The sequence below is a fragment of the Etheostoma cragini genome, chromosome 10 (assembly GCF_013103735.1).
Source record: "Etheostoma cragini isolate CJK2018 chromosome 10, CSU_Ecrag_1.0, whole genome shotgun sequence".
NCBI classification, from domain to species: Eukaryota; Metazoa; Chordata; class Actinopteri; order Perciformes; family Percidae; genus Etheostoma; species Etheostoma cragini.
The window spans coordinates 20328810-20471562 of record NC_048416.1 but is presented as its reverse complement, the minus strand read 5'-3'; the positions used below and the strand labels follow the sequence as shown (position 1 = coordinate 20471562).

The 142753-nt window shown below is 39.3% G+C and overlaps 3 long non-coding RNA genes across 3 annotated transcripts in view; 1 reads left to right on the top strand and 2 right to left on the bottom strand.

Annotated features, from left to right (window-relative positions):
- Window positions 1-42870: 42870 nt before the first annotated feature.
- On the bottom strand, window positions 42871-99720 carry LOC117952147. The gene is made up of 4 exons (XR_004658322.1): window positions 99545-99720; window positions 53838-53926; window positions 53473-53482; window positions 42871-43517 (listed from the first exon to the last, which is right to left on the bottom strand). It is a non-coding gene; the product is annotated as an uncharacterized LOC117952147 (long non-coding RNA).
- Window positions 91545-109267, top strand: LOC117952146. Its single transcript, XR_004658321.1, has 5 exons — window positions 91545-91556; window positions 98390-98394; window positions 100389-100398; window positions 102905-102908; window positions 109187-109267. It is a non-coding gene; the product is annotated as an uncharacterized LOC117952146 (long non-coding RNA).
- Window positions 109268-130711: 21444 nt separating this feature from the next.
- The window catches only part of LOC117952235, a 19244-nt gene continuing 7202 nt past the window's right edge, over window positions 130712-142753 (bottom strand). Inside the window, exons 2-3 of the long non-coding RNA XR_004658354.1 lie at window positions 131200-131206; window positions 130712-130722 (exon numbers count right to left, since the gene is read on the bottom strand). This is a non-coding gene — a long non-coding RNA (uncharacterized LOC117952235). The remainder of the gene's footprint in view (window positions 130723-131199; window positions 131207-142753) is intronic.

The following is a 142753-nucleotide window of genomic DNA, read 5'->3' as shown; positions in this document are numbered from 1 at the left end:
AGTATATTATGCATAAAAATTCATGTTACTATGTCGAAAAAAATCATAAAAAGTCATAGTATAGGTTGTCGAAAAAAATCATAACAAGTCATAGTATAGTATGTTGAAAAAATTTCTGTGATAGAATGTCTAAAAAAGTAATAAAAAAAGTCATAGTATAGTAAGTTGGGGAAAAAGGTAATAGTATAATAATAACAATTGTAATAGTTGTCAAAAAAAGTCATAGTATAGAATGCGAAATAAACGTCATATTATATTATGTGGAAAAGAAGTCAAGGTATGTTGTAAAAACTCATAGTATGCAAAAAGAACTTCATAGTATATTATGCAGAAAAAAGTCATAGGATAGTATGTCGCAAAAAGTAATAGTGTAGCATGAAATAAAAAGTCATAGTATAGTATGTCAAAAAAGTCAAGTCCAAGACCAGGACTAGTCGAGTCCAAGTCAAGACCGAGTCCAAAGAGGTTCAAGTCCGAGTCAAGACCGAGTCCAGAGAGAAAAAGGTCTTCTGCATGACGGTATCAAGACAATCAATTTGGGTTATTTGTTGATAAAAAGCAAAAACAGTGTCATAACACCCAGGATGTATGAGTATAGTCCTTCCCCTTGATATCACATGGTTATAACTCATAATAGCTACATAGACACTACTGCTAAAGTAGTACTAGTACTGAGCATTAGAACTGATACTACTACAGTAGTACTAGTACTGAGCATTTGAGCAACTAAATGACAACATAGCTTCACTCCAGATGTAGTGTAGAAATAAAGTGACCAGTATTAGAGTGTAGCTCTACGGTTGGTTTATGGCTTCCCTAAAAAATATTGTATTCTATTGTTATTTGGACGTGGGTAAATAGGAAATACATGTATTTTCAGAAAACAAAGTTTGGTTAAACAACAATGAACAGCGTGTAATTTAACATATGTTCTTTAACACACACACACACACGGCTCGGCAACGTTAGCTAATGTCCGTTAGCATACAAAAGGGCTAACTATAGCCAGTTAGCTTTTTTATAACGTAACAAAAACACACCCATCTTGTAGGCGCAAAGCTTATTTAATGTAAAACATTGATGGCTCAAACTAACGCCACAGGTCTTATGTTGACAACGTGGACGCAGAGATAGGAAACTCCGAAGGCAGCCGTAATATTTTCCTAGCGTTAGTAAGCTTGGCTAATGCTGGTGCGCTAACGTTAGCAAACATCGGCATAGCGTTGGCTAGCTGTCTGAACTTTTTAAAAAGCCAATATCCCCATCAATATCCCCCCTGAACTGTGTTTCACTTTCCCTCCAATATTATCATCAACAAAAAAAAGACAGCTGTACTCGGTCAAGACCAAAAGTCATATTGGGCAAGACCAGTGGCCGAGTCCGAGACAAGTCCGAGTCCATAGAAAAACGGTCTAGAGTCCGGACTCGAGTCCAAGACCGGACTCGAGTACTAGAGCCCTGTAATATAGTATGCCAAAAAAGTGATATGATAATATGTAGAAAAAAGTAATAAAAAGTCATAGTATTGTAAATTGAAAAAAGTCCTAAAAACATCACAGTATATTATTTAAATAAGTGATACCAAGTTATAATATAGTATGTTGAAAAAAATGTCATAATATTGTTAAGTTTCGGATCTGACCCAGAACGCAGAGATTACCACACAGGACTAGTAATTCAGTTTTAAAGGACTCTTTAATGAACTTTTTTTCTTTTATAAGTAACAATGACGGTTGAGTCAGGGCATGCTTCAGGGCTGGTCCGAGGCTCGAGGCGGGCCAACACTGGAGAATCCAGGCGTGACCGGAACACGAGGCGAGGGGGCAGAGGTGAGTACACTCTAGCACCCACAGAGGAATGCCAGCGAGGATGGTGTCCACTGGAAGCACAGCAGATACAGCGGAAAAGGCAGCAGGTCTACAGCGGAATCTAGATTGAGAAAACAAAGTTAAGTAAGAGTACTATGTACACAAGATACTTCAGACTGACAGGATAAATGAGCCAAGTTACCACATGGATTGTTGTAACGAACTGGCCCCTATGAGGTGATCAGCCCTGTATGTACCGCTGGGTTGAATCATGGGATGCGCTGCAGCTGAGCAGGTAGCTGTGCAGAAATGAACGGCCACGCCCCTTGACCTACTTTCCTCAAACGCCTCCAGCAAACCAAAACCAACACAGTGCAGACAGACACACAGGGAAAAGGGAAGAGAACATACAAACTGGACGGGGAAGAACAGCTGACCCATAACAAGTACAGTATGTCGAAAATGTCATTGGTAAAGTATGTTGGAAAAAATAGTCAAAAAAGTCATAGAATAGTATGACGATAAAGTCATAAAAAAAGTCACAGTATAGTAAGTCAAAAAAGTGATAGTATGAAAAAAATCATAGTATATATTATAACAGTATGTTGAAAAGAGCAGTGTGCTAGCTAGTATCTAGCTTGTTAGTAACACGGCATGAGTACATTTTCTTGGTTGTCTAAATACATCCGTTTATTTTGATAAGCATTAGTTATACATGCCAAAGTGAAGTGTTGTTATGGACATTGTTGTTGACTGTTGATGTCAATGACCGCAGGCTAACCTTAGTAGCTAGTGTTAGAAAACAACTAACACATGTTCTTTGGATTGATGAGGATGAAGAGAGGCTAGAGTATCAATAAAGAATTAACATAAAGGTTTAATGAAACAGCATGATGAAAGTCATATGACTAAGACAATAAGACACAAAACCAAAACAACACTGTAGCTGACTGTGGTCTGGACGACATGTCCCTCTTCAGAGAAATGTCAAACCGCCCAGAATCATTGTAAATTTCAGAATAATATTCCCTGCACCTGGGGGCGGTTCCTTTTCGCCTGGTGTATTTAAACCCATTCTCATTGGTCTGCTGTTGGCATGGCGAAGTGTTGGACATGCCTTGTTGGCTTCTTCGCAGTCCAGTGAGGAACGACGTGGCTCTAAACTCTTCCCCTTAGGTTTTTTTTTGTTTCACAGATCAAAAGGTTCTATCATGTAAATGAGAAACTTTCACAAAAATACAGGAATCAACATTCCATTATCTTAGCCTAGTCGAAGACATCAGGGGGTAGGAGACAGAAGGTTACTTCTTGTTGTGAAGCAAAAGGCTTCTTTCTATATGTTAAATGCCAGACTTGACCTGATCAACAACTTTTAGAAGGTTGGGTTGGTGTTCAACAGTGGAATGCTAATTAGGGTAGATCAGTATTGAATCAATCTGGCTGCAGTATGCCTATACATAAACAGAAATACATTTTTTTCAAAACATTGTTTCACTTTTTATGACTCAACACTAGCTAGTATCCAACTAGGAGTATGACATGATTACATCTCCTTGGTTGTCTAAATACATCCATTGTTTATTTTGATAAGCATCACTTATAATACGTGACAAAGTGAAAGTGTTATAATGAACATTGTTGACTGTTGATGTTGATAGCGCTAGTTTGTGTTGTCGTAGCAACATGCTTGTTTGTGAGCTTCTCTCTCATGTCTGTTAATGTATAGCTAGTTTGTTCTCTTACATACATTGTATTGCTAGCTAGCTCATGAACTTGGTAAAAAGGGTGAAGAATGTGTTTTTGTTGTTCCTGAACGTTTACATGCGTGTCAAAATAAAAAATCGAACCAAGGCGATGGAATCATTTCATGTTATTAGCTAGATACTTGCTAGTTAACCACTTAGGTCAGCTGATAGTCATTGACATCAACAGTCAACAACAATGTCAATTATAACACTTCACATTGGCATGTATTAATTAATAATTATCAACCAATGAGATGTAATAATGTCCTGCTACTAGCTAGCGCTCTACGAGCTAGCACGCTACTAGCTAGCTAGGTTAGCCTTATTGTTTGTTGGATTTTGAAGATCTTGCAAATGAAACTTAAGATATCGCAAATAAAACTCAATATCTCACAAAACAAAGTTGAGATCTCGCAAAAGTGTTTGTCTCCAGCATGTGTTTATTCTTTAATTTTATTTTGTTTGTCCCCCGCTCCATGTCAACTCCGGGTCTGCGTAAAGTGATATGATAGTATGTGGATAAAAAGTCATAGTATAATAAGTTGAAAAAATCATTAAAAAGTCATAGTATAGTTTGTTAAAAAAAGTCAGAAAAAGTCATAGTACAGCATTTAGAATAAATGTCAAAAAAGCCATAGTTTAGTATGTTGAAAAAGTCATAATATAATATGTAAAAAAAGTCATTGTATATATAGTGTGTTGAAAAAAAGTCATAGTATAGTATGTCAAAAAATTTATAGCATGGTATGTCAAACAAATGTCATAAAAAAGTCAGAATACTATGTTGCAAAATGCACAAAAAGTCATAGTATAATATGTTGAAAAAAGACATAAATAGTCATAGTATAGTTTGTCCAAAAAAACGTCATATTATAGCATGTCATAAAAAGTCATTGTATAGTGTGTTCAATAAAAGTCATAGTATAGTATGTTGAAAAAGTGATATGATAGTATGTGGGGAAAAAGTCGTAGTATAAAATTTGGCAAAAAAGTTTAAAAAAAAAGTCATAGTACTGTATGTAAAAAGAAATCATGAAAAATTCATAGTATAGTATGTTGAAAAAAACCATAAAAGTCATATAGTATAGTAGTAATGTTATCATTGTTCCAGCTATAATAAACCATGTAATATGAGAGAAATGTTTGTCTTCTGTTCTGACTGACCAAATTGGACCACGTCAGACACACAAGCATCCTCCCCGGGTATTCAAACCAATGATCTGGCCTTTTTATCTTGTTTTTCTCTCTCAACCCTAGAGTCACTGGAAGTCACTTGTCACCATGTTTGTCCATTCTTCCCTGCCGGCCTGTTACTGCTTACAAATCAATACGCTTTTTTCAGTACATGGAATTTTAAAATGACCGAGACAGCAGATGTGTCTTCTGTGTCACTATTCTTCAAGTGATGGCTTGTAACACTGTGTTCAATAATGCTACTCGAAATTGAGTGATGGTGGTATTAACCTAACCTGGGAAATTTAATACCAACAGATTCCTTCAAGAGTTTGTGCTTTGGAGTTTGTGCTCAAATTGATGTACTGCATGCTTACTATTGATCACTGCTGGTGCTACTGCATTCAGTATGGCATTTTCATGATCACAGTTCATTGCTCTTTCTTATATCTCCTTTTCTCCATCCTGCATCACACCGCCCACATCCAAGAGACGTGGCTCCCAGCAGGGAGAGGGTCAGCTCAGAGAAGACTTCAACCTGTCAGAAAAAATTCACATCTAACCCCTCATGCCTCCCTTCACCATCCAACCCCTCTGTCTCCCACATCTCCCGTGCTCCTTCCCTGGCACCCATCACTCCTCTTTCCCTCTGCTACCCTCCTACTCTTGCCATTTGATTCAGATCACTGAGTTAGCCTCCATCTCTTTTGTTTGAGGCTCCATTTTGCAGATGGACAAGAGGAGAAAAGATGGACTCACATTGAGGGGAGTGTGTGTGTGTGTGTGTGTGTGTTTGTGAGATGGAAGGAGAGAATAAAAGGGAGGAGGAGAGAGAGAAACTTTTCTGGGAGGCAAAATGTCAAACAGCAATGAAGTGAGGAGACTTTTATCTGTCAAACCTGTATGAGGTCTTGGCTTTCAGGCTTTCTACTGAGTGACAAGGCACTTAAAAGAGAGCTCAGATGCAAAAGTGAGGGCGACAGAATGAGTTTATCTCTCATTCAGTTAGCTTGTCATACAGTATTAGCCTTATCTGTATATGCCCTATTTTACCTTAGTCAATGTGGGATATCAAATTAATTTATTTGGGTCTTTTTGAACAATTTCAAAAGTCCAACAGAGGCCAATACGCTTTTGCTTCAAAAACAGTGAACATTAGCAATATTAGCAATCAAATATGTTGTCTTTTTTTTCTGGTTGTTTTTTAAAGACTAGAACATGCCCAAAAAGTGGTTACAAATGGCTGACTCACTGTACACTCAGACGTGCCCTACATTGCTCTACTACTAAGCTCATGCTCTTCTTCTTAGCCATGGCAATGCCTTGGGCAACACACAACACCAATGCAGCCCTAAGAATAGAGAAGGGATTGATGGATGTAGAATAGAAGGAAGGGAGCTTGGTAATTGAGTAAGTGCCCTTCTGGATGCGGAAGCCTGAATAAAAAGTATTTTTTTATAAAAAGCCTTTCTTAGGATCATTTCACTCAAAAGTACATAAAAGCTCTTTCAAAGTTTCTCTGTGTTCTTCGCCCTCAACTGAAATAGTCCCTGCGGAGAATGCAGAAATGCACAAACACTCACGCACTCTCTCCTGAAAGACGAGGATAAAAGGGTTGACCCTACAAATACAAACTTACATGCATGTGCACAAATACACAAATACACCAGACACACACACACACACACATACACACACACACACACACACACACAGCAACACAAATGCTCATAAAAAATAGAGGGCATTCCATTTAGGCAATTTTTTTCAGCTCTGCATTTTAACCCAAGATTATTAATAATGCTCTCGTGGAAACCACCGTTTTGCACTGAAAGGTTTAAAGTGTACGAGCAACCAAACAAACTTTTTATTTTTGTTGCACCCAGCAGCAGAGATGAAGGTGAGAGGGGAAAAGCATGATTTCACACAGGAGAGACTTTTGTCACTCAAACTGTAGAGGAGCATGAGGGCTGACTGTGGGCGTACAACAGCTGCTGTAACCTGGAGATGAACCTGGAGCATGATGTAAAACACAAAAGTGCAATGTCAGTGTTAACTAAACAATCTGACAGATATAAGTCATTCATTTAAGGCACCATGTAGGGTCATGGGTACAGATCATTTTTAATATAAGTTAATACATCTGTGATTATTTTTTAAATAACTAATTTAAAGGTGCTCTGTGTAGCTTTTGACCACTAGTAGCCCTGTGGACCCCTGATCGACAGGAGTCAGAACGCTGGTTCCAAATCGCAGACTTTTTCTTTATTTATTCAGTATGTACTGCAGCTCCGCTTCTGTACGGCAGAAAAGCATGCTGGCCTGCAAAATCCAACCGGATGCAGTAGGACATGCAGTTTTTTTTAGCATCCTGCACTTGACATACAATGTATTGGGACATGCTAAATCTTATTTCTGGAATACTAAATAGTATATTATGTTATTAGTGATATTGGAACACAGGGATAGTTATTTTACAGCAAACGCAGAAGAGAAGGCTGTGCTAGGAAACATGAATGTAAAACAGTGCCGATTAAAAAAAAAAAGGTTTTAAGTTGGCTTTGCAAAATTTTGCTAGACCTAAAAATTACACAAAATGTGTTTTGGTAAGTCAAAATAAATGCAAACACATGTTTGTTTAGGCAATGTGATTTAAAACAAGGTGACAAAATAAAAAATCCATGAACCTTAATAATTCATACTGTAGGGATCAAAAACTGGCAGTGAACATCTGCTAAGATTCAAACTATTCCTTCTTTTATCACAGTTTCTGATTAAAATCATAACCTTGCCACTTGTGTTGGGATATTTAGCTTCTTTTATATTGTCTTTATTTTAAGCTGGAGTACGGACCTTTTGTCTTCCCCCTCTAGCAACTTTTAATAATTACACAAACTGCTCATGTAACAGCCTTGTTATGGAGTTAATAAACTACTCATTCTTAGTAAAAATAAGCTTTATCTGCACCCAGTGTCGCTGCAGACAACACAACTCTGGTGTACTGAGAAATACAAAGAGCTTTCCCTGGCTTAATCAGCATTGTGTGAACTTGTTTGACAAGGACTAGAATGTAACGGACATTCTGACTCTAGCTTTAAGTTTTTAAATGGATTTTAGTCAAAAACATGTCTGTATTCAACAAAGCATTCCTTTGGCACTGCAACACTTCCCTCAAAGTGTATCACACCAAGCAAGTATCTCAATGAGCATGTGTGTCTGAGTCGACTCACTCACTCACACACTGAGTGACAACTGTATCTGAGTCATGTACAGTCCACACTTCCTCTGACCCCCACTGCGACCAAATATGCACACAGCGTGTCAGCACACAGGTGACACTGCCAAACACCCCCCCCCCCAAACTGAAACAATGTATGACAACACTTCTTCCCCTCTCGCCCTCCTCGTTTGTGCCTGTCCTGCTGCCAGCCCTGGGGTGGCTTACCGCCTGCACGTGTCCATTTACCTGCCCATGTCCATTAAACTGGCTGTGCCCCATCCTGGGATTGTCAGTGTCACTGCATTATGCCATGTGTTCAAACTCTCTCCATGATGTGTCCTTCAGGGGAGTAGATGGAGTAACACAAGGTGACTGTTGATATTAGGATTTAGCATTTGCCACGCTGTGGTGCCTCCCTCATTGGTATTTCATGTAGAGCGCCGTCGCATTCGTCACGTTTCATAAACTTCCTTATTATTCACTGGCGGGGAGTAATTTTGTTCTGCCGCTCGCAGTTGTGAAAGTGAGATAGCAGGGGAGAGGAGGGACGACACTCCGAAATCCTTCTAATAATCATTTCCTCTCTCTCATACATGAACTTGTTTATCAGATGAGCAGGTGGTTGAGTGCTACTCACCTCCCACCACAGCCCAAACACAGGCTCACTTCTGTGAATCCTAGGGGTGATCATCTGTGAATCCCCACCCAGTTGCAGCACTGCCACCCAGGGTCTCAGGATAATCAGCGGCCTTTCTGTCGCTTAGGCAAAAAGAGTTGTCAGAGGAGTGACACATACAGTCACGCCTAAGGGAAACGTGGATTTGCAGAGGAAAGTAATTCATCAGTGGATTCATGAACCAAGCAGTATCCCTTAAGTCCAGTGGTGCTCTGAAAGCCACAAGGAGCCAAGGATTTGCTCCCGCCGATGCTTATGACACCGATGAATTGCTTAAGTGCACACCATATGCAGCAGGCAGCTCTCCATGCACATGTCCTTGTATATCTTTGTTTAGTTGCCGAACGTGGCCATAAAGCCCAGCATAGCAGTGAGAGTTTCACGCCAAGCAGGTGGCCATGTTGTACTCAGCCAGAACGCATAAAAAACAGCCTGCCCCCGGCAGCTGCCTGGTCATAAAACACATTTATACCATGATGTCTGTGCCCGTCCCTAAAGTGTGCTTCAGGCTATGGGGCCAGAAAAGTGGAACCTGGTATATGAGATGAACCAGAGTCAACTCTAAAGCAGAAAGAGAACAAACGTTGAACTTTATAGCAGAAAGACCTCCATATACAGTTCTATACAGTAACTGATATAAGTCTACAGTAAGAAAAACTAGTCTTCAAACTTTCGGTGTGACTTTTCTCTTACCCTTCCTCTATTTTCAAAGAGTTTCTTTGTTCCTGGACCCTGGGCCTCCTCCTTTTCTTACTTTGTTCTACAGTAAAGTGCCAGTAAAGTTGTCCCTAAGGCGATGGATGCGCTGAAGCATTAAGTCTGCCACAAAGTGGACTGGCGTATTAATGGAGTCCGGTTAGAGTGGCTGACCTGTGAAGCAGTACGGTCAGCTGCTAGGTGAGTACGCCTCTGCTGTAAATCCCAAACAGGCATCCCCTGTCTCTCCCTCTTTCTCTTCTCCGTCACGCCTATCAGCCAACACTTCCCCTCTGTTCTGCAGCCCCCGCACTGCCGCTAACAGAATGTCAAGTCAAGCTTTGTTACCGAGGGCCGACGTCAATAGGGTTTGATGCTCGAGGTTAAGGTTGTAATTGCCACTGTTTTCCCTTTCCTTTCATCCCAACAACTAGGAAATAAAAGGATAATTTTAGTTTTGAGGATTACATTTGTGTTTCCAGGCGGAGTTAAGATGTCTCTGTGTAAGATTTATGACCAACATGAAGCTGGTGAGTAATGTTATAGCCCGCTGGGATCCTGTGATCTCTCTGTACCTTAGATTTGTGGCCCTGTGAGTTTTTAACCTTTAAACAGTCAGTATTTATGGTTAGTTAATTTTTGGCTGAATAAAATATCCTGTACTGCACAATGACATTATTATACTTTACTGATTAATGCAGAGTAAATGTTTTATTTTTGTAAATTGCTATATAAAATAAAGTGTTAATACTAAATTGGTCTGGGCTAATTAAAAAAGCTTTCTTTAGTTCCCTCTTTAGTAAAAGTGCTTGTATAGAGGCAAAGATCACACAGACATGAGTGTAAATATGTAGTTTGTATTTCCGTCACGATATTTTCCTGACAGACAGTCTCAGGTCACCTCTATACATGTTATGTATCAGTCCCCGTGCCCTTGTCTTAACCCACCTTGCAGAATTTGCTTTCAATAATGTATAAAAGAGGACACAGACTTTGCATGTATTGTCAGTCCGAGGACATGATCCCTGACATCTGGAGCCTGCACAGAGCTCATACTGAATGATAATGGTCTCTTCCCCCATTTGATGAATTATTAAATTCAAATTGTTTTGCAAACAAAACATATTTGTTAACACAATGAAATCTGGGGTGAAAGCTGGAGCTTTATCAATATTTAATTTTCACTGTAGACAACTATATAGCCTTTGGCCAGTTTCTGGTGCATAATTAATGAAAGGGCACTAGAACTAACAATACATATAAAACAACTGCTGCTGTCATATCAGCATAGGTTTTAACAATCTAAACAGCAGTTGCTACTTTGATACCGTGCTCTAGCATTTACATTTGACACCTGCTGATTACTTGAGATTAACAAAAAAAAAGTGAATTCTGGAAAGTGTGTTAGTGCTCCACTGAGACATTAATATTCATGGCCCCATTGTCATCATTTACTCTAAACCGTCTATTGTTCTATTATTAATATCATGGTGATCCCTCCATATTTAGGCTTTTTGATTGATTGGCTATCAATGTCAGAGTGCAGCTATGAAGATATGCCTGTGATGGACTGATTAACATTTGATTTTCTGTTGGTAGCCCCCCCTTTTTTCTTTTGCTCTCTTTCCTTCTGCCTCTGGCATCAGGCTGAGGGGATTGGAAGTTGGCACAGTGAATATCAAGTGGCTGATTGGGGCTGTCACTGTGGACCCTGTTGGACCCTGGTTGCCAGATGTGCTTGTCCATTGTTGTCAGCAGCAGGATTTGTCTCTTGGGTTTGTCTGGGTGGACAGACGGTGCAGAGGAGGTTGCCGAGGAGATTGCTGTCCCTCACTAGGGCCTGCCACTCACACTGTCTTTTTCTCTATTCATCACTGTCAGTAGACTGCTGATGCCGGTGCCTGATGACTATACCAATCCTATGGTGGCATCTCTAATGCCACGTGTTCCACCTGAAGTAAATCTGCCATAGCACATACCTTTGACTGACATTCTTCAACAAGTTATTTTGTAAGGATACTGAAAAAAGGGCTCAGTTTGCTGTGGAGAGCATGGCGAGTCCCTTACGTGTATATCCCCAAGGTGCACTAAGGTCGATAAATGCATACAGCTTAGGAATTAAAAGGAGGGATGTTTTTTATGTGCTATTGATTGTGTTTGTTGCGGATTGCTATTCAAATGTGCCGCAGTGTGAGAGACATACATAATAAGATTTAGTAGTAAAGGGGTAAAGGTTAGACCCTTGTGTTTTTTTAACTTCATTTTGTCCTATAACTCTGCTTTACCTGTGGGTAATGAATAAAAGCTGCCCTGTTATGAAGTGAGGAGGAGCCGTTTGCTGCTGCATTTGAGGGGCACCTTCCTACCTTCCTACACGTGTGTGTTTCAGGCCTTGGAGAGCTCATTTAAACCCTACTTTATTGTTTCCAGCAGCACCACTCTGGAGCACTGAGGTGGTGCTTGTTGCTATGGAGGACACAAGAAAGTGACGTTGTTTTGCAGACAGGGTACGGAGAGGGAATATGTGTGTGCAGTATCAAGGAGTGTGTGGAGTCAGTGTGTTTATGTTTGGTGAAGGTGTCTGTGTTAAGTGTTTGCTCTGTGTGTTAAATCATCTTTGCACCAAGGTTTGTGCATTGTGTGTGCGTTGTGTGTGTTTTGAGGCAGCCAGCAGAGCGGGGGGGAACATCTGCACGCAGTGGCACAGGCCTTCTGCCTTTACACACGGCTCCTGCCGAGCAACGCTTCACGGCCTAGCAGGCTGTGACCTCCCAGAGGCTCCAGGGGAGCTCTTCCTCTTAAAAGCCAGCTGTGCCTCATACTTTCTGCCCGCCAAATATTCCACAGTCCAGCTGTTCACCTGAGAAGCATGGAGCACAGCCCTCTCACTTCCTTCCTTTTATTTTTTTGAAGAGCAATTGTTCAGGTTTAAGAAAGCACGGAGTATAGCACCTGTGATGCCCTTGCTGTCATTGCCAAAAGAACAAAGTTAGCCTTACTTTGTGTTCATAGCTGTACAGTTTGGGTTCTTCAGATATACGGCATATGTAATATTAAAATAAATACATTTTCACATTTCTCTTAATAAGGTACAATATGTAGAGTATGTTGTGTTCTTACTCTTTTAGCAGTGCAAGACCTCGGTTTAACATTCAAATGTTCAATCACTCTGTCTAGACTTGGATAGTTAGTAGTTAGTAGTTCTATTAAATGTTGCTCTCTTTGAGATTTAAATAAAAATACATCATCTTTAAAATGGCATTCCATATTCTTAATCAGATGGATGTGTTTGTGCATGTGGAGATGCTAAGTGAATAACGAGTGATGGTTTTAGAGCATGCCAGGTAACACTTTGATGTACTTCAGAGCCACATTAAAAAGATGGAGCAATAACATTTAGATACAGATAACAGAATGAAACGGAGTCTCAATAATACCAGAAGTACAATTTCCTGAAGGTCCTCTTGTTATTGGAGAAAGTGTCTTGACTGAATCATCTTACTCGTGTCCTTCAGTCACTGTGTTGGTGTCTCACTTCAGTGAATAGAGCTAATTTTCAGGATTGATTTTTTACAGCACAAGAGAATTGCATGATATGCTCTGCTGTGAACATGTTACGGTGTCCTGTAAATAATCCATCAAGGCTTTTAACGATGCCAATCTATTTGATGATGTGAATAAATGTGATGAATGAGACATATTTGCAGTCGAGAAGCATTTCAAATATGCAGTTGATTGACAGCTATTTATCGAAGTGGGTTTATTGGGGAGATTCACAGGGTCGTTTATTTTATTTTCAAAAAAATAGTACTACTAACAGCTGAATACCATGATGAGATACCCACCTTCTAATATAAGACACAAATCTTCCATTTGGTCCACTGATATTGCACATTATTCTTATTATGTCATTAAGCACTGACAATGTGTTCCTGATTTCAATCATTTCCATTCAAACATGTCCTGAATAATTTCAAGTAGTGTTTGCAAAATGGTTATATCATACAGTAAACAAACACTTCACATGCAGGTGTAGAATTTTGACGAAATTTGAAGAACCCTGTGGTAAGTGTCTCTTTCAAAAATGCCTATAGAGCAAAATGAACTAATAAGTCAGTAATGAGTCACAGAGAATGTTGTTATAACAAGATGCTGCTGGCTCTATCTGTGAAGTAAAGTGCATGAGAAGTGAGAAACAAGCTGAGGTACAGGCCTGATATATGTCTACAGCCAAGCAGTTATAGACCCAATGGGAAAATAGACAGCATGCTTCTAGATTGACTAACTGCGTTGACAAACAGTACAGAACTTCCCGTATTTACTGCAAACAAACTGAGTTACAAAGGGCATTCAAACATTAAAGAAAACCTTATTGTTTCAAAATTGATATGTTCCTTATACCCGGTGTTTATGATTAATATTACTTGATACTGGAGAATATGGGCCTGATGCATATACTGCATTGAACAATTGTCCTTTTACAGGCCTATAAGTTCTCTCTCTTTCTTATTACTTAATATAAGCTTATTAGGATGGAGAAGTGAGTCCAAATGCTCAGTTAGAAATTAAGCAGTGTAACGAAGCAAGACTGAGGTTACTAAGAATTTGAGGTTAGCAGTCACCTAATCAGTCAGCTCGACCGTAACGCCTCACTTTCATCTCAGAGTAAAGGGACACTGAAAGAGTAGGTGAGAGAATAACCATCACAGTTATCTATGAGATGGCAAGATACAGTACCAGTTTCAACCTCACAGTGATTGATGACTTACATGGCAATGATATATCGGCTGCCCCCATTCCTGTCCTATCATTTATGAGCAAGCTTGTTTAATTTGTCTGTGGCTTAATTTGGCCTGTACATAAATGAAGTATGAACATGTTCAGCAATCGATTGCTTATACTGTCTACCAGCTGTGGGTGACTAAGACTAACACGTCCTTTGGCATTGACACCTTCACTGTCATCTGTCCAATCTACATGACCTGGCAATTAAGCTAAAAAGTGAAAATGGCACCTTCCCAATGCAATTTTAATGAGCACCATGTTGAGTGGAGGAATCTGTTCATGAGGACTTGTTAATGGGCTGCTTCTGATTCTGAGCACTGAGGCAGATATGGTAAATGCACTTGAACTGAAGGCTCGCAATAATTGGTCCACAGTCCGTAGAACCAAGCCTACTGTAATTCTGGTCCTTCAGTGTCAATCAAAGTGATGCTGTGAATTTGGCAGGGTAACCTAATTTTACAGGTCTGTTGCAGTAAAACCTTTAATGAAGTACAAATGCTTTGGGTACTTGTTCTTTTTGACCTCTGCAACTAAAAACACAATGGAAGTGTCCAAGCAGTGATCCCATATGGTATGGCTTAAATGTTCAATGGTGTTGCCGTGGTCCAATTGTAGAGTGATAGAGCCTGCCAATTGGAAGGTTGGTGGTTTGATCCCTAGCCCTGCAGTCCCATGTTAAAGTGTCCTTGGGCAAGACGCTGAACCCTGAGTTGCTCCCGATGCTGTGTCAATGTGTGTGTGAGTGTTAAGCTGATGAGCAGACAGTTTATAAACTAGAAAAGCGCTATATAAGAACAGTCCATTTTTCATTTACAATGTGATAATAATTTATATTATAATGATATTAATAACATTGTGATTGTAATAACGTAATAATCTATGACTACATACAGCAGGAACAAGCATAGTTAAAAAACAAAAGTAACGCTGCTGCCGTAAGTGTTGTGTCAACAATAACTCGCAAAGATAAAAAGCAGAGTTGCTACATCACACAACACCAAAAACGTCATTATCGTCTAGTAACAAAATGGATTGCCAGACAAGATTTCAGAATCTGTCTGAATCCCCTCAGCGGATGACCAGTGATCTCATTTTGCATTCACTTTGTGGTAAATAACCAGAGCTTCCAGTCATAATGTCAGGATAAAAAGAAGAAAAAAATCCAGAGTTTTGCAAGTTGGGAAAGTCAAGGCAAACAGCCCAATCAGTTACAGAGAGCATCACATAATGATAGGAGCAAAACAAAAACAAACAAAAAAACTTCAATAAGACTAGTTTGTGGAAGCCAATGGAGATCCAATTAGGAATTAAATTATAAAGAATAATCCCCAGCCAGACGCCTGTTTAATCCAAACCAGTCTGTTTGAAGCTAAATTTTGTTCAAAGCTGGGGTCCTATTTTAGTGTCATGGCATCAGTGACTCCAAATCCATCATGTATGACACACAGACACTAGCTTTATAAGCTTTATAGCTTTATATATTAAAAATATTATGAACAGTATATGTGGTAGCTTAGAAGGTAGAGTGGGTCGTTAATTGCTGGGTTGGTGGTTCAATCCCCCGCTCCTCTTGTGCACATGTCATTTTTTGAGAAAAAAAGAAGATCTATCCATCCATCTATCTTCATCCGCTTATCCGGTTTTGTGTCGCGGGGGGAGCAGCTCCAGCAGGAGATCCCAAACTTCCCTTTCCCGGGCTACATCAACCAGCTCCAACTGGGGGATCCCGAGGCGTTCCCAGGCCAGGTTGGAGATATAATCTCTCCACCTAGTCCTGGTTCTTCCCCTAGGCCTCCTCCTAGCTGGACGTGCCTGGAACACCTCTGTAGGAAGGCTCCCAGGAGACATCCTTACCAGACGCCCGAACCATCACAACTGGCTGCTTTTGACGCAAAGGAGCAGCGGCTCTACGCTGAGCTCCTCACGGATGACTGAACTTCTCACCCTATCTCTAAGAAGATATTTTGATTTAATAACATTTGAAAAACCTGTATCAACTGAACACAAAAGAACAATATTAACTATGCATATTATTATTAACAACACACCTAAGTAAAAAGAGGAGCTTAAAATGCAACTTGCAACGTGATCTCGTGATCTGGACTGAAAGGATAACTCTGGGAGTTGGAAGGGGTGTGTTTGTGGATCTGAGTGTCGCAATTTCGTTTTTATATCGCATATCGTTACAGCCCTGATGAGCATCTATAATAGATTTTTTACAAAAGGTATGTTTTCCTCGACAACCTTAATATCCCTGCCATAGGGAGCTGGGGGCTTTGCATTGTTGCCACACTTGAAAGTTGGTGAGGCTGCCATTGTATGTAGAGGCTCACTAATAGCCCCCAGTGGGACATCATTCCTATTCCACTCATGATGAAGACATACTCTATTTCTCTCTGTCTGTGTGTTTCTGTCTCTTTCAAATTTTCACTTCTCTCTCTCTCTCTCAGACTTGATATTTTTCTCTTGGCTCTTCTCTGCCTTGCCTGTGGGCCTGTGAAATGTCTCTGTCTGAGGAGAAAGCCCCATCGTCCCTCTGGAAGCCATTAGAGAACCTTTCTGAAAATGTGCTGAAAGGGCGCTTTTTCAGGGGTGGGGACAGAGTGGGTGGGTAGTTAAGGGGGACTATTGTGCAATGCTAACAACTGCCTCACATGCTCTTGTGAACCACCTATGGATGTAAGGTATCCGTTTTTCTTTTCAGAGCACCGTTTTACTTTTTGCCACTCTCGTTTCTTTTTTTGAGTTGCTGCTGATGGTGCTGAGTGACACTTGTTTGAGAGCCTGTATAGGCGTTTTTCTTTCCGTAAGTGTAAAGCTGTATTGCTTCAAAATACTGTTAAAATTGCTGGCTTTTTCCCAGTATCTTCCTTTCTATTTGCTTTTTCTGCCTTTACTTCTAGCTTTTCTTTTGGAGAAGGCAGTACGTGTAACTTGGGGCACAAACATAAAGAGTGCATTGTGTTGGTAAGTGCTTCTCAATATAAGTGCATTTTTGAAAGGGGGTAGATGCGACAGTGCTCAATTTTTGCGTCTTTTATGCATTCTGTCCCCATTAAATAAATATCACATATTTTAAAAGCTTGCACGTAAAATTGAGCCATGGTTAAATATTCAACATGCTCTTGAAGAGATTGTGGCCAGGATGTACTAAGTGCACCACTTTACTTGTGGCATCTAGCCCTAAATCTGATTGGTTTGACTATGTACTACTGGTAAGCCTGTGGCGGTTTGTGTCTGTATACATACACAGAGGTGCTTTTAGCAACATCAGCCTACCCGGGGCTTTTTCCCCCTCTTGTTGATCTGTGCTCTGTGGTAACAAGATATTATTCCAAACAGCTGTGAATACAGGCTTTAAAATGAGTGACTGAAAGACGAAGATGGTGGCGGTTGCCCTATGCTTCTTTAGCTCATTAATTGTGCAGAGGGCAACTGTTTTGAGTTCTACCTGATGGTTTGGGCTACAGGCCTGCCAGGGTCAGAAGAGAGCTCCAGTGCTCATGAATCATGCTGCTGGGAATAGGAGCCCAGCTGAGTTCCACAGGAGGGGGGCTAAGCATTGCCACAAAGGCCTCATCCACAGCAGAGGTACTTTGGAGGTTCTGCAGGCTCAAACAATCAATCAGAGACCATTTTATCATAATTACACCCAGGGAGTCATGGCGCTGTGCTGTCCACACCTTGCAGCACATGCCCCTTCCCTCCGTCCCTCCCTCCACCTTTTTTGTCAAGCAGTTAGTCTGACAGTCATTTCTATTCCCTCCAGAACCTCTGTCAACACCTTCCTTCCTCTTCAGTCTCCTTTATCTGTGATCGTCCATTTGCTCTCCATTTTGATCCCACTGGCAGTATTCCGTGTTGCTGGATGCAGACTTTGCTTACAAATACAGTACACACTTACAGACAAATTAATATACACTTTGTTGCAGGATAGAAGGAACGTGGACTGATGGTGTATACGGGGGAGAGAGAGGGGTATGTAGGGCATAGTGTGTGGATAAAGTAATGATTTCTCCTTCACACCTCCCCTTGCTAATTAGTGCAGGCTGCCTGCTGCCTTAAAGGGGGTGGTGTCTAGGGAGCCCTGCTATTTGTCTTGAAGAATTACCGACAAGGAATTCACGTCACTCCTTAATCCCAGAGATACAGGACCGTATTCAGCATTTACCTGATTGCAGCCACCTGCCAATTTGATTTAATGATTGTAAAAATAGTTTTTAGTATCCACTCCTCTCTGCAGCCATGCAACTGGGATGTGGCATAAGCGGCAGCCCACTTCACCTCTTCCCCTAGGAGTCTCTTGGTGCAGACTATTTGTGTATCCATGCCGCAGCCTCCTTACACACAGATGCGTCCACAATATTCCCCCATCATCTCTTATTTGTTCCCTCACTATCTCGCCACACAATTGTTATTTCTCCACCGCCATGCATTTGGAGAGCTGTCAGCACACTGGTGACATCACTTAGCCCTGTGTTTTACCGGACTGATAGCAACAGTGTGTAAATATGACACACATTTCAGGGAATAGAAATCTATGTATTAACCTCTGCCATATCTCAAGCCAACGGGGCCACATAGACACGGGTTTTCAGATGTTTAACTTTTAAATGTGTTTTACTATTATAGTTTTGTTAAAATAAATTCCCATGAAAGGAAAAGATATCGAGAAAAAGTGTAGGTAATGCTGCTGAAGCAAGGAAAACCCGAGGTGGATGTGTATCAGCTTAAAGATATATGTGATAGGTGTTTGTGTGGATATCCCATTAACATTATTTAGCCTGAGGTGGATCTCATCTCCATAGCAGCTGCCTCTGACAAGCCTGCCATGGCACGACAAAGAAGCCAATCATTAATGTCAGCTAGAAGAAAAAAGTATTATGTTTCCCTGGAAGTAGTTCTCAGTAATGATGTCCATTTCCGTGCATTCTGTACTTTTCCCTACTGGGCTAATAGAAGAAACTTTAATGATCCCACTGTGTATGTTGTTTTCTTGCATTGCCACATAGTGATTGGACACAGCAAAGAAAAATGTAATTTGGAGAAGAAAGTAGAGGTTCGATACAAATACAAAACAAAAACAATTTCTGTCCATGGAATATGTACAAATGGGAGCACTTTCTTAATTTCTTAAATGTATGTATTCCCTGTATCCTATTCATATAAGGACTTAGAAGATACATTTTAGTGTTCAGTAACTTTACAATAAAGAAGAATGTATTGATAAATACTTATATCTTAAAAAATCGAATCTCCGGCGTAACATGATCGGCTCGACAGAGTTGGCGGCTTAAGGTATCGCTCCTGGCCCAATTTTGTTAAATAGTTGTGTTGTATGTTTTTATTGGTATGAATAACATTTTGTATTCTAATCGCTCCGATTGATTCTTAACCGGACACACCTCATCCTCTTTATTTCCAGTTTCTTTATCCTCCCGCCAAGGTTGCTTCTTGAAAAACATACTTTCATATAGCTTGTAACTGGCACACCTTTTCCCCTTTATTCAATAATACAGCACTCCCGATTGGTGGGAGGCTGATAACAGCCCCACAATGGGAGCAAATGGTGCTTCATTGGCTAAGAGACATTTTAAGCAAGGTTGGCTTATTACCTTTTTCTGACTTGCAGACTTTCAATTTCATTCATAGGACATATCTCACCCACGTGAAAATACACCACATGAAAATAATTAACAGCCCTTCATGCACTTTCTGCCCAATAAAAGCACAATGCACATACCATCACATGATCTGTGAGTGCTCTCTTGTTGGTTAGTTGTGGAACAATATTACATAAAAAATGTCTGCCTTGTTTAACGTTACTGTGCATGTTACTGTCAATGTCTTGATTCTGAATGATCTGGCAGTCTCTCAGCTGTAGAACTAAAAAACGTGCTTAATTTGCTGGACTTACAGCTGCAGAGAAAATGATTGTAATCGGTAACATGTAACTGTAACAGGACCTGTCTCTCCATGCATGGACCCTTTACTTCTTGAAAGTAGTGTTTGTGGAACTCTCTCTCTTGCGCAGGTGTTTAGTCCCTTTCCTTGAGTCTTTCTGTGTATGTGTCTGTTTCTGCATGTGTTGTTTTGTCTCCCTCCCTTTCCTCTCTATGTTTTTACGGCCCTGGGACGCATTCCTAGTCTCAGTGTATTGTTTGTAATTGTTTGTCACTGTTTATAATTTGTAAATATATAAAACATAAAAGAAATTTGATCACAAAAAAATCTAATCTAATTATTTCTTTAATATGCTCCTATGAGCAATTCATGATATTGCTTGTGACTCAATGCTGTCCTCCTTTACTTGTTATATCAAACATTTATTCTTTTGTAGCTACACAGAGTAAATTATTTATTTTTCTGTGTTTATACACTGCATTGCCAGATTAAAATGTTGGTAGCTAAAAGTAATTCAGTCTTATACAACCATGAAATAAATGCAGTGAATGTTGTTGAAACAGTTTTAGAGGGTCTGTTGCTACAACTTTTAATAAAAGTAATTTTGTGGTGCAGGTAAAATATATTGCATTATACTGGGAGGTGTTTGGAACATTTTGTCTACCCCATTTATATCAATGAAGGTACACTCAATGTTATAAAAACCTTTCAGCAATCCAATGCAACAACGCCAGAATAAACAGCCTCCAAAAAGACATTGAAGATTAATTAAAACATTTCCAAATACAGTTTGACAATTTGACTGTGCAATAGGCCATCTCATATTACTCTGTATATTCATCTGTATATCATTATTTATATTCACCCCACATGTAAATAATAATGACCTGAACAATGTGCCATTTCATGTTCAACTGTACATATATATATTCTACCCACCTGTAAATACAATAAGTGTTTATAGTGTACACATTACCGTTATTACTCTCTTCTTCTTTAGTTCTATGTCCCAATTTTATTCTTTCTTTGTGTATTTTTCTATCCTACTTATATTTAATGTCTTTTGTTGTGCTGAACTGAGCTGCTGTGACAAATGAATTTCCCCATTTTTTTAGTTTGATCTGATATTAACAGATTTAGTCCCCAGCTTCAGGTTTCTGGGTGTCCACATCTCTGAGGACCTCTCTTGGACCCTCAAGACATCTACCCTGATCCAGAAGGCTCACCAGCCTCTCTTCATTCTGAGAAGAGTCAAGAAGGTCCACCTGTCTCCTCTCAGATCCTGGTGAACTTCTACCTCGGCATCATTGAGAGCATCCTAACCAAATGTGTCACAGTTTGGTATGGCAACTGCTCTGCCTACGACCGAAAATTCACTGCAGAGGGTGGAGAAAACTACCCAATGCATCATAGGTTTCTTCTTCCCTTCCATGGGGGCCATCCAGGGCAAGCAATGCAGCATCATCCAAGACTTTTCTCACCTTAACCACAGACTGTTCACCCCACTCCTCTTCGGGAGACATTACAGGTCTCGCCGCACCCAAACCAGCAGGTTCAGAGGTAGCTTCTTTCCTACGGCTGTCACCCTACTGAACTCTGGCTCTGCATCCCACTGATAACCAACCAACAAAGACCCCAACCCCCCTATCTCAACCATAGTGTTCTATTCATTTTCTTACAAATGTACATACTGTAACTACACTTATACATAGCTATATTCTACTGATCTCTATCCTATTCATCCTGCACATTCACTTATTCTTACTACTCTTATATTGTTAAAGTTTCTGCACTACAATGGTCGTGTTACCACACTGCACATAGCTGTACATACTGTACATGTCTGTATATATGGTTCATACTGAAAATCCATATTTATTCTGTTTTTAATACACTGCATAAACCTATTTTATTGTTACTACTATTATGGCATTGATACTACATTGCACAATCAATTGAATCTCTTGCACATATCTGTACATAATAATAATTCATAATTTAATTTGTATAACAATTTATACCCTTTATGGATCCCCTATGGGGAAATTACAATTTACACTCTGTTGTTATTACACACTACACACAGGCCTGAAATACACACATATGCTCAGGTCCTATACATGCACTAATGGAGAGATGTCAGAGTGAGAGGGCTGCGCCTGAACAATCACCCTGAGCGGTTGAGGGGGGTTAGGTGCCTTGCTCAAGAGAACCTTGGCAGTGCCCAGGAGGTGAACTGGCATCTCTCCAGCTACCAATCCACCCTCCGTACTATGGCCCGTATATGGACTTGAACCTGCAACCCTCCGGTCCTAACCCAGCTCCCTATGGACTGAGCTACTGCTACCCCATATGCTGTTCATACAATGTTCATATTACATAGGCTAGGCATATTTATTCTGCTCTAATAGGTATCTGCTAATACACTGCACATATCTATATTTACTCTATATTACTAAAAACCACTTTCAAAACCAACTGTATACTACTTTCTACACTGCACTATATTTCGTGTCCTATCTACATTTGTATATTGTAATTTTAAGTTGCAAAGGGTATGCTCAATCTTGAACACACTCAATGGAATATTACACGCCAACATCAGGAATTTAACATACGGAAATACCAGGGGATTCTGTCACTGCCTGTGTAAAAAAATGGCACAGCGGCATTATAAACTCACTGGATAACCCTTAACAAATTAGTAACATATAGTATGTCTTCCTAATGTTGATTGACAATTTCTAAATGGGAATAAAGGTCAACCTTGTTTTTTGTCTGTAAGGGTGTCAGCTTGAATTTAAAATGTCAGTACATGTAAATTACTGTAAAATAGAATGTGTGTACAGGGGGCAGCCTCTAGCTCATCCAGTTAGAGCATTTGCCCAATGTGGACTGAGTCCTGCAGCGGCCTGGGTTCAAATCTGACCTGCGGCCTTTTGCTGCAAGTCATCCCACATCTCTTTCCCCCTTTCCTGTCTATCCACTGTCACTAATAAGGAAAAAGTGCTGAATGTCTGAATTTACATAGAATAGCTTGTTTTTCCCTCCAATAAATCATGATATGTAGCATACTTGGGTATAAAATATCAGCCTATTAGAAGTAAATGTAGTCATGTGGACAAAAATCAGAAGTGCCGGTACTCACTACTGGCAAGCACTGGCCCATTTCAGGAGCTTGGTATACACATATGCACCCAAAGACTGCTGCCATGCCTGTCTTTAAGGCTATATTTACACAGAAATAACCTGAAGAGAAATTAAAAAAGGCATTGCGTTATCACTTTTTATTCTGTGTTTGGACAAGCATTTTGGGGGGGAAATCTGTGTGCAGGATGACGCAAAAATGTGTGAAATTTGTTGTAGTATGCACTCCAGACGGCTAGGTGGGAGTGTTAAGCACTGCAACACAACACCACCAAGTCTGCGCACCTGTGTACAACCTTCCATCTACTTCTCTCCCTAGTAGCGCAAAACCAAAACATGGTTAAGCAAACAACAAAAGTTAAAAACTTTTGTCTGGACAGATGAGGAGGTAGAGTTGCATGTTTGTCTGATGATCACCGACAAAGTCGACCGTGATAAGCCAGAGCACAGCACCAATGGGAGCAATACCAATATCCTGAGCTCAAATGGAATAGCCTACATATGGTCATTGAACTATAACAACCGTATCCACATTGTCAAAATCATTGAAATATTAAGCTTTTACATTGAAAATCTTTTAGATAACAGGAGCCTATGATTTCTGTAGCCTCAGACAACCTGAACGCCTTTTTCTCTTCATACTCCACACCGCTGTCTTCAGACGTTTTTACCCTTTAGACTGGAACTCGACGTGTTCCATCAAGCAAATATCCCTTTGTAATGCAGAAGTGTATAAATGCCCCCGTGCCGGTGGCACATACAATGGATGACACAGGCCTGGGCTAAGAGGCTTTGCCAAAGTGGTGGCTTACCAGTCTCACAGGTGTTAATGTGCGCTCTGTCTGCCACCCTCGCTGAGAAGATTGGGCACCACACTCACTTTGAACAGCCCAGTGTCTGGCACAAAAGTTATCACCTCCAGCCCATTCTACCATTTTTTCCTTTCTTGCTGCGAGAGCAGTAGATGCCGTTTGAGCTGTACACAACTCAATGATAGACATGGCAGGAGAGGCTGTAGGCAATCATCCCTGTGCCACACTGAATAAGTCCGTTAAACTGCTGCTAAGCAAAGAGTGAGTGGAGTAATTCATTGTTTTTTTCTCTCTTAAAGAGCCTCTATTATACTCCTTTTCAGCATCCTATTTTTGATCTTGGGGTCTACTAGAATATATTTACATGCTTTGATGTTCAAAAACATACTGCTGTTTCTCATACTGCCCATTGCTGCAATGCCTAAACTTAAAACAGTCTAAGCTCTTGACCTGCCTTCCCAAAAAGCCTGCTCTGATTGGTCAGCTGGCTCACTCTGTGATTGGTCAACGAAATTTAAACAAGCCGCTGGGTGGGCTGTGCTTGCTTGGGCAGCAACTACGGGCACCACATGGAAAAAATGGGTTTGCATTCTCAATCAGTGTAATCACTTGTTAAGGAATTTTAAACAGGAATGTGGGCCAGCCATTTCAGGCAGTTGGAAAAAGGGCTGTCTGTGGGAGAGAAAGAATCCCCCAAAAAAGCACAATACGGGGAGTGGAGAGGATATTTGTTTCTGTGCCAACAGTACAATGAACGATTATTTGGAGATCATCTTTAAAAAGGCAGAGAGCTGCTGGGAGGATTTATGGTCAAGCTGGGTACTGTGATTGTGATTGGGGGTTTAAATGGCATCCAAACATTTTTCTCTGGCCATATAACAAATCTCCTTCGCACAAAGTGGGGTAACACCCTGGGTCAGCCTGTCATTATAGTATGTCTTTTTATTGGTCTCTGAAATTAATGAATCACTTTTTTGTATCTCTTTCAGGTAATACCATCACCTCTTGGCTTTTCTATCGCTCTTTATCAGAGTATATGTTGCTTGTGGGCTTTTTCTTTATTGTGAAAATATGCTTCTAAACACTATTCACAATACTAGCATCCTCTGGGCTGTAACTTGTCTTAGGTGTATAAAGTGTGATTTTGAAGAAAAGTGAAAGGCCCGGGTCTAGTCTAAAAGCAGCACATGGCAAAAGGCTTTTTTTGGAATCAGCAACAGCAATCTAAGATTCAGGTTTTTCTTTTCCTTCAAAAATATCCTCTTTAACTGTCAGAGCTCATACTGTTACCGACCAGAAAACTACTTTCTTTTTTATGAAACCATGGGCCGAGGGAATTGCATCTGACTTACATCACACCTAGCTATGGACAGAGTGTCCAGTGTTTTTCTTTCTATTAATTGTGGGAGAACAAAACAGGGGAGGAAATCATTTCCATGTCATGATCTATACAACATTAATTATCTTATTAGCAATAAGTAGTATTATTAGTAATACAACATTATTAGTAATACAACATTTTTTTCTGCCACGTGGCATCGTTTTGTCATTGATTACATTCCTGTTTGCAACAAAGTAATACAAGAGATTCCTTATTTACTCATATTGATTGATTTCAATGTTGATTGATCCAACACCAAAGATTCTATTGTACCTTAAAATAATGTTTCCAAAATCGTTTCAGTGGTTCGATAACTCATTGGAATGAGACGTAAGAACATTGGTAACGATTCCCCTCCCAACCTGTAGAGGGAACATAGAAGAAACGTGCTTTGATACCTACTGTAAAGGAGCTGATTGAAAGTAACTAATGCTAATGCTAATGTAATTCTTAGTGGGTAACGTAAGATTACGACTAGTTCCCACACACTCATTTATTTTTAGTATGATTGTTTTGACCATGGTTTACAACTTTGGGCTAACCCACAAATTCATCAGTAACTGTATAGAAATACGACTAATCAAATGGTAATTTTGCACACCTCTGTCTTCTCCCGGCGAAGGCTTCAGTTGGGATGAAAGCTGACAACAGTTCCGGGGACACTCCCATAGTCAGCCCCCAGTCAGCTAGCAACCACACACTATCATTACAGCCCCGGGGACACATCCAGAGTCAGCCCCCAGCCAGCTAGCAGCCATTCACTGTCGTTACAGCCTCAGTCCGCGGACACATCCATTCCACAGTCAGCCCCCAGCCAGCTAGCAACCATCCACTATCCTTACAGCCCCAGCCGGGGAACACATTCACAGTCAGCCCCCAGCCAGTTAGCAACCATCCCGGTCAGCACTTCACTCCGGTGCTATGGATGCTAACGCCAGTTTACTGAACCATCGTGAAACAGACCCAGTCACCCGAGTCAGAACAGAAGCCACTCGTAATGTTACACCTCCGTTAGCGTTACCAGAGCCCACTCTTTCGCTTTTAGCCGTCTGTACAGTTAGCTATATTTACTAGACAAAACAGGAATAAGTCACCAAAATGACTAATACTAATAGTAATTTAAAGATGTGGTAGCATTGGATCTGGACGGAAAGGATAACTCTGGGAGTTGAAAGGAGTGTGTTGCGATTCTGCCTTCTCCCACCGCGGTGTCGCAATTTCTGTTTTATTTTCTATTTTGTTACAGCCCTAATATGAACCAGCTCTGCGGTTCCCACATTTATCTATGCAGTACATCTGAGTACATGTTAGGATGCTTATTTAAATTCTGTTAAGTCTCTCGGTGCTTTCCATGGATAGTGAGCTTTAGTGGTGAAAGTGAAATCCCACCTGTGTCTTAGTGGAATTGTGGGCCAGAGCGGACTGAATTTCAGCTCAATAGAAGCTGTAATTAGTCGTAATTTACGGGGCAACTCCTCCCCAGCGACCCTGCTGTGCCGAATCCCCTGGCCACACGGAATGATCATGTTTTCTTGCACAGTGCATGGCACTCAAATGAACCACAACACTGCCATAATGGCTTGCTCCCCACTGATTTGCCCACCTTGTGTAAGGTAGCTGAAAGTCACTTCCTGTGATGCTCAGTGGAGCGTACATGCAGCTATTTCCATCTATTAAGATGTGAAAGAGCAAGGGTGCCCAAAGCCACCGTAAACATATCAACAATAGAAGAAATTTGAATGCTTGGCAAAGGTGGTGGAAATGTGAAGATGTAACTGCTGATGTGTTGGCACCATAAGTGGCTGCAACTGATAATGTATTTTTAGATCTAATGATGCATTTGCATGTAATTCTCTGTGCTTGTTATTGTTCTGAAATCAGTCCAGATGCAATTTGAGCACATCAATTTAGAGTCCAATGTTACTGAAGCAACTAATGGACTCTAAGGCAAAAATGAAAATTGCTTCCTAATGATCTTACTAAGCTTGATGGGTGAATCTAAATTGATTAGGGCACTAACATGAATGTAATATGGAATTAGCCTTTGAAAAGAGTGATCACATTTGTTTGGTACTTGCTGACCTTATTACATTCTAGCATTTTAGCGTCTTACTAATAATAGCCATTGCTTTGTACTGTATGTACTCCAGACCTGGTATTTCTCTTCCTCTTATTCAGTTGATGTATTGGATGTTCTGATTTATATGTGTTGTCATGGCAGTAATGAATTTAACGTGGCACGAATAGGACATTAGAAGGCACATGAGTGTTTCTTTGGCCAATAATAAAGTAATTTCCATGTTTCCACAGTCTTCAGAATTAAAAAAAAATTAAAAAAACATTCTAACAAGGACATAAAATGAGAAACTGATGTTGTATACCGCATGCAAGCATGCATGTTGTGTACATGTACTGTATATAGTTAAATCTAGCATTGAAGATTTTTTAAATCATTTAGCTAATACAAAGAACAAAACAAAATAAAAATTTTACAGCTTGCAACATGTGAAGAAATATTTGGTAACAACCTTTGTTTGCACAAAAACCTTTCATATTTGGTGTTACACTGAATACGTTCTGAAAACTAGCGATCACATGGGGGCCAAACACCAACCAAGACTATTATAAGTGTGTTTTTCCCCCCCATACCAGAATGTTGACTTGTGCAGCCAGACCATTCTCTGACACTGACACAGTACTGTGGAGATAGGTCTAGCAATGCAAGACTAATGTAAAACAGATTAAGGGCTTGCGGGTTGTATTCTGCGAAGGACCATAACAGTTTTCATTAAGTAGACATTGGGTTTTACTTCAACTCAATATAGTATTAAAATCAATTTGCAGAGACGTGATGCTCACTTAAGGTAAAATATGGAAGAGTACACCAAGGGTTGTAGTGAGGTGGTGACTGGTGGAAGAAGACTCTAAAGTTGGAAGAAAGTTTTTCACACTCCGGCTGCATATGTACTCACTTAAGGTAAGTCATCTATCACAGTGAGCGTTTTATTCCTTTATCATCCTGTGCTCTGTAGCGATCATTTTGAAAACTCTGTTTGTTTCATGCATTCATGGACACTCGGGAAATGTTTGACAGGTGAGTACTTGTACTTAATGAGCTAAAACTTATGTTTTCTGAAAGTGGTAATTTGATTTACTTTATTATTGTGCCTCCACCTGGCTTGCACAAACTAGTCCACAAGGTCTTTGTTTTTGTTTTTTATGCAAAGCTTCAAACCTCTATGATTCACACACTCATTGTAAATTGAGCAAGTTTATGAAGGAGGAGAACATAAAGCATAACAATCAAAAAAGAAATACAACTGGTAAAACAAAATGGCACATTAAATGACAGAATAAGAACATATCCCAAAACTCTGCTTTTTTAATCAAATTCTTTTCAGCTGGATAAGGCAGCCATGTGGGCTATCAATGAATGGAGCGTGCCTGATTTTTCATTTCGAACCAATCAAATTTGCAATGTTAAAGTTTCAAATCTCAAAGTTTTGAGTAAAGAAGGTACTTAGAAAACATGATAATTTACCGTCTCTCATTTTCATAAAATATAGTAGTAACTGATGCATACTGTATCATATTATTTTAGTTTTTACGAATTATTAGAACACATTTTAACATTGTTTACAGAAAGGCAACCCCTCGGAAATACCTTCCATTAGACCTTCAAACAACCCCTGGAAGTGCAAGGGGAACTCCTGTATCCTAAATAAGACATTCTGCTGACAATGCTGTCCAGATGGTTTGTCCCCAGTTATCACCAGAAAGCAAAAGAAATGAACGCAGCAAGGAATGTATGAAGTGAAGGCAAGAAAAGAACATCAGTGGTTTGACCTAAATGTTACATGAGGGCCTCCATCTTGGTATAAGGGGCTGTCGGACACTTGAATGCTGGGATGAGCTGGCAGCTGGAGCAGAGCACAACAAGCGCTCATCAGCCCACCCCGCATACTCTTCCCCTTGCTCATCCTCCACTCTGCTCTCGACCCTTTGCAGCGGCTCACCTCAGTGAGAATGAATAATGAATGTGACTAGACACATGGGTCAGAGGTGACGTTTCTGTGAGGGAGCAAATTCCTCCTTGATTAGTACATAAAAAGCCAGGCCCATCTGCCTCTGCTCTGGGATTTGACAAGGGTCTGGCCAGGAATGCCAGGAGCCCAGGGACCCGGACACAGTGGAGCAGAGATGAGGCCTGGGTGTTGGTGCTGGGTGTAGAGCGGGTTATTGGGGGGGGGGGAGCAAGGAGGGATACATAGCAGGGGGACTCACTTTATCATCACCTCACACCATGCAGACTCTGCAGCATTATAATGTGCAAAGCTTCAACTTGCCTTTGGGCGTTTCAGTCTTAGTGCAGTGTATACAAATCAGGCCGTCAACCATTAAATGGCAAGAACTGCACTAACTGTTTTGTATTCACTCATAAAACCTGAAGGTAATAGGAATTGTTTTAGGCTCTCATAGCACAGTAATACTCTTTTATTTGCTTCTCATTCATTTTTGAACACAGATGTATAGTATTTTATTTGTTCAATGACAGATTGAGAATAACTGCATGTCCAAAATAACACATCATGTGATGCCTACTGTCGGGTTGAGCTCATCACCGACAATTTTCTTTATAGGGTAAATCTCATGTTAGTCCATTACGCAATGTGTTTTAGAGGAGAATTGTCACATGTGACCAGTATGGAACACAGCTTCTGGTTGGTCAACAACAGACTCAACTCAAGGCAGTGGACAGTGAACTGCTAACAACAACTATAACTTTTGTCAACACGGACAAATGGATACAAAACCACAAGAGACATTCAGGGGCCTTTCACACATGAAGCAGATCCAACTTTGATGTAATGTTCTTAAAACAAGTCAATATTAGGCTCAGTACTGTTTGTGGCCTTCACGTGCCTGTATGACCTCTCTACAACGCCTGGGCATGCTCCTGATGAGGTGGCGGATGGTCTCCTGAGGGATCTCCTCCCAGACCTGGAATAAAACATCCACCAACTCCTGGACGGTCTGTGGTGGAACGTGGCGTTGATGGATGGAGCGAAACATGATGTCCCAGATGTGCTTAATTGGATTCAAATCTGGGGAAGCATCAATGCCTTTCTTTTGCAGGAACCGCTGACACACTCCAGCCACATGACGTCTAGCATGGTCTTGCATTGGGAGGAACCCAGGGCCAACTGCATCAGCATATGGACAAGGGGTCTGAGGATCTCATCTCTGTACCCAATGGCAGTAAGGCTACCTCTGGCGAACACATGGAGGGTTGTGTGGCCCCGCAAAGAAATCCTACCCCACACCATTACTGACCCACTGCCAAATCGGTCATGCTGGAGGATGATGAAGGCAGCAGAACGTTGTCCACGGCGTCTCCAGACTCTGTCCCGTCTGTCACAAGCTCTGTTGGAACCTGCTTTCATTTGTGAAGAGCACAGGGCGCCAGTGGCGAATTTGCCAATCTTAGTGTTCTCTGGCAAATGCCAAACATCCTGCATGGTGTTGGGCTATAAGCACAACCCCCATCTGTAGATGTCTAGCCCTCATACCACCCCAATGGAGTCTGTTTCTGACCGTTTGAGCATACACATGCACATTTGTGGCCTGCTTGAGGTCATTTTGCAGGCCTGGCAGTGCTCCTCCTGCTCCTCCTTGCACAAAGGCGGAGGTTACGGTCCTGCTATTGGGCTTTTGCCCTTCTACCGGCTCCTTCATGTCTCCTGATTTAATGGCCTGTCTCCTGGTAGTGCCTCCATGCTTTGGACACTACGCTGACAGACACAGCAAACCTTCTTGCCACAGCTCGCATCAATATGCCATCCTGGATAAGCTGCACTACCTGAGCCACTTGTGTGGATTGTAGACTCCATCTCATGCTACCTCTAGAGTAAAAGTGTTCCTATGTGTGCCAGGACACATAGGAACTGAAAAGTGGTCTGTGGTCACCACCTGCAGAACCACTCCTTTATTGGGGGTGTCTTGCTAATTGCCTATAATTTCCACCTGTCTATTCCATTTCCACAACAGCATGTGAAATTGATTGTCAATCAGTGTTGAGTGTGACTTACTTGGAGTTACATTGTGTTGTTTAAGTGTTCCCTTTATTTTTTGGAGCGGTATATATTTTTTTTGGGAGGGGCGATGGCATTGGTGGCAAACTGCAGCAATACATTTCTTTTTCACGATGTAAGATAAAATCCATAATGTCACAGCCCTAACTGTTATGTAACATTAAGCAAGAGTGCTTTCTCTGTTTTACCATTCTGTTCTGAGTACAAGCTTAACAATTTGTTTCATTCAGCCAATGGTTCTTGACCAGAATGGTTCAGTCATAACCTGACCGCAAACTGCCTATGAACAGTTTTCTAAATCACTCACACATGGGACCCCTTAGACCTTTCATTTTGAAAGGTCAAGGTCACCTACAACACCACCAATGATCCCTTTAAGCGCCTGACCTCCCATGGGGGGCATCATTGATCTTATTAGTCTTTATAGAAGGATTAACAGTGGAAGCTCCACAGTAGAGTTATCCACTCATTTACACTGACAGTCTGGGGTGCAGGAAGGTAAATTACCATACTGTATCCCAGAGTAACAATGCAACATATACATGCCCTAAACGAGGCCAGAGATAAGGAGAGGAAAACATGGAGCAGGTTCACCTCGCGTAGAGAGAAAGAACTTACCCTTCTGTAGCGGCTATAATTAATATGCTAAATTGAAATGCAATAATCGACCAGGGGACTGGTTTCAAATGTTAGGCGCCAGTGAAGGGTTGATTGGGACCCTGGTGAATTAAGGATTGGATCTAATGGGAGACAATGCAGCTTCTATTTTTTATTAATTAGCCTCATATCCATAAAACCCATGAAAGACTTCAATTGTTTCTTACTCCAGCCTCTCAAATATATCCATTCATTAGCTCTGAATGGCCTCCACCAAAGCATTATAGCACATGCATATGAGAAAAAAAGAGTGAATGAAAGATTGAGTAGACTGCCCTGATGTCACTGGGTCCCATTATTATATGGGGGAGTGTATGAAAAATGTTGAGGTCCTTTGTCAAATGTGAAAAGGATAAATGTTACATGGCCAACAGCTATTACAATAAACATTTGTGTGGAATGTCAAGTCATAATAAGTTTCTATTTAAAACCTCTGTCACATCCACACACAGCCAGTGTGCACTTACAGACAATCAATATCAGCTGTTGAAGGTGACCAAACCACCAATTTCCAATGTCTTTCTATAGTTTCCACTAGGCATTGGATCTTCCAGTAAGCGGCTTCAAAAGGAGTCCACACAGGTGTACACAAAGACTCCCCCAAAGTCCTAGACTTAGTCATAGACATATGTTTTAATTATAACCTGTGAAAACAAGTTGTATTTTTAACCCAAACCCAAAATTAGATATTCCTAAATCACTTGGATGCTCCTCCTGAGAGTTCAAACACTGTTCATCCCAACTGCATATACAAGGAGCTTTTAAATGAATAAAAAGACTGAGTGCTCTGAGTCCCATTGTTGCTGTCTGTAGATGTAACTCTCTATAGGCACCCAACACAATCTGTGATTAAAATCTCCTTTGACTTTTCTTTGTTGCAGTGTCTTTGCATTCCTCCAACTCACTGAAGTTCTGTTTCTCTCCCACAAGCCAAAAAGCCAAGCCTGAGGATTTACTGCATTTTGTTTTGATGCATACATTTCCTTAAGAAGATTACAAAAAAAGGAAGTGCTGTCATATATCCTGTTTAGAGCTAGTCTCCCATCCTCTGTGTCTCACTCCATGCATGTGTGCATGCCTGCTCGTGTCTGCCTTTGGGTTCATACATTTACAGAGATAGACAGAGGTGTAGTGGCAGCATGAGAGAGGAGCATGGTTGTGTAATGAAACCCATAATTACAGGGCGAGGGACCGGTATTGTTCAAGCGATTGACAAGTCCCTTTCAGTCATGAGTGCAATTTTATGTCAAAGACTTGTCTTTCTGTCTCTCTCTCCCCCCCCCCCCCCCCCCCCCCCCCCCCCCAGAAGGCTGTGCACCTTCTGCTGCTGCACAAAAACACAAAGGCATCACTCTCCTGGACAGGGAGTGTGCCTGGCGATAATGCATAATTTGCATTTAATTCTTGGATATGACAGCCTCCCTTATAGTACAGCAGAGCCACAGGCCTAATTTACATTGTGTCCTTATCAGGTGCCATAATGCTTTGTTATGCGACAAACATTGGGAGCGTATGACATTTATCTGCATGATATGGTAATGATATAGTTAGCCAGCGTACATGTGTATAGTGACAATAAAAACAGGCTGCTGATGTGTTTGGGGATATAGTAAATGTTCACCTGTGTACACCACATTTGAACGCAGCCAATGCATCGAAAGATGTTTTTCTTTTATGTGTATATGTTTAGATCTGAGCAGACTGAACTATACACGTAAAGAGACAACCTGCTCTTCCCTGGAAAAGATGAATTTGTGTTCCAACTGTCAGACGAAGTTTCTCATTCTTTTTTTCTCAAGAACAGTCTGCATGCTTGGTGTCATTCATGTAATGACATTGTCACGTATCTGTTTTCGTATGTGCTTCTTCACACACTTTTCACATTTTTTTTTCAATATTTGTGAGGAAAATAAATCTTCTAGTGTGAACAGAGTATATAACACAATATTGTTCAAACTTGCTTCTTCCTCCAGCTCAGCCCCTCCTGACAGTGTAAGCAATTTTATTGAACATGGCTTTTCCTCTGACTAGTCTTCCAGAACAAATGTTCCAAGCAGGGGAATCCAGAATGTCACATATCAGGTCAGTGCGTACGGGTGTGTGATTCCTCAGATATTACACATTTTTAATTCCTCCTTACATGCCACTGGAGAATAGAAGGGGAAATGTCTGCCCATGATTGAGCCAGGTTGTTGCTGAGCTTAGAATTATTTTGGGAGATGGGCAGAAGATGGAGGAAAACTCAGTTCTGACCCTGGAGACAGCGAGGCACAATCTGCTGTAGATACCTTCAGCTCATATCCTCAACTCTCCCGTATGAATGAACTCCCTCATTCGCTCAGCTTCCTGCCCCGGTCCTTTGCTCTTCTCTTCCTGACCGTGGTACACACAGACATTGTTGAACTATTGTGGAATGTGCCAGGGATCTCCTTTATAAAACTGTCTGTAGAATCCTTACTAAAAGTGTACGTACGGCAAAAAAAACTGATTTATGAAACCGTGCACATGCACATCTGTAAGCAATGTTCCCTTTATAAATCACAGATTGCCCACAAGTGTGCGTACGTAAATCAGCCTCTTATCCCGCCCTGTACACGCCCATTTTTACCCATAAATAGTCAATGAAAAGCACCTCATGAATGCTGAACAGTATGTCAATGGCACGACAGTTGTTCTTGATGCCGAATCATGACCACTGGCGGGGAAAAAGCAAAAAACTTCACAGACACTGCGGAATTGCTGCAAATTTAATAAAAATGTTGGCTTGTTCTCACACAGCGTAGGTAAAACCTGATGTATAGACTACCTATATTAATAATGCCGTCCAAAACGGCACTCGGGGACAGCCTTTATATACCAGACCTATATGATAAGATTTAACAAAACTATAGATTATATCCAAACAAGCCTTAGTGATAAAGTTAATGATATATATACTTTTTATATAAAACCCTTAGCTGTTGAGCGGCCTCAAACTCACCCAGTAAGAGCGTGTGCCCAATGTAGGGTGAGTCCTTGGCAGCGGCCCAGCTTCGAACCCAACCTGCGGCTCTTTGCTGCTTGTTATCCCCTCTCTTTTTCCCCCCTTTCCTATCTATCCACTGTTACTATCGAATAAAGGGAAAAGCCCCAAAAAATAACCTTAAAAAAGAAAAAAATCTGTAATTTCCATCTGGAAACAGCCGGTCGCCCCCGGTGTGGTGAGGACCTGTATTTGGACCAGGATGGCACGGATCCGGCGTGTTGCCTTCTCTACTGGACCCAATTCAGTACAAGTCCAAGAGCGCAGCTTTAGGGAATTTAAATTGGTATATTAACCAGTCATCGTCGTGGCCCCTGTAGTCTCTTTCTCTCCTGTTTCTTCCATTGGTTTATTCCTCCTGCCAGGGCCAGTTCCATCATGCAGCATTATGCCCGGGGGTCATCACAGTTTTTATAAGTTTACAACGTACTGTGACTGTTAACACCTCACCAAAGTCACTGTATCAACTTGTGGTATCCCTCAACCCGAATACGAAAGTCTGATGGGAAAACACCCTTCTTCATGCAGGTTTTGTTTTAACACTATAAAAGCTTGGACCAATAACGGGGACATTAAGTGTAAAGACTGAGCAAGTTTTAAAGACATAGATTTAGTTATTTACACTATGTTCTGCCGTCATTTAATGGTAGGGTATTTGATGATATCATGTATTCCATAAAGGCGGGCCATCTCCTCCACCTGCACTCCGTAGTGATTAAATATTTAGAACTAATTTTGATTTAAGATTTGAGTTGGATTTTACAAGGTGTTTATGGAACAATGATAACTCAGTACAAGCACAAATAACACTGCTGTATTTAATCTACATGGTAATGTGGATGATATGGAGTGAAGAAATGTGTTTGAGGCATCAATACTTGAAATATTAAGAGTAATCGTTATTCCCACATTTACTTTCTGCAATCTGACATCAGATCACCACCTCACCATCTGCATCGCAAATTCCCATTTTCTCCAAAATGGGTCTCCAAATGGGTCAGAGTTTGCGTGGGGGACCGCACATTTTCCGGTCAAGTTTATTTTTTATAAATCACAACCTTTTCATGGGAAGTTGCGTACCCACATTTTCAGCCCTGTTTTGTGCATACGCCATGTTTTTAAATAAGACCCCTGGTCTGGGTTGGTATCTTCTTGCTCCCTAATGAGTTAATGAACACATATGGAGCATCCGGCCATTTCCAATAAGCCCAGGGATATTTACTCATTCTCAATTGCTGGACGTCATCTGCCACATGCACCTTTTTTATTATTTATTAATTTGTCACATATCTGAGGCCAAGAAACTGCCCGGCCGAGTGCCACCCATATTTGACCTCAATGGTTCTAACACTATCAGAAGGGACATGTAAAAAATTGCAAAATATGAATTACATGTGAACTGCCTCTCCATGTCCTATTGCTTGTTTTTTGTGACAGGAAGAGAAGCCATCAAGCATTTTTTCTTCTTTTTTTCACTATATTATCATGACAATTTCTCTTTCACACCAGAGATGATTGAAAGTTTTAACCATGTTTCCTGTATGGCATGTCTCTTTTCATGTCCTCCTGACAACGGAAAGTTCTAGCAAATTTATTCCTTGGGAACCCTTAGCCAGTTCTCCCTTACATTTGCTTTTTCCCCTTCACTAAAGTTCAAGTGCTGTAATATCGAAGGTCAGACAAGAAATGGCTTGTCTATTAATACTGAAATCTATGCAGGAGTTTAGAAGGAGGATAGTTTGGGGGTGGTGAAACCTTTGGTGCAACAAGAATTCCCATAGGAATCACAATTTGCCTCAGCATTCCCTGGCCCTTCACAGTTTGATAACTCAATAGATTACCTGCCGCACTTTCCAAGGACATTAAACTAAGTTCTCCTTAGGATCGATGAGAAAGGGCTTTTTGGATGTCAACACTGCTCAATCCTGCACACTTCATTTCCCACACCATAAAAGCCCTTGAATTTAATTAAACCACATGCAATGGTTTTAATTCAAACTTTGTCCAGATACATAATGTAGGTGCCAAAGCAAGAAAGACAGAAACAAACATACTGTAATGGAGAAATGTACATTTCCCCAAACAAGAGAAACAAAATCAGGGACGGACAATACTAAAAAGACATCTTAGAAAACTCAGTAATGCACTCATAGCTGACATTTAAAATGTATATTACTAATTTAAATATATTTATTTCTAGGATATGGTATTTCTTTAGAAAAAGACTGGCGAGAATGTGAGAACTGGGCACTTATATTTCAGACAGGTAGTAGGTAGTGAGGAGTTATTGGTGCCCACTTGCTTTGTCAAAGTCAAAAAGGTCTTTGGAAGGTCTTTTTCCAGTGTGACATTCATTGCTGCAGACTATTTACCTACGCTTGTACTTTTATTTATCGCGCGGTTTCACACCATGAATTATCTAATGTCTTATGGACTGTAAATTTCCCTAATGCAGTTCCGCGCCCTTCCTCTACACCTACACACATAGGCATGTACGCACTATGCACAAAAGCACACACATCAAACACGCACATACAGTACACAATCATAATACCCCTGAAGTCACCCTTTGTAGGAATACTCCCTCAGCTTTATTGTGTATTGAAGCAACAAAGTGCCCACATTTGTTTGCAAGGGGTAAGTGATAAAAGCATTTGCCATAAGAAACCCCTGGTGTCCTTTTGAGGCCCTTGTGAAAGCAGTAAAGCTGCTGTCACCAATCAATCAGAGAGAGTACCACAATATTGTTTACTAGCGCAGCTCATTAAGCAATGTAGCAGAACATGCTAAGTTAATTTAAAGTGAGATTTATTGTGGCCTGGGCAGGAGAGAACCATTGTCCCGTAGCTCAACTCTGTGCCATTGTGGATCTGTGTTGCTAAATTAGAACCAAGAGCTGCTGATAAATTCACCTGTTCTCATTTAACCTACTTACCGGTTTCCAGATAGACAATAATGAAGAATCATTTGACACTGAAGTGGAGCACAATAAAGTAATTTTCTATCACGCTATCAAGCCCGACTGTTGGCCCAAAATAAAACAGTGGCTATGAAAAAAGTGGAAAAACCACGTAGAGCCATCGATAACTCAATGAGTGGAAGAAAATTGGTAACATGTAGAGACATGGATGACTCATTAACTAGGCAATGCCAGTTAAGTTGCAGTAGAAACAGCATTTTACAGTAAACTAAGGAGAGAGGCAAAAGCAATGAAGATCAAAATAGATTGCTTTTTACTTCAAACCGCTTCATAAGAGACATAGAGTTTATGAAATTGGTACTTGCTAAAGAATAAAATTGACAATTAAAAGCAGTTTCTTTTTCTACAACCCTATTAAAGCCTCTGTTCTTTATAATTACCTTGAGCATTCTGAAGATGTTTATAAATAACAGAAAAGAAATGCAATTGGCTGACAACTTAACTCCTCTCACTTTGGAAGTGACACTGACACACTGACAGGCTTCCCACTGAGGACGAGGTCACAATGAAGCCCAGTGATCAGGACTCTCACTGGGGTGCTTTGGGCTTCTTTCCAGGTACCAGGTCCAGGGGCATCTCTCTAATAAAGTGCCTCTGGGGGGTAGTCACACTTTTAAAAGACGGAAATTAAGTGGGAAAATGTCTGCTCACTCACTGATGTAATTATCTGTCCTGGATTAACATCTGTTCGCAAGCTTGTGTGCCAAGTCCACTTCAACATGTGCCAGTACCTTGTGGCAGTGTCGGGTATGTGTACCTGTGTCTATTTCCAGACGCTGTGTATCTTGGCACCAGCTACAGCAACTTTTCACTCTGACATCCTCCACCCATTCAACATCTGCGTATTTATGTGAACATCTTGGCTGCGGTCATTGAGAATACCAATGTTGTGACACCACCTAATCAGTTTTTCCAGTGTAACCACCACAATGTAGAACAGGTTTTCTTAGATGAAATTTATTTTTTTGCTAATTATATACACCTATATATATATATATAAATTAGGGCTTTCAAAATTCACGAGATAATAACAAGTTAACTCAAATTTGTGTTAATGTCACTCATTTTTTTGACGCACAATTTAAGCCTTGGTCTCCGCTTTTGTTCAATCAGAAAGTGTTGCAGCAGTTACGTTGTACAACCGTAAAGTGTTCGAAGATAACGTCCAGAAAAACAGCAAATCCGCCATCCGCCGCCTGGCGTGCCACTGCAGAGTGAAGCGCATCTCTGGTCTCTTCTTTGAGGAGACCCACGGTGTGCTGAAGGTTTTCCTGGAAAAGTCAATCCATGATGGTGTCACCTAAAAAGAGGAAGAAGGTGATCGCCATGGATGTGGTGTACGCACTGAAGAGGCAGGGCTGCACACTGTATGGCTTCGGAGGTTTAAACTGATTCACAAATTAAAAGGCTTAATTAAGAGCCATACGACTTAAAGAAAGTCTTCCTGTTCGGAGCAAAAGGCTTTATCACTTCATTTTAACTAAAGCAATGGTCATTAAAAAAGCAGCTGATGAAGAAATGGATGAAGAAAAGGGTCTTTCAAAAGGCAAGTTTAGTTTCAAAGTCCTTACAGATGATTATTTTCGTGTACTGTCAATGGGAATTTAGTTACAGTACCACCGGAGTACGTTGAGTCTCAAATACCACTTGAGGATAAAACACTTGTAAAATATCCCTTTTAAAGTACATTTATAACAGATAAACAATGTGCAATAAATTTGCGATTAACCGTGAGTTAGGTATGGACAATCATGCAATCAATCACGATCAAATATTTTAATTTATTATTATTATTTTATATATATATATATATATATAAAATATATAAATATAAGTTCTATGCTATTTCTGAAGATTACTTCACTTTATTTGACATTTTTCATATTTTATTTAGTTGCGAAACATATTTACTGCTCAGGGGTCTCATTTATAAAACATAAATTATCATAGGATCCGACAAGTGTACGTATGTGAATCTGCCTCTTATTACGCACTGTACACACCCATTTTTAATCATAAATAATTAATGGAAAGCACCTCATGAATGCTGATCAGTATGTTAATGACCCTGGCAGTTGTACTTTCGTTAAGCCAAATCATGACAACTGGCGGGCAAAAAGTTAAAAACTTCACAGACACTGGTAAATTGCTGCAAATTGAATTATAATGTTGGCCTAAACTCACACAGTGTAGGTAGACCTAATGTATGTAAGACTACCTATTTAATAATACTGTCCAAAATGGCAGGCATTACGGCACTCCGGGACAGCCTTGATATACCAGACAGTATATAATAAGATTTAACAGAACTATATAATATATCCAAACAAGCCTAAGTGTTAAAGTTGACAATTATAATATTTATATAAACACTAAGCTATCTACCATTTCCCTCTGGAAACAGCCAGTTGCCCCTTTGTGTGGGAAGTGGTGTACGCACAATTTCGGCCCCATTTTGTGCGTAAGCCACGTTTATAAATGAGATGCCTGGTTTGTTCTGCCTACTCTACTTTTATTACAAAATTAATCCAAGCAGAGACATGTTCTTACATATCATCCCTTCCTCTCTAAAAAACTCATTAGCATGCTTCATTTATCTATATCACATGCATCAAAGTGAGTGTCAGGGTGGGCGTTCACCTAGTGGCTTATTCCCACCTTAACAACTCTGTTGTAACAGAGCCCAGGTGGCCTGTGTGTACTAGATAACCTGCTTGATATTCATCCCACAAACCTGGGCTAATCCATTATGCATTGGCATTATTATACTTCCTTTTACCCCCCCCCCCCCACACACACACACACACACACCCCCCGCCTTATTAGAAGTGCCAACCTTTCCTGGTGTGGCTGTAAGTGTAAGCTAAATGAAGGATTCCATTTGAGTTGTGGTTATTGACATGCAATATCCAAAGGATTAGCCTGTCTTACTGTGGAAATGCCATCCAATATGAGCAGAAGGAATGTTTTTAGATGACTCTTGGGTATACATGGTGACTAACATGTATATCCACTGGGAGCAAATTATAATTGAACTATACCATGGAAAAGAGAACTTGCATCTCCTCTTGTTAACTGGGCCCTAATTATCTTTACTCTTCAGTTATTGGAGCATTGGGGATAGAGCACTGTGTCCTCTCTATTAGATCAAGAGTCTGGGGAGTTATTTTACTATAGGTTATTAAACTGCAGAATATCATGCAGAATGCAATCACAGCTCAGCCAATATTACAAATCATATGAAGTTTCTGAGCATGTGCATTAAGTCTGGGTAAAGTCAGCTGTCAGGTTAGCATGCCCCCGAAGTTTTCAGAAATGTACACTTGTCAACAATACTATGGTGGGTTTTCTCGTATTTGAATATCTAATATTTCAAATCATCTGCCCTTGTTGCCACGCAAATGGCTCTGGCTGGAGGATATTATCAAGTACTCTCATTACAATGCATGGGATGTTTTACAGAGCTCAGTTAGTATAAGATTTGCTTAGCCTTTGGCTTGTCAAATGATTCTATAATTGATTAGATTAATACTGATCAGTGCTAACATGGAGCACAGGGTAGACTGATGTCAGTGTAGAATAGACAATTGGATATAGTGCGTAAGTGTGAACAAATTATCAGTGATTAAATGGTTTGGGAAACGTTATTAAAGTAATAGAACAGTGACATCCTAATTTCTGAAAGAAAATTACCACTTATTAGATTTTTTTTAATTATGATGGAAAAATGATAAAAACTGTTTGATATACAGTATTTCTCAATAAAAGAATGTCAGATATATAACATGCCAGAATGCCACACAGTGTTGATAACACTTATTACGGTACTCAAGTGAATTTAATGTGTTAACCATGACCTGAACCAAAAAACAGCTTGCATTGTATAAGTATGCTTGTTGGCAGATGTAAACCTAACTTTACCAATCTGTCAAGCTACGCTTTGGTGGGACTACAGCAAGGTTTATGACCACAGCTCAATTTTACGCAAACTCCGCTCAGATTTAGAAAAAGAGTGTGATAAACACCTATGCCACAAAGAGCTGAGTCTATCAAAATGATCATATAGTCCATTCTTACCCAATGTTTGCACAGAATATAGACTTTATCGCTTGGAAGCACTGTGGTTCCAGTTCTTCTACTTGAGTGGAAGGACTAAGATGACTGCTGCGTGTAGCTCTCCCACTGCTTCTTCTTTCATGCATCATGAAGGCCACCTTCTTGCTTTAACACACAGTGGTGTCTTATCATCCCTTTCCACTAATTCTCAGCACAATATTTGGGATTTTCCCTAGTGCATAGAGGGATCACAAAAGGCTTAAAAAGTCAGCAAGAGAGACTTCAAGTGCATGCCAAGGGACAGCATGGAGCCTATGTGTGGATTTATCATGAAATTCAATTAGTCTGTGAGTTGCATATAATATTGTAATACTGCGAATGGTGTATCTGTGGCAACCTAACGGGCTAGCGTTAGCTAAACGCAATACTTTTCATTGGCAAGCGGCTAATGCCGCACAGCTACTTTTAAACCCGAAATATGGCTCAATAATTTAAATTGTTTCTTCTCAGACTCCACCCTTTTCAACACTTATTTTTCAACTTGAATCAATAAAACAGGATCACTACTTTCATAATGAAAATAAAGCCTCTAGGCACAGATTTTGAATTTTACTATTTTTATTACTCAAGTTATCATTTCAGCCCCAGACTAATTATTGATTACTAGGAAGCCTTCCTGCAAATTGCATAGAGACATGCACAAGATGAGGGGAAATATTAATAAATGAGCTTAAACAAAAAACTTGATGCAAGCGACCGACTTAGCACTACTTGTTAGACACATAGTCGTGGTTCAATCTCCAAGTGACAAACAATAACGGTCAGATTTATTTTAACGAATACAATATAAGCAACTTAGCACACACTGTTCATCAAGTCGCAGATATTTCCAAGTACTGTGGCACAACCATTCATTAGAAATTCAAATAAAGAGGCTGTATAATTTTCTGTGTGGCAGCAGGTCCAGTGCTTCTGTTGTTTTCATTCAATTTGTTCATCAGGCTGAATCTCTGAGGACGCCATGCCATCTTATGTCCATCTTTTCTCCAGCTGGTCCACAGGTGGCTAAGTACGCTTTGCTCTTATTTGTCTGGCCTGCCTATTCAATATTAGCCTACTCTCCATCCGCAGAACAGCCCCTGATATTGTGAGAGGGGCAAAAAGGCATTTGGCTGGCATTTCCCACCTTGGCTAAATCCAGCTCCTGGAGCCTGGGCCAAACTGTTTCTTTTCTGTTTGAGCACTGATGATGACACTGTTCCAGGTCTCCACCTGTGTCCTCCTCCTGTGATCAGTGCAGTTGCCATGCTGGGAAGGGATAAGCAACAGCAGGACGCTTTCATCTTTCCCTAGTGCTTCCGGGCTGAGGAGCATCGAAAGATTATCAAGATTGTAAGGTGTTAGAATCTCAATCTTTTATGCTTGACCTAAGATCGATCTACATGTCTGTGCCGCACTATGCTGCACTCCATTTCAATGAATGTTCAAAAATACCGTCATAAAATTAATATTTATTTTGTCAGTCTTAACTCCATTTTTAACTCCATTTACAGACACAACAGTTTACCTCCTCTGTTTACTCTAGGGCAAAACGTTGGTTAAAGTTTGGTAATTATGAGTGTTTTGAATAAGCATAACCATTTTCTCTGTCTGTTTATTTTCCACAGCAAAAATAAAGGTATTGATGCAATGTGCATATATCCACTTTATTTTCACAAAGATATTTGCTTAAGCGCATTTTGCAGTAGCTAATGATATACACATTAAGAATAGAGGAATTACCACTTTTCTCAACAACAAACAACCTATTGTGGAGTGAATATACATTCTCTTTTATTGTGATCACATTTTCTTCTTCTTATTTTAGCATGAGAGCTAAACATTGGTGCAGATGACAATCTACAGAAAAGTACACTACACCTAATTACGAAGGCAAAGTGCACCTCCTCTATAATCTCTCCCTACTACCAAATGTTTCCACACCAAAACAAACAGGAAATACAGGAAGGGAGACACAACACAAACACAACAGCAAGAACGATGAATATATATTAACTTTTTTTAAATATTATTATTAAAATAACTGTGCATTGCTTTCATACAGTGATTACCTGTGATTAAGACAGGCTGCCCTGTCATATCATCTCCCACTCCTCCCTCCTAAGCCTCAGACACACTCAGCCTTAGACTCTCCCTCCCCAGTCTCAAGCTGTCTCCACATGATAAGCGGTCTGAGCTGCTCTCACCAGTTGGGTTAGGTGCCGGGAGCTCAGTACAACTATGCTGGCCCTGCAAACCATGACAGCAAATCGCACAAAATGACGGAAAATCACACAACACAACAGCAAATTACACAACACAACAGCAAATTACACAAAACAAAACGTTTTGTTAAGTTGAAAAATTGGACTACATTTAACACAACTATGAGACATTTTCACAGGTTATGTTAAATTTTAATACTGATAGATGGCAGTGGAGTCTGCTGCACGGACAGACAGCAGTCGGACCTCAGCCGCTTCTGGCTTTGCTTGTGCTTTTTCTTTTACCGCTGTCTAATTACCTTTTTGGGGTTGCCAAAACTTTCTCTATGCAGGAAAAAGTCTACTAACATTAGCTAAAGGTCCAAAGGGATATGACAGTGGATGGTAATTCATGTAATAATTTAAGTGATTGGTCAGACCATTGAGCTTACTATACTAGCGGGAGCTGTCACTTGTTGCCATAGCAACTTTAAACATCCATGTGTGATTTGTTGTGTTGTACGGATTTGATGTGGTGTTTGAACTTCAGCCACTGTAGTTCAAAACCTATGCGTCATCATGGAATTTATGTAATTTATTAAGGGTGTGCGAAAAAACGATTCACATTTATGATTCACATTTTTTTCAGTTTTTTATTGGCGTGTATACTATAAGATGGGAAAAGTAACTAGATTTACATACTGTGAATGTTTTATTTATTGAGAATTATTTTTGAATCGAATCTTGAGCCTAATAATCTATATTAAATTGAATCGTGATATTTTCTTAATCATGCACCCCTATAATTTATATAGACTGTTAGATTCAAAACTCAAGAAAAGCCAATACACAGTTATTTGAAAATGAGACTAACAGCACACAGGAAGCCATTTTTTAAGGTTCTTGGTAAACCGTTATTTGATTGGGCATGCTTTGAAAGGGTAGCAGCAAACAGATTTTAGGTTTAAAGTCATTTGAACTTTGTGCACAATCGCTAAGTGTAATATTTTCAGTGCAAAATGCACTTTGCATAGTGCCAACCAATAAAAGGCTTGACTGGTGTCCACAATGATTGTTCCCATGATGAAAAAAGCAGAAAATAAAGTGATAGTTAATACAATCTGTCCTTAAAATTCATGCATCTTAGTTTGAAATATACAGTACAATCCTTTCAGAAATGTCATGTTCATGTTTTTCTCAAATGTGCTTAATTTGCAACTTGCATGGACCCTCTAGCTGTGTTTGCAACTCTTAGCTAGCTTGCTTACTGCTTTGCTAGCTAAGAGCAGTCATTTACAAAATACAAACATGCAGTTTTTTAAAGCCTTTAATCAGCAAATGATGACACTGCAAGAGGCAAAATGCCACTCATGACCTCAGTTACATGACGAGCAGAGTGAGTGAAAGCGTGTTTATAGTGGAACAGACAGTGTCTGTCCGTTCACTGTTTCTCACTGCAGTGATCTCAAGCACTGACAAACAAATTGTGGGTACTCCGGCTTAAGAAGACATTAAGGAGGAGACAGAGAGAACCTAGTGTTGTTGATGGGCATGGGCGGATGAGAGAATGCTGAAAAGCATGGAGGCATGGCATGCTCTTGGGGGTGGGGGGACTTTGCAGTACCTGGTCCAAATAATGGGGAAGGCCAGCTGGGGCTTTTGGCAAACATATTTAGGACGTAGTGGCAGGCCCTGAGCCCCTGAACTAATCCCGTTGCAGGTAATTATGTGAAGAGATTTTCAGAAATTGAGGGCTACATCCTCTGTTCTCTTCCCTTATACTTCCTGTACACTGGCATGGAGGTTTAAAACACAAACTCTTAAATTGTTAATTAGACATATCGTCTCACTGAAACCAAAATTACAACAAAATAATAGTTTTTACCAATATCCTACACGGTTGGGACATAAAGTAGTCATGCTCAGATTCTAGTCGGAATATGAGTCTGATACTGCTCCATTGGGTTGTGATTACGGGGCGTGTTTCAACCCAACCAGAAAAGAAAATGCCTCTGCACTCAATTAGATAGACCTACAACCAATCAGAGCAACGGAGTAGGTGACGTATGTTGAACTTTTGCCGAATCCCGTAGGACGGAGGGCAAAACCATCTTTCCGATTAACAAATGCCTTGTTTGTGGTTCTTTTTTTCTTTTAAAATGAATGCACCATCAATATCTTTTATAACAGACGTAATGGAGGAATATCCACATCTCAATTCTCCAGCGGCAGCCATTTTTGTTGTAAACAAATTCAACCCAAGCGCTCTTTGGTGACGTTGTTGATTACGTTACTGTTGGTCGTCTGTCCATCCTCGTATAAAGCCCGCCCTGACAATTTCATTGGTCAAAACAGCTCTGGTTCGAGCGTACCGGATCCCAAACCGATCAAGCCCAGACCAAACTTCCCAACCTTAAATGTTGTAGGTGGAGCTAAGTTTGGCTAGCATCCAAGCTAACATGATTATACAAATTCCATTAGAATTTAAAAATTGTAAATTGATTAATTCCATATGATTCAAAATGAGTATACTGTGACTTGACATGGCCAATGTCAAATGTCAAAGCACAAACATGAATCTTTTTTTCTCAACTGTTTCTCGGATCATTATGTTGAATAAAAGAAACAGGCTTTTCTTTTTTTAAACTGCAACTATTTACCATCCAAAGTCTCACCTTGAAGCTGAATAGGCTTGGAAGCACGTTTTCAAACCTGCTATTTTTTAAGCACTAAAATCTTCACCTGCCGTGTCAATCCCTGTCTGTTCAAATAAGGCAATCAAGAGAGGATAAAAGAGTCCAATTTTTGTGGTTTTGTCAGGAATGATTGACCTACTTTGGGTCAAAGGACTTAAAATTGTGATGTGACGACTTTAAAAGGTTTCATTTAGATTTATTTAGACGGTAGGATGCAGGTGTGCAGAAGCATGGAAAAATATAAGCTCTTCATAATCTGGCATGGCTTCTGCCTTGTGTTCAATTATATGAGCCAAACAGTAATGCAGGACTTGGTGACAACGTTGTATAGTAACCCATCACAACAGGGACATGCAGGTGTTTGTACTAATTCTCAAAAACTTACATTTGCAGGAAGAAAAGATCATTACTAATGACAAAAATTTTTACAAATCTCATCCAACAAAACAGATACATCTTGATTACGTAACAATGTGACTTTGCCGATCCTTCAGGTTAAACAAGGCTATCATTCAAATTTCAGTCTTGAACTATGTAAAAGTTTGGGTGGAGAATTAAAAGCAATTAGCAGAAAGTATGGAATTAGTACAGTCTTTTTGTGTGGGTTGCAGTGCTTTTCAACAAAATCAAGGCAGAACATTTAAGCCCCACGGGGCCCTAAAATTACTTCTTTTCAGGTTACCTTAAGATATTTAAATGGAAAATGACAAAATGGTGTTTTTTTTCTTTCTCCTATTCTTTTGTCTCTGTTGCTAGATGAGTGGCAAGTACAGCCTGTGACAAACAGGGCTTGTAACATGCTCTAAATCTGTCAGGACTGATCGCACTGGCCTCATTTGAGTAACGGCTACATTGCAACAAAAAAAAACATCCAGACACCATGCCCAGTTGATGATGAGATTATGAGTCAAAATGTGTGATTAAATCTGCTTTTCCTCCAACAGCCATATGGATGGATTGTACAATATCCATAGGGTCCTAATCTTCTAGTGGATTATGTACAGTAGACAGTGTATATCAGTGGAGAGAGCTATACATTCACATGAAGTTGCAAATACGATGGATTTATCATCATTACAGATTCATGTTGTCTGTCAAATCTTATGTCTCTATCTCTGACACTTAAACAAAGTGATTTAATGTGATGAATTGCTTTTATACAAATGACATTACATTACTTCCTGCATTGGAAATTCATGTTGCATGGGAATGAAATCACCATTACAGTACATCCTAAAACGTATTAGCCAACTCAAATTGGTTGCATGTAGAACACAAAAATACTTTGTTGGAGACAGTTATGCAACAGCATCCACCAATATGCCCCACCCATATACTTTTTGTTTCTGTTCAGTTCTCTTTTTAGCTTCCTCACACAGCAGCTTTGCTCTTCTTTTATTTTCGATTTTTGCTTCTTTATCCTGTAGTTTATTTTATGTAATGATGTGTCATCGTGATCCTGATCCTGCATCATGCGATGTGTGCGCTGACAGTTGAGTTACCAAGACAAGCTAGCGTTATCAGCTAATGCTACTTCTTACAAGCCCACGTTTTTTTTTTCCAGTTACTGTAGCATTATGTTGTTTTATTTACAAGGACATGCACCTATACAGTAGCCCGGTTGACACCTAACCTTTCTCAGTTGTAACTGAGAGTGGGTCTGGGGAAAGTTTATTGACAGCCCATTTACAAAGGGGCGTCATCTCTGGGGACAATTGGATAGTCCTTCAACCAATCTGACTGACGATCCACGTGACGTAGCAGCGACAGCGGCATCAACAGGTTCCTGCGCTTCTGTGGCATGGATAAATAACAAGTGGCCGTCATGTTGTAATGTAAACAAAAAGCTGCTTGCCGTCATAGTGTGAACCCCACCCCCAATTGTGGTGGTTGATCTCTCGATTTGGAAAAATTGAAAATGGGCTTGAATGGACTCGTGGCCAGACAGACTTGCAGAGTTGATCAGGGTTTTCCCAGGCTACCTATACAGTAAGCCTGAATATACCAAATTCAGAAGGATGACACTGACCCGAAACTGAGGTAAACTTCATTACTAAACTTTATTGCTGGAAAAAATGCATCTTTCTTAGGAAATGGATAAAAATGTAGTGCATACACCTGAGTGTATCACTTCCTGTGGTAACTACAGTATATGGTGTGGTAGAAGACAGGATTTCAAGGGTATAGCTGATTCTGTATCTACAATAATGTAGGAAATTATTGAGTAAATTATCTAGTTTTTTAACAGATATCATAAAAAAGTAATTTTTATTTTAATTGATCATTATTTAATTATCTCCAAATGTGCTGGCAATTTGCTCCAGATTCTTTACCTATACATATTTAGATAGAGCTTTAAAAGAATAAAATAAAACTCCATCTAAAATACTGCTCATGTGTATCAATATGACATGTGGGGTCGGGAAGGAATGGTAGGGTTTATTTGGTGGGGGTCACTCTATCCACTTTATCGACAGTGCCAGTAGCTATTTTCTTGCTCACAAGCTAGCTGTCAATCCACATAGCAAAACTAATCTTCTCCAAACCTCGGCCATCCAAAACTCGCTCCCAAAGCATTTGACTCTTAGTGCTATTAGAGGATTTAGTTATGTGACTGTTTGACGTCATTTTTGTACCACTTCTCCTTTAATCTTACAGACAAGACAGTATGTCAAACCCCCTCTCAAGTTGTGGTTTACTCAAATGTAATCAAACTTGCGTAGTTTGTAGAAATATAATGAGATCTACAATCCAATAAGATCTGACCAGAAATGCAGCATGGAGTGTGTTGTCCGCCTGAAGGGGTTGTTGTACACAATCCATTACATGTGCTGTCTATTTTGTTGATGTTTATTGTTTTACTTGGCTTTCCAATTCACTTTTATATTCCTTAATGTTCAGATCATGTTCTGGCCTTATTTTCTGCATCATTGGGAACTGCAAGTAGAGTGAGTATGTTTTGGATGTCCAATGATATGACGGTGTTTGGTGTTTTTTGCCCCCAAATTCTCCTTCCAGGCAGCTCGGCAATAGCTATGTTTAAGGTAAATGTTAGAGTTAGGTGCCTGGAATGCGATGTTGGAGGCAATAAACACCATAAAGCTGATATGACAGACACATGGAGACATTGATCATGATCATAATGGATGAGATTTTGTCCCACTTCACATATGATACTTAATGCTTTTTAGGGAAAAATAGATACAATAATTAGCGTCCAGTAGACACAAATAGCAAAGTTATGCAAGACGGCGGGTAATACATTTTGGTCATTTTGCTACATGAGGATTCTAAAATTAAAGCTTCACAGACATCTCATGGATTTAGATGAATTCTGAATACTTTTATTGCATTCTCACCCCTCTCTCTCTCTCTCTCTCTCTCTCTCTCTCTGTCTCTCTTTCTTTCTTTCACAGAGCCAAAGGGTCAGTGATTAAATGATGTAGTTTGTAGGATGCATCAACCAGGTGGTGTAGAAACACATCTGTTGTGTTAGTCTTGCAGACACGGTCTTACCCATGGCAAGCCTCAGATGTCGGAATGGTCCCAGCTGCTGTGTTCCCATTTATTTATTGTCATCTTTTGGACATCTATTTGTACAGTTTTCCACAAAACACTAACTGGTTTAATTGGTACACGCTCCACTAGCATTCCAGACTCCCCTCTTTGACATCCATCCATGATGATATCCAGATGTAAGGTTATGGGCACATTTAGTGTAAGTTTTAAAGAAAGACTTTACAGTTCAGCATGGCATGAGTTAATTCCTTTCTAGTATTGGCAGCCTAATATTCTAGATTTGCTGTGACGCCACTTCTTCTATTTATAATGCTGACATGCAAGTCATAAAAAACACATTTTCAAAAATATGTTTAATATGTTTAAAAATTAAGTATGAATTTAGGCAATTGTACTTTACTCCTTTTTTAATATGGCTATTGTGTGCTTTACACCACTACAGGTTTTTAACAGCTATAGTTACTTATAACTTTGCTGGCTAAGATTTACAGTATGTTATCTGTCTATCTATCTATCTATCTATTAATATAGGTTATGCACTGTTGGCTAGTTTAAAGTAGTTAATATTACCTCAACAAGCAACAGCATAAACATGCAGCTAACATATAAGATGCATTTTAAAGTTATTCCTTGTGTAATGCATCAATAATAATAATAATAATAATAATAATAATAATAATAATAATAATATAATAATGACAATGATGATGATGCTATCACATACAGGTGAAAGTATACGTCAATAAATTGATAGGCAAAAAAATAATCAACAATATATTTTGTTGTGTTTTTCAATTATTCCAAACACCATTTCCTCTGGATCATAACAAGCAAACAGCACACAATATGTCTATATTGGGTTTATTAATATGCAATTATTAGGGCTGCCCCCTCTTAGTCAATTAATTGACTATTCGACAAAATGAATATTTGTAAAATGTCTTTAGTCAACTAGAGCCCTAGAAATTATACTATTTAAACTCTAATTCAGCACCTTGTTTCAATGTAATTTCAGTACTAAAACTTGTAAAAAAAATATCTTTACTGAGTTCATTGTTTTTGCCTTTCGTTCCAGTCCTTACACATAGTAGTGATTCACTTGGACTCTCAGACTGATACGGCCCTAACAGTTTTGTTGAAAGACCTTTGATTTACTGTGAAAGATGCATCCTCTCAAGATGCTTTTATGGTGCATGTGTGTCAGCAGGTGTTTTTATTGATTGTGGTTTTTTTTTTGTGTTTTTACTGTCGCGCCTTGTTTTATGAGAATGACACATGAAGAGAATCCCTAATATCACATGCATCTGTGTTCATGGCGATGTTATATGGTGGCATGTGTGAATGATTTATGTTGCTGTCAATTTCGCCGACAAACATTCCCATTTACTGTAAAGCTGATGAAAGGAAAATATAGAAGACAATAGATATTAGCACAAATCAGCTGCTTTATCTAAAAGCCTTGTTTAGAATGACATATTGCTTAGCAAGCCTCCACAGAATCGAAGTTATACAACTGATTTCAATGCTTGGGAATTTCAAATGACATGCAAAACAACATGAATGCATATACAATATGTGCAAACTGTTTCAGGCATTCATGCAGGTACAATTCGAGCAAATGCAAGCAAGTGTGCATTTTATCACATTATTCCATGCCTTGATCAATGAATTCTTGAGATATATTATGTATAAACCCACCAATGAGAGTGGTTTTTAGTATCATAAAAGTACTCTCAAAGACATTCTTGTATATAATATTTCCAAATTAATTTTAATAATGATGACTGACTTTAATTGGCATATAATGTATTTTACATTGTCCTCCCACTGCTTTTGATTTGAACTCAGCAGGCTGAAGAAAGAAGTGTGTTTTCTTAGATTTAGTGGGAAATTGAACTTAAGAACTCAATATTGGACCACATGAATGCACAAAGCAAATCTCTGTAGCTACTGTACCTTGTGTAAAAGTTATTTTTAAAGCCCTAGAGTGTATCATTATGGCTCATTTAAGGCTATGCAAGATTTTGTAAGATTATTTTTGGACTTTTCCGCCTTTAATTGATAGGACAGCTAGGTGAGAAAAGGTGAAGACATGCAGGAAATCATCTCAGGTTGGATTCGAACCCTGGACTCTGCATGGATGCATACACCTCTCAGTAAATGTGCGCTTGCACTACCCACTGAACCAACCCAGCCAAAAATACAGCTTTTTTATGTGGCATAAAATTGTTGCATGTCTAAAAGCTATATGTGCTGAGGTGCCAAAAGGCATTTATTTTTTCCTGTAGGTATAACCTACACTTTTCTTTCTTGTCTCCATAGCTGGCAACATAATGGTATTGATGCTCCCTGTTTCAGCTCTGTGTATCTCTAAGCGTGCAGCTGCCACCGCCCTGCAAGCTCCAAATAATCCTGCATTTTGGCAGAGCGCTATAGCCTAAAATAATGTGCAGCATATTATCTAAGCTAACAACATATTTCCTTGTCAAGGGCAATTTAGCAATAGGCTTGATGTTTAAGGACTCATAATCATTCAAATAGCATCAGTTAAACACCCCTTCACAAATGTGCAAGTACACACACACACACACACACACTCACGCACACACAGACACACACACACACACACACACACACACACATAAACCACAGCGTGGTCCGTGATTGATTTGCACAGTGGCAGTGGTACAATAGCTCGGAGGGGGTGCGATCTTTAAATAGAAGGTTTGAAGGAAGAGCCAAGAATTCTGGTCAGCTGCAAGAAAATTGTTCTGGAGGGTGTTCAATTACTAACACACAATCCTCTGAAGTAAAAAAAAATAAAAATAATTAGTTCTTAAGCTTGTAAGATGTATCTTACCTGCCAATGTCTTTACAGCCAGCATTTCAGGTTGGGTAGATGGAATTTTAGCAATACTTCATCATTACCATTTGTTACTGATATTTACCAACACAGCTCTATAATAGTATAAATGAGAGGTACATAATGTGAAAGCAATTCAGTTATTCACTTAACATTTAAAAAAGCAAGTTTAAGTCACAATAACTATTAAAAGAATTACAAAAAATGCCCAGCTTCCTAAATAGCAAAGGCAATTTCAAACAACATTGGGATTTGGAACCGCTCCTACATTGTTTATCAAAAATGGACCAAGGATCCTTTTTTTTCTGCCAGTATTAAAGTTTATAAAGGACGGAGTTATTCTATCTGATAACAAGCATTACCTTGACTTGATGATGAAGGTGCAGTACAATGTTTTGCTGAGCCAGTCCAAAACACAGCAAATTGACCCTTTAGGACCAATCCATCAGACCTATCAAAAGAAAGTATCAATTTAAGTTTGAATGTTGAGAATGTGTTTGGAAATAAAAGTAAAAACTTGCTTCCAAATGTGATGTTTACTGTGCATTGACTAAATGCACCTGTGTCCATCTTTGCGCCCATGGGCATGCTGGTCTCACAGGGAGGGGGGTTCAAGTGAATTATATATATTGTTATCTTGAGGCAGCAGAAAATGATTGACCAACAAAAATCTTGTCTGAAGGCAGTAATGCAGCATTTCATTGCTCTTTTAACAGTGCATTAGTAAAATGCACCTAGGATCATGCACTATGCACACACACTATGCTTGTTACACACACACAAGGAAGTGCAGCAGCCCTCAAACATATTATGGTGCAAATCCGCCATCATACTAGCAATGTACCAAGGTACAAATGTGCCTGACTTAAAGGGAATGGGAGATGACCCTCTGATTGGTTTATTGCATGGGACGCCCAAAACACACCTATGAATTATAAGGCACTAAGTACAACCCTTGGGAACTCTTGTAACAATGCATGTAAAAATTAACTTTTGTTTGCTTACAAGAAAAAACTGTACAGGGGGGCTTTAAATATTAACTGGTCTCCATTCACTAACACCCTAACTATCTCCTATAGGCTTTCACATTTTCTGGGGGGAAATGTTACCTTTTCAAGACTCAGTGATTAGTAGCGCAGTTTGATATTAGAACAGCCACAACAATTTAAAGTGCAATATTGTAAAAAAGCTAGAAACACAGCCTTGTCAAAGACATGCAATCTCCATTATCTTCATAACATTTGGTACATTTTGACAGATAATGCACGTTTTTAAATTCTCATGAGTAATTAAAAAAAAACTGCTTGGACAAGTTGAAAATCACATGTCTTCTTCCAGCGACTCCCCCTCGTCCCCTCAGTCATTCACCATTAGGCTTGCACAGTAGCAAAAACTGTTGGCAGTCTAAGCCATGCTGCTACCTGCTGAAATGTAACTAAGACAAAGCTCCTTTATCTGCCCTGCTAGTCTGCTGTCCTCAGCACACAATTTACTATTCAGTCATTTAACAGATGCTCTTATCCTGACAGGGGCATAACGAGGGCATTCATATATGGAAGGCTGATATTTCCACTGTGTCCTCCCAACTTTGTCAGATGTGAAGGACGTAGGGCACTGACGGTGGAGGTCACAGGAGACCTGTCTGGATGGCAGACTGTGGAGATTACATACTTTATGACTCCCACTTTGGATTTCTCTCCCTCCTCGTCTCCCTGCTTCTCCCTCACTGTTTTTCTCACTGGATTTCTCTTTTCCTATGTTTTTTCTACCTGCATGCACATTACATTTCGAAGGTGAATCCCATAAATACTGAACTTTCTTTGGAGGAAAATTACTTAGGATGCATGGAATCCTAAGCTTCATTTTGCATAGACAATGTCAACCACTGGAAATTCTTCCAGCGACTTCATACATTCTGACAAGACTAACAGTCTATTTTCTATAAATATTGGATTGACACAAAGGACAAAAGAAGGAACGGAGAAATGTGCTGATTTATTTAATCCTTTTGAAATATATATTATTTTCAGATTTGTTTTCCACATCTCACATTTGAAGATCCGTCTCAATTTTTTTTCTCTTAGAAAACAGGCCTGGGAAATTAATCTCCTAAAGACTCTTGATAGGGTCATGTCCAGACCCGCAGACAATCCCAGCAGGTGCCAACTCTCTGACTCTAGCAACTGTGTTGGGCACAGTTCACTCTGCTTTTCCCTTAACTGCACCTTTTTCATTTTCTTAGTGGAGGTTGCATTAATGACCAAAAATTGGCCAGATTACATGACTGCGGTGCAGCAGTAAATTATGTTAATTACAAGACAATCAATATGTTGACCAGTAAACTAATGTACTGTGGACAGTTTTCACCAGGAAAAAGAGCCTCAGTTCATCCTCAGATGTAGCTTTAGTCTTTTACTCCTGAAAATGACCTTCACTACTTAAACAATGATTACAATTTATTCATGTGTACATACAGTAGACGTGTGTACTGTATGTTACTGGCCTTAACTGAAGCAGTTGCCAAGATGAATAATTATCTTCTTCTCAATGAAGCTCAGACACCTCAAATGTAAGACAATCTGGTTGGTACAAAGACAGGATTTGGCATTGTCAAACATTTATATATTCTCTTCATTCCTGCTACCAATATGCACATCCATGATGCCATGTCAACAAGCGCCCACTCATGACAAGCATATCATCCTGTGTGGGCGCGTTGAGAGTGTCAGAAAAAGAATATTAAGCGACACCCCCACCCTCGATCCATCCCCCTGAGTGATGCTGTCCTTATGATTCAAGCAAAAACTAAAGTTCCAATTGTATAATCACAACTGGTGAAGAGTTAATATCTCACAGTGTAAAATACCGTTACAATGTTGTTGTGTCACCTTCTCTTCAAGTTTAGATGAAATGTTTAACAATCCTCTTGGGTGGTCCTTATGCCTTCCTCCATTGTTGAGTTAAAATGTGATTGGGTGAATGTTGTTTGTTCTAAACAGTCAACAACCCAACCAAAAACCATTCTGAATCTAGAAATCTTTTGAATAAATATTTTAGTCACTGCTACGGATAAACAGCCTCATCAAACCCTGATGAATTATGGTTATTTTGTCATATTGTGAAGGATATATTGGACTTATTTCCCCTTTAAATTGTCATCAGCATGTCACTGGAGTGTCATGACATATTTTATAGCAATGTACAAATTACTTAAAATTAATTACTTAAAAATCATCAAAAATATATGACTTTGAGATGCAGATGGAGTCAAAGCAGTGTAAACATTTCTGTCCTTCTTTGCCTGTCGTCTGTCAATCAAGACTTCAAACCAGAGAGACTTTATGATTTATTAAAGTAAATGATTACAGCCAATGCAAGTCACAAGTGCAGTTTCATTGGTTTTGGGCCAAGCCCTTCCAACCCGCACACAACACACATAACCACCAACACCACCCCTCACCCCCTACACACAGGCTCTCCACAGGCATGCCAGTAGTAAGCGTTGCTTTCACCATACAGAGAAAAGAAGGGCCAAGCGGCAACTAGGGCAGCGGGGGCACAACCTGTCAGGGAACTCTGCTGCCAAGCCTCAAATACATTTGGAGGTAGCCTTGACTGAAAGTGACTTTCAAAGTTTATCTTAGTATTGCAAAGACCCATACTCAGATGAACTGTGCACAAAAAACACTTAAAGATTTTTCTTAGGCAGTTCTTTCTTTGTGAAATGAAACAAAGGGGAGTTAAATTTCTGACCTTGACTGTACTGACTTGTATCTGGGAAAAGTTTGTTGCTAGAGAAGTGTTTTCACATTCCTCAACTAATTTCTGTTTTCTGTGCACTTTGAGATTCAAAGGTATACTGTGCATGTTATAGTATGTTATAGAGCTGCATAATAAATCAAGCATACTATACACACATGTCCGTGTGTGAATATGCAGGCCATGCAAGAACTGGGATGCTCTCAGCTTCCAGGAATGGTGTACAGATCCTTGCAACATGGGGACGTGCATTATCATGCTGCAACATAAGGTGATGGTTGTGGATGAAAGGCACAACATCGGGCCCTAGGATCTAATCACAGTATCTCTGTGTATTAACAATGCCATCAATAAAATGCACCTGTGTTCGTTGACTTTAACATACTCCTGCTCATACCATAACCCCACCGCCACCATGGGCCACTCGATCCACAACGTTGACATCAGCAAACCGCTCACCCACAAGATGCCATACACACTGTCTGCCATCTGACCTGTACAGTGAAAACCGGGATTCAAGTGCCAGACGCCATCAAACGTGAGCATTTGCACTCTCAAGTTGGTTACTAACGCCAAACTGCAGTCAGGTTGAGACACCAATGAGGACGATGAGGCAGATGAGTTTGCCTGAGATTATTTCTGACTGTTAGTGCAGAAATTCTTTGGTTATGCAAACTGATTGATGCAGCAGCTGTCCGGGTGGCTGGTCTTAGACGATCTTGGAGGTGAAGATGCAGGATGTGGAGGACAGATAGACAGATTTGTAAACAACATTTTTAGAGAAATAAGCCTTTTGTGTACATAAAACAATTGTTGATCTTTGAATTCAGCTTTTGAAAAAACGGGGCGCATGTAAAACTCTGCCGCCTATCAAATGAAGCATTTCCTAAACTAACAGCATGACTCAGGTTGGACTCAGCCAGATTTAAGACAGCAGGGCATTACACACGGCTGTTCCCTGTGAAATTGCCTGAAAACAAAACCAGGGTGCTACAGCATAACAACACAGACTTCTACACACATTAAGCTGCTCGGATACAATTCGACTAAACCAGACATTTCTTAGATCTTGGCTGAGATGGACGCCATAGTGCTGCAGCGTTTCAGTGTTTAACACTCACTGTATAAATGAGCCTAGTGGCTAGAGGACTTTTAGCTAGCGGCTTAATCCCGAGAAGAACCTGAATATTGATTATTAAAATAATCAAGCAGCCTTATTGGTAGGTCACAGATTTGCAAATGTGCCAATCACTATCATCAAACAAATAGCAAAAGCTGAAAAAGAAACCCAAAACCTTCAGCACAGAGCAGACTTTTCAGTACAGAGAGCGAAAGCACACTCTCATCGTAGCTGTGCCTGCCACTGCAAGTAACAAGCTAACAAATAGCATAAACAAATAAAAGATGCTAACTACACTTACCATTCTGATATCTGTCAGAAACTATCTCTGCAGGTCGTAAGCGTGTCCTTTCTGAAAAGCCCAACTGGTTAGATTGGGCGCCTGTCTGAACCTGGCTTAAGGCTTCAACATGTTTGAATAAATCTCTCTGAATTTTGTGACAAACCAAGAGTTGAATTTTCCTCAAAATCACAAATTGTGGTGCTAGAGAAGATGCTAAGTTCAGAGGATCAAAGGATGGATTGTCTGGGAACCATGAATGTCTGCCCCAATCCATCTTGTAGATACTGAGATATTTTACAACACTTTGACCTGCTGGTGACGGTAGATAAAAACCCGGGAGATCAGGAAAACAGTAGTCAGTAGTATTCATCATCAGAGAAAAATCCTTTGTGTATTGAATCCAATGGGTTTTTAATATTGCTTTCTGCATCTCCATGGATGTCCCAAACTACCACTGCAGTTCATCAAGTGTGCAAATTACTATTTGTGATGTCTTATATCTTTTCCTGTGGCCTTACCCAGAGATTGTTTGGAGAGTATATCTGATTTCACTTGAAATTGCAATGGCCAAACCACCACTAAGTCATCAATCAACCTCAATTCATTTGAGATTTGATTGAATTTCATAATTTCCTTCAGTCTGAGAGGTTCTGGAGATCGATAAGTCCAATATTAGTGTGACTGTTAGTCAAATGAGAGATACAAGAATGATATTTAAAAAAAGAGCACGTTGAACTCAAATCTTTTATTTCCCCCACTCTCTGTTGACAATCGTCTCAGGTTAGGAATTATACGAACCTATGCAAAGTATTTCTCTTAATGTTATGAAAGAACAATACCAGAGAAAAACAATAAATGTATAATAGAAGCAGAACAGAAGGACAATACAGAACAGCAGCTCTAAATGCTACGTAATTGTGAAATAAAAATGTCCAAAGTTACATAGTATTTCACAGATGTGTTTTGAATATCAATATATCAACATGCTGTGTAAACAAGCAATTTCTATATAAAACACAAAAAAACATTTTTTCTCAGCGGAGCATGCAACTCGCATTAAAATAAACAGGCGGTGTTTCATTTATAATTTAATTTGCTTTTCAGACGATTCTCTTTTACCACTAATGTTCTCACATTCCACTAATACAGAAAGCATGTGTGACTAGTATTGTCTTAATATTTCAATGTCACCCTTGCCTTCACGTATAGAATACCACTGAACACATTGTGTCTCATTAGAGTATGTTGGAGATACAGATGAATTGTATGCATATGTTACTTTAACTACGACAAATCTTAGTGATGTCCTTTTTTCTCTATTTCAGTGAGTGTGTGCCTTAAGACGGAGGTGTGGAAAAGGCAAACTAAAATCATATTAATAGAAACATAATCTCCTCTTTCATCTTTATTTTTTCACCGTCACATCAGAGCAATGTAGCACTCATCATTCTCTTAATTAGCTGTCAAAGTATGGCCAAGAGGACTTCCATAAAAGATGCTTCCCTTGACGCAGGACAATAGAGGAAATGGGGAGGGCGGTTTCTAGGATATTTCACTGTTTTCCTTTAGTCTCTTTTAAGGCCATAGTCCTCTTGGGTGCTAGCTGTATATATCCTAACTGGAAATGGAAGAGGCAAAAAGGTGAGGACACAAATTACATAGTGTGACAGATGTCTGGTAATGTCCTAGTCTTTTCTTCAGTTATTAGTTGTTCCTGCAGCTATGCTAGAGCACACAAGCAGACAAGACCTAAATATCTGTGTTTTAAATATTATCATGAGAATATTACTTTAATAACTCAACAGCACTGAAGAAACATATTGTTGGCATATTTATTTAAAACAAATCTCCCTCTGACGGTGCTGACTTTAGAACTGAGGTAGATGACACTAATCTGGTGACAGTGGCCTCATAACAACATACAAAGTTTATACCACACAAATCAATGGCAACAACTTTATTTAACTATTGAGTCAAAAAAACAGAATTATACACTTTTCTTTGTGGGACATGTTTTCGTCAAAGTTTCAAGAATTAGTGATGAACAAGTCAATCAATTGATCAAATGTATTTAAAGGTCCAATGTGTATAAATGTCTCCATATATCACAATCAACTGTCCGCTGCGGCAAGCAGTGCAAAGTACGTACTACAGTTACGGTAGCCCTTACGCTTCAAAAAGCCAGTCTTTTGCTCTTTTAAATATCCTTTTTTCTTTTTCTCGGCAAAGAAGAATAACTCCTGTTCCTGAAATTTGTATTATGTATACATGTGGTCCTCCATCCATCCTTCTTCCAACTTGCCGGGGCCGGGAAGCGATGAGACCCATTAGCAGCATTACTAGCACTTGTGAGTTTATCATGTGACAGTGAAAACGCGAAGCAGTATATCCTGTATGTCCCTTACTGGCTAACGTATTTCAAGATGGCAAATGAATATGGAGCGTCTACTCCAGTTCATTCAAATGGACACGTACAATTTCAAGCCAGTAGGAAGTAGGAAGACTCGAAATTGATGGGGGTGGTAAATATTAATGAAAAAGGACTGGTTTATGAAAAGCTAACACAGACTTTGATTATGAACAACTAAACACGTTACACACTCGACCTTTAAAGTCTAAAATCACCATTAGAAATGGTCTCAGTGCACTTTACAATTAAAGGAAGACAAATAACAAGTAACAAAAGAATTGAACAGCACTGAAGCATTAATAATAAACAATGCAAAACCAGCACCATAGGACAATAAATGAAAAGGTTTGTTTGTGAAGTACACAGAAAGGATGATGTGTTATGGTTGGCTATAGTATAATGGGTAGAGGTGGGTTTTCAATCTAGATTTAAAAATATCAACTGAGTGAGCTTCATCAACATGTAGTGCGAGGCCATTCCACGGTAGGAGAATGCTCTATAAAAAACTGATTTTTTGTTTACTAGGGGAATGACCAGGGGACCAGCATCAAGGGAACAGAGAGAGTGTGCCAGTGTATATAGTGTAATAAGCCCAGATAAATAACGTGGTGCGAGTCCACGCAGGGCCTTATATGTAAAAAGAAGAACCTCAGCTCTAACTTGCAATGGGAGCCAGAGGCCAGAATGGATGTTATGTGATTGTATTTTCTAGTTTTTGTCAAAATTTTGGCTGCAGTGTTCAAAGCAAGTTGAAGGCCTTTAGTGGCACAATTTGGAAGACTAGAAAAAAGGGACATTGCAGTAATCAAGTCAGAAAGACACAAATGCATGGATACCAGTTTCAGCATCTCAAAATGTATCTCAGATGTTTTTTGTACCTAACTAATGTAAAAGTGGGTTCTTGATGTGCAGGTGGTGGAACTCACATTTCTAAAGAGTTTCTCCATTATCAGGTTCTGTCCGCCTCATTTACAATCTGATTGGAGTTTGGGCACAGCAGAGCAGAGGCCAAGCTACAATTGAAAAATAATGAATTAGTGTCACAATTAGTAACAGGGTTAACCTTCTTATTGCACAAAGCAGGAATATGTGTTCATCCTCTTCGTGGTGTTTGAATAGTGTGTTTGTGTGTGTGTATGTGTATAATTTGAAAGTGTTTTTGTGCTGTGTGCTTGTGCATAGTTTTCATCAGTAATTGTTACTAATGAGATGTCTAGCAATCTGCCAGTGGACTGCACACTTCTGTACATTCTATCTGGCCTGGGTCGAGACCTTTGAATCTGCCCACTCCACTGAGTAGACTGGGTCGTCTGGCAGTATGAAATAAAACAGAGGTTTCTCGGTTAAAAAAGATGGATGGATGGCTGGAGAGATGAATGGATAGATAGATAGATGGATAGATAAAAATGGATCCAATGAGCAATCCAATCAGCGATCCGACGACGTTGCAGTTGGACTTCCGGCTAACAAATTAACACCATGGGCAGCATGCCTTTGTCATGCTGTTGTCAGTCTCAATATTACAAAAAAAGTTTGTTTTTACTTTGCTCCACTCCAATCTTAAAACCCCAAGCAAAACAAGTATGTTGACACTGATAGGTTGGTCTCTAGTGATTAGTTAAGGGAAATCGAATCCCCCTCCCACACGGAATCAATTAGAGTGGAGGCAATGTGAGACTGAACATGGAAACGGAGTGTAACGAGTTGACAGTTAATTCTGAAATCAGGCAACACTCTGTCCTGAAGTTCTCTTTTCAGTGCATTTGGCTGCTTTTATCCATTTACACCTTGGTATACACTCCATACAAGAAATTACTTCTCTGTTAAATGTTACCGCAGACGGAATACTAGATATTTATCAGGGTATATACAGTAGAAAATGCCCACCTGGAGCTAATTAAAGCTTTGATATAAAAGAAGGCAAGAGAGGCACAATACTTAAAAGAATAGCTACTGCTGCATATTAAAGCTCCTTTATAGTGAAAGCATTGTTTCTTTTAGCATTGAGCTGCCACACCCTAAACTGAGTTTAAATATAATTTAGTTTATTACTTATAATATAGCCAGAGCTAAGGGAAAAGATTTTTGGTCAAAGGGCAAAGCTGATTAAAGGAGTTGTTGGTGTGCACCAGCTGTCGACTGCTCATTGAAAGCAAATCCTTTTTAACTTTTTACAAAATTTATTTAAGGTTAGCTTTAAAAAGAAAGTCATAAATAAAACCATACCTGAAAACAAAAACTTAAATGAATGACTTTCCAAAAACTAAAACAGTAGTTTTCCAGTTACATTACGTTTTTTCTTGCTTTTCCATGGTAGAATGAATGTAAATGTAAATGTGCTGTATTTATATGACGCTTTTCCAGTCTTAACAACTGCTCAAAGCGCTTTTACATCTACAGGAAACATTCACCATTCACACACATTCATACACTGTGGCCGGGGCTGCCGTACAAGGTGCCACCTACTCATCAGATAAACATTCACACACATTCACACTCCGATGCGCAGCATCGGGGGCAACTCGGGGTTCAGTGTCTTGCCCAAGGACACTTCGACAATGACTGCAGGGGCGGGGATCGAACCACCAACCTTCCGGTTTGACATTTAACATTTGAGTAGAATTCAATTATACATTTCTTAGCCTGGGAGCTTAATGACTCAGGGAATTTTACCAACATTAAACCAAATCCATAATGACACTGCCATTATAATGATTTAAAATGTTACAGCTCATGGAGTAGTGAAAAAAGTGAATATGAGAAAAAAAGCAACCGTCAAAACACTTATCCTCATTGTTGCTTTTCAACTAGATGACACTGTGTAGAGATATCAGTGCTTGCTGTGCGTGTAGTATATTGACACTGATATTGGCCAATGACAAACGGAAAGGACTGTAGGTAATTGTACACTGTGCAATTACTCTTCACTAGCTCGCAGGCAGGCAGTCGATACAATCACATTCTTGTTATGTTCATATGAATATATATTCATCCTAACTTGGAAGATATACTTTATTCAGTGAATAAAGCAGATATGGGAGAGACATGTCTAAATGGAAATGTTATTGAATGATTGATATACAACCCTGCAGGAATATTCAATCACACATTTTGGTTAATGAAAATGGACAGCAGAAATAGGGTAGGTGTAAGAGGTAGACGTGACAGCTTACTGGTTTCACTGCACAAGTGAGGACATCAACTCCCTATGCCAAAGCCACATAACCAAGTCCAAATTTAAATAGCACTACTATACTGAATAAAAATACACTTGACACAGAAATTAATGGAACAATTAGTAATTAAACCCACAACATACCAGGGGGGAGACCCAATAACATGGGTCTTGTTACAAGAAAATACAATACTATAGTATAGTCCTATAATAAATCCTGCCATTGTGAAGCTTCAATGGTCAATTTCTGTTAGGGTTATGTCAGAGAGACTATGACACTTAAATTTGGCCAGTTTTACATTAATGTATTTTTAAATCATATTTGATATGGTATTTTAATGTTGTATGTACTTTACTTATCTTGTCAAATCAAGAAAATTTAAATGGATCTTCAGGATCATACCACTGGACTGAGTAACAGTCTGAGTGCATATCTAACGTGATCTAATTTACACAATGACAGTATTATATAAGACTCTTAAAAACAAATGTCTCCATTGTTATAATATAATATATTGTCAGTTGTGGACATCAGAAGCAATACATCATATTAAATGTATGTTGTGGATTTGGCACGGATATTGTGTTTTTCTATTCCATCCAATATGTGCAAATGTAATGCATTTAATTCTTTATTGTCTTAGTTCCAAATATGGTAGTTTACATTTTTTTGTGATGGAGCTGTGCATCCTCTTTTTGCTTTGTGTTTGACCTTCTTCCTCAAGTGCTGCTAAGAGCCTTAGACAATTAATTTGTTGTGCTCTCTGCTAACTCCTGCATGCTTTCTGACAATGCTTGTTTGCCATTTCACAATTGAAGAAATGCTAGACAACAGATTTTCAGGCTCGGCAACAGGGAATAACTAGCAGTTCAAAGTTGGTACTCCACCTACGATCACAACTGACGTTTGGCTTCCAGATACAAATTCAACTGTATGATGTAGTTGGCTCAGGCCATCAAGCCACAGAACAATGCTCCTGATCAACTGGTCAGTCTCTCTCTCTGAACTTTTTTTTGGTTTGAGACCGAAATGAACAGATTGTTGCTTAAAAGTGGAGGACATGTTCCTCTACAGGGTGGCTGGCCTCAGTTTGCATAAAAAGGTGAGGACTTTAACGAGTCAGGAGGGCCTCAGTATTAAACTGTTACTCTTCCACAGAAACATGAGTGGTTCAGGCAACTGGTAGGATTCTCCTGGATAGCTCCATGTGGTGTTGCTCCAAGCCCAGCACACTTCCAGCATGGGTTTTTCAGTGAAAAAGAAAGCCTTGCTGCTCTGCTCACTGTCTTGCCATTGTCACCCTGACACTGAAAAGCAGTTAGAAATCAAATGGATGGATGTGGAATGTTTAAAGTCGACTTGATTATGAAAAAAAGCTAGCCGTGTATTTTCCTGATTCTCCATGGTATGTGTTTTGATGTAATTATCCTGAATCTCAACTTGACTTTAAAAAGGCTTACTGAGTAACACTTTCTTTTAAATGAACAGCAGCAAGTGTACCATCTCCGCTGTGTGATTGTATTGCAATGTGTCAAGTTATCTCCCATTGATGACATCACACATTATTTTGAATTCCATGCAACAATAGGATACATTTTTTTCTGCAATAAATCCAAAGCTAGAGTGTAATAGTATGCTATTTGTTTTAAATTTACGAGAGCAAGGATAATTGAAATGAATAAATCTAAGCTACAATATGTGACCTCATATCAGAAAGAATGATGAATTGAATTGAAATGTTAAAATTTTCATTTTGCCTTTTGGAAATTTATGCTGACTCAGGTCAAACACTGAAATTCCCTTTAACTTCCATTTAAGGCATTTCAAACTTAAAAGCTGACATTGTCAACATTAAACCACTGGGATACTTGTTATGGTACACCAAGCTGCAGTGTTATTGATTCCTGTAGTGTAGTGTAGCGTTTAATCTAATGTGTTACACCAATCTAGTACAGCATCAAGAGTCATGCATGAGTCATGCAACTTCAAACTCGTCAATAATGTGCCTCCTTTCCAAAAGCATGTCTTTTGATGGCTAAGCCATTTTTTATCACATGTTTTGTGTTTTTGTGACTACCCAGTTAATCATCAAGATATTAATCATAAAGGTAATAAAGAGATCAGTGCTAAGACTACAGCCATACATAGGTAGTTATTACTTAACATAATGGCTTCACAGGAAGGAAACGTTGCCAAGGCCAACACCAGAGAACAATGCAACCCTTTAGACCCGGATCCACTGTGGATAATATAATACAAAAAATGAAACACAGCTGTGATCACAGATGTTCATGTGGAATCCTCTTTCTCATGAAGGGGGGGGTACAGTACGGAGAAACCAGAGGGAATCTGTTTGTATGGCTAATTGCTGTATCCTGGCCTCCCCCTTTCAGTCTGCAATGTCTTTCAGCTTAATTATTTAATAATTCATTTATAATAATAAGTTGCTCCTAAATCACAGTGACATTTAGCCATGCACTGTTAATTGTTACACAGTATATGGGTATTATGTGGTGTTATTTTAAACAAGGGCTTATTAATACAAGATTTTTATGTTTTAACTTGAAGATTTTTGTGGTTCTGTGTAACTAGGTTCATTTTAAGCCTTTAGTCAATAAAAGCACCTTTAAAACCCCAGAGAATAAACTGGGCAGACAAAAAAAGCAAAGAATAAATAAGGTTTAAAATGTCAAACATTAGGGCTTTTTTTCTTCTAAACTTTTGGAAGGTTGACATTTCCGAAACAAGAGTTTCTCAACACACTGCAATAACTTTAAAAAAATAGCACACTGTACTGGTGCATTACTTTGAATATAGTGAATAGAAACATTTTCACACACCTACTTTTCTTACTTTTTTCACAACAATTACTTGCAATCATGTCTAGAGTATGACTTCCTAATATGTAGAGTTACTAATGAATGAATTGATGTGGTTTTACCAATCTAATACGAAAAATGCTTCCCTATTCAATTAATTTTATTTGTAATACTACCTATCTACATTTCTACTGGTGTATATGTGTAGATCAGAGTGAATCAAAATAGCTCCATCTGACCTATTCTTCAAATCTAGAAGATAAAAACTTGCATCCAGTCAGGAATCTAGAGACAAGAGATGGCTGAACAGAGGCTATTCCCAAGGTGTGTTGTTTACTTGAGGTTGAGCTGCAGCAGCTGAGCTTTGTTCATAAAATTACTCAAAATAACCAATTATCCATATTTGGCAGCGTATAGGAACAATCCCCAAGCCCCAGAGGATGCCTGTAGTCCTGACACTGACAGAAACAACTCATGTCACACAGTCTAAATTGAGCTTTTCTCATCGTTCCCTTTTTCTTCTCACTTTCAGTGTACTGTCTGATTTTGGTCTATGTGTCTTTATGTGTCTGCTTTTACATTTGTCAGTCTGTTTTTATCAGCATGACTGTCAAATCAAAGTAAAGTATTGTATGAGCAAAGGAGACTTTGGAGCATAAGTATCCAGGTAATAAAGCAGTGGTAAAACAATAACATCATTAAACTTTTGAGGTGTGGAATATAGTGATTCATAGATGAAAAAAAGTTTTGCTTTAATGAACCCGTGGTATAATTGTTTTACTACCAGCGCTCTGTTTAATGTTTTCATTTTTACTCTGTAGCTGAGGTAGTAATTCATCATGTACTGTTGAAGGATGGCTGGGCACTAGCATGGGGGTGGAACAAACATTGATCCAAATATGCATGTACAGGAGTAGGGCTGTTAATGTGTCTATTTCTAACAGTATGTGAAACAGAAAAGGAGGAAATTTAGTATTGTATGGTAGAGTCTTTTAAATGAGAAAAGTGTAACAGAAGTTACCTCAGAGAATTGTTTAAAATATAAGAAAATATATTTAAATTGAGCATTAAAGTTATGTATGGCAAAAGTAAGAACTATTATATAACAACACATCTATCAGTCCCTCCAGGATTTTCGACTTTTATTTTGATTGTTGCAGCCCAAAATACCTGGTGTTGCGGGAGCAACTGTAAAAAATTGTGAGAAAGTTGCACTGTTTTTGTATGTTTGTTGCAATGAAGTTACGGGAGACAGAGAAAGCAACAACAAAAATTGGGATTTTTTCTTTATATAGTTCTTTAAAAATAAAAAGGAAACTTGTTTTGGGGAGAGGAAATCTCTGGGCTGAGTTTTCCTAGTAACCAAAAAGGCTCACCATGCTGCAAATGTTGGTATAATATGAAGATGGCTGGTGTATTTAAGACAAAAATAATAATTTATTGAACAAATCAAATCTGAAAATGTCTGTGAGTAGCTTTTTTTTGTTACATTCTTTACATTGTTAGTTCATTTCCTATCCTGGACTGGGACACACATTCATATGGTTTGATACAAGTACATATTGGACTTTAACTTTAACTGCACTTACAATAACATCCACCGTGTGTGTTTGTGTGTGTGTGTGTCTGTGTGCGTGTCTGTCGCGGGAGGAACTCAGCGGCTCCGCCCGTTGCAGAGAGCCGACAGGATTGAAACAGCGGCCTCTTCAGCAACATCAGAGTAAAAAAAACGTTACAGTACAATGATTTTAAAATGTATACAGGTTGGCAGGATGGTCTGAATGTTTTGCACGGTTGTTTTGTTGGGAAATGTGAGACGTTCGAGTCACACACAGCTCATGAGACAAGGAAATGAATTTGGCCACGTACGTGTGACGTCAACCTGTTCTCACTCCTGCTTGGTCATTGGCTCTCAGAGTCACATACTGATATGAGTCACAGTCTGGTATGTGGGACTGGTTTAAATCGCGGGAAACTCCGGTTATTGGTCAAATCTGCAAAAAGGTTGCGGTGATTGGTAAAAATTGTGATTCGCACCAAAGTCGCGGTGATTGGTTGAACTTGAGGGAATTGGCGTGATTGCAACATTGCGAAATCCTGGAGAAACAGCCCTGTGTGATATGCCATGGGATTATAGTATTTTAATTGTCACTTAGGTGAATACATAAAGATACTATAGGAGCTTTGCCGTGTATAACTGACATAATAGTGCTAATACTATTGATAGTGTTTCATCTTATGCTGAATTGCTTAAATAATGGACTGTATCAGAATATATACGTAATAACTTTCTAATTAATAATATCATCCTCATAGAAAATGTGACTAAAGGTTATACTGCAGTGTAGACTGAGGTAATACATTAACATATCTCCAAGCCCTTAATTTGATAATGTTTTGAATTGTACTGACTTAGGTCTCGGGATTTGCCTAACAGCCTAACTTGGTTTAGTTTGTCTGATATTGTAAGAGATGGGGTGTGAACAAAAAATTCGAGCTGAAATGATTAATCATTTGAGTTGTCGTTTAAAGTGTCTGCAGGTCAAAAAGAGGTCAAACACTCACCCTATCCAGCTTATCAATTGTGGGAAATGTAACTTAAATGTAACTATTTTCTGACATTTAAATATGGACTGATCCATTTATCATGCAAAAAAAGTAAATCAAGTGATTGATTGTGAAAATATTTGTAAAAATATTAAAGAGAAAAGATATTTTCTTTCTGAATGGTGAGGGGAAAATATCCTAAAAGCTATGTCTAATGCCAATGGGTAATTTTTAAAAAGACAAAAAAATTAAGATTTTTGTTTTCATGTCCAGCAAGCTGTGTAAGCATATCATGATTTTTCTAACTTTACTTTTATTGCTCCCTGGTGAATTGTAAGGTGGTATCACATTTTAGTCTACATATCAAGCAAATGTGATGGATGGCCCTGGAGAGGGAGGTGGGGGAATTAAGAGAAACAGAGACATGCAGAATGTTGAAATTAAGATGAAAATTGGGACAAAAAGCAGAAATGGGCTGGGTGGATTTGACATGGTAGGGATAGAATTCCACTGGGCAAACTTCTAATTAGTTCTGCTAGCCCTAGGCAGTGTATTGCCACTGGCCTCGTAGCATACAGAGTTCCTGCAAGGCCTCTTATAGAATGATTGACCGCTCTGGCAAAGAAACTGATGATAGCTATCATAAGCATAGCACTTGCATTTAATTACCCTGGGGTTTACAATGCATGATAAATACCCATACGCATAAAGATCGATAATTGGCATTTACAGTTTGGACTATTAACCATCAGACCTCCTTGTGAGCCTTTGCAAAAGTCACCCTTACTAGCACACAGAGTCCATGCATTCGGTTCCTGTTCTGGAACTATGGAAATCCACTTTCATTATGAATCAATCTGTCTAGTAACCTGCGTATGTCAGAGCATTTGTTCTCTGAAATGTTCTAGTATGCACTACTATTTTATTGTTAGTAGATTCATAATGTTACAGAAATGGACTGTTTGGTGCGCCCTTTTTGTTTCATGGGCTTGTGAGTGATAATTTCATTCCACTACAGGAAAGAAAACAGGAGTGTGACTACAACTTACTTTCTATGTACAGCTCCTTAATTGGCCAGCAAGGGAAATCAGCCATTGAAATGGTGTCACAGTAAATGTGTGCTATCCCAATGAGCGAGTGGTAGGGGAACTTCAGGGGCTAGCATTAACAGCATCTTTAAAAATGACTCCTTTTTTGCTACAGGAAAGATTGTGCAGTTAAATGGATGGCAATGAGACGGAAGGTTAAATAATATCATGCCTTACTATGCTTAACATCTAACTATCACAGGATAAGCATCAAAGATAATTAATATAATGGTATGATGGGTGTTTTAAATGTTCCTTTGCTGTCACTGGTTTTTCTCTCTTTTCAGTCAATACCAGAATAAGATTTTCAGTGCAGAAAAAAACTATGACGATCATCTGATCATAAACACAATCAGAGAGGCCAGCCTTACTGACAGTTATCATTAATTGGAATCTCACAAACGTATGGCAAATGTCAAAGTAAGTTGCTTTAATTACCAAAATGATGTGAATTCACCCACAGCCACTCCAGACTGGTTCTCTCATATGATATGCCCTCATTAATTCATATTATATTCACACCGCTCAGAGTTGTTTTCACACGTTCTTTTTCCTTTTTTCTTTTCCTGACAGGTCACACAAATGGACTAGAAAACTCCAAGGGATTGAATGTGGAACTGTGCAAGCATTGAACATAGCTGATTTTTATATATTTCCTAGAAGTTTTGATTGTTCTTAGCTGAGCACACGGTGGAGAAACTGAAAGTTACAATTTGCTTTTACAATTTCACAACTTAGTTTTGTTCCTTGGAAGTTGTTCCTGGGTCTATATTACCATGCAAGTTCCATGACACACTATCTGTTATCTCTTTAAACAGATACGTACCTGCATCAGAATGCAGACTTCGGAACAAAGGGAAAATATGTTGCTGCTGGAAGCTTCTGGTTTCTGTTTGTAGTCTGTTTGTAGTGCTAGTGGTATTGACCAATCACACAGAGCTTTGGTTGCAAATGGAATCTCGAAACTCATAAGCTATTCTAGACCAGGCACACAAGGGAAGTATTGGACCGGATATCTGCTGGCTACACAGGAAACCCAAAAATATTGAATGCTGCGCCCAGAGGCTAAATCATCTTCAGACCTATAGCTGATCTGAGTACTGTAATGGCTCTTTATTGCACACTGGGGATTTAAAATGCTGTAATGTTATACAAGACAAAAAATGACATTAGGATGAATAATTGCCAGCTTGGACACCAATTAAAAACCTAATAATTATCTGGTGATTTTTGCTTCAAAATAAAATAAAATGTATCCAAAATTCACTTATTTAAGCCTCATAGTAATATAATATTAAAAGGATCAATATCAATGTTTATAGTTATGTTTTTTCAAAATTGTGATGTTGTTCACGTTTGGCCTAACTTGGCAAACACAGGTAGCAGAGGGTGAAAAGTAGCCTGGCTCCAGGGGTGAAGTGCTGATTGTACATATCGGAGCAAACCTATGCACGTGTGCAGTTGTTGCTTGTTTCATAAGGTTATATAACCACCGTTCCTAGGGTGGCAAGTTTACATACATTAATATACTATACTAACTCTAACTGACGGCAACACTTTATAATAACCATCACTAATAAATGGTTAATAGATAGTCATCTTTAGGTATTTTACTCTTAAAAGACAATGAAATGATTATTCACAATGCTTACTCAATATTAGTTATAATTACATAGTACATGTTATAATTAATGTTATTTTATCATTAGTTTAGTGTCATATACAATATTACGTTTATAACTTTAGATAGTTAATACCTTCTCAGTGGTTAATAAATGTTTTGCAAACCGTCTATAAACACTATTTGAATGATTATAAAGTTGCAACTAATCCACATAATAAAAACGTTAATGATAAATAGATGGTTTGAAAAGTAAAATTAGTTTGGCCCCATCAAATAGTTTTTGGCAAGCTATAAAAGAGATGATTATTTGATTATTGGAGCATTGATAATAGCTATCTAAATCATGTTTATAGAGACTACACAAAGTCTTTATTAACCATTAACAAGGTATTATTTTCATCAGATCCAACTTTACAATAGACATCAAAATAATGCTTAGTGACTGTTCAAACAATTTCTTAATCATTAACAAAAAGTTAATATAATATAGAAAATGTTTTGAAGTAAACAATAAACTGTTATAACATAAATTAAAGCACAACTAATAATCTGTAAACATTAATTATCCTCTATTGTAAAATAACTATCAATTTAAGTTTAACTATCAATTTACCATTTTTAGCAATGGTTATTATAAAGTGTCACCAAAGTGGTATGTGTTATAAATTATTGAACTTACTTACTTAGGGCTGAGCAAATGAAGCAGCATTCAGAACATCCATAGATTGAGAAAAAAAATTTAATTTAATTAATTAATTAAATTAAATGTGCAACTCAAAGGCTACTGGAAGATTACGGCAATTTTTATAGTGAAATGTTTTCTTCCATGTTACTCGATGCATGAGTTGATGTTGTGAATCAATCAACATTTCTCAAATAATTAATATGACAATGTTGACAAGTTCCATTTGATTTGCGAACTGTAAATATTTTATTATATTCTGGTGCACTCGGAAACACTAAACTTTTGTCTTCCTCCATGAGTTCTGTCTACTCTTAAGCTGTTTCGTGTTTATAAAAAACTGAACATAATAAATTTGGCCGTATAGTAGAGGTCTAAGAAACCTACCTCACTCAGACGTGCTTATATTAATTTTCCAAAAAGAAAGACCAAATCCGGAGGGAACCTAAGCTCAGTTAAATCCAATCAAATATACCTTAGGATAATTAGATACGGTGCAAAATGCAATCGACCTGAAAAGAGACCTGATAGAGAAAGTACCAACACCAGCAGCAGCGTGGCTCGCTATAAATTAGCATCAATAGAAAAGAGCAACTTATAATAATATTTCATGCAAACTAATTTCAAAAATTATTTATTATTTAGTATGCCTGTTTTCAACTCCCACAACTACAATAAAACATTCTGCAGTCAAATGGGCCTATTTTTACATAGTTACTATTTTAAAGACCTGAGACCTGTGACAGTAAAACTAGGCAGAACCTGATTGAGGATACTTTGGACTGAATCTGACTTAGGTTCCTTAGATCCAAGTGGATCAAAGGGAAGATGTCTACCAGAGGGTGCGGCCATACACAGAAGAAGCTAGTTTTGGTGCTAACGTTTTCCTCGAATGCAGGTTAGTGAAATAGTAATAATAGCTTGCATTTTCCTCTGTAACATCATTGTATTGAACATTCGAAATACAGGGGGGAAAGTCATGCACACCACACAAACAGACAAATTATCCCACACCACCTTGCAAATAAGCGAGTTTGAAGATCAGTGGCCTTCTATTTCATTATTGAGGGTAATTAAGTTGTAGTGATGGTTGTAGTAGGTGTGGGGAAGTCTGGACTTGATTGTCCAGTAGTCTCTCAGTGGGAAGTGTTGATGATTCCTTTGGATACAGCATTGGACAAGGAGTTGCTGTAGAAAATACTCTAATCAGCTCTGGCCACACTTTCTAACTTTACTCTCATTAAAGTTGGCAAGTGACATTTGACTACTACACCAGGGACTTCACAATGCAAATAAATGGCAACTTCAGTGTTGGAATTATAATGGCCTTCTTAGTCTACTTTTAATGACCCAATCTAGTTTCCAAAGTCACCTCTACGGGAATAGGTAGGCTTGCCTGCTGCTACAAGCCTTCTTATTGGCTAATAGGGAGCAAACGATGTCAACTTAACTGGTGAGGGATTCTCAGCAGTGAGGAGAGGGAGAGGCTAAAAGCTCAATCACTTACTTTAACTCCTCCACTTTTCCCACTTACAAACTGTCTTTATGCAGGCCCATTTCGATATTTTCATGCTACATTTCATACAGGGGTCTCTCTAATCCCCAGGCCCACCTAATGAGGAGGTAATGAAAAGTTAATCCACATAGCTCAACTCACCTAGCCTTTAGCTAATGCTGCTTTTAACTTCAGTTCTCATTAACTTTTAAAACATGAGCCATTAACAGGTTGGTAGACTACCCATCGGCTGGCCTCCCAAGCACTCTGCTATTCAACCACTCACTGTGTCTGAACTTTAAAGCACAATTAGGATAGTGAGAGAAATTCTTGGTACACACTGACCCCCTAATTAGGATACAGTCTGGATTTTCTGGAGCTGTCTCTGCTGTCAGTTTATTGATTCCTCCTCAGGATTGTCTTGCTCAAGGAGGGGTCAGGCTGGGCACTAAACCCCTGGCGGTGATGTCTCCGACAGTCTTCTAATTGTTGTTGAGGATGCACATAAGCAGTTGATGATTTTTGCACTGTAAATTACAGCGATTTGAGAAAGTCTATTTCAAATATTTCTTTTTTTACCTGCAGGTTTATTCATGTCACACAGCAGCTAAACACATTGATTTGTTGTGTACGCACTCCATCCTCATTAAGGAAATTATTAATAATTCAAGAGGATGATTAAAAATGAATCACAAACAACACACATCATAAGCTTTACAGGGACACTTCCACCTCCTACCTCTCCCCAGAATTCAATGTTGCCTCCAATAAGGCTTGCCACTGTTGTCTCCATGCCTATATATGACAACATTGGATCATAAAACATGTCTGACTGAACCAACAATAAATAGTGATTTGATTACAAACGGTTAATGCAAGGGCAAACAAGTGCGTAAATTTTGCATTCCTGGGGCTTTCTTGACAGCTCTCAACTGATTACCAATTCATCATTTTTGTGCTGTGGTGACAGATAGTTCTACAGCAATGTTGCTCTGGAGAATGAGAATGAGGTTAATGAATGTGGATCAGGCTAATTCCTCTGTCCTTGCCAAACCACAGGCCTATAAAATACCCATATACTGTATACAGACCTGCATGGGTGAGATGGTTTGTAGCAAAATTGAAATATTCATAGTCCTCGTGGGACATCACGCTGGAGTAAAGCTCATGCTGCTGTCTTTGCAATAATTGAGAAAATGTCTTTCAGATGTTGAAAGAGTTGAAAAGCATCAGATCTGTGAACGTCATGTAAATGTTTCAAATTTGAATGCAACGGAAGTTGCGAAACCTCTAAATACCTTTTTATACGTTATAGCCTACCAGTATTAATAACTTAAGACAAGATGAATGTTACAGGATGGCCGCCCTGAACACTCCCAGTTCAATAGGGGCATACATTTATGTAAGATGTTAAAAGATAAAGCATCTGCATTTGAGGTATTAGAACAGTTTAAAGTTAAGACACAGGCTGTTGTGTCAATGGTATAATTTTACCTGACTGTTAACACATTTATAGGGTTGTTTGTTATCCTGTCTTGGTTGGGCTGTGGCAAATCTTGTGCATCTACATGATTTAAAATTAATCACATTACCTGTCCATTGGACCCTAACACTGTCTCACTTTCACTCTTTTCAATGTTTTCAGTGGTACACCAGTCTATGCAGGTACGGCAAATAAGGACTAAAATCTCAAATCTTTTGAAATATGATGGGTCTATTGTGTTAAAACAGCTTTAAATTCTCCAGGCAGGGCGCCCGGATGGCTTGGTTGGTGGAGCGGGCACCCATGTGTACGGGCTTACTCCTCGATGCAGCGGCCCTTCGCTGCATGTCGTTCCCCTTCTCTCTCCCCTTTCATGTCTTCATCAGTCTTGTCAAAACTAAAAGGCCAAAAATGCCCCAAAAAAATAATCTTGAAAAAAAAAGATTCAGGCAGTTACAGAGAGAAATATTACTTACTGAAACAATGAAGTTCAGTTCCCGTCCAACGCTCAAAGAATCATCTTCCTTTCTCCCTGGGGGCTGCCAGTTATCTGTTGTCACAGTCACAACTACAGTATTCCTGTTCCTCTTACAGTGTAGACTCCCGTCAGGATGGGCAGAGATAGCATTTGATGCATTCCCACATGATTTAAGACAGATTCGGTGATTAATTTATGGGCTTGCTTTGTAATTGCACAGGCACGCTTGCGCATACGAAATCCACCCATGAGTAATAGCCAATGTGCACTGCCATGCTGCCAGTGTCAGACAGTCACTTTTACATAGTTAGAAATCAATTTATGGATATTTACTTTGACTGTGTATATGGTGAATACGCTTGTCCCTGAAGGATCAGTTTAATAATCAGTATATCAACCTATTCTAATGAGAACAAAATACAAATTCCGGCACTGTATTTTTAAAGAGCAAGTTTTAATTTAAATTGTCTGGGCTCTACAGTTACACTTTATATTAAGTTGATAATTACAATGATTAATTGTAGTCATTTATTGTAATCATTACTCATAACAAAATGAAAGTTAACACTAATGTATTGTGTGTTGGAGTAATGATTACAGGCTAGGGTCTGTTTGATATAATTAACTAGTACTACTCTGAACTATGATCTCATACTGACATTAGTATTGATTGTTTTTTTATTCAGTGATTATATAATCTTTAAATAGCAAAAAGCAATGATAAAAAGTCATAGAACAGTTACAACTGTTACAGCAAAAATGTCTTTCAATTAATATAACATCTAGCCTGTGCTAATAATTGAAGATTTCCCTCACTCTTTGCTCAAACTCTAGAGGGAAAGAGCAACCAGTTGGCCTATAAATCAAGATCTGCTGAATCTCAATTTCACACTTATGAAATTAGCAGAGTCTTGAGAGACGAAGGAGACATGACTCAGCAGAATCTGCCTTTGATGATTGGGGAAGAGGTTGGACGTTGACCAAAAGCATGATAGCAGTTTGCAATAAGTCTAGCACATTTGAACCAAGTTATGAAGCAGTATATAGTAACAATATAAAGAACAATATATCACTAGGACCCTTGCAGCACCTCCCACAGTATCTCCCGGGGGACCTTGTCATGTAGACATGATGTAGACAATGTAGACCAGTTGGGCACACTCCCAGGCTCCCTCCAGGATCCTTGCGAGAGTGAAGATCTGATCCATTGTTCCACGACCAGGACGGAATCCGCATTTTTCCTCTTCAACCTAAGGTTCGACTATCGGCCGAACCCTCATTTCCAGCACCTTGGACTAGACTTTATCAGGGAGGCTAAGCAGTCTGAAACCCCTGTCATTGGCACACACCCTCTGGTCCCCCTTTTTGAAGAGGGGAACCACCACCCCGGTCTGCCACTTCTACTACTTCTCCCACACCTGCTCCTTTGCCTCTTTCACGGCAGAGGCCCAAGCCCTTCGGGCCCGTCAGTACAATGCACATGCCTCCGGAATCCTCTGGGATAACATATCCCGGAAAGAATCTTTCTTTAGTTGGACGGCTTCCCTGACCGCTGGTGTCCACAAGGGTGTTTGTGGGTTACTGCCCCTTGAGGCACCCAAGACCCTAAGCTGCTGGCTGCAGCTTTAGCAATGGAAACTTTGAACATTGTCCACTCAGGTTCAATGCCACCAGCCTCCACAGGGATGCTTGAAAAGCTCCGCCGGTGGTGTGTCTGAAAGTCTGTCGGACGGGAGCCTCCTCCAGACGTTCCCAATTTACCCACACTACCCGTTTTGGCTTACCAGGCCTATCCAGAGTCTTCCACCACCCCCTGACCCAACTCACCACCAGATGGTGATCAGTTGACAGCTCCGCCCCTCTCTTCACCCAAGTGTCCAAAACATGTGGCCTCAAATCAGTTGAAACGATTATAAAATTGATCATAAACCTTAGGAGCATCAACTTTTGAATGGAACCCTATTCAGGACTCCCTTCAAGGTCTCTAAGAACGCAGAATACTCCGAAGTCCTGTTTGATGCATATCTACAAACAACAATCTGAGTTTTCCCCCCAATCACCCGCGTGCGTAGGGAGGTGACCCTCTCGTCAACTGGGGTAAAAACCAAGGTATCAGCGCTCAGCCGGGGGCTTGTGAGTATCCCCACACCCGTCCGGCTCCTTACACCCATGGCAACTCCAGAGCAGAACAGAGTCAAACCCCCATCCAGGAGTATGGTTCCAGAACCGAGCACAAGCTGCGGCTCCTTTCCCTAAAGACAGGTGACATTCCACGTCCCCAGAGCAAGCCACTGCCACCCGGGTCTGGTCCGTTAAGGCCCCTGACCTTCACTGCCACCCATGTTGCAGTGCACCCAACCCCAGGGGTTTCTATCACTGGTGGTGGGCCCCTGGTGTTGTGGTCTGCTGCATTCCCCAACCTGTTGTGTGTCTTCCCTTTTCTTCCCTATGTGTTGTCTGTTTACCGTGAGGGCGTTTCCGGGAGATTCAGAGGCGTGGCTTCCATCAGCATTCCGTCTTCCACTTAGCTGTTCCTCATTACTCATCATCCCACTGCCATTCATAAACCCGGGCTGAACGTCTCCTCAGCGCCAGATCGTTACATGCATTATTGTGGTAACTAGGCCCCCAGTTGTATTCACTCGTGTTTACTTCTACCAGTGTTCTCTTACTTACCTTGTGTTTTCCTCGCAGATCCGTCCGTTGTCCGTCGGTGCTGCCTACCATCCTCTCAACCACCTACCCTCAGTCTGCGTCTGTGTTTGTACTCCTCCGCTCCCATTAAACCACCTGAACTGTACCCTGTCTTCGTGCATCTGTTATCTCTGTGGTTCTGTCTTACTGAAACGTAACACCTGGGCTAGAGGGAGAGATGAGACGTTGCTTTTTCGGGCTATGCCAGGTAGGGCTCCGTGGCAAACCTGGCCACCAGGCACTCGCTGACGAGCCCTCTGTCTGGGCCTGGCTCCAGACGGAGGCCCCGGGCTTTCTCATGGCAGGGTCCCTCGAGCCCCTCCTTACTTTCTCATAGGGTCTTATACAGTATATCACTAGGTGCCAAATGGAAACCGCAAGTGTACATTAATCTATGGAGATATCATGGTGTTGGCAGTATATAGGATGGAATTCAAACCAACAACTTTAAATTGTCAAAAGCAAATTCTTTATTTTATTTTTTGGAAAGAGAAGGAGGGAGGAAGTAATAAGTCTGTGTTGGGTTGAAAGACAAAAGCGGTTGCTATGCATACAAAAACATGATAATCTTCAGATTGTTTAGTTTTGAGGCTAAATAATGTAAATCTTAGCGGTCACAAACATTTTCCAAACAGCTGTCAGAGCAGTGACCACAGTGCTGCTGAGTTTATTGGAGAGGTATGCTCTCTATGGTTAGTGAGGAGGCCGAGGGGAAGGAATTACCAAAGGGCTAATAGAGCAGAGTTTGCCTCACACTCCATGATTAATTAATTATCATTTTCTGCTTGATGGCTCTCTGAGGGCCATGGTGCTTTGCTGCTGATGCACTGTCAGCATTTGAGGCTTATTACTGTGCCAACCCATGTAAACCATATAGTACACTCTCCCGGTTACTTCAAATTACAAAGTCATAATTTCATAGTGAAAATGTAATTGGCATATTCATTACACTCTATATTAAAACAATTCATAGAACATATGCAATTACAGCAACCGTAGACACGTTATGGTGAGCTAGATGTTTATTGGGAATAGTTATGTGCTTGAATTTTATGGTTTCTCAGTCTTTCCATACATAGACTTCCTCATTTATTTTTCATGTCTTGACAGTGTCTCTCCAAAGGCAGGACTTAGGAGTATTCCCATAACTGTACTTTGGATAGAGCAATTAATTTAGTGAAAAATAATTTTGAGTCAGAATAGATAAAACATCGACTGGGTTTTAACTTCCCAAACTGTAATTACGAGAAGAAGAAAAAAACAGATTAAAATGTTTTGTGCTTTGACTCCTCTGTCATATTTGCAAGGGACAACTTCGGCCCAGTAGTTGGACTGCATTTGGTTTTGAATAAATAATTACTCAACATTATTTTGATATTTTCAAAAAACAGACTTAAAGACTTGCGTCATAGCAGCTGTGAATCCTTTGATATTTCCAAAGTAGATATCTGATACAAGACATTGTGGTTTGGCTAAATCAAAGCTGTTTGTAGTTACAGTTATGGTGCAATATTTGTCTGCACATATCTCATTGTTACAGAAAAGTGGAATGAAGCCCTCATTGAGCACTTGGCATATCCAACAAACCAAATGAAATATTGGAAAACTTTCTACAGCGCAGATTGAAAGCTGTGCATGCATTCATTCATGCCTCTCCATTGGGAGCACTTTGGCACATAAAAGCTATTCTTCTAACAACCTAATTTGGGTCATTTCACTGGACCAGTCATCTAAACAAGCTAACAGGCCCACTGAGGTCTGGACAGAACAGCTTCACTGTTGCGCATGGCATAAAAACCTTTCTCTAACTGAATATCAGAAGCCTGTCTAATCCTCATCCAGAAGTCTCACTGTTGTTACACCTATTTGGTTTTGATTGCCCACTGATCTTGTGTGTTCTTGATATGTGGTAGGGCTTTCATATCATTTTATTAAAAACTTGAGCCAAAGCTACAATTAATAAAGCAGGGCTGTTTAGTAACCTATATCAGCTGCCATTGGAAAACACATCTCCTTCACAATTCCCCATACTGGGAGCTGACTTTGGAGAACTAAAGTTTTATGATATTGCCTCAAACCAAGGAAAAATTACTAAAGTATCTACAACCTAAGCTACAAGAAGAGAAATGAATTAGCAGGACTCACTTTTAATTATTCATTCATGTTGTTTTTTTCCTTGGAAACGGAAAAATGGCTATACACGGGGCAATAGTGGAACTGTTTAGAGATGTTCCGATACCGATATCAGTACCGGTATTGCTTCCGATGCTGCCTAAAATCCTGGTATCGGTATCGGGAAGTACTGGAATTTATGCACCAATCCAATAGCATGCAATGAAGCCCTACAGACAATCAATTTTATAGTAGTTTATTCATGTTCTTTTTCAATTATAAATGACTGTCAAACTGGATGATAAAAGAAAGTTCTTTGGCGTTCATTGTTTGTGTTTGTTCATGTTTCACAAAGAGTTTAACCTGAGCCAGACCGACAACAAAGATAGAAGTCATAACACATCCATACAGGGATAGTAGTGTACAGCTGTTAAAACATCATAAAATATATAATAAACTGGTAACGGTTCAATACTCAATATATCGGCCGATATACAAGTTTAGGTATCAGAATCAGAATCAGGAAGCAAAAAATTGTATCGGCCCATCTCTAATACTGTTGAATTTTTGTAAAAGTCAAAGCTGGATGGTGATGTGTTGTATCGACCTAAAAAATGAACTAGCAACATGGTTGAAATCAAAAGCTATAATATGTTAACAAATCCGTATTAAAATGTCTAAAATGACTAGACCTGTTATATACTGTATGATGTAGCTCGTTAGGCTCCGTATATAAAACCTCCTCAACGATAAACACTAAAGGAGTCCCACGCTACTGCACGTCAGCAAACTGCATCTTTTGTTATGTTTTGACTAAGAGATTGCTAGCGGCAGTAAAAATTACATGTTGTACATTTTATATTGATATTAATAAGCATTGTTAATACACATACCTTCATTGTATCAATATGCCCTAGTATACACTGTATGCAAATTCACGTAAAAAAATTAAATCAAAGTTCAATGTGTGCCACTGTTTTACATTCATTACAAAATAAACATTTCAACTGTGCAAAATAAAAACTAATTTTGTTAATAGTATATTACAATTTCCTTGCAATCATTAAAGACTTTGTTAAACCATAATACAACATGATCATATCATCAGTCTATGACTCCACTAATAACATTGAAGTATTGCCCATTACTAGCTACATCAAGAGCAACGTTTGCCTGATTATGTAACTAATGTAAAATCCTTCACAAGCTGCTTACCTGTCCAACAAATATTCCTTTTGCAACTACTGTACACCATCAGTATGTGTAAAGCTCCCTCCACCTTTCAAATGCTGCACATACAATATTTTCATATACAGTACAATATTTTCTCTCAGGTTTTTGAGAACTAAAAATAAAAACACATGCACAGTTGGTAGTTAAACTGGATTAAATATGATTTTGAGTTGAGTAGATCTTTACTTTCCCTGGGGGGCAATTACAGCAATCTAAATAAATAATATTATTGCTAAGTTTAACAATAAACATACAATAATAACAATCAATACTAGCAAAACCCCTGTCTAAATCATTTGGTATTATGGCCAAAGAGCCAATAAAAAAAGTAATTGCACCTTTACACAAAGGCAGTGAAATGTTAAATGTACATGTAAGAAGACATGCTCACAATGCAAAAAGCATTACGAGATAGCGTAAAGGAAAAGGCTGGTGTGGAGCTAGCACTTCAGAGAATCAAGGCAGCAGGTGAGGCTGTTCTAATTGACTGCTGAATGGAAAAAACGCTATAATAAGTGCAATTTAATCACCTGCTGACATGAGCAAAGAGTGAGAGGGTGAACATGCAGTTAGGTTGTATTAAGAACAGAATCTCATAGGATATGAAGCATATGAAGAGGTAGGCATTTTGCACTGCTGGAGGACTATTGAAGCAGCATGGTTTCCAGTGCCAGATGACTTTTATCTTGCTACATGCTTACATATTAAAGCAATTTCTCAACACTGTGCAATCTCACTATGGCCATCAAGGACTAAACCACTCAACAGTGTTTCCAATTCTGAAACTAAGTAGAAATACATTCAACTGTATTGTACGTCTCACACACAAGTGAATTTAAAGAATATATTGACAAAATGGTATGCATCTGCATTGCTTTTAGCACATTAAGGCATAAGGTAGCACAATGCAAAAAACATATTGACATTTATATTATTTGTTCAAGTGTTCAAGTTCCAGTGTTTTTGGCTTCTTCTGCAAATAATCCAGAAATATAATAACAACGATTTAAATCCATTGCAGACATTTAAACAGCAACCCTGGAGATAACCCCATACTGATTCCAAATTTTAGAGAAGAATGAAAATTCAAGCACTTCAATATTTAGTGCTGAGCTTCAGCAAAGATAAGTGATTATTGACTGTGTGGGTGTTGTATTTTGCATAAAACTAATGTGATGTCAATTAGCCATTAATACAAATGTCTTGCCCTTTTCTGTAAATGTCTGATTTGACTCAGCAGTTAATATGCAGGCACTATGTGCTTGCACACGGGGAGCGTGTTGAGGACAGTGGCTCGTTCTGCATGAAATTAAGAGCAAGCTAACGGCTGAGCTGGAGGGATACCACTTAAGAAGTATGAAATTATTTTCAGAGTCAATACGCTGCAATTCCTATGCAACAGCTATGTCAACTATAACAGCCTGCTACTAATGTCATACATAAGCGGACTCTATTTTAAACATTGTTGTGTGTTGAGATTGTTGTGTTTCAAATAGCTTGTCTAAAGCTTGTCATTTGTAGCTCTAACACTGTAAAAATGCCATTCCCATGCTGGATAACACTGTATGGTGGCAGGTGGCAGCTGGGCCCATAAATAGCTGCACAATGGCGTGGAACAATGATGAAGCAGAGTCATTGACCATAGGGGAGTGCCATGAAATGGCTACCATGTCATTGCACAAAGCCACTGGTCCATTCCGCTTTTATGACACCTGGAAGGGCAATCAGCCTTCACTCACGATCACAAGCTTAACTCAAGAAACAAGAATTCATAAAAGTCACTTATTTGAGCCTTGTGTAAGCTATTCAAGCTACCTACATTTGTGTAATTTTATTTAATTATCATGCAATATTCACACATCTTGAAAAAGTTACTTTCAAAACAAGTTCTTCTTTTATGGCAAATATTTATCAACATAAGGTCATGTTTGGGATGGTTGCTATCAGCACATGGTAATGTGCCAATTCGAATAAAGGTCAACATTTTGAATAAATGAATTAGCACCTCCATTATCTCACTCCTGCAAGCTGTGTGGAAGTTTACTCAGCATCCTAAAGGTTTTTATTTTTAACACATTTTGCAAGATGCCAATATTAGTGTTTGGAATAAATGTGCAACATTTATTCCTGAAGGATTAGTCTTCGTTTAGGTGGATTAACCTTGTTGTGCATGTAATTAAGCACAAGCACATTTTGTTTGCAGCAACAAGCTTCCAATAACAGCACACCGATTAAGATCTCGACAACAATTACAAAATAATCCTGTTTGTTTTCTTGACAACAATAGAAATTAGATGACTGTAGGACCAACTCAAGGTTTAGAGTGGTTGTCCAGCTGAGATCTATAAAATGGTGAATCTGAAAGAAAACAAAGCATGTAGCTATGTTTCCATTTACACGTTTTTATCCAAATAAAGTGATATCGAATGAATTCCTTATGGAAACAGTAGAATGTAATGAAATTTCAAGAATACTGACAAGGTAAATACGTTAGGTCTCATCGTTTTTTTATTTTGAGTGATATACGGCTTATGTGATAAACCCTGATGGAAACGTTACTTGCCAAATAAATAATGGAGTGTGATTAAGTTTTAGGTCCTTTTATGGTTTCAACCCGCCACTAAACGAAGAAGAAGAAGTTTTAGTTCATTTCCGCCCAGTATTTCCTCTCTGTCTGCACACATGGCGGGCGTCAACAAAGACAGATGGAAGTGGGCGAACGAGGAGACAAAAGACTTTTTGAATTTAATTTATCAGGAACTCGCGAAGGAAATGTCCGGCGCTCAAACAGCGAGACATGTCTCAAAAAAGAGTTGTCTTGTAGCGGTGCCGGAGGGACAATAAAAGCCAAGTTGCATCTGCCTCATCATAGCATAGTTGTTTTCCTTTTACAGCTTTATTTGTCACTATCAGCTGGCACATAAGCACTATTAAACCTGTCCAATAAATTAAAAAAAGCAAAAGTTTGCTTGAGTGTTGTGTGATTCAGTGTGGAAGGTGGAAAGGTGGAAACACCTTAAAATGTCTAAAATCAATTTGATATACCAAGTTGATCGCAAAACAGCATGTGACGTCACTACGCACAGGTTTTTCTTTGATTTAAAGCCGTTTGATGGAAACACATTTTCAGCAGCTTTATTAGCATGAGTTTTTTTTACCAAACTTCAGATAATAAGTTTGACAAGTGGATGGAAACTTAGCTTGTGTTTGCTTTGAACTCCCATCCTACAAGGCTTGGCTAATGTCAACCAGAGAACTGTTTACATCCCCAGAACTTGAAAAGCTTTTATTGTCTTCCTAGCCTTATCGGGCACAAAGCATAACAAATCACAATTTGACAATAAACAGAAGCATGAAAAGTCTAAGCAACCAAAGGAAAAATGTTAACCAGCACCAACGGCCACGTAAAGGAATGTTCTCTGCTGTTTTAATAATTGGATTTAAATGCTAAAATGTGTTACGAAACATAAGTATTCAGTGATAAGTTATGTGTGCACTTACAGAAGCACTAGTCAAAAGAAAAGACACAGTAAGGGCAGGGCTCCTCATCTATCGTCATTACTCATACTCTTCTCTGTAGAAAGTGAGGTTTGATGAAGGCCTACCTTCAGGGAAAATGCTGTTTTACATCAATGCATCAGTAACTCCAAATTGCAAGTGAATTGGTCATGTCCCCTTTGGTAGTCTCCTTAGAGGGCAAATAACTTCAAATCACATGAGTCATTCTAACTTTAGGACAAATTCACTGTCAAAAGCCACATGTTACAGTTTTCTCCAACTAAGCCCTTTTGTGCTTTTAGCATTGTTGCATTGCTGTTGTTGTACCACTGTGATTTATTACCTTTTCTAGAGTGTCTAGACTGGCATCTTACAGGTAAAATCCCACACCCCTGTATATGATGGTTTCCCATACATTAGGTTGCTCGGCTAGCTCAACTAGCTTAAGGCATTAGGTTGCTTGATTAGCTTGCAGAATGTCCCAAACAAGTTATTATTTTATTTCTTACTTTAGTCATTGTGCAGCCATGACAATATTAACTTTATACTGTCCCTTTTAAATAAATATTTCAAACATTTTGCAGAAGTAATGCTAGGTGGGTGTAACAGTTGTTTGATGTGTGGTTTGTTTTTGTTTCCATTTTTCATATATTCACTCTCTTTCATGAGCTCACGTACCCCCCTAGGTCGTGAGTTTGTTACTAATTTTTAGTTTTTATACAACACAATTTGGGAGACTTTTTGGTCCCAATTTTAAATGTCTTTATTTCATAGTTTACAATTGTAATGTAATTCTGATTACTAACACTAAGCCTTAGCACTCTGGTCAGTTTTGTTGTGTGTGTAAATAATGATTTAAACTTTAGCTCATTAAAAAAGGCTGCCTCAAACACTCTGATTTTTAACACAACTAGCTTTTTCAAGCTGTAAGGCTCCTCTGCCAAAAGGATCTGAAACATAGGGCTGACTTGTTTAAGGGCTCTTAGTTGGGTTGCTACAGCTGCTGGGCAGAATTTGAGGCAGGCCCCTGACCTACACACTCTTAATGAGGGGTGATAACCGGTGAACTGTACTGTACTGAACTGAAGTGTTAGAGGATATTCTCTACAATATGATGAGCAAGTAAGTGGTAGTTTAGTGGGCAAATGTAATAAAGGAAATGTACCAGTTGTATGCTATACAAAACAAGCCTTTGTATAACAAATAATAGCAACAAATTTGATTATCTTTCTGTAGACAAAACTCTTCTCAGTCTTTTTTCAGTCCCTGTGGGAGTAAAAAAGTCAACATGCCTGGCCATTTTCTTGTGTTGCTCTTTCCAAGTGAAGCTTTAAATAGCTGATGTGATAATAAATAACACTTTTCTGAATATATACTGTATCTTGCTCATCACTTGTTCTAAAACACAGCTTCTAAATTTAGCAGTGCCTCACACAGTGATTTGAGCTGGGTCTTCCAAAATTATATGAAATAAGCATGCGTTCTTAAATGCAAATATATTCATGAAAAATGAGCAGTCAAGTAAAAACAGTTGGCAGTTTGATCTAACGCCGCAAAAAGTAAATGCGATAAGACCAATGCATGGGTAGTGAATGTAGGTGAGGGAGAAATTCAGAGATGGCATTAAGTTAGCGTACAAAATTTGCTAAAAAATGTTTTAATCTATTTTTCCTTCTACTCGTGAAATGTTCCTTGTGCAACTGGCTGCAACACACCCCCAAAGCATGATTTTCACCCCCCATTATTGACAGTTGGACAGAGGTTCTTTTCATTAAATTCTGAGCCCTTTCTTCTCCAAACGTACCTTTGCTCATTCTGGGCAAAAAATTCTATTTTAACCTCATTGGTCCACAGAACTTGTTTCCACAATATATCCGGCTTGTTTATATGTTCTTTTGCAAACTTCAAACGCTGATTTTGGTGGTGAGGACGTAGAAGAGGTTTTCTTCTGATGACTCTTCCATGAAGACCATATTTGTACAAGTATCTCTCTATAGTGGAATGGTGTAGCACAACTCCAGTGTCTCACAGGTGTTTCTGGATGGATCGATGAGTCAAATGCGGGTTTTGACTTGCTTTTCTCACAATGCTGCTAGCTGTTCTGGCTGATATTTTTCAAGGGGATCTTGCTTTAACTTCCACTGTTCCTGATGACTCCCATTTCTTAATTACATTCCAAACAGAGGATATTTGCACCTAAAAACGCTTTGCTATCTTCTTATAGCCTTCTCCTGCTTTGTAAGCGTCAACTATTTTCAGTTTCAGTTTTTTAGACAACTGCTTAGAAGGGCAAGCAAGGTCAGATGAGTCTAGGCATTTAAAACCTTAAGATTGACATCACCTGGTCTTTCGAGACGATGATTGAGAACAATCCATGACACTGTCAGGTCTCAGCTTTCAAAGGGGGCGGTGCATGCTATAAATTCTGCAGGGTGCCCAAACTTTTGCAAATGCCATTTTTTGGTTTTCTGTTATTTTCAAAGTGTAAATGATGGAAATAAAATCTAACTTTTTGTAATATATTATAAAAATCTGTCATCTGATGCCTTTTGGAGATTTTTCCATCTTTTCTTGGCTTCTTTATGCACATTAATACAATCTTTTACCTGGGGTACCCTCACTTACAAGCACCACTGTAGCTAAACACCAAACTGCAAGGCAAGGGCCTATTTGCACATGAAATGCAAAATAGTGACATCATTTTTGCATTTTGTATTTTTCTGCTTAACTTTTTCATGTGCAAAGAAAAAAGTTTAAAAAAAGGCTAATTCTGTAGTTAGACAACAAACAAAATTGTAATTGCACTTTGTAAAGTTAATTGAATGCTGTTCTTTGAAAAATAACGAACAACATGCACATTTTGGTCACAATGGGATTCATGAATGTTGATTAAATAATGACATAATTATATTTTGTACTATCTGCTTTTCTTTTTTCAAGTCCTAATCATAAGATTTGTGCACTTACCAGTCGCAGCTTATCAAAGACCTTAAAATGTATTTCTTTTTATAAAGAGATAAAATTAATATTTAGCAGAATTGAGTTTAGCTTATTGGTCCGGCCCTCCACAACAGTTCCTGTTTCTCATGTGGCCCCTGACAAATTAATTGCTCACCCCTGCTATAAACTATACTAGAAAATGAAAGATACTCACGCAGTGCCCATTGAAAATGTGCCTGTTTGGAACTGGACAATTGCTTGGCCTGTGGTATTGCTGCTTGTAGAACACCATAAAATCAAATTGTACCCCAAAATGACTTACAGATGGACCCCAAACCACTTAATATGCAACTCCACAGTATAGCCTACTACTGACGTACAGTGTAGTTTACTTCTACATCAGAGGAAGACATTGTACCTCTATATTTACCTGACCAAATGCTGCAGATTCAGAATGTAGTCACAAAATATTACATTTAAAATGTGGAGTAATCAGACATTAGCCTCATGGATTCATGGCAGTGTGCTACCCACCTGGCCCGTTATGAGAGCTAATCAGCACCTATCTGCAATCATGGAATCACCAAAACTGGACTGTGTGTGTGCGTGCGCAGAGAGGCACACAGAGAGAGAGACAGAGAGAGAGAGGATGATTGTGTCATGATGTTATGATGAATTTAAAGTGGCCATATTATGAAAAAAATCACTTTGTGGGATTTGGGGTGTTATTTTAAGTCTCTGGGGCGTCCACACGCATACAAACTTGGAAAAAAAACTATCCACGCTGTTTTGAGTGAGCTACGGTTTGTGATGTCCTCTGCCTCAGTCCCCGGGTGAGCTGTTCAAAATCTGCACGGCTTTCTACGCCACTAGCCGAGAAGAATTGGCTAACAGTTGACCATAACATCCAAAGTAACTACTTCCATGTCCTTGTTCTGCAGGTAATCCACGAGTGGCCCTCGTCTAGAAGAAGTCTCCCAGCTTATCCTGCCTTGGACTGACCAAAGTTGGAGAAACAGTTATCTAGCTGAAGGGATCTTACCTTGCTACTGCACATGTTTAGCTCCTAGCAAAGATGGTATAGAAGTGAGATTTCTCACTCTGTAGATAAAACAAGTGAGATGTCTCATTCTGTAGCTAAAATAGAGACCTAAACACACAGGGTAAAAACAGGATATGCAGCAATGTGCAGTACAACAAAAATATGGTGTTGAAAATGAAACCATGTAAAACCTATTCTAGTACAACCTCAAAATCTTGTTGTGGGAGGGGGAGTGGCCAACGGCTAGAGCATCAAAAGCCAATGTGTGCCCTATTATATATTAAACGATATATTTTGCATTTTTAATCCAAACCACGTCAAACTTGGCACTGCACTTACTCGTGCCCGTAGCAAGACAACTGTCAAGTTTGAATCGGACTAACAGTTCGAGAGATATGCGCATAACGCATGCACACACACACACACACAAACACACAGAGAGACAGCCTTTCCTGTAATTTATAGATAGATGCATTCACAGAAAACTAACTATTGTTGTAATGGCCACTATAGGAGTAGGTGCCAGGATATCTTGTTGAGTATTTAAGTTGTCTACACATAACCCAGACCATAACCAGAGTGGGGGCTTATTTATTCTAGAAATTAACATTAAATTGATAATAGCTTTGTGTAGCTAACACGTATAGTAGTTTGTTTTATGTTAGAGGAATATAACCTCATTTTGTGGAGTTTTTGCCTATCTATACAAATTGTTTATGACTATGTTGAGAGATGTATAAGTCAACCTTTTGTTAACAATAGAAGGTATTCTCATTCCTGTCAGGGCTGGGTGTAATTACATTCTTTTTAGTGATTGGAATTTGACACTCCATTTTCAACAATGACAATATAGTAATTGCTTTGAGAAGTCATGGTTGAGCTTTGGAACGTTATCAAAATATCCATCACCCTCCCCACCCACATCACTCTACTCAGCATCCTGTCTATCTACAATGAAGTGCTATTACCAACGCCTTTCATTCACTCAACCATGAGGCCTATTTGGAATTGCTCCACCTCTGTCAGACCCACCGCCGTATTTTCAGCAGGCCTTGCGACGAACAAGGTCTTCATTTTTTTGTAATAAAAGGGACACATATTGAGTGTGGTTAGATTCACATCATTTTTCAAATAATATTATTTAATATTTGATTTGGTGCATATAAATACCATAACCCATCTGTAAGAGCTAGGATAATTTCAGCTTTTAAACGTCTGAAATTGATAGATGGAAAATGTATACATTAGCCGGGACACTAAGAAATGTAAACACCTTATCCACACACATTATTTAGGAAAGCATGCTTGTCAATTTGTGCATACAGCTGAAGAATGATTGTTTGATAGTCAACAGGCAGACAATTAATCTGCAGCTATTTTGATTATGAGTTAATTGTTTGTCATTGTTTTCATTAAAACTAACCACTTCTTAGTTTCAGCCTATGCAGATGTGTTTGGTGTTTTTGTCTTATATGATATTGATTTGAATATCTTTAGGTTTAAACTGTTTGTCAAAAACAAAAAACAAAGCTAGCAATGAAAGGCGTTCGGGCTTCCAGGCCACAGGCAAAGTTGCTCAAAAGGCAAAAGTCTCTTCAGTGTCAATAGCTACACGCCACTCCCGTAATTCCGCCACACAAGTCTCTCTTCTCTTCGAGACTCCATCGCCTTTTTAACTCTGAGCACCTGTGGAAAATTGATAAGCCCCACCCACTACCAGCCAGCCAAAACAAAAGCCTACTAAAAGGGCACAGTGCTCACCCTACCAGTCAGACAATACAGTTGTTGGGCATCATTTTAATATGTTCATATTAGACATTTAGAGACAATGAATAATTGAGAATATAAACTGATTCATATACAATGAAAATAATCGTTAGTTGAGCCCTAATGCAAGGAATTCAAAATGTGTATACAGTATATTGAATGTATTAAATGTATTCGTTTTTACAGAGACAGAATATATTCAAGCGTGTCATGTTTCTCAACCTCCAAAGATTGTTATCATCCTATAAACTAATAAATTATCCAAATACTGTGCTGTGACTACAATTTATCATGGAATAATTAAAAATGAACTTAACTTGACACCATTCACTTTTTATAAAACATCACTGTGGGAAACACTCCCTGTTTTCACTGAAGGGCTGGCAGTGGCAAATGTAATTAGATGGGAAGAATTCCTCCAGGTGTTTAATGGCTGCTCGCAAGGTCAGCACAGCCATGTTTAGGATGCCATTCAGGCGTGAAGAGGAGGAGCCGGGCCTGGTTGACTGGTGGTGTGAGCATTGCCGTCCCCTAAGGTGACTCGCATGAGTTCCCCCCCACACCCCACTCCATTGTTGTAAAATTTGACAGCAAATCAAAAGGGAGCGTTGTCTGTCCAAACACATTATAAGTTCACTGTTCTGGGTTATTGAGAGAGGCTGCGTTTCTGCTTCCCCTAACATTCTCGTTTGATATATGGACAACTCCATGAGATTACAGATGCATCCTGGCATATACAACCAACCAGACTGATTAACCTTGAAGACCTGGGGCTTGGTGTAGCAAGGGAGCGTGAAGAACACCAATGTCAAAATGTAAATGAAACAGACCTGTTGGAGGAGCCAGAAGAGGGCCATGCCTGCTAGATGGGAAGGGAGGGAAATCTAAAGTGAATCTTTAAGCAGTTTGTTTGGTTCGGCTCTGTGGCAGATACTCTGGAGAGAGGCTTCCCATCTGTCCTGCTCTCACCTTGGCCAGTGTCTGCCAGCTTGGTCTGCTTGTCACATTTGAGTAGTTGCTCTGGGACTAGTCCACTAAGGTTCTGTCATAGACCACAGAGAGCAAGGCCCTATCATCAATCACACAGATGAGCAAGACACACCACAGGAACCTCTATCCAATGTTGGCCAGATATCTAAATTCTTTTGACATGGATTTTCATGCAGGGGATATCTGGATGGTTGTAATCTTGATTACCCGTTGGTGGCTGCCATATTGATAAAAGGCTTTTGGTAAAACTTCAGTTAACACACTGTACAGTTAGAACCTAGAGTGGGAATAATAAACCTGAATGCATCTGCAATATGCTATGAGATGATATTTAAAATGTCAGCATGTGTAATGAGTCAATATGTATTGTATAATTAGCTAGGCTTGATTTGAGGTATAATATTGCTTTGGCCAATACTGTATTCTGATCCAGTTCACATGAATGGAAATACCACCAATTTATTGGATTACTATGGAAGTGTCCTAGGACTAGGAAAGACTTGGTTGAGTCCATGACAGTTAAATGTTAACTGTCAATATATGACAGTTAATATACAGCAACTTGTTTTATATTTTTTATTACATATGTTTATTAGTTACCATAGTTTACTTATTTTAAAAGCCTGTTAAGATAAAGACACCAACTGGACCCAGTCTCAGACCGATCCATAACAGCACTGATTCAAGTTATAGTTGGCTGCAATACAGCATTGCATGTTGTCAAAGTAGACATTGCATGTCATTGCATGTTGTCATGTCAATTTGAAAGAAAGCTTCTTGAAATAACAATTGTGCCGTTGTGTATGGCTTCATTATTGTATTAGGTGATGTAAAACCATAACTATCATGCATCAGTATCAAACTAATACTAGTGTCAATAATAAAAAAAAACACCCATCACATACAAAAACTATACTGAGCAGATTTGTCTTAACACATACTGTACATTTACAAATGCAAAACATATCACCTTATTGTCAGTACTTCTAATGAAAAGAAACAATAAGGTAGTCTTCATCACCAGAGATGTCTGTTTTTTCTATTCTTGTGTTAATGTGATTTCCACATAGTCTGCAGGAGCCATTACTGTCAGAAAGAGCAATATATGGGATTTGTAAACCAGGCTGCCAGACATGCTGATAAGGAAATATTGTATTATGGCAGTACAACCTTAATAAAATCTTTCCTTAAAATGACATGATGCTTCTATTTTATTTGAAATTTGATTCCGGGTCTGCTCCAAATTGTCATTACTATGGTCTAGAAAAAAGAAACCAAAGGCCATGAACTAATGTAACAGCATTCTTCCAAGAGACTAATGGACCTCATGCTGAATCACCTGTGAACATGGTGAGATAATTGCCTTTTGGGACACCCAAAGAGCATGTAGTGATAATAAAAGTCGGGAGCAGGAGGTCTGCCTCTGTCTATTAATTGAAGAGTGAAATTCTATGTGACTTGGCCACGCATTAGGTAAAGAACCTAAAGTTTTATTCACAAACACCGTTATGGAAAAGTGTAAGCCTGCTTGGTTTTACACGAATTCAACAAAGTCACCACAAAGTGCATAATCAAGGGATACTGCTGGCTAACCGCTAATCCACAGCTGTGCACTTAAGCGTGCCAGGCTTGTATGGATTGCAGTTCAATGTGTGCCTGTGGTCCGGGTCTAAACTATAGACCTCTAGGTCTTAACACTGTGTGTGTGTGTGTGTGTGTGTGTGTGTGTGTGTGTGTGTGTGTGTGTGTGTGTGTGTGTGTCTTGCAAACCCAGTTTTAGCCTACAATAAAATGTCAGCATAGGATTGTCTTTAAAGCCACCTTTAATCAACAAGCCATCCTTTTGGAGATAAGTTGGCTTTGATGATATTAACTTCACTCAACACATCACAAAACAGGTCAAGCATTTTGCATGAGGACTTAGAATGTATGACTTTAATTATAGGAAGGGAGTGATATGCATGGTCCACTCACAAAGACAATTAGATGAGCACATCAGCAGTAGGTGTGAAATTATTTGGAGAAGGCTTTATTAATGACGCAAGTGAAAAGACAGTAATCATAATTAATGGTGTTTTATTGGAAGGGGTGATATTTCTTTGAATTCTTCTTCAAAATGAGAACCATTTGCAACTTATCAGTTGTAACCAGTAATTGTTGTTACCATAATATTTACAGTGTCAAATCATAACAGAAGTTAGGTCAGGACCCTTTGCAAATATAGAAGGTCTAGACCACACTATAATTTACAGAGACCCTACAATTCCCCCCCAAGAGCAAGCATTTAGTCTGACAGCGGCAATATAGAAAATTTAAACTTGATATTTTGCCAGTTATTAAGAAATGGAGAAAAACATAATGTGAATTAACACATCATTCCTACTCTATCAATTATATGTTTAAGAAATGGTTAATTGTTTAGCATTGTCTTTTTAGGATGGGTAAAAGGTTTGTGACTCTATAAAAGCTTGAGAGAAATAACACAACCTCTAATCACCTCTGAGCAATCAACATTAGCAACAACAACAAGTTTACCGTTTTGCAGAATTTGTTTCACTGTGCTCTCAGATTTACTCCCAAGTATTTGCATGATCTACACAGAGAGATCTCTGATCTGTTTCCATGTTCAATCTCCACCCTGCAGACTGCATTACCACTGTGAGCCTATAGCCAAATCAGAGCAGCACATCTGCCCACACAGGTCCACGGTAAGGTCTAGTACCCAGTAGCACAGTGCCAAATTACCAACTGTGATACACAACTTTCTGCCTCTTACAGCTTGGGACATAACTTAAATCAATTACAGCTGAAAACCTAGTTTTTTGTAGTTCTATCTATTCTATTTTGGGAGATCTTTGGCCTGTCAGCCAAGGCTCAACATCCTTCTGATGTGCATCATGCATCCCTTAAATTTGCCTTACATGAGAACAGTCTAAATGGGTCAGAACCTGGCCGGAGATTAGCCTTGAACAGCTTAAAACATGGAAAGAAAATATGAAATCATTCATATAGCCAACAAGGTGAGAGTCCCAGAGAAAAGAAAAACAAATAAGGATACAAAGAAAGCACTTTGGAGACTCTTGTTTCCAAAAACAAATGAAACTGCTACAAATTGCTACATGGTGTTAGAATACTGAACAGTTGTGCAACAAAAGCCTCAGATCAGCTTTTCAAGGTCATTTTCCCATCACTGTGTGTGTATATCCAGAGGTGTGTGCATGTGCACAGATGTGGCTAAGCTTTTACATGTGTGGACTTGTGTTTGGTAAATGGCCTCTGGTGATGGCTTGAAAAATATAAACTGGATACAGGCGATGTAGGTTACAAAACATTACTAACACTAGCCAGACATATTGCATTACCCAGAGTTGTGTTGCTAGAGGTTTGTGCCTGTCAACATTTTATTAGTCACTGTTTTATGCTTTATGTTTAGTCCAAACACACCACTTTCAGGCCCATTTTGTTGCAAGGCTGTAGAGTCTCAGAGGAGAGAAGTGATATGGTGATGCCCTGTGCTGCTTTCACTCATACACATCCTGACCTATTTTCTACTATGTCAACAGTATTGATCTTACTGCTCACCCCAATGAGGAGACTTTTAGTCTGTTATGAGATGGAATTAGATGCTTGTCACACAGATACAACTACTGTTACTGACGTTCCCTAACCTGTTTAGGCTATCTCACTGTAGCAACAAAACAAATCCATGTATTTGGTATTATCAATAAAAGACACAAAGAAAGAATGGAATGGTGTGTGTGTGTGTGTGTGTGTGTGTGTGTGTGTGTGTGTGTGTGTGTTTATATAGGTGTGTATCTTTTCTTGTGCATATACCATTTGCCTGAGAGTATTTTGTATTCATTTATGAAAAAAATTATGTCCGTAGGGCACAAGCCACGTTACATTTGTTTTGTGAGTTTCTGCACCAGCTTCCGCAAATTATATTTTTTTTCATGATGAGTAGAACTTTGCTTTAGAGTACATCAATGGAACATGATTTTTGTTCGACCCTTCATTTCATAATTTCAATTTCTTCACTTTCTCAGTTCAACTTCACCACAAAATCACCAGATATGTGATCAGATATGTAAGGAATGTTTCTTGGTTTTCTAAACACAAAACAGTCAGTAAACTTACATTTTACCATGTTCGGCCTTAGCCCTCTTTCTTCCATCTTGAGTTTTCACCACCCGCTCTGTGCTATTAATATCCCTAACCCATGGATCCAGGATCATTGGTTTCTACAGGCCTTACTACAGAACCCTATCAGATTAAGTGAACTATCTCTTGACCAATATGGGGTCTCAGTATCTCCAAAACCTATAATGAGAAAAACCGAGATGGAATTTGAAACTCAGTATGACCAGAAGGATTAGTGTGCAGCCCAAGACTTCTCTTACCACAAAGATGTCAGTTGGATTTGAGCTGGATGGGGGGGCTTGGAGGTGGGTTTTCAATGATGACCTACATTTCTCCTAAGCCCATTGCAATACAGGGACTTAGGACATGGTCGATGTCTAATAATGTTAGTGCCTCCAGAAATGGAACTTGCGTGTAGGGAGGAATCCGTCAGCAGCACTAATTTACCAGGGCTACAGGATGAGAAACAGTTAATGTGTGTGTTGAATTTGTTTGGGTCAAATGCAACAACAACTTTAATACCACAGTGACTGTCTTTCTCTACAATTTAAGGTAATGTTTCTCAGATACAGGACTTTTTATGAACTATGTACACTATATGCTCAAAAGCTATGCATACATGGATATACACCTACACAGCAACACACACAAACTGATTCACCTCTTCTCAATATAGCCTTGAGCTATGTCAGCCCTGTAGCAAATAATGTTGATAAGAACGCTGCTATTACATGGCCTATCTCCTCTGGAGAAAGAATTGCCAACACATTAACATGAACAATAGACCCCCCCCCACACACCCATTTTATTTGATAAATAATCAAGTATTTAGTGTTGCCTAGTAACCAAATCATCAGTACCTGCTTTGTTTTAACATACTGAATGATAGGCTACTGGGCTCAAGTCCCACAGCACATTGTAGAATGTGAATGTTCATGTTCAAGTGATTTTCTGTGGTTCCACACCAGCTACTACTGCCTGCAGCCAAGTGAATATTCTAAAGAAATAAAAGTCAAACATGATCATTTATATTCCTGCTGATTATTACATATCACCCAGTATACATAGGTGAATATAACATCAAGTATATGTTAGGACAAAAATTTAAAAAAAACTTTTCATGGGTTGAAATGACTCAAATTCAAGGGTTTTGATGAATAGATTATTAAAAACTGTCATTTTGCTTTGATACGGCACCTTGTTGTCATCCTGTCACAAAATGACAGAGTCAAACAGCCTACATGAAAAGTACATTATCATTCTACCCTTGGTTTTTTTCAGCGTGATCAACTGCATGAAGGCTGACCTTTGGCAGTCACTCTAATGCATCCTGTGCCCTTGAAAATCAAGAATGGCCTGTTCACACAGCAACTTATCTCCCAAAGTGAAGCTGACGTCTAATCAACACCTGCAACCCTTTCCGTTGCTGCGTGTCCAAGTGAGACTTCAAAAGTTGTGCCAAGCCACACGTTTCCCACTGTGTGTGAGACAGTAGAAGTGGTGAGAGAGTTTTTTTATCAAAGTCCCCCAGAAGCTGATGTTATTTTTCGCCATATGCATTGGATAGTACCTGTAATTTGTTGTTGAAGCCTCATTTCCCTTTTAATCATGTGGTGGCTCTTCTCCCAACCTATTCTCCTACAGTTACTGTGGTAAGTTTACAGAGTTTAGCAGCTAGAGAACCTTTTTTCTTCTTTTGCCTTTTATTCACCTGAAAAACTATATCTATTTCTATTAGTGATTGAACATGTATTATTTTTAGTTTAGTTTATTTAATTTTGAACATAAAATACAAAATAACAGATAAACAAAAATGTAGATTTCAGCACAATCTTCCAAAATAATTGTAAATGATTCAAATAAGGAATTCCCATGTTCACAAAGGAGTAGAAAGAAGTTGAAAAAAAAACTTTCTGTTTCTATGCCCTTTTTCTACTTTTGAACTTTGGTAAAAAAAAAAAAAAAAAAAAAAAAAATGTGATGCTTTACTTATAGGACTGTCACAATAATACATTTTGCTGGACAATAAATTGCCCCAGAAATTATTACGATAAACAATAATATTGTTGTTCTGAGACCATTTTCATCTAATATAATGATAATGGCATAATAATGCAGATACACCTTTTCAAAGATCAATACACTTTTATTTCTAAAGAATATTTAATACTGAAACTGGAAGATATTTTAAATATCCACAATGAATGAACAAAACAACCAAAAACTATAAATGAAATGGACTCTCAGTCACTGCACAAAAAATGCACTTGAATAAAAAACTGTCACCCTGTTCACGATTTAATTTTTAGATAACTTTGAGATATATATAAGTCAATTAGATTTTTACAAGCCAACTGCATCACATAAGCTTTCTTCTTTGAGTTTTAAATACAGACTGTATAAAATAGGTTTAAAGTGCTGCAAAGCTCTCCCTTCTCTTCATTGAAGCCACTTTGTTTACAGGCTTGGTGGTGAGGCGCAATGTGGTTTAGGTGGCAAAAAGAAAATCTGTTTGTTATTGCCAATTTGTTTTGTTTTGTTTTGCCAGGGTTCATGTGTGCAATAAACCCCAAACAAAAATGTTGACGGAGAATCGTGATATTAATTCTAAGCTAAAAAATCGTGATAAATATTTTTCCCTAAATCGTGCAGGCCTAGTTGCTACTGTTTTATAAAAACTCCAACATACCGACTGGCTCAGGTTCCCCACGCTCATTTGGTTTAAATCCAAAGTGCTCCCACACTGCAGCTGTTGCGTTGGTTTTAAAACTAATTCCATCTTCTTCTTTTTCTTATTCCACTAACTCTCACATAGTGTTTTCACTGGCTATACTCCTCACATGGCTGTTTTGCTGCACTACGTGGCTGAAAAGTGACTGACACAAGGGTCAACCAATCTCTTTGGTGGAGACAGACGAGGAAAACAACAAACCATGCAAATGGGAATTATTACGGCAGGAATCATTCTCGAGCTGATGTTTATTTAACATGCAATAAATTGATTGATTGCATTTGCAAAAAGCCTATTCACTTATTTATAAATGTATACATACACATACATGTACAGTATGTCTACCTACCTACACTCAAGAGTTGGGATTTGAACAAAAACAGCTAAAGGAAACTTCAGAATTGTCTTCAGTGGATTTACGAGACAGACGCCACAGAGGGTAACCGCAATGACCAAACCAACTGAAGAATCAATCGGACTCTGGAGTTTCTCTCCTGTTCAACTGCCGCAACAGCTGAGGATTATAAAGACATTTTGAAGGCTTTGTACAAAGCTTCAAATTTCTAAAGGATCATACGGCTCGGCAGAAGAAGGATTCGAAGTCTCCTCGGCTGGGGCGACTCACTCTCCTGGAAGATTTCCAAATTAATCCAAGCTATTGCAAATTATTGCATGAACTATGGCAAACAAGTTTTACCCTTTAACCGTTTTAATCAATTATTAGGTTTTAATTTGTATAGTTTAAATTATGCTATATTATAATCACTTAATTGATAATTTTAAGTTTAATCATTTTAATAAGGTTTTGAATTGTAACCATTTTATCATTTTATTTAGTTTTAATCAGTATCATATCATTATTCATTTTAATCTAATTATTTTGATTTTAATCATTAAGTTATATGCTTGCCCTCGCTCAATTCTGCAATAATGTATTCATTTACTGCATTTAAAGTACAAGTAGTAGACACTGAATTTATTTTTCTTTTAAGGTTGTAATTCATTAGGTAAAGTGTGTTTAACATCTTAAAAGGTTCTTATAGGTTGCTCTAGCCCCTGAAATGTCCTTATCTTGAGGCCTATTTTTCCTGGCCACTAAAAACAGTCCTAGCAACCAAACCAAGTACCCTGATCAATAAGAAGAGAGGTGTCGTTAACGGGCGTGGCTGGGGTGGTATCTGGCTCTAGGGCTATTTAGTCAGGTGCTGTTTCAGAGTAAGCAGGGTAGGCGTTTGGAAGAAGACAGAAGTAGGCCAGCACAATATTGGAAAACACTGATATTGCGATGTTTTTTTTCCCCCTGTGATATATATTGCGATATGAAAAAGAAAAAGCAATTTTTAAAAGATGACATAAATAACTATATTTGGAAATAATAAATTATTACCGACTACTGCGGTGATTTTGTAGTTGAGTGCATTTACATAGAAGATTTAAACAGATCTTTTCTAACGTGAACCATTCTTTGGTAAACTTTAATGCTTTACAAACAAAGCAAGTAAGCACTGTGATTACTCTTCTAAAGTGATTTTTGAGACGGAAGGAACGTAGAAATACGCTGGTTGACTAGCATGACACCATTGTATTCATATTATCCTAACAATCTAGGCTAAAGTGTATGACAATGACTGCATCTTGCTTACTCTAAATTCCAGGTTATAGTGGGGCCTGCTTGTTTGTTTGATAAATTCATTAGACCTGCATGTCACGCACACTTGCAACAAACTGTGCGTATCCAAGAACAGTTAAATCAGTGTAAATGACGTTAGATCAAACACAGACTTCTATAGTAGATTAGTGTGTTATTTCCAGCGTCAGGGCTTAGTTGGGACAGACGGACCTCTTGTTTCTTTAGGCTAACTATATTAGCTTTAGCCTGGCTGGTAGCAGCTTTCTGCTTGTTTCTTTAGGCGTACTATATTAGATTTAGCCTGGCTGGTAGTAGCGTTCTGCTTGTTTCTTGAGGCTAAATATATTAGCTTTAGCCTGGCTGGTAGCAGCTTTCTGCTTGTTTCTTTAGGCTATATTAGCTTAAGCCTAGTTGGTAGCAGCTTCCTGCAGGGGAAATGGCCGGGAGACGATTATGTTGCATTAATCAAGTGATATAGTTTGTATTTGCAGCAAACATAAAACACTGACTACTGTAGCTTCACTGACTACTATCAAAAACTATGCACATCACTGTGTCGGCGGCAGCTGCTGCCTACGGTACTTTTTTACACACGGAGAGGATCACTGCCCATAACAGTAAACCCCGTCGTACTAACGTCACATACACACGTTGCCCACATGGATACCGGTCTTAAGGGTAAGGGTCAGACTGTAATAATCATGTAAAAGGAGTACGGTGAAAGTTAACTTTACTATCAATCAGAAAAAAAGGATTTGTGTAAACACTGCAACGTCCTGCGGTGTAACTATCGCGCATGCACATATCACGATGACGATGTTAAAACACAATATTGTTCAGCCCTAGTTAGAAGCTAGGCAAATCTCTTCAACACCAGCTTAAACAGTCCTCAGTCACACCTAATAGGGGCCTAGGGTTAATAGGTTAATAGGGTTAATAGGGTGGGTTAATACCCATAGGCCCTCAGGATTGGACCCTTAAAACGGAGAGCTGGTCCAGTACCTCCTGAACAAGGGTAAACCGGGATCTAACAACACTTAGACACAAATCCGTACAGGCATATACACATTAAAGCAAATAATTACCCATCCAAACTAGACAAAGTATATATAAGCACAGAAACCATACTGTAAGTACATAATACAATCACCTTGAGTCTTTTTCGTGTTCATTCAATATATTCATTTTAAATAGCCCCTAAAAGTGTCACTGAACATGTTGCTCTCTCCTTGCGACCCTCATGGCACCTTTCTGATCCCTTGCTTAATGGACACATGCTTTGTGTTACACAATGCCTGACTGTCCATGCTGCAATGTTGCTGTGTGATGCATTGTTGTCTGGGGGCAAAAATGTCTCTGCAATCATATCAGTGTGTTCCATTATCTTTGACTTGAGATGGCACTGTAGAGATTTGTCATCATATTGCTTGCGCCTATGCTATTAATGGGCCACACCTCCAGTCAACGGTGGAGATGAACGCAGTCTTTGTCAAATAGGCTCAGTGTTAAGATGGTGAAAGGAGCTTATCAGTCTGCTGCCGCATGCACGTAATAATCAATTACAGGTGTCTGAGTGACCTTGAAACGTATTGAATCTGCAGAAATACAATGAAAGGATTTGAATTGCACACACTCGTGTAATACTGCCAAGGATTCTCGACACACTGTGCTGGAAAAACACTAAATAGGACTGTGTGGATATATTTTTCTCCTGCCCAAACCTAATATCTTTCTGAAATGCATCGTCTCCCCTGGCCGTATCTCCCTCTATGCTCTCTCTGCTGTAATTGTCGATGCTTTTTGTGTTGCTGTTCCACCAGCAGTAGCATGCAGAACGTGTATCCATCAATCTGTTCAGTTCTCCCTGAGCAGTTCCCTCACAGAAATCCGTTTAGGGCTTTTCTTATTGAGTGGAGTGCAGTGGAGTCCTTCTGGGGCTGTAGCTCTCTAACCTAGTTCCCCCTCTGTGTCTTTTCAATGAACCTGTTCCCACTTGTGAATACATGTGCTCGCTACATAGAAACAGCAGAATTGCCAATGATAGAAGAGACTAACATTAATTAAGTCTAGATATCTGTTCATAATCTTTTCATGAAGGACATTTTGCAAGTTATACATGGTTCATCCAGTACGTTTACATGCACACATATTTTCCAATATAGCTTTTTCCGATTAAGACATGGGGGATATTCCGGTATTATTCAGGTTTGATAGGCATTCTTTGGACATACAGCGCATTCAGAATATACGTCAATCTTAATAGGGGTTTTCACCGCAGGCTCTGCGCATTGCTATTGTTTCTGTACACAAACCAACCAGCCAACAGTTTGCTAGGCTGGTGACCTGATAACAAGGAGAAACACAGCTACTTTCAAATATTACCAAAGACTTTGATATCAACAGGTTTTTGGATACGCTCAAATATTGCCTTGCCGAGCTTTTCAAGAAGCCTGTTGAAGGGCTGAAAGAGGGACGCTGTATTTGCAAAGTTCAAAAAGTCTGCCGCTGCTGGTAAACTTTGAAAAAGTCCGGTTTTGCACAGCTACATGTAAATCTGAATATGAGTGGAATTCTCAATTTCATTAGCCATGTAAATTGCTTAGTCGGAATACTGTCTTTTTTGGATTCAGGGCAAAAGCAAAACATTCTGTGCATGTAAAGGTACTGAGTGTAGCCTATATAGCTGCCTTAAATGGTGGTTTCTCTTAGAAATATGAATACCATAGTCACACAATTAAGTAACTGACAGAAATATACATTCATTGGTGTATACATACATAAATCAGAATATATTTGGTGTAACTAATTAATCAGGAAGTCCTCAACATACACTTCTGTTAATTATGAACTTTAAAACAGGAAATCATGTTTACTTCAAGACTCTTATCCCACTCTTAAAAGAGTTGTTTACTCTCTTTTGTGTAGCTCCCACAGATGAAGGTAGTTGTAATTGGGAAGCACTGTTTGTTGTCATATTGTAGTTGTATTAATAATACATTTGAGATAACAAATGCATTTTGAAACATAAGGAGACATAGCTGGCTGTTCAGTCCTGTTCTTGGTGTGTTGCCCTAATTGGTGTGTCAGTGACGATCATAGCTTTGAACGCGTTGCACCCTGAGAGCAATGTTAGATATGCCGCGCACAAGACAGTGTTGTTTTGCCATACAAATGTGCAATCGGGACTCAAAGCTCACCTCCACCAGTATGTATGAAAGGTACTTTACTGTGCCGTTCACGCTCAAACAACCTGCTGAAAGCCTTTTATGTAACCAACATGCTCTAATCCTGTCATTTGTGTTTAGTACCTTTATTAATTATTCATTTTAATTGTTCTCCAGTAATTTTCTGTGTGTCTAAGGTATTTAAAAGATGTCAAATGTATGTGAAGGTGCACAATTTGAGCTGTCAGAAGAATGATTAACTGTAATAAATACAGTAGAGAACTTATTTTATTGCAAGATGGGATCTTGAAGATACAGTGGGTGCACGTTTTCATTTTCAAGAATTAAGCACAATAAACTGATGTACTGATGATGATTTACAAGTATTTGTAAAACAATATTATTCTGTTTATGTGAAGCCGTTTTTCCAGGCTGACTTTATGTACAGAAAACAGCAATGATGTAGATTAGTTGCTAGCAAGGTATGAATGTTTGAAAAGGAGCTCATTAGAATAGCACTACCACTGAGGAAGATTTACTAAGTATTGTTGCAATGGAAGACTTTGATCCAATTAGGCGTGATATCCGAGATAGACTGAGTTGTGTGCTGTATCTGGAAACATACTCCCTCCTAAATTGAAGAAAATGAAAAAAGGGGTCTACCATCTGTATTTGTCCCAGACTCAAAGATCAAAGGAAGTTTTACAAACACAGTCCCGGTGTCTGAATACAGTGTAGTCCTTTTTCCATCTTGGAACATAAATAGTTAAAGAAAGGTCTGACCTTAACTTATCTAGAAACACCAATAAATCCCCCCGAAAATGTTTAAACACAGTTCTTCATGAAGTCAAATAGACTTAAAAGAGGCAATCTGGTTGTTTAACACATTACATAGTATGCTTGAACATCAGCATTAACATTAGATGAGGCTATAATTCCTGTAAATCAGAGATCTCTCAGCCACGACGAAAGCAATGACCTGCCAGACAAATTAAGAAGCAGGATACAGCACTGATTCCGAACCTTAAAGCTAATTTGCTTTTAATTGCAGCCTGATACACCAAGAGGATTGATTGTCCTTTCAGAAGCCCTGGAGTGAGTTCTAAGAGCAGAATAAAGCTCACACTTTTTTTCTTATGCTGTGGATGGTTAAAACCCATTCTGAATTGTTGCTTAAAACGTTTATTCCTTTGTTTAGTGTTGTTTGTCTCCAATAACAGAAGTTGTAGCAGCTTGTGTCCATATATTGATACCCCTACAAGTGAGTAGTCTTGAATACCATCTTCAGCTAAAGAATCCAGCTTTCTCTTTAAATAATCAGATCTTTAAACAGCCACTAACGTGCTGAAGTAATTGTTCTGTCACTGGCATTGATCAACACATCAGTCAATCCTCTACAGATGCATTCTGTTCATTTTGTGCGACTGGGCAGGACCATGTTGCACCTTCTACGAACTCTTGTAATGCAGAACCAAAGGATTTTGTCAATCAGAAATGCCCCTGTCTTGCAGCAGCCCCTATCGCTTGACTTTTCTTCCCTGTATGTGAGTTTGTGTTCCTCCAGCGTTCCTCTGTGACCAGTGGGCCCTATAGTGCTTGCTGCTTCCTGGCTGTCTCTCCATTAGGTGCCTAACAGAGCGTTGGGCTGCGGCTGCTCCCTCCCTCAATGCCTCCATCTCCCTGTCGCCCTTCAGGTCTCATCGCCCTCGCAATGGAGGATCCATCCGCCATGATCCTAGGACACATACTGTCCTCCATTACCCATTCTCACAGCCCACTGCATTCAGATCCCACTCCCAGGACCCATACATGAGCATGAGACTGTGTTTGCATGTGTGTGAATTCTGTGTGTGAGTGCCTTTGCTTACCAAGGACAGTAAGTCATATCTAGTTACGCTACCTCAACACACCCTGAGAGAGAGGGAGACAGAGTGAATCACTGAGTAAAAGATCAATAGGCCATTTCAAACGGTTTTGTTTTTAGCTTGGATGAAGTCCATCTGTAGATTCCTTACACATTAACTCAATGAAAGTCCTTCAGGAGTGACAACTCATACCCCTGAGCCATCACATAAACACTGAACATCTGCCATAAGCACTCCCAAGTTAACGATTAACATTGTTGCATGGTTTGTGGTGAGTATGTTTTCTGGAGAAAATAAATATGACTGAAAGGCAAGATTTGTAATTCACTTGTTTGAAAAACTTTTTCCAAATATTTCAACAACATTCAGCACTAGTGGATATACTTGTTGAAAAAGAATACATCAAGTATTAGAAGGGCAAGAAACAGGCAAAATATTTAAAAATGTGTTTTATTTAAGTGCTCTCAGTCATTTTTTATTGTTTTAGGTTTAGCTTAATTCTATACTCATAAAGGTCCTTATTGGTTATTCTGATTTGTCTCCTATATTTTAGTTTTTGTTTATCTGCATTTTGTTATTATTCATAAAGCAATTATTGTATATTGCCTTACATGCTACATCACCTTGTTTGATGCTGAATACATGAGGTGTTTGTTGTTTTTGATGTCATTTCTACTTTTCAGGTAGATGTTATAGATCTGTTTCAGGCCCACTTCTATTTATATTCAGCCTGCTCTCTAGATGTATATACTTCATGGAAACGACAGTCTTGCTTTTGCAAACGACTGGAAAATGTGCCAACACTACAATGTTACACTCATTCAAATCAACACTGTCTTCGCCTAGAGTCACAAACACCCCCAAAACTGAGATAACAAATGTTGTATCCATAGGATCCAATTAAAACTGTAAAATCACTGAAAGTCATTTGTCAGTGTCTTGGATGCTTATCTCTACTGAGTGCACAAGTGATTATACTTGCCAGTGAACTCCAGGAAATCAGAGTGATGAGGAAAGCCGGAATCATAACGTATTTCCAGTTAAAGAGCGTAATGAGAAATAGCATGTTCTGATAAAATCCAAAGTGGAGGTTGTAACTCAATGTTCAGTTGGTCCCATTCATACCTAATTTATTTTTCACGTGAAGAAATACTGTAATAAAAAGCATTCAAGATATTCAGAAAAAATTAGAACAGTTTTAGCCACGCTAGCAGCCTGGCTCTAAGGATGGCACTGTCAGTCAGTCTGTAGGCCAATCCATTACTTTGGACCAGATTAAAATATCTCAACAACTATTCCATTGATTGCCATGTAATTTTGTGACGACATTCATGATCCTCAGAGGATGAATCCAACTTTCTTTCCTCTAGCGCCATCAGTAGGTCAAATATTTGACTTATTCTATGAAGTCTCAACAATTACAGGATTGGTACAAAATGTGGTACAGATATCATTGGTGCCTAGAAGATGTATCCTAGAGACGTTGGTGGTTCATTGACATTTCCACTAGCTCACACTGTGTTAAAGGGTTTCGTACTTTCTTCCTTTAAACACAAGGTGACTGTTTGAAAGGAACCTTAATTGTTGGTGGACCAACCAAATAGATATTTTAGGCTTGAATACCAAGGAAGGGAGGGGAAATTACACATATGGGAGAGAGAACAGAAATTACTCAATATCATTTGGGATGTTGACATTACCCTTTACTCTTTAGAAACTAAAATCTCTTAAAAGGTCCTATGATCACTGCTTTTTTGATGCTTTTATATAGACCTTAAAGGTTGCCTAATACTGTATCTGAAGTCTCATTTAGACCTTAATGATTGCCTAATACTGTATTTGAAATCTCTTTCCTGAAATTGAGCCACTAGATCCAGTTCCACAATGAGCTTTCCTTAGTATGTGCCATTTCTGAGTCTGTAGCTATTGAGGAGGGGGGGGCGGGCCAAATTCTCAGGGCGGGCAAAGCAGAGAAAGGGTAGGTAACCTTGCTCCTTATGATGTCACAAGGAGCAGATTCAACATCGGCCCATCTGTGCTTTCATTTTCTCAAAGGCAGAGCAGGATTTCTAGCCACTGGGGTTCATTGGCAGGCTGAGGGTGCTCATATTAATGTTAAAAAGATAAGAGAATTAGAGTACAACTTAAGAAAAGAGTGTTGAGTTGACAGTTGGATTTCAAATTGAATAACATCCTTTGAAAATTACAAGGTTATGAATTCATGAATAATGTACCTAATAAGTCACATTGGTCACAGTGTTTGTCAGAGAAAAGCAAAAGCATCCAGTAAATTAATAAAATTCTTTCAGGTATGCAGGTTAAAGGTATAGTAAGCGATTTTTTTCACTTTTTGACAAATTCAGCAAACATCTCCTTATGGTCACCTAGCTCTCTATTTAAGAAAAAAATCTGAAGTTCCTTGACAGCCCTAGCTGTGTAAATGTAAAACAAACGGAAAAAAAACGCACAAGCCACAAAACACTGTTCCAACCGATCAGCAACAGGTCGCATGTGCAAGTAATGGGGGAGGGGACGAGGCAGCGCCCGGCCAAGAGTTATCAACAAAAACAGTTCACAGAGAAACAGCAAAAGAGGAAAAAGGCTGAATAATACAAATTAAAAAAAGAAGTTATATGACTGGGAGAGAGGGAAAAGAGCATGGTTAACATCAATGAGGCGTTTCAATGCTGCAGCAACCTCCGTGATTTCAAAAGAGTGAAAACTGATGAGGGCCCTCTTCCTGATGGAAGTGAGTAATACCGTTAGATTTGTTGTTTCACTGTTAGCTGTTTTCAATATGTCAGCTTATCCCTGTCCTTTTGCTATTGTTTATGATGGCTGCTCCCAACCGATTGGCTTTACAGCAGTAGCGACAGTTTGCTAATCCACAATCTAACGTGTTCTAACATTGATTCTGCCATATTTCGTTAAGTCAGCAGAGACACCAAACATTCAAGATTTAAAATCCTTTATTAATCCCACAATGGAGAAAATTCACACTGTTGCAGCAGCAAGGGATAAGAGCAAAATCAGGATCAGAATCAGGTTTGTTTGCCAGGTATGAGGACACATACAAGGAATTTTGCCTTGGATTATACATTGCTGACAATGTGCTTACTCATACAAAACAAACAACAAAAACTAACACTATATACACACTATAAACAGAAAGAATATAGAAAGTAAAAGACACACATTAACACACAATAATAAATATTAAAGGGAGTAAATAGTAAATGTATGTACAGTATCTGCACAGTCACACGTTTTATTGCATGTTTTATCAGCCCTGGTATGTGTCTTTTGTCCATGTGGTCTACTGGGAGCAGGGCTGATTGTAGAGTCTGACAGCAGCAGGCAGGAAAGACCTGCGGTATCTGTCCGTGACGCAGCGCGGGTGCAGCATCGTTTAACAGTAGTGGACGCTATGGCAATGTGTGTCCATGAATCTGGGGGGCTGATACTCTGAAGGTGGGGTTGTATTTGTTTGACAGTTGAAATATCAACAATCTTTGTGCAGAATTGCTTTCTGCACCTTTAATAGTCTGGCTTGCTAAGCAGTACAGAAGGTCGATGACATTTGTCTGTTCGTGGGGGGATGCAAAGGCTAACAATAGCATGGCTCAGAACACCCTGGCAGCTCCCGCTTGGCTAAAGTGGTGCCAAGTACATGTGAGGCCATAGATTCTAATTTGGCACATTACCTTTGCCATGTTATTGTTCCCTCCTTCCTTACCGTACCCATCTGTTTCCACTTAGGAAAGTAAGGTAAATATGCCTTCAAATTTGAAAAGAAGTATAACTTGCACATTTCAGTAAGGCATTCATTTCATCTGGGGGACCTTGTTTATTCCTCATGGGGACACAAGCATCCAGCTGGCTAAAATAAGACTAAATGCTTGCTTACATGCCTTGAAATACAATTTTCAGTTTAAAGTGATATATAATATAGAAAATTGCAAAATGTTTTAACTCTTAGGGTTTTTAGGTGTTGTGCCATGTATTTTTTTTAACATACATACCAAATATTAAACTTATTTAAGCCAAATGAAATATATGTTGAAGAGTTACTTCTTGATTAATTCAATGGCTTTTTAAAATGTGACCAAGCTGCACTGCATCTGGTGTCTCACGCTGGGATATTATTCAAGTTGAATGAAACAGATTTGAACAGCTAGAGTATATCGCCATCTTTTTTCCAGCAGGCAGCCGCTTTTATAGTTATTCAAAGCTTAGTAATGATACATACAAAACCATAATGTATTGGTGAAAATATCATATCACCCTGATAACATTACTTAGTGAAAAAATAGATCATTCAAATGGGGACTACAGCTAATTAGATGATGAAGCATTAAATTGAAATCTACCAGCTCTGTTACTGTAAACATCCTCGTGCTTAAAAGCTGAGACCGAATAGAGACATAAAATGAAAAGTAAAAAGTAGCTGTGGGAAGAGGAGGTGGTTATGGTTGAAAATGTGAGTGGCAGATAGGAGGGGAGCTAGACTGGCAGGCAGGTAGGTGGGGGTGGAGAAGAGTCACACATCCATGAGGAATTAAATAATGACTAGGGACGGGGAGGAGAAGGCCTCAGCGGGTGGGGGTGCTTCCTGTGAAATACCAGCTACATTTATAAAGCGCACCAGCAGCAGCATGCTAATGAAAGACTTGATAAGACAACAGAGCAGGAGTCAAGTGCAAGTCCTCAGCTAAGGTGTCCTTTCTCCAAATATATCCTTTTTCTTCCCATTTAAAAAGGGACAACAGAAGACCTCTATCAAGACTTGTAAAGCCTTTGCTGCTATAAGGTAGAGCTACACATTAAGCTTAATAAAGTTTAATAAAGTCTGTTCGATCTATGAGATAGTATGAGATATGGGCTAAAAAGGGTCCATCAGGGAAGGAATAGGTCATCCATGTTTGTGTGCCTTTCTTTTTTTGCTACATACATAGTGCCTACAAGCGCTGCTTTCCTTATGTGTAAGTCGCTACAATGTTGGGGGATGATCATGGACATAAAACATAGGAGGTTAAGGAAAATCAATACCAGTGATGGAGACCGTTTACTGTTTCATTATTCCAGATTCATGACCTACCACCACCCCATGCTGTTGTTGCCCCCAGGCTAAGGCTCATTGTCACTCACATTTGCTCATTAAGTGCCAATCACACAGTACTTCAGGCTATAATTTTGCCAGCACTTGGTGGCACTGCAGATGTCACATAATGATCCCCTGCCTACTTTCTGCATAATTCAACGTAGGTGCAGTTTACAGAGTTTACCCTTGACAATGAACCTTGTCAGTGTGTAAACTAGTGAGGAATTGGGTCAACCTCCATTTTTAATGTTCAGTTTTCATTGTGGACCGAATAAACACTTAAAATGATGCAGCCGTTGCATGTGTTTTAGTATGAAATACAATGAATTATCTGTGTGCTGGTTCAATTTCATCAGACCCAATGAACATGGTTATGTATCCTGGACAAAACACCAGTGTAAACCTTCTGCTTTGAAGACTTACAATCGCGTAGAGGCCTGCATCTCGTATTGTACATCACATAAAAGACTCAAGTCTAATATGCATTCATTATCCCTTTATGTGCATGCTGTAAGAGCAAACATATGCTTAGCTCTGATATCACTGGAAGAGGACAGTGAGTAGTGAGTGGTTGGTATTGCTTCCTCTTCATATAACATTTACGGGAAAGACCTTCAAAGAGTCAGCTGTAATAAAATACAGATACAGTTTCAACCAAGAAACAAATCTAAGTTTTAGCCCCAAGGCCCAGTTAAACTAGGGCTTCAAAAAGGATGTTAGTATGAACAAAATTGTATGCAACCTGTTAGAAGAGTACAATTAAAAACACGTCAAGTTCCCCATGGACAACTGTGATTGAATTTAAAGTGGTGCCCCAGCAAGGCGGTGAATGAAATGAAAAGTGTCATATATCAGCAACCATGATCCTGACTTTAATTGACAAGATGTCATAGATGAGGCATTTGAGATTCAAATAAATCATGCATAGCCCAGAGAGACAGAGACCTGAGAAAATTCATGCATCCGTTCCAGCAAGTAAAAACACACATAAATTGCATTGTGAAGGCCATGTGAATGTGCAGAGAGCAGAATGAGAATGCCCACAGGAGGTGGTAGTATTTTATAAAATCAAGACAAAAAGCCTAAACCCATGATAGTGGCTCCTGCATGCGGCAATATTCATTTGTAGCTCACATTAGGACAAAAAAAATAATTGAATGGAATGGAACAACTGATGACATACTGATGATACAGTATGCTACTCTTATTAATGGGGCTAAAAGTTTGTCCAGAGACAAAGAGAGAGAGGAAGCAAGCAGCAGTGGTTGAGCAAGCTGGGCAGTATAGAAGAAAGGGAGCGTTAGCAAGAACAAAGCTGTTAATCAGAGAAATAAAACCTTATTTTGTGATGGTTTTACAGCCGTTACTGTCACAAATGAACTTCCCTGTGGGAAGGTGCCGCATGTTGTGCGAATTCAGCCAAAGCGCACGCTTGAGTTGCTCATCCCCTTCCTCAAAAAGACCTTCAGCTCTTTATACAACCATGACACAGACAGAGAGAGACAAAGACAGCGATGTCAACCCGTTCTCCCTCCAAACGCGTAAAATACGGACGTTTGGACAGTGGCTGTCAGCGCCTGATGCGACGAATAAAGCACCCTGTGGCGTGTGTGCAGAACGTACTGGGGAGAGCAGCATCTAGATGGGGTTTAGTAAGTAGTGTGTAAGGGGGAAATTCCACGTAGGGAGGATGGTCGGGGAGGGTGTATGGGTCATACACAGGAATTTCACCCAGGAGAGCGGGGTTTGTGTCATGTGTGTGTCTCTAACCAACCCAATATTCACGTGTGTCACAGAACCGTAAGACCACCTACGAGCTATTCCTTAACCTTACACCATCAAAAGGGACGCCAATAGTGCAGAGCAAGAGTGTTTAGGGAAAGCATGTTATAAGATGCTAAAGGAGACTTTTAGCGTCAACAACAACGACAAAGGCACCTGACCAAGCGTCCATATTTTATGACATGGGAGTAAGAATGTGTTGCCGATGGATCCTGGTCGCTAGTCCTGACCTCACCTACATGCGCTGTTATTGGTTGTGGGTTTACATCTGTAAATACAATTTTTAGTGTTACAATTATTAGTGTTGATTACGTCACAAACTGTTGTGTGCTATGGTGTTTTGTCCTGCTAAAGAGAGTTAGTTGTGGGTCATTAATTGTTGTGTTATAAAAATACTACCATGAGTGAGAAGGGTATGCAGTTAACAAGGATCCCGTTCTCAATTCACTTGCAGATTGCTTTGGCTGTAACGCTCACCACGGCAATGCGCCGGTATTACAGTTTATAAAAAAATTCATGTTGTCATATTAATACCGGTAAACCAGTTTACCGCCCAGCACTATTCCCAAACACAGCAAAATAAAAATAAAATGAGAAAATACAGGCGGATGACAGGGTCTCTGCAGATACAGACAGGGTCATAGCCAATGATTGAGAGTGATTACTTTTATATGTAAATCCTGCATGGTGTGCCATTAAGTAGTAACAGTCATAATACCGTCACTTTCATGAACTTGAAAAAAAAAAGCAACACTACTTTCACCAGACAAGGTAAAAAGAAGGTGTATGCAGTAGTACCTAATTGGTTAAATCTACAGGTGTTTTTGGATGAAGACACAGAGAAAGGAGTGGTTCAAACAGCTTTCCATCTCCACACATCTGATGGTTTGTCCGGTGTAGAAACTGGAAGGATGCTGTGTTGCTCACTGTGTGAGTTACCTATATCAAACAAGTCTAATGTGGGCAATGGCACAGATGTTTGTGTGGGTATTTTGTATCCTGGTGGTGGCTGAGAAAGATGTAATCACAGTGCCCACAATGAATCACTTTGTGTAATGTGTCACTGCTGTTTGGCAGCACTTTTCAAATTAGAGGCGGCAAGTGGAAAACGCATATCTGTCCCGCTGCCGTGCCTCAAATGACTGCAGTGATGTAATAAACAGAAGGGGAGGCTTTCATCTACAAGCCGTTGTTGATAACACATCCTAGTAAGAATTACTATCTTTGGTCTATTGTGCACTTCTTTAAGGCATTCTTGCGACAATAACGGAACAATTTTTGTTGCAGATGTAAATGTGTCTGCCTTGAAGAATGTCTAGTCAAAGTGCATGTTCACAATAAGTAGCATTTTTCTGCAGCTGCTGCGCATGCCCATCACAGGTGTATTGTGAAAATGGAATCACCCACTGAGTGACGTGGTAGAAATGTTGATTCTCAGTGCAATGTCAAAGGGCCACTTTTAGTAGATTAACTACTATTTCGATAAACAAATAACCATACAAACTCTTTTTTTTATCAAGCATAAATGTCAAAAACTGACTGCTTCCAGCTGTTCATATGTGACAATCTGCTGGTTTTCTCTGTCATAAATGATAGTTAACGGAGTATCTGTGGGTAAACCGTTAACTATCATTTGACTGTTTGAAGCTGTCACTTTAAAATAATTTTCTCTATTTTTTTTACATTTTTTAGAAATATTATCAAAACAAATAATCAATAGTTGCAGAATTCACAATCATAAATCGCTTCCATCATCCTTGAAATGTAGCCTATTAAAGCAGTTTTGACAAACAAATGTCACTACATGACATCTTTTTTAATTTCCTTTAATTTTGTTATTTTTTCAGTCAGAGTGTGGTTTAATTTTCCTTGACAATTTGACCTGATTGGCACTAAATTGAAGCTCATTAAGGGTCTAATAGTCTTACTTAGTGCTTTACAAAAGACACAGAGCAAGTTATCAGGCTTCACTCCCTCTGCCAAAACAACCTCATTAAAGGGCAACGCTTGTGTGAAATAGAGCAAACATTAAGTATTACGGCAAATCCCTAGTTCCACAAACACAGGGAGAGCCCTTTAACTGGCTTTTTGGCCTTTTCCATTATTACCTGCTGCAGACATAATGGATAAATAATAGAATCACAGACTTTCCATAAGGAGAGATGAGCTGTGACCCTGTTTGGTTAAGCATGTACATACAAACTTTAAGTATGCCTGCTTGGAAATACAGCTTATAAGCCCTCTTAGAGAGTTCCCCTGTTTTCAAAGAATTTTAGTTACAATGTATAACTTCGAAACAGGATTATATATTTCTCACCCCATGCTATCAAACATCAATCATTATGCACATCACATACTTTTACTGGTAATTCTCAATTACCAATCAGAGAAAATAGCAGAGTAGAGTTTCTCTGAGAGCCCAAAATAGGGCTGGGAAATGATTTGCCCTGAGGTGTCAATAGTCTGCAGCTTTTCAGTCCAACCAACACCAGGGCCTTGTTTATTGCCGCCACAATTTTGCTATTGTGAAAACCGTTTTTCAGAGTATAACTTCATGCATTAAAGTGATTTCACTGATTAACTCCAGAAAATAAGCACAAATTGTTTAACATTGGCAATAATCATTGTTTAGAATGAAAACTTCCAGGGTTCCATAGAATATACAGTAGTTGTCCATACTTGGTCTGAGGTAATTGAGGTAAAACAATATATAGGATTATTTTATCAATAACATTTAGGCTACTTGAATTATAAATAAACACTGACAATTAATAATGTTTGTTTCTTTAGTTAAATAGGGAGGAAAACTAATCAGTACTTCGTGACAAATATTTGCATGAAGCTGAGAAATTTGTTATTAAATACCTGAAACATAAAGCTTAAAGCTTAAAGATGCCGCTGAGCTGGGCTGGCCCCTAGGCAAGTCAGCCTTCTTTGAGAACTCTTTATCGATCTTTTTTCCATCCTTTTCTAGAATTTATTTTTTTACTTTTAAAGTAAGGCTACCTAAGTAATAATTATAAAGTAAAATAAAAGTTCCTGTATTGAATCTGTGATTATTTGGCTAAAGATTTCTAGTTCTTTCTATCTACCTTGCTGACACAACCACTAAGCTTTATGCAAAGGAGCGTATGACCCCCCCCCCCCCCCCCCCCCCCCCCCCCCCCCCCCCCCCCCCCCCCCCCCCCCCCCCCCCCCCCCCCCCCCCCCCCCCCCCCCCCCCCCCCCCTCCCCCTCCCCTCCCCGTGCGCCACAAATTGCTTTCTAATCTGGGGGAAATACTGCTTACAATCAGACAAAAACACCAACACATACTGTATTTCTGTATTCACTGACTGAGCAAGGTAAATGTTTCCCTTTACAGACCTATTTTGAGGCAAACAAATAATAAATGACGACTAAAATATAACGTTAATCTCCTGCGTGCAAGGAAAGTGCAGAGAAACGCCTTTTTTAGGTTGCTCCAGGAGAGGCAGTCAAATGTGAAGAGTTAAAGCTGCTCAGAATGGCTAACAGCACTCAAGACTAATAATCCCATTTCCATCTGGATTTGATTTAAAAATGTAAACACACTTTGTTTCACCACAGAAATTGCACCAATGTTGCAACTCATGACATGTCTACAGGCATTATCTAATCCCTAAAACATTTAACTGGCTGTTCAACTTATTTTTCTCTTTCTTTCTTAGTCTGTCTCTTGGCCCTTAACTTTTCATTGGATATTTTCTTACTCAGATAAACATTCACTGACTCTGAGTTCTAATATCTTTGGATACAAGTCATGCGGATAAATAGATAAATTAATGAAGCAGTAACAGAAATCCCTCTATCTTCCCATTCTTCACTCTGGGATCTGGCTCAATCTCAAGGCTGTTTTTGGTAATTAAGTCCTTGGTGTTCTCCGCTGAATGGCTCTTTTATCAACCACTATGTTTTTTTTTTCTCCTTCTTGCCTCCAATCTCAGTGTGAGAGGGGCTTGGATGCACCCTACTCACCCTTTTCCCATGCTCCATTTCTCCCCCTTTCCTATCCTCCTTTCTCCTCTCCTGGAGGAACTGCCACCCAGTCTGTGTGTACAGTGAGGGAAAAAAGTATTTGATCCCCTGCTTATTTTGCGCATTTGCCCACTGACAAAGAAATGTTCATAATTGTAATGGTAGATTTATTTGAACAGCGAGAGACAGAATAACAACATAAAAATCTAGAAAAACGCATGTCAAAAATGTTATAAATTAATTTGTGTGAGGGAAATGTGTACTCTGCAAGACATGACTTGGTACTTGGTGGCAGAACCCTTGTCGGCAATCAGAGAGGTCAGATGTTTCTTGTGGTAGGAGGGATTTTGTCCCACTCTTTGCAGATCTTCTCCAAACCATTAAGGTTTTCAAGGCTCCCTCCACTGATTTTCTATAGGATTAAGTTCTGGAGAAGGGCCAGGCCACTCCAAGACCTTCATGAGCCACTCCTTTGTTGCCTTGGCGGTGTGGTTTGGGTCATTGTCATGCTAGAATACCCATCCAAGACCCATTTTCAATGCCCTCGCTAAGGGAAGGAGGTTCTCACCCAAGATTTGATGGTACATGGCCGCGTCCATCGTCCCTTTGATGCGGTGAAGTTGTTCTGTCCCCTTTGCAGAAAAACACCCGCAAAAGCATAATGTTTCCACCTCCATGTTTGACGGTGGGGATGGATTTCTTGGGGTCATCCTCCAAACACGGCGAGTTGAGTTGATGCCAAAGAGCTCCATTTTGGTCTCATCTGACCACAACACTTTCTCCCAGTTGTCCTCTGAATCATTCAGATGTTCATTGGCAAACTTCAGACGAGCATGTTTATGTGCTTTCTTGAGCTGGGGGACCTTGCGGGCGTCCTTTATGGCGTAGTGTGTTACCAATTGTTTTCTTGGTGACTATGGTCCCAGCTGCCTTGAGATCATTGACAAGATCCCCCCGTGTAGTTCTGGGCTGATTCCTCACTGTTCTCATGATCATTGCAACGCAACAAGGTGAGAGCTTGCATGGAGCCCCAGGCCGAGGGAGATTGACAGTATTTTGAGTTTCTTCCATTTGCAAATAATCACACCTCAACAGGTGTTTTTTATACAGGTAACAAGCTGAGATTAGGAGCACTCCCTTTAACAGTGTGCTCCTAATCTTAGCTCATAACCTGTGTAAGAGACAACTGGGGGCCAGAAATCTTTCTGATTGAGAGGGGGTCAAATACTTATTTCCCACAATAAAATGCAAATCGATTTATAACATTTTTGACATGCGTTTTTCTGGATTTTTTTGTTGTCTTTCTGTCTCTCACTATTCAAATAAATCTACCCTCAAAATATAGACTTTTTTTTTTGGGGCTAATGTACAAAATCAGCAGGGGATCAAATTCCAAAAAGTCTTCAAAAAAGGGGATTTTTCCCCCTCACTGTACAGATGACTGGCATCATCATCAGCACCACAGCAAATGCATTTACTCTCCTTCAAGTCTCCTGAGATGGCCACCAACTCCTTCTTGTTCTAACTAAGTTCTTCTCTCTTACATCGATGCATGCACCAGGAACGAAGACAAATCGTGAGACATGGCTGATCATGTATGGGGACTGAGACTGAGAATGAGCAAGAAAGATTGTACAAGCCTCAGAGGCCATCCAAGGCTATTACTCCATTTTTGTTTGATATGAAGAAAGATTGATTAGAGGTAAATGTCACATATTCACCATCAGAACAACATATTGGTGAATCCTAATGTACATTTCCTGGTAACTGTATGTATAGCATGTATTTCTACCCAATTAAAATAACCAGCAACAAATACAGTGCATTGCATATTTATGTATGGAAACACAAATTCGTGTACACAGGAATATGTCAGGAACATTTGCATATTAACATGCCTTCAAAATAATGTGATGTTTTAGAAGAGAAATGTTCTTTATTAGATGCAAAACATCAAAGCAGTCTCATCTGTGTTCTAATATGCACTTTGGCAAAACAAGTAAACATTGGGAATGCTAACTTCGACCAATAAGTAGTTTATCATCTCAGTGAGAACCTACCATTTTTTTATGAGGACTTTAAATTATAGATTAAATAGAGGTTCCATTTGAAGAGGTACTGGGGGAATGTAGTAATGATTAACATTTACTACATCACTAATATACTGCACAACATACTGTACAATACCTTATATTTAGTAAACTTATTTTGTTTGGCAAATGAGAGCATCTTGTTTCTCAGAACCTGTTGATAAAAGATGATCCAAAAGGCAATCTATAAAATAAAAAAACAGCTAATTAGCATTGTATTTTCCTTCAGAAAACCGCTTGAAGAGAAAGATAATTAAGTGTTTTATTTTGCCCTACTATTTGTAGCTCGTTCCAGACTTAATTGTGGCTAATTAGGCAGTGATTTGAGTATTGATAAGTAGTGAGATGAGACATTTTCAAGGCGGCCGGAAGAGCAAACAGCAGCTCATCACAGCTGTGTATGAATTTGTAGGACGTTTTCACAGTATACTTAATTTAAACTTAACTTTCTAAGATTGCTATTAAAGTACTGTGACCAAGTGCTGCGGAATAATATTAAGTGGCATTATAATGGATATCAGACATATTATTTTAGACATAACTATATTTTAGTTTTAATTACTCCAATCAAAAAAATATATGTTATAATAAATAACTAATAAAATATGAAATGGTAATCATGACAAACTGCTAATTTAACATTTGCTAGAATTAGCTGTCGGCTAGTGCGGTCAGTTCTCAACTGCTAGCTAGCTACAACGTACCGGTAACACAGTTAGCTAACGCAATACTGTAAATTAACCAGCAAGTTATGGTGTTGGGACAATTGATGGCTGCAGCCCCTGAGTATACTGTCACAGTTAGTTATTTTAGTGTCCTGATCAAGTTTTTTTAGGCCCAGTCTCGATTGGAATCCTTCAATATTTGACGAGAGGGAGTCCAATTCAATACTTAGTCATTTATTGATAAAAACATGAATCTGACACATTGAAATAAAAGCTGTAGATAAAACAATTTGGTACACTACCTTAATGTTTTCCACACTGCTCGTTGCTTATGATAATTAGCAATTTTTTGTCACATACAGCAAACATCTCCTCACTATCTGCTAGCTGCCTTACCCTGAACACACTGTAAAAACATGGTCTCAGTAGACAGCCCAGGGTCTTCAAATGCCAACAAAAACAAACGGTGTCCACCTGCACCACCAAACATAAACGCTGTTCCAGCGTTCCAGCCAATAACCAACAAGAAGGATTTGGAGGTTGGCGGGTTAGTGCTTAGAAGCGAGTAAGAGGGTACGGGATGAGGAGGGGCGAGCTAGCCTCATTTTGCGGTCCCATTTTTTTTTTTACATTAATATGAGGTCATGAGGAGGAAGGTTACCTCCTCTTTCTCTGCTTTGCCCGCCCAGAGAATTTGGCCCATGAGAGAGAGACATCATGGCTTTCAAATGAGTAAAGTGGCAGTGGCAGTGGCAGTTGGTCAAGGCCACCCCCCCCCCAACCTCCACCTTGCCCCCCCTTATATTGGAGTAGTAGTAAATATTGGATTTTAATTTGCTTTATTTTGGCCCATAAATTAAAATATCAAGATCGGTCAAAACTAGACATATGCTACCAAAATTAAACAATCTTCAGTGCTTAAAAACAAGTCTTTTGTACAGATTATTCTACTTGATTAAAGTGACAGCAGGTGAACATTTCTGATCTCCAGTGGTTTAACTTTTTTTACCTTCCTGCAGTGATTTCCCCCTGGGTGTGACAGTGCACCGTGTGTGTGATTACAGGTTCAGCCAATGACACTGCCAACCACACTCATTAGTAATTATGGGTGTGGTCAAAGGTTCAACAAACTTGGCACCATTTCACGATAGGGCTGTGAAACACTGCCTTTAAACTTAATGTTAAACTACTGTTTAATTCTTCCTCATCTTTAAATTGACAGTGTTTTGTTCCACTGCCACACAAGAATAACAACGATGTCCATCTTTGAAAAGTAGGCTAAGGTGTACAGCAGATAAGGGTGTGAATCTTCACTGGTTTCCTGATTCGATTACAATTATCCTGTCAACATTTTGAATCAATATCCAGATGCATCATGATCCGTTACATCCTCAATATTATTATATATTGCTACACATGGTTTTCATCAACAAATTCAAGCAGTCAGCTATATATAAGAACTCCCCATTTTTATTGTATCTGCTCTTACAAAAGACACTTACTAAATGTAGCAGAGTTTTAACACGGCAGATAACAGACAAAAGGCAAAAACTAAAAAAGCATCGACCGGAAAATCAACAAGTAACATCAGTACAGTGCCCCTTACAGCAGACAATACATTTGGATCTAGCTCAGCTCCTCTGTTTACTTGTTTGGAATTACCAATCTCTCCCTGCAGCCTGTTAACTTTTCTGTGCTCACAAGCACATTTCATGCAATTTACCTCCTGAATAATCTCTAATTGATTGGGAATGAGGGACAACACACAATGTATGGGTTACTTTTAGGCAGTAAATTTGTGGGATTCTCAGTAGGGGAGTCAATGTCCTCCGTATTTCATGCTGCCACTTCTTGCCAGTAGCAGTGCATTTGTGCACATTCTCCCAGTCAGAAGGTTAGCATAATGCCGGTGCTATCTGTCACTTAAGATACAGGCTGAAAATGGGAGAATGGAGGAGCAAGGGATCAGTGTTTACCCACCTGGCCAATTAGAAGACAGAGAAACCTACAAGATGGAGTCTGCCTCCAGAAGCAGGTACTAGTTGCTGTTATGGCACTAAGCAGTTGCTAGGCAACACCATCTATCTGTTATTGAGCAAACTTGTTGTGGGTATGGCTATTATATGTATAAATCACTGGTGATCTTTGCACTTCAGATAACGTGGGGCACTTGAAAAAATAAGAAGAGAACGTGAGGTTTGATTTATGTTTCCAAGTACGTCTGAAATTCATCACCTCAGACTGAGTAAGATCAATTAATGTTAATACATTTCCAATCAGAAAAAACGTGACATATGAACCTCTCCATATAAAAGTGAAAGCTATGGGATAACAGAACATTTTAAGAGAGCACAGATTCATCAGTAACTTCTAAGTTGTCTGATATGTCCGGTTTAAGCAATTAATCTTATGTGAAATTTCAGGTAACAGTACATTGTGTGCTGTAGTTTGCTAAAGGAAAGATGAGCTATGGATTTCTGTAAGGATTTTGATATATGCACCGCTTGGCAGGAGATGCGGCGTAAGCAGAAATGATGAGAGCTTTGTCACGTCGGCATACATCACATGGAAAGTTGTAACGGCCCAAATAATCTATTTCAAATTAAACACCTACTCTACGTCTATTACATCAAATATACTACATGATGAAATGTAATATAATGTAATATCTAGTATATTAGCATTTCTTAATTAATTGCTGAATGTTTTCCTATGCACTTGTAGGCAGTAGCACTTTATATCCCAATTATGCATATTTCTGTATACTTTAAACACACAAATATCCAAATGTTACCATGAAAACAGACCCTATTCAGACAAAAAAAAGCATAAATAAAACATTTACTGCCTCAATATCTCAACATCAGCCTATTGGCAAACCCAGCTTTTAGATAAACATGGTGTGATTTTATTCAGTTTATTTTGGAGAAGATATGGTACCAACTTTTAAATTAAATAGTTGAGACTTCCATAATATAAATGTGAATGCAAACATACTGGATTTAATGATGTCTCTGTAATGCTGCTGACAATGAGACTTTGCCTACAGAAATAAATAAAATGATTGCAGGCATATATTACCCATACTTAAAATTCAAGAATAATGCACAAATTTTAATATCGGAGCTGGGACGCATGCATTATACAGAGAGAGAAAGAGAGAGAGAGAGAGAGAGAGAGAGATGAGGGCAACTAGCCAAATCATGTCTATTAGTACTGCATTTTCACAGATCCCCACCATGAAAGGTACACTACCTAACCAATGCATTTTTCTCTGTATATGTAACTATTTAATTAAATATTATATCAGTCCTGCAGCCCACAGCTGCTTGGTTCAAAGGAAGTTTGGTATTACAGCCTAAAGCCCGACTCACATACACACACACCAGCATCTCTTTCCTCTCTCTTTCTCTCTCACTCAGGCACAGTCCAGCAGTGCCAGTTTTGCCCCGGGCTGACTGATCACAGGAAGGAGCAACATTTTTGAATTCAGAGGAGGATTGAGTCACACAGTCCCAGCATCAGGCTCCATGTGTTAGCCAGCTTTGCTGTTTTTCCCTATTGCAGACCGCTATGATTCAAATGGAATTTTAATGGCTTACTCTGTAAAAACTGCATCATTGTCTTCTCCTATTTGTCTCTGGATTTGTCTCCTGCCTGATAATGCTCTTTGTGTTCATTTTGGTATTTGCTTAGTCGTTTCATGCCAGGTATGTAGGTGGTCCGGTTTCAAATCCTTGCGGTATTCCCAGAAATATTATTGTGCTTTTTGGATTTTTAACTATGCACACATCCGACTTTTTCAGTGCCGATACTGACACCTGGGCTTTGGATAATGGCTCATATCGAGTACCAGTCCGATACCAGTGTTTAATTAATGAGTTGTATGCCTCACTGTGTGGAAGTGACTGGGATCCTTCTTTTGTGTAAGGCAACATCAAGACTAGGTGCACATAAATGCACCATGAGTTCACGAGGGGCACCTGAACACACCATGAAGTCCTGTCAGAGCCTACATGCTTTACTGTTCGTTGTCAATAAATTCAAGCAGGCAGGAGGATTTTACAGTTCTGTTGTTTCTCCATCATCTCCAACTCCAGGAGTGGCCATGGTGCCTGGAAAAGTGCAGCTACAGGCTACCGGTAAACTGACGTTACCCTGTGTCTTTGGCTGCATGCTGCCTGCCTGTAAGCTACGCTCTGTCATCTGTGCAAGCAAGTAGACGGGAGTAGAGAGAGAAAAGAAACAGAACATAAACATAGAATTGAAAACATCGGCTCAATTGTCACCAATACCTGAACAAGCTCTGTAGCAAAACCCACACATGCATGTGAATAAGACATGTATTCTTTTGAATCCCATAAACATCATCTGAAAAACTCTTGCAACTCTAACATAGTACCATAGCAGTTCTTTCTCCTCAAATATGTTAAATAACAGATTTGATTAAAGTGTTACATTTAGGATGGATAAGGGTATAGTTAGCCATATGCTTGACCCTTACACTGGCGTATTATGGTGCCAATATAAATGAGATTGTAGGTGAAACTTCAGCCACTGTAACCTTTAGAAACTGAGGGAAATTACACTCCCATTATTATGTAGGTATTGACATTCTCAACCAGCTGCCAAGCATGGATGAGTTGTAATACCTTGAGGAGATCACCTATTTATAGTCCTAGTCGTTCCCATACAGGAGGGGGCAGTGCAGTGAACCACTCTGACTTCAGCCAGCGGAGGGATTCAGGGAGAGAACAGTAGATGGATAAAGTGAAAGTTTAAACCCAGGGCTTATGCACACAGAGACCATAATCCTTACAAAATCTCCCTCCAGTATCCTTCACACTCAACTTAAGGAGATGACCTTTGGTTATACTTTTGGTCACATACTCTACACTCAAGAAAGTGTTAAACAAGCAACTTAATTGATAGGTAGAAGGTAAAAGTCAAGTCCAAAGGTTTAAAACACTGAGAAAAGTCTCAATGAGGGTAGGTAACTGAATAAAGTTATGCTCGCTAAAATTCCACATAGTTGCCAGTTGATTCTGTGTGTATGTATGACTTGTAACTTCTTTTGTCTGCTTGTTTTCCATGTTGTTTTCATGCAAAGTTTGGGGGGAGTCTTGCAAATGACTTTTACACGTTATGCAAATTATTTCATTTTTCATGAAAATAAAATCTCCTTTTGTTCTCTTCTCTCCCACATGACAAAACACATGACACCCATAGATGGAAAATGGGGTTTGATTCCACACAATGTTGTTCCTCTAAGCTAAGAGGGCAGGTCACATGTTTCAAAATGAGGTGTGTAGGTATATCCCTGCTCCGAGACGCTGTCTTTCTTCCCTTCCCCCATTCAATAACCCTGCCAAGATCAGACAGACACACACTTAGTCATATATATTCTTGACAGGATTCAGCATTAGCCAGCTTATCGAACATATATTTGAAACACAAAGTTAATGGAGAGCCATTTAATCACAGAAAAAAACAAATTAATCTTTAAATACCAGTAGGGACATTTAAGTGCTGGTTACAGTCGTATATCTATTAGAACTTTGGTCTCTCGCTGTCTCACACACACAGTCAACCCCCCACCCCTTATACTCCTTTGCTGTTGGCAGCAGCTGGAAAGCGAGATGAGCCTGTATGTGGGACATCACAGAGCTCATTATTGCGACGGTGCAATCAAATCAGGTCAGATGGATGCAATGGCGCCTTGAGGAGGGATTTGATAGCCAGCTCAGAAATGCCTTATAATAAGTTAATTAGACATTCACTTACTGGTCCTGCAGCTATCCTATCACTTGATAGTTCCTTGATAGGGTTTGGGTATTGGAAATTGAGTGTCACAGACTAGTGCCTTATCAGTCCAGTAAAGTAATAGTCATTAGGATTAGAAACAGCCCGCTTCCTGACTTCGAGTTTGACCATCTGTGGACAAAATACAACAATAACAAATAAACCAATTTGCAGCCAAATGAGTGAAGATTGAAACATTAAGTAAGGTTTTAGGTATGGGTATTCTTCTGACTCTTGCATTACATATTTGATGTATATTTGATGTATATTTCCTGCTCACAGTTTGAAACAACAAAATGTTCAGTATTTAATAATGTTAACATCACAATTTGTGATTAAAACAAACAGGAAGGCAAACCACAACACCAACATTTAAGAGTAGAAACAGCTGTCACTCTGTGCGTTAAAACAGAAACTAACATAGGACAACTACATTTGAGCTATTGTTTTTTCTGCTGATTAGTTGTAGATATTGGCACAAAACAGTGCTACAATCACTTTTTGTAGTCAGAATTTGAGAAACCTTAAATCTACTTATTTATATATTCTTTTATATTTTTATTTACTAGTACATCTTTCATTTTTCTCATCGCCTGCCTGTAGCTTAACTGTAATAGAGTTATTTTACCAATGTGTTTTGGTGTTCCTGTGTTAAGTTGTAGGAAAAGGTATTACATACAAATAATAATGTTACCAATTAAAACTAATTTATCAAATAGCTTATTTATTGTAGCATTCACTGGTACTTTTATGTGTGTTACAATTTGGAATAATTTTTGGTTTACAAGTGACTGTCTCTGTGCAATTATGTTATTAAGTTATATAATGAATTCATGAAATAATATTACGGGGAGGTGGCTGGTTCAAAGTGAGAAAACGTTTAGTACAGTACTTGCTGGTTAAGTGAACTGGAAACTCTAAATTGTGTTTGCCTTGTCATAGACTTAAGACCTGCCAAGATTGTACCATGCCTTGTGCCCAATGTATGATGGGAAAGGCTCCAGCCCCACTTGACATTGAACAGAATAAGTGGGAATAGAAAACGGATGGATGGATATAGATAATGTAACAGTAACATCTGTCTGTCCCTCTCTCTCTCTTTCCTCCTCTCCATTCAGGGTTTCCCAGTATTATAATTCTTACAGTGCTGCCGTACTGTCACAAGGGTCCTAAACTCTGATACGTCAGTTCACCGGGGACCTAGTCCTTTTCCCCGAGCTTTAGTTTCAGTCATCTAGGCCCTATCCCTCATGGCTGTCGTCTCAGGGGAAAAGCCCAGACAAAGAGGCATCTGTGGAATTACTGGAAATCAAGGGTAACAAGATAACTTTGAAGAAATAGAGCTCCTGGCTCAGTTGTTGCAATGGTAATTATGTAATTCATTACACAGTGCACACTACATTTGTAAAGGACTATACACAACCTAAACACTAACTGACACTAAATGTAACCAATAAGTAATCAATATATCAACATCAAAGTGTATAAGGAAATGTAGTTTAACCTTCATCTCTTAACCAAAGCATCATATCAGTATTTACTCTTTCCTGTAAAGTAGCAATATCTGCAGTAACTTAAAATAATGAGTATACGGCATGTAAACACAACATATATGAAGGAATTATGCTTCATCAATTTGTTTGTTTTTCTGCCTGAATAGTAACAACTTAATTTTGTTGTAGAATATTGGTATTCATAGCCTGACTCATGTCTGTTAAAGGCCCTTCATAAAGTTGTTGGCCCAGCTCTGGGGCAGGGTTATTAGCTCTGCATTAAGATGAAATCCATAAATTCGACTGTTGTTTCCCTCTACGGTGATGCCAGAAAATGATGGAAAGCTGTTGGACAACCATTGTCACATTGTTACATCATTGCATCTTGTGAAATCCGGCCATGCAATCCAAGGTTTACCAACATAGTACATAAGGAGAAAAGGACACGGCGGGAAGGTGGGCAGGGTTGGACCTACACAATGCAGAGGGTTCAATAATTATTTTCCTGTACTGGAAAAAACATTCTTGCTTAAATTACTCCTGGCAAAAAAAAAAATTGTGTGTTAGCTGCTGTTGCACACATAGCCCTTTGCTGACCAGGTCTTTTTTTTTTATCTGCTCTCTTCTTTCCTGGCCCGCAGCTCACTCAGTAGCAAAAATGTTCAGCTCAGGGCACCCAGATAGCTCAGTTGGTAGAGCGGGTGCCCATAGAGGTTTACTCCTCGATGCAGCCGGCCCGGGTTCAAATCCAGCCTGTGGCCCTTTAGTGCATGTCACTACCCCTTTCTCTTCCCTTTTGTATCTTCAACTGTCCTGTCGATTAAAGGCCTAAAATGCCACCAAAAAAAAAAATGTTCAGCTCACCTGAGACCAGTGGCAAGGTCACTGGAGATCAAGAACCCACCAGTTCAACTTTATTTACAGTATAAGGGTGGGAGTGGGGCTATGCCTCTGGCCGGCAAATGGCTGAAAACTGCTTTGGTAACAGATGTGTCAATTGTAAAAAAAAAAAAATAACGTGTTAAAATGTAGTCCACCATTTTTGGAGATTCTCGGATAAATGTGTCACTGTCAGCTTTTCAGAAATAGTCACTAAGAAGCTATTAAATCTAGTGATGAAGTTGCCAATTTAGGAGCACTGCTGTAAGCAGCCATGTTTTCAGCTTTGCACAATTTCTGTGTTCAGAATGCGAGCAATCACTTTGCTGTGCTGCAGTCAGTGTGTGATTCGAGTTCACTGATTGAAAGCTGTAGTGTCAATGGTGTGGTGGGACACAGTGTACAGCAAATATAGCATGTGACTGGCTGGAAATGCATACTATTGGATGCTCAGTCAGAGCTAATTTGTAATTACATCTTCGATACTGTCCACTGTTTCTTCTTTCGATGAAATGAGTCAACATCTTGTGTAGAAAGCAGTACATTATGGGCTTTGTTAGTAATCAACATAAACTTAGTTTGTTTGTTTATCATGCAAATTTAGAAGTACTGCAAAACATTGCATTTCTCTGGCAATCAACCAGTGTAAATCGAGGCACTCATTAAGACTAGCATTGTGATTTCTTGGTGGTGTTAAACTTTCATCTACGCTCGTCGATCGAATAAAATACAATCACTGCTGTTTGATTTTATTGTGTTTGTTATTCTGAAGTGATGAGATGAGGCTTTTAAGAAGGTAATGTACGACATACTTGAAAATGTAATCTAGAGTAAATGTTAAAAGTGTTCTATGCTGTCTGTAATGTAAGGCTACGTCTTATTATACTTGCTGTATACCATACCGTGCTGCGGGAATTGGCCTGGCTTGGCAGATTTGATGGCTTCAACAATAGGGAAATAAAATAATTCTGGAAATGTTTAGCCCAGTGGTGTTTTGAAAAAGGCCATTTCAGGAACATAAAGAGCCAGAGGGAACATTTCTTGGAGGCAGAGTTTCTTTTGGGTTGTATCAATTTCTTATGGCATGCTGTTGTTACCCTTCTCTAGTGGTGCATAAAGCCCCCAAAACATTCCTTTAGGAGGCAACCTCAAGGGTTTTTTAACATTGAGTTGTAAGTCAACTGCTGTTGGATTGTACAGTTTATGTCATTTCTCAATATTAGAAGGACCTGTAATTTGCTTTTTTGCAAATTTGGTTTGTAATACATCCCTGGGGATATAACTGTATATGTTTCAAAGCAGTATTTCTCACAGTGTCACAGTCACAGATGATAATGTAAAATAAAGCACTATCTGATCGTTCTGGCTTAAATCTATTATGAATTTATGATGAGCTGTCTACCAGAAACCAAATTAAGTTTTTGTTTATAAGAACACAATCAATTAACATGCGTCATCTTCATCGCACAAATAAATGAGCTTTCCATGGAGACAAAAAGGCATCTAGAATTGGTTTTTCATCATCTTCGAGAGTTTAACCTCTCAAGCACATCTGTCATATACTAATTAATGGAAGTAGCTAATGAATGGATTGCTGCGTCGTTTTATACAGAATATTACTGTATGTAATTGGAGAGTGACATTCACTTACAAGGAAACAATAAACAGTTCAATTTAAAGAAACTCTTCTTTTTCAAACAAAAATCTGGATTATTCAAACTAAATCCCCCACTGGAGCAAATAGATTTTTTGTAGCAAACTTTTTACTAAAATTTCTTTTGTAAATGAGTATCTAGGGATTTTTTCAATGACTTCACACTAACCGAAGGCATTGCCCAAAGCATTTAACTGATGATATCAAGCTCAGGCTAACTAAGTAATGTAATATGGATGAGGGACAATTATCCATAATGGCATACAGCACTTTCTGGTCTTTGTGGTATTAGCTATGTTAGTTGTATTAGCTATGTGGTATTAGCTTTCTGGTATTAGCTATGTTAGTTGCAACGTCTGGACTGTGGTGGAGATTCATTGCTAATAGCAGATACAGCAATTCGATTGGTTAACAAATTCATAATCTATTTGAAATTCATCTCATGGCAAGTACTGATAATTAACTATTTTTGCAGCAGCAGCGGAAGCAGCAATCATTTCTTTTGGTTTAGCTGACCTTTTGGAGTTCACATGGAAACATACTGCTGACAATTACATCTGTTTGTTACTTTCTAATCACCCTTCACCTGCATAGAAATGCTACGAGGTCAAGAAGAGATATAAAATAGAATTCACAAGGATTTAGAAAATGACAGCAACAGTGCTGAGAGAAACCAGAAATTAATCTTTTTAGATCAAGAACAAAGTAAATACCACACTATAATGCGTTTAAAAAAGACTCTAAGCAGCCAGATATCTATGTTATCCTCAGTACAATCAAGTACAATCCTTAAAGCATAACTCTTACCAAAGGCAAACTAGGGTCTTTTTGTGAATGTACCAGAGTAAAACTTTCGTTTAAAAGCATAATAAGGAAGGAAGCACCACTTTTAAGATTTACCGTATTATCTTTTTTTGGTCAAATGGCTTTTTGAATGGGAGTGGTAGGGGCACTACTATGATACGATTAAAATCACTACTTTTAAAACACTAAGAAGTTTGACACAACATGAAACCTTGCTCGAAGTATCACCAGGGTCTCTACACATTAACGCAAGCACTGAGAACATTAGTTGTGCACAGAGAGTTTACTAATAAGAAAGGTTTTAACAACTCACTGTAGGATTTTCTAGTCGCAGTCCATCTAGCAAGTCAAAAATAGTTGAGGGAGGACAGAAAGGTGGAAAGCTCCTAAAGCTTAGTTCCACATCAATTAACAGATAATTTGTTGTTTTGTCAACAATATTGACCTTGTAGTTGAAAAAGGAGCCTCATGTAAGAATGACATTTCCTCCTATGGAGTCCGTTCATTCGCATTTGGAGATTGACTCCTTTTGACTGGCAAAGATGGATGCAAGCGGAAACAACAACAGCTACAGTGAGTTGTTCAAAACCTTCTTTTTAGTAAACTGTGTGAACAAACTATGTTCTCAGTGCTCGAGATCATGTCTGAGGCCCCTGGTGATACTTTGAGCAAAGTTCAATGTTGTGACAAGCCTTCTTTGTGTTTTGAACGAAAGTTTGACTCGGGTAAATTCGCAAAAAGACCTTGGTCAGTGTATGAGACAGCAGAAGACATAAGTGCGAGTCCACAATGATTTATTTGTGCAGGGGATGTCAGTTTTTAGAGCATAGTACTTGTCAATTTGTTTTCGCATAGCAGAGGTTATCGAAGTTATGACAAAGAGAGAAACAGAGATGACAAGAGATTATGGCAGCAAGTAGGGGTCCTAGGGAGATTGTGATTAGTGTATTAAGCATGCATCAGAGCCCCTCTGAGCTGTCTCTGCAGAGGCGGGCCATCTAGATGAATAGCTTTAATGTCCCTGTATTGCAAAACTGAGCAACAGTTGTTTCCCAATTGAAGGCTTAGGGGGATGACAGACGACCTTTGGACAGCAATATGACAACCCCCTGTCCTTTCCACCCCAAAAGCCTGTGACCTGTTGAGACCCTGGGGACAATGAACCAGCAGCACCAGTGGAAAAAGCCCATGTATGCTAGAAGAACAAAGGCTGGCTAATGCACTGTTTTCTCTTTTTATATCCTGGTGGGGGTAATCTGACCTCCTGCCTCTTGTTTCAACATGGTGAGAGCCGCAGCGGTAAGACGTTGACCTCTCGAGCCTTGTTCTCAAAGAATTCGATGATTTTCAAATACAGTTAGAAAAAAAAGGAAAATTACACAGATATGATAAATGTTTGAATGCCCTCCCGTCTTTTAAATGCAGACCATGCAATCTTTTTTCTTTCACACGTTTGTGTCAACAAACCCAATTCAGCCGAGGAAATGCTGACACTGTGTTATCAGTTTAGGATATGCTTTATGAAAACAGACCATTACTCTTCAAAGCGCCATGGTGAGGCCCATCATGATGTTTCCTTTTAGCACAAAGAGTCCAAAATGTGTAAAGGAAATGGAATGCATTGATTCCACACGCTGTCGCTTGTTCTTTAATACTTTGTCAAGCCTTTGTATGTAGACATAATCAACCTGAATAAGAACCGCTCTCTCTCACATTTTAAAAATAAACCTTCTCTTTCAAGCCCAATTTACATCAATGCTGGTAACTGCCTTGTTGCTCACAGCATCAAATGAACAACGGACAAACTAGCAGAGAGAGACCCAATCAATTTAAAAAAGATACATTTGAAGTATGCAAAAAATAACATTTAACACAGTGTCACAGGCAGGTTTACCTTTTATCCTCAAAATAGGTTCTATTTATCATAATTAGCTGAAGAGAAACCTTTGAAATCATGTGCAAAGGTATAGTGTAAGGTGTAGTTCTGAATTAATACTTTATTGTTATACTATACTAGTAATACTTCAATTTGTTTTTTAAATTGTATAAAGATACTTTTAAAAATGTATTGTCCACTAATAACAGAACCATGACAGATTCCAATCTTTACTTTTCCCACTTCTGTCTCTAGATATTGACACTGGAAGAAACAAAGTCATTTCAGTCATCTTCCACTTTCTATATACCCTCTATCTCTTTCTTTCACAAAAGACAGATTTGAGTTGTTCAAGATCTAGCTTGAGTGATGACCATCTTGGGAAATGAAATATTTGCTGAAACTCTGTGCCCTTGAAAGTTAATTCACAAGAAGACAGGAGGTATGGAGGGAACAGCGAAGATCCGTAATGGGTTTTCTATCTTACTTTGTCAACCTTTCTCGTGTTTCTTACACTTTGGAGTACCATTCATTTGACGTTCAGAACTACGTAATCTTGTTTTCTAAAACTGTGACTTGAATTAAACACAGTTAAATTAATATGCTTATAATAGTACATGGTGAAGGTTTGCCAAATTCATACTAGGGCTGCCATGTTTAGTCAGTGTAATCAATGACGTAGATGCTGAAAATGTGTCAACATCAATATTCAATTCATTATAACAAATATGTTTTCCTCCTGATGATCTCAATTCACCCTGTTCACGAGTGAATTTGTAAATGAATTGGATGTTAAAAACAATATGTATGTGCACAATGTGTGAAAATTATCGAGTAAATGTCCTTAGTTTTTGTCAATGTCTTTCATTGAGCAATAACGTTTTATCTTTCCGACCATGACATTTCCCGTAGACGTGTATAGTTCCCAACTGGGAACCCCGAAATTCCATGTAAAATTGAACACAACAAACATCAGTCCGTGGCCTCTCGCCAGGCCTCAAGGCGGTACCGAAAGTCAGAAGAAAGTGGCAGTGTCTTATTTAGATTTTGACTGTCAGATAAAAGCAAGGGCCTTGCAGTGTAAGGTGGTAAAATATGTACGTACATCTCTTCTCTGACCCGTCTCGCAACAGCCAACGCATTTTCCAAACGCTCTCAGCTGAAATATGCTATAGAACTGCCAACACCCGCACTACCAACAACAGCTTTTTTTGTAGTGTACATATGTGCATATGTACACTGATCTGCAATCTGCACATCAGTCTCTCCCATACATTTAGAAATGTACAGCTGAGTGCATCAACTGTGTGTGTACCATGTACATTTTCTGCTATTAGATTATTATGTGTTGTACATTTGTATCTACAAGGTTTTATTCCTCATTTCTCGGTACACTATGCCATCCATCTCACCTAAAGTAACTGGCTAAGGCAACCCTCCAGTAGGAATTAATTGCGTGTGCACATGTACTTGGCAAAAAAGTACATGGAAGTACAGTGGAAGTCTGCCATTTACTCTCAGAAAACATTTCAAAACTTACAAAATGCGTCTGTCAGCTAAGTGCAGTCCTCCTGCTTAGGCTTATGTTTGATTTTATTGAACAAAAATACAGTATGTACAAACCTGGCAGAAAAAGCATTGTTCCCATGCGCCAACGCAGTTTTTTATCAAATTTTTATTGGCACTGTTAACCAGCTTAAGTGTAACCTAATAAGCTGATCTACATTTCTCAGTAGCACAGTACAAAGAATGTCTCCTTCACTAAAACAAGTGCTTGTCTTTTGTGTTTTATAATATCCCACAGATTGTTATATCCAACATTTATTTACTTAAAATAATTGTGAAGCTTTATACTTCAAATCCAAAGGAAAAAACTATGTTTGCAATGGAGTTTTGAAGGGAAAATATTAACAAAACTAGATTTACTTTAGTAGGATATCACTAACGTTTTACTTCCCCTTTTCCAGATTTCCAATTACAGACCACAGACATGAGTAATTGGCCAAAAGTGTCGGTGGTACTATCTAAACCGCCTCTTTGTTTACACGTCTCTCCTGTCTTTACAGCTCCTGCAGATGCAACAGCAGTGTGGTGTTCTCGGCAGTAATTGCAAGTAGTGCGAGGGCCAAGGCTTTCTGTGAGGCGCCGAGGTGGCTCAGAGGTGACTGCAGTCTCTGCAGTTTGAAGTGCCGTCTGCTTGAAAGGGAAGTTGACCTTGACAAGACAGAACCCTCTCTTTGCCTTGTGGGAAGCAAAAGGGAGGGCAAAGGGCGCCTCTGTCTGCCCACATCGCATTACTTAGACCTAGTGGCAAATTGTCACTATGGTACACACACACCTCAGCCCAAAAAAATAAAATAAAAAAGAGAGGTTTCAGAGACAGAGGCAAAAGCGACCTCTCCAAGGTTGGTCAGTCATTGCCAAAGGGGAGTTCTGAGTTGATTCAAATGGTACCACTACCATGGTTTATGGTCTCCAGGCAAAACAAACTCAGATGATGTGGTGTTTATTCTCCCCCCCCCAGTGAATAAAGGTGTGAAAAAAATGCCTAATGTAGTGTTTATGTTATGCTGTATATTACTCAATCAACTTATTTAAGAAAAAATGTGATGAGCATGTCAGTGCAGCTGGGATTCTAAACAGGTACGGTGCCTACGTGTAGCCTTTCAAAGTGTCTGTTTGCAATCAATCTGATATTACATTTCATAGAGGAGCCATTTAGTGTTGTTTATTTTTGCAGTCTCTCTTATATTAGATGTCAAACTGGTTGTTGGTGGTTGCCATTCCTCATTCAAGTTAAATGTATGCATTGTCATACTGCCCAGCACTCACAATTTGCTTCCCATGAATGTGACTCGTAATTTGTGGTTCAATTGAAATGCACTATTGGCTGTGTGCCAGGTGGACTGGTTAGATTAGATCTTAGATGTGAATGAGCTCTACGGGGGGTGTCTTGAAAATGTATTTCACACACTGTCTCAACTTCTATTAAAATCTTTTTCAAAGTATTAATAACAAAAGAGTAGCTTAATATGTGGAGTGTGCGTTACTGTTCTCATAGTATAGAGTATTTTTGCAGCCATGTGACATTATTAGAGAAATATGCAGATCTGAGACCTCCCGCCGCTCTCCTGATCACTCTGTTCTAAATTCCACATCTCTCTCCACTGTACAGTTTGCCAAAACAAATTAAGTTCTTAGGGAGGGTAATTTACACACCCGCTCTCTAATCTCAATATCTCCCAGTGAATAAAAACCCAGTTCTACCGCTGTGTGATTCTAACTACAGTGGTTGGACCTCTGAGAACATTTCTTTTGGACCAGATGAACTGTGCTCTAAATGCATCGTAACACTTCGTTACAAAGAAATTCCTGTTCTGCTGTTTGTTTTGTAATTGAGAGCCTTAACATGTAGGCTAGATAATGTCTGAGGAAAATCTGGTTAAACTGTACTGCACTGCAAATGTGAGTAAGACCCTGCTTGTAGTAGCTTATACAGTGACAGAACACTAAGTTGCCATTTCTAATAAGGCTGTAAGAGTGCTAGAATTAGATCTTTTTTTTTTTTGTGCTTACCATACTTATTCCTTTCTGTATGACCACATTGAAAAGAAACATTATCATTACTATCCATAAAACAAGTCAAATCAATTTGCAATAACCATTGTGCATTAATAACACAGAAGTAGGCTATACAATCTGGCTTAGGTATGTTAAGAATAAAATAGAATAGATTGTCATTATATTACTTTATTGGCAGTGTGCTTAAAACAATGAAAACCTGTTCAGCAGCTCTACAGCAGTGTGCAACATAAACAATCAACTAACAGGGAGGCAGAACATTGCTATTGGACGATATTTGCCTTGTTGACTGCAATTGGCTAATTTTATATCTCTCTGCCCATATAGCGGTTTTTCGGCTGTGCTTCGACCCAATATAGTCCCAAGTCAATATCAGCCTAGGAAATCATTGTCTTAATCTGCATGGCTATTTGTACTCGTTGTGAATATCCTGGCCTAAAGATGTAATGAGGTTGTTGTTGTTTGTTTGTTGGCTCACTTTTACTCACAAAATGCTAACCGGCAACATAGGATTTCATTCACTACGCTAAGCTAACTAGCAGCAGTGCTGCCGGTGTTGCGTTGGCCCACCTATCTACAGCTAGGGGAGACAGTTATACGCCCTATTTCAAGAAACGGTGGTGTTTTCCTTTAAGACAGTGAGTGCAGCTGTGATTAACTTTTTCCAACACGCCCTTTCCTCTTCATCATTTGCTGTTATTCTCATATGCCATAATCACACTGACAAAACGCAGCTGTCACCCATGGAATCACTGTATTGCACTACGACATGTATACAACACAATATGTAAACAACAAACTGACTACAGTCCAGGCTGCTGCTGACAGTTTGCTTTCAGTCAGATAACAGATCAAAGCTGTAGACTCTGTTCTGGACTCTGCTTTAATGTAAATTCCTACATCAACTTATCAGGGTGTGAGAAAACAAGAGGAGTTGCGATACTCTGATCAACAAGGGGAGTCTCACAGTGGATTTGCACTGCAATCATCAATAGGTTTGGTCCATCAATAAAATGACAAGACAGTTACCAATATGCGTTCATTTTATAATTAATTTATTAGTATATCCATAATGGAATAACACTGAACTTTCTGCAGTACAGTGAAAAAAACTTTATTAGCAAGAAATAAAGATGTGTGTTTTTTTGCAGAGCATTACACACACTTGTAAGGATTGGATTATTAAACTTGGCAAACTGAATAAACTCAATGAGGAGAATGGCTTCAGGTGCTCAGATGAATTATGAGGTGTCCTTAAATAACTCACTCAATTTCTTTAAATTATCAGAGTTATCACTTTATTTCATTTGGCCTTCCTTGCCCTCCTCAGCGTTCTCTGTCTCGCACAATTTTATTTTATTTCAGCACTCCTCATCCACTCTTTCCTCAGCAAAGTATGACCAATGTATCAAAATGCTTATATAAGCCTCTCAAACATTTACTGCAGTACAATCCACTTATCCACTCTATGGCGCATTGGCACCACCTCCTCCACTGGTCAGGAAACACAGCAGTCTTGAGTTTGGTGCTAATTACATAACACTCATATAGCATGGCTTACAAGGCTACAAAAAAATCACTGTTTTAAGACACCACGTGCTTCAGTACCGCAGTCTATAATTGTGCATACATCTAGCAGATTCAATATAGGCTGCATAGAGTTTAGAGCTGAATTTGTTGATTACTTCATTATTGACTAGTCAACTGACTCAACGCCAAACATTTACTTGTTCCTCTTATTAAATGTGATGATTTGCTGCTTTTCACATATGCCAACGTAAACTGCCACATTCCACTCCAAATACACTATGATATCAATGATCATGTTCCAAATAATGCTAAAGTTACACCATAGAACACTATTAGGCCAAACTGTCGAAGATGAAAAAGGAGAGCAGTCACACACCTAGCGTGTTAGGTTGCATAATTACAGTATGAAATGATAGTCCACATGAATGATTTCTCAAGCCTACCACTACCGCTTCAGCACTAAGCTGTCCTACTCCACTCATAGGTACCAGACTGTCAAAGAGCAATAACACCATCCACTGAGCACAACAACAGGCTGGATGTGACTTTGTAAACTGCAGCCATGAAAACAAAGTCATATAGCGATGAATCCATAGGAGAAGTCATGTTCTATTTGGTGTAGGCTTCGCCCTCTAAGGACTATGCTACTGGGTTTATCCCTTCACGTATGCGCAGTCGTGAAGATTTTCTTTCCTGCCCATGCATCCGCATCCCTACGTCCGCCGAGATTGTTTACAAACAGATCGGACCTGTGGCTCAGCTCCCATTTTTTATTTAAGCTAGCAGTATGAAGACCATCTCGACTTCCAGCAGTGCTCGCATCTATCCCTCCTGCAAGACCTCCATCCCTGCAAGACCTGCCTTGGCACCACTCACGCCGGTCTGGCTCTCACCCTCGACGCCTCCTGCCAGTTCTGTGCCTGCCTGCCATTTAAAGAGCTTAACCGACATTCTGGACCCGCTGGAGGAGGGTTTATTCAACGGGCACAATGGCTCAATTGCCTCGGATAATGCCTACGTAACCAGCTGTCCCTCCTCCCCCCTGGGAGGACTGGACCTCGAGATGGGGATTGATGCCCTCCCTCTACGGCTCTCCTCATCGCCAGAACGGCCAGGGAACCGCTTCGGCCTTCCCTTCTGTCTCAGGCGGCTCCATCCTCCACCGCTGAGGCCTTCTTCTTGGGTCTGCCGGAGATCATAAAAAAGGCGGCAGATCAGAGAGGCATAGCGCTCCTGGCGGAGCTTCCAGCCCCTGCTCGCGGCCTCTTGAGCAGGGATGTTTCTGCTCAGGAGCCGCCCTCCTCACAGGCTCCCCTCTAGCCGCGCTTCACAGAGCTTCACCCACCCCCCCCCGGAGAAGAGTCTGGCATCTATCCTGCCTCCAAAGGCTATTTTTTTTCAGCCAACGGAACCCCACGCCTTTTTCCACCCAGGATCCGGTATGTGCTCAGGTCACTGACCGGTCACACCAACGGGATAAACCCAATATTGCATAGAATCTGGAGTTACATTACATAACTATCGTTAAAGCATCACAAGCAGCGAAACCAAGCCAAATAGAAGACCAGCACAATAAACATCCAATAACCAAGCTCTGAATACTGCACAAAAAACAAACATCGGACCTCCATCTGTATCACACTGCACAGAGTTAATGGTTTAAGGTCTTACCTTTACAAGAGTTTCTTCCTTGACTTTGTGAGTGCAAACTGAGCCATCCAACCCTCAACTTCCATCGATCACACAAGGTTGGACAGCAATGACAGCACAGAGTCAGTCAGTTCTCGGCCAATGACAACAGTCAATGCCAAACCTCCTGATGGTGATTACTATTCTCTTGGTATAGTTTGTAAGGCAGCAATGTAACAAGTCACTGGGAAGGATGGGAATAAGTTTCCTTTTAAGGTCAGTGTCCCGCAGATTGGTCCAGCCCTTCTCTGTAAGGTTGCAGAGGTTTGATGAACAGCCGCTTCCTTGGAATGCTCCATAACAGCTATAATTAATCTGAATAAATATTGATATCATGTTGCTGTTTTTCTGGCTGGAAAACTGTTTTCCCATCACCATTTTTAAATGTACAGTAGGATCCCATCCAAATTGAAACCGCGTGTATTCCTCTTCCGGCTGGTCCCCACTGCAGGCCCGTCGGGTTCCTTCTCATCTTCGCTTTATCTGCCCCACAAGAAGCGTCCGTTCACAAGCCTTGCCAAGCAAACACTACTTCCGTTGCTGATGACAGCCCTGATGCTGGCGGCGCGACAAATGTGTGACTGCTCCAACATTCCCATATCTTCGCTGCTGATGTCTGACTGGCTAACCTTACTCCTGGCAGCGGGGCTTTTTGGTGAAAGCACCCGCTGCTGATGATGCCACTTCAGAGGTTGTTTTCTTCTTTTCCCGCGGTGTTTTCACTGACACATAGTGGACATTTCGGCCTGATGCGCTGCAGTCGTGTCATTTATCACGTTCTGGATGCTAGCTAAACGGCCATTAGATGCTAATAAAGTTGTGAATTGAACGCACGTTGAAAATATGAACCCGCAGCAACAGTTCAAGATGATTTACATCAGTGTCAGGACGTCTGTGAACTAACTAAACGAGCACTTATTCCAATTAACATCAAACATCAACACAACTCACTTCTTCCTCGCTCACTGCAGCTGCCCAGTGCCGCCTTCGTGGATGGCTGTCCCTAGTGGCCGGAAGCTAAATTACAGCCATGCTATAGGCTACGTATAAAGTAGACTAATGGCCACTTAAGCTTTGCCGTCTGTGGTCGAAAGTAACCAAGTACTTTTATTCAAGTACTGTACTAAAATAAAATCTTAGCATAGTTGAAGGATACCTCACTTGATTGTTTCCATTTTATGGTACTTTGTACTTCTACTACACTACATTTTAGTAGGAGAAATATTACTTTTACTTGTTACTAGTTACTTTTTACATATAATATTGAGCCTTTTACTTTGACTTTTGATACTTTATTTTGCTGATAATACTTATGTACCTCTACTTAAGTAACATTTTAAATCCAGGTCTTGTACTTGTAAGCATTATATACTATAAATGTATACATTTAATTATATGTGTATTACTCTGGTCACAGTTAAAGGTGGTGTTGTAGGCCTATTAGACTACATTATATTGAAAGGCGTTTCAACATTTTTCATCCTTCTCATTGAAATACCTGATGAGGGCAGAATATTCAAAACACGTCTCAATATAATGCAGTCCAGTACAACACCACTATGACCTAACTCAATGTTAAAAGGCATAATTGAATTAACAGCGCTTTGTTTTGAAGAAAAAACACCTACACTACACTTTGTACACCCCAAACTATAAAATATTTGAGAAGACTGAGCTGGATAGAGCTCTTTTTGAAAATATGACTCTGGTGGATCTTACCTGAGAAAAGGGTTTGCCTTGTGGGAGAAAGCTTTTTCCGAATTTTTCAAAGAGATACAATCATTAGCATCTCTTTGGTATGAGCTGCAACCAAGGATACTGTGCTTCTGAAAACAATACTTCCTGTGACATTCCACTGTTTGATTCTCCGCAGTAACCTTGGCAATTGCCTCAATCACAGGGAATTAATTCCAGTCATGCCACTCCCTCCCCCTCCCCTGAGTTGTATCAGGCCCATGCATCTTACTGCCGGCCCTGATTCCCCCTGAATACCAGCCAAGCCCAACGATTTTTAGGTCCCCAGGCCCCTATTGGGGTCTGTCTGCCTCCACTCTCAAAATGGGCCAGTCTTTTGTCTGCACACATGTTTAGCTGCCAGATTGTGACAGATTCAGTCCTTTTTTTATTTCCATACTCACAGATGCTGTCAAAATAAACTATTTTATTGCTTAACAATGTCCAGCCCTGTTATGTTGTAGTTTTTGTCAAGTGCAAGACAGTGCATTTCCATAATGTATATAGATAATCCATATAAGCAAAATATGTAAAAATGCTAAACAAAAAAGAACACTATCTTGGTGCAAGTAGTCTTCCCAATTTGTATCGTGTTCAGCATGTAGTTTAGCTGCATATGATTTCCAAACCTCCAAAGCTTTCCGAGCTGCCATCATAGCAACATAATAATATGTTTCCTGTCTGATACATTATGTTTTCTGCATGACATTTAGGCCAGTATCAGTTAAAGGGTTACGCCTAAACCGCACCTCTACTGACCAGACACACCTACATACAGTATACCACGCTGCGCAGCCAGCCTTGTGTATCTCTGATTGCTTGACCCTCCCTCCCTTTCCCTCCCTTCATCCACCTTTACCCTCATCCCTTCCTGTTCGTCCAGGTGCATACCTATCATGTCTCATCTAGGCACCGTCTAGGGTTCTGTAAACTATTCGGACAAAAACTGCTTCCGAGACGGAACCCCCTCTCTGAGTCTCCTCCACCCGGTCATCATACAACCGCCCGGACCAGCCATCAGACAACATCCACAGCTATTCATCTATCTGTTCATTAAATCTTTAACTAACACATTGTTGTGGCGTGATCCTTGCTAGTGAATGACAATTTAAAGGAACTTCTTGTAATGGGGTTGTGTGAGCGCTTGTCCTTTTAAAAATGGTAGTCATTTTACAGCTGCTGTGGATCAGTACCTTTCTGGGTAAATGTACTTTCCATCAGGTCATGAGACCCTTTTCTAAGGAGCTTGCTCTCTGTCTCAATTTAGTGTTCAGTAGGCAAACAGCAGCTGCTTACTCCCATTGTGCTGAGGACAGCCATAGCACTAAGCCTGCCTATTCAAAGGACTATGTAGTTGTGCAATATGGGGACTGCTGTGATGCAGGCAGGTAGCCTTATTTCCACTGCTTCAGCTTTGTAATGTACAGTTAATGAGCCATCTCACACCGGTTAGACAATGCCTCTTAAATACTTAGGAACTTTCAAGAGCACTCTTATTTGGAGTCTTTTGTTATGCTAGGCTGACCACCTAGAGGTTGAAATTTCCTAGGGTTTCTATTTGGGGCTGCTGTGTAATGACATCTTTATTGGAAGTCACAAGCCAAGGTTTTACAGTACTCTGTTGGGAAGGTTTTGATGAATCATATTTGACCATTGAGGGTGTTCACCTCACAGCAAGACAGTTGTACTTTCAACCCAATTCAAGCGCTTTTGTATTGTGAGAGTGCATGCCTTCCCTTGCCCTCTCTGTCTGTGTGGGTTTCCAACAAGCCAAAGACTGCAGAATGTAGGTTAGGTAAATGAAAGACAATGAAATTGCCTGAAAATATGA